The sequence below is a fragment of the Coenobita brevimanus genome, chromosome 28 (assembly GCF_032717465.1).
Source record: "Coenobita brevimanus isolate Jiangsu-jjx chromosome 28, ASM3271746v2, whole genome shotgun sequence".
Classification (NCBI taxonomy): domain Eukaryota; kingdom Metazoa; phylum Arthropoda; class Malacostraca; order Decapoda; family Coenobitidae; genus Coenobita; species Coenobita brevimanus.
In genome coordinates this window covers 8,729,430-8,873,608 of record NC_136981.1, presented here as the reverse complement: position 1 = coordinate 8,873,608, position 144,179 = coordinate 8,729,430, and the positions used below count along the sequence as shown (strand labels likewise).

The window sequence follows — 144,179 nt, the reverse complement described above, 5'->3', positions numbered from 1 at the left end:
CAGGATTCATTTTCCTTACATTTTTCATCTTCATTTTCTTTGTATCTTCAAGGGATGAGTTAGCAGGAGCTTCCCCTACTTTACATGAACGCGATTATACGTTAATTGAAGAACCCTCTGATTATTTCTCCGGTTTATCAGAAGACTACAGTTTGGGGGAATCCTCAAGGACAGCGGATGTACATACAGTCAATGAAGATGGTGGTAATGCTGAACAAGTGCACAAGCATAAAGAAACCAATGTGGAGGAGGCAGACAATGCAACAAAGACTGCGGAATTCACTAGCCTGACACAAAACATCTCCACCCAACTGCCAGTGAGCAAGCAACACACGGAACCAAGCAAAGATGAAGATATAACAGAACATAAGCATGCCAAGTCCGCTCCAAGTACATCATTAAAATTCTCCTTTCATTCCATTCCTCCCACTCCTCCATCTGGATCATTATCACCTACAGCCACCCCTCAGGAATTACCAGTATCCACATTACCCCCTATTAGTTCTTCCTACACATTCAAACCAGCTTCACCTTCCCGGCCTCGTACACCAACTGTCTCTCTCCCTGCAACTTCTCCTTTCTCATCCATCCCTCTACATCACATAGGACAAACCCCTTTCTCCTCCTCCTCTTCTCCTCCAATCATCCCTACTTCTCTTCCGCACAGTTCAAATCCCACACAACCCTCTCAGAATCATGATCCACTCATAGCCACCTCCACACCTTCCTCTCATACTTTAAACCTCTTGACAAACCCCACACAACCTCCTCAAAGTCAAGATCCACCCACAGCCACCTCCACGTCTTCCCTTGTGCCTTCTCCGCGGAGCTTCCCCAGGCTTCCTCCTCGTCGTCAGAGATTCGGCAGCCACCCCATCCCGTCTCAGGCGTGGTTCAGAAGGCGTGATGACAACCAGTGGGCGGCCTACTTCCACGACCAGGCAGTGGCCATGGTCCACCACGGGCAGGACGGCACCGTAACTAACTGCACGGTGCTTGAAGTTATGTGAGTACTGTGCTCTCTCCCTCTGTGTGTGTGTGTGTGTGTGTGTGTGTGTGTGTGTGTGTGTGTGTGTGTGTGTGTGTGTGTGTGTGTGTGTGATTCATACTGCGATCACATAACTAACTTTCACATACCGGCAACACTTTCCAACGCCACAACCGGCAGAGAAGCGTCGGTTTTACAATAACCTTTGCACTTCAGATATTATTTTTAAAGCAACGGGCCGAAAGCCTTTATAAACCTAATGACTTGACCTGTATATTATGAGACACACTGACGAACGGCATATTGTAATGTTGCCCTCAGACGCGGAGAGTTTTAAAATGGATTGGAATTTGTGCTGCGGTGGTGCATTTTTGTCGTGGAGGATAAAGACAGATACATGCAGGGCCGGTCCATCATTTTGCAAAAAGGAGGGGGAGGGTGATGTCTTGCAGAATTGCTACTTGATGCACTTAAATAATCACCAAATCAAAGTTCACTTTTTTTCACGTGTTTTAATCATAGATTTACAATTATATAGGCAAAGAACACCGGCCTTTATCATTAGTAGTCAGTGGTCTGCCGAACGTAGAGGGATATGTTCGCCCCTTTCCCCCCCAAAAAAAAAAAATGTGTGACATGGATAAGCACAGAAATCCTTGTCAAATTTAGTTCCTGAGTAGACCACAATAATTACGTCTGGATACAGGTAGAAGAATGAACAAGAGTTATGTCCAGTGGGAGAGATAGGAATGTACACCACTTGCCCATGTGTAAAGTCTATCTATTCTTCCACGGTTGCAGTGAGCAGAGGGAGCAGCAAGAAGCCCTGCAGTACCTTGGGGCCGTCATGCCACTGCGCCCCGTCTCACTGGCGCATATGGTGCACATCATATCCCTCTGCGGCGCCCTCAACACACCACCACCAATCCAGCCATCACCCACACCTCAAACATCACAACAAGGTCAGACAGTGTCGGTTTTGTGTTTTGCTACATTCACACCCCCACTCACACCTCACACTTTTCTTATACCCACACCTACACTTCATTTCTCACTATTAGGTTCTGCACTCATACCCACGCCCTCAACTACATCCACACCCACACCCACACCCACATCCCTTACCTCACTATCAGGTTAGACGACCGAAGTCAGTTTTGTCTTCTCAAAATGTCCTAATTACTGCATAAAACAAGGAAGAATTACACCCACATATAAAAGAAGGTCTAAGCCGGGCAACTTTTACCTGATGGAAATGAAATACTCACAAATTGAACAGAAAGTCGCTGTGGCATGAACTTCACTGAGTCTTATATAATGTAACTCATGAGTCTCCTTGGTTTCTGTCTTTAATTCACCTTTATCATCTCTCTGTTTAGGATGCTGAGCTGTGACACGATAATAACTAAAGAATACCATGCTACTAACGAAAAAATACTCAGGAAAGAATGTGCAGTCGTGGTATTAACTCCCTCTGAAACTCTGGTGTCATCTTTTCAGAACGAAATATTTTTTGGGGGGTAGGGGATGGGGGTAACTGCCAAAGGACTATATTCCTGTTATGAGTGTGCTGGCGTAACGTAAACGTTAACATGCTGTGTGTACAGGCAACAACGACGACTGGTGGGTGGGCAGCTCTGCCCTGGTGGGCATCCTGCCAGGAACACTGTGGTGTGGGCGTCGTGACCAGGCCAGGTCGTACCACCAGCTGGGTCCTCGTGCCCACCTCGACTCCTGCTGCCGCACACACGACCACTGTCCCGTCAAGCTGGTGCCTCTCGCTACACGATACTCCATCGCCAACCTCGGCTTTACCACTAAGTGAGTACCAACACTGACACACGCATACTGTGGCTTCCACGAACAATGCTGTAAAGTAGATTGAGGATAAAATTAAGGGCATTTTTATGCTGCTGTCTGAATCTAGATATGGATCTGGGTTCTGAATCATTCCAGATAAGGGCCAGTACAAGTCCTGATTAGTAATTAATGGCGTCGGAAGCATCCATGGGTAGGATGAGAAAAGTACAAAGGCAAAGCTAACAACTGGATGCCGTGTAATTCACCCATACCTTCCTTCCTTCATCACTCACTCCTTTGAAATTCTCTGTTCCACACCCCAGGCGTCCATATATCTTACACACTGTGGGTTATTGGCGTCCAAACACGTCTCCCTTATCCATTTTCTCCCCTGTTGCATAGTGTCTTGTATGCCTTGTACATCTTTTTAAATACGGACATTAGCTACAAAAATAATCAGAGTACCAAATCATATAAACAAAAAGCAACTAGTAAGACAGAGTTGCTATATATCCTCCTAAGACAACAACAGTATACGGCGCCATGTCACACTTCATATTCTCTCCCCTGCAGCACGGGGGAGGGGGGGGGGCAAAAGGTAGGAAATTTGGGTAAGTTAATGTAAAAATAATCATTCTTTTTCTCATGTAGCACTAGAGTATGGTACTAGTCACGACGAAGTGCTATGGAAAGGATGTAGAGCCACGGAATTATTTGGCCACAGAGCAAAGTGAAATAAGCTGCAAAGGGTCGAAAATCTGAACCAAGTTAGTGTGAAAGAACGGTAACCTTTTTCTTTAGTTGTTTTTTATTTACTTATTTACTTGTCTATTTATTTATTTATTTTCTCAGGTCGCATTGCCTGTGTGAGACGGAGCTGTATCGTTGCTTGAAGGGTGTTGAGGACCCCTTGGCAAAAACCATTGGCGATTTGTACTTCAATATACTAAAGATGGATTGTCTGAGTAACCCCCCTCCACCCGCCCACGCCCCAGCACGCCCACGCCCGACACACGCAGAAAGAATTGAAGACAGGTGCTCCAAAAGGGACTCAAAGGGGGAGTGTCGCATGTGGCTTGTGGATTCAGAGTCGAGCGTGCGTTATGTGCTCAGGCCCAACAACCTTACGTTTTGAAAGAGAGAGAGAGAGAGAGAGAGAGAGATTATTTTTTCCGACATGCGATTTCTCGTGTGTTGCGGGGACGGCTTAGTCGGCCTTCACAATGTCTACCCTGCATCATTTATCCATTCCCTACTCCCACTGCCACACCCACGCCCACAACAGCAGACTGAGCCGTCCCCATAACACGAAGGACAGCATCAGGCGAATTTTTAGTGGGGCACTATTTACGAACAACCCCAGATATCGCACTGAAGTAGTTAAATCGTAAGTTTGCAATACTACACCAATATTACTCTAACCTGGCCAAAAACTGCCATCTTTCCATTTTGAACATCGAGTTGTGAGATTAACGCTAGAAAATGATGCAAGTCACGAAGAAGTGCTGTGGAAAAGATGGAGAACTACGGTAGGCCGCTGTCTTATTTTGCCACTGAGTTAAGTAAAATAAGGTAGGCTACAAAAGGACGGTCAAGTCTAGGTCGTTACGGTGAAGGTATTATATGTACAAGAAGAGCACAGTAAATCGACACACATTTTAGACGAACAGTTATGAATCTCTTGCCCAGTATTTTGAGAAGATTTTTTCCCTTTTTATTTTTTTATTTATTTATTATTTTTTTTTTGGGGGGGGGGCTTCGAACAAGGGCGCAGCCAGGAATTTATTATGGAAGAGGGGGACTAAATTTTGGTTATGGTTATTCTTATGATATAGTTGCTAGGACCGTATTATTGTAGTATTTTGATTAATATGAAACACATCTTAGCCAGTATTCTCGTCGAGTAAGGAAGCTCCCTAGCACCTCTTCCATAGCGATTTATTTTTTAATACGGCAGAGTAATATCAGTTTGAATGTTATTTACTCTGTGTATGGTGGTGTTTAAAGGATTTACATAAAGAACAACACAGAATAATTCGGTTAGGAAAAGGTGTTAGGGTGCTTCATTAACCGACAAGAATACGCGCCCTCATGGTAAAGGAAGGAACCCAGAATACATAAACACCTGAATAAATAAAGACAAACATAAATAAATGGCTAAATCACTGACCCCCTCCTGGCTGGGCCCTTGGTACCGTACACATCATTACTTGCAAACTCATTACTGAATCGATATCTGTCTGCAATACTACTTAATTTTCCTCTAATTACATCTCTCATTATGACAATCTGAAAAGCAGGACTTATAATGGTGGTTATGTTGATGTTAATTACTTATACTTAATCTGGCTGTGAGCTAACAAATTCCTATAAGCCGCTTAAGGAAATAAATATGTGTATTTTTCATAACCTGGTGTATTATTTTACCAATTTCAAATAAACACACACACACACACACACACACACACACACAAAATCACTTTGAATTAGATCGAGCCAAACATTGAGTGAGACGTCCGTAGACTTTCACAGACTATCAACTCTAAGCGAAAGATCGGCTGAGATGAAGCTAGGTTAGGTTAGGTCACTTGATGTTGGGCTGGGTTCAGTTCGATTAGGTATAGCCGGATTAGGTTAGACTGAGTTAGAATACATCGGTTTAGATATGCTTACGATGGGTTATAACAGACTGGGTTAGGCTGGGTGAGGTTTGGTTGGATTAGGTCATTTCAGGCTTGGCTGGGTTTGGTTAGGTTAGGTATGGTTAGGTTACGTGAGACTGGGTAAGATTAGGTCGGTTTAGATATGGTTAGGCTGCGTTAGGTTAGGTTAGGTAGTTAGGTTAGGTTGGAGTAATTTAGATTAGGTATGGGGAGGTTAGGTGAGATTGTGAGATTAAATATTATTAGACCGGGTTAGGTGAGGCTGTCAGATTAGGCTGGGTTAATTTAGATTAGGTCATTCGAGATTAGGCGGGGATCAATACGACCAAGTATGGATAGGTTAGGTACGACTGGGTTAAATTAGGTCAACAGGAACAGAAGGAAAATCAAGGCAGGAAGAAACACGGAAATATCAAGAGGAGATGTCGGACAAGAGAAGAAGAGGGCAGTAAGGAGAGAAAGACTGGAGTTGGGTTGGGTTAGGTGAAGCTGAATGAAGTTAGGTATGGGTAGGTTCGGTGAGATTAGTACAGATTAGACATGGTTTGGTGGGATTCCATCAGGACCGTGCGCCATAGCGTTGAGGACACACACACACACACACACACACACACACACACACACACACACACACACACACACACACACACACACACACACACACACACACGGGAACATCGGGTTTGGATCCCTAACAAATGTGAAGACAGTTGGGTGAAAAGAAAGGGGGGTAGTAGTAGTAGTAGTAGTAGTAGTAGTAGCAGTAGTAGTAGTAGTAGTAGTAATAGTAGTAGTAGTCAGTAGCTGAAATGGCCTTGGCGTTGAGGTGGCTTGATTGGTCGGGTGGTTTAGTCTTGACTCAAGAAGGAAGAAGGGGTCGACATCAATTGGAAGGTCCTTAAACTGTTCATGCCATGAAGCCAATATCTAACCAAACAGGAACAGAAAGAAAATCAAGGCCGGAAGAAACACGAAAATATCAAGAGGAGATGAGAGACAAGAGAAGTGGGCAATAAGGAGAGAAAGACTGGAGACAAAAAGGCCCATTTTAGTTGCATCTTACAAGCAGAGATACTGGTGAAGTAGTGTTCCCTCCTCTCTCCCCAGGAGATCGAGGGATGGGGAGAGATGAGGGACGTTGATCCGCCTGGTTATATCGATGCCACCACGTGCAGGCGCCTATCTCTAACACAGCAGGGGGTAATCAACAACTAACAGCAATGGAAGGCGGAATATTAGGGTTTGGGAGACTTTCTTAAATCTCTCTGTGGTTTATTTTGCGTACCACACCTCACTGTTCTCTTGTATGTCATTATATCATTTCAGTAGCGACCAAATTTGTAATAGTAATCGACAAGATACTACTGACGCGACATAGGCGGAAATAAACTAAAGGGAAGAGGTACCCTTTATTTTTTAAATGACGAGAGTGGCGAGTGTCTGCCTGTGGGCCTACGGCACCGCTTGGAGGCAGCCTTGAGCCGAGATTTAATGCACTCCATTTACGCTTCAGAGCCACGCCTTCATGTGGTGGCACCGAGATGACTAGGTGGATCCACTACCTGACAAACGTCCTTCATTTCGACCCCTATCCCCCAAACGAACAGTGTACCGCGGGAAAGCGGCCACTTCAGATGGCAGTCCACTGGATTCATATTCACATGAGCTTGGGGCTGCAACTACGAGGCTATTATTATACTATTACAACTACTACTCTAACTTGGCCTAAAACTGCCATCTCTTCATCTTCAATACTCGGTTAAAACAAGAGCTTTGCACTATAATGCTAATCATGATGCAATGCAATGCAAAGGATGCAGAGCCGTAGCACTCTCTTCTTCTGCCACTGAGTTGCATAAAATAAGCTGCAAAATGACAAAACTCCAAAACTCTGTGCCAATTTAAGGTGAAAAGAGCATAACAAACATACGAATATAATTCTTCTGGTAGCTTTTATTTGTTTATGTAGGAAGAGAATGGGATCGAAGTAATGGAGGGTTGTGGGGTTCACGTGGGTGATGATTTGGCCATGCGGAGAGGATGGGGAATGAGAGACTGACTAGAAGTGTGTACGTGAATGAGGTGCAGAGAGCAGGAGCGGGAGGTCAAGGATGAGATGGAGGGATGGAAATATATGAGCTGGAGGTAGGGCAGCCAAATGACAGAGGACTGAGTGACGTGGAGGCGACTTGTTTGTGGCCACCTTTTACGGAATTAAAGGCAGCTGGCACTAGACAGATAGGAAAAAAACAAGAGACCTGGCAAGTTACGACGGAGAATAGTTCGTGGAGTAGAGGGTCACCTCAAAATGAAGGGTTTCGACTTTTGAGACGCTTTTTGAACAAGAAAGGTTAGATATCCTCTGTTAATGCCTTCTCTACTACAGCTCAATTGAAGGGTTGAACACAGTCGTTCGGTGGTAGCTTAAAGTAAAATGTGATACAGATGGCAATATTGTTGAGAGCCCATTATGTACGGTACAGTAATTCAAAAAAAATTACCTTAGCTCTCATATTTTTTATTCCTAAGATTTAACTTATTTAGAGTAAGTGGAAAAACAAACATTTAGGTATTCAAGCAAACATGGAGTTGGGCAATGGGCAATGTTCCTCTCCCTCTCTTCCGTATATGCCAATTTGCCAAACCAAGGAATGGTACTAGTGCCTACCTCCTAGGTATGGGTTGTAAGACGTTTGGAGGTAACTCCAGGCCGCTTCGGAAATCCGGAGGTGGAGGTGAGAGATTCCAGGGCACAAAGTTTTCCACGTATCGTACTAGAGATGCCAATACTCTCCAACGCAGTCACTTTTTGGTGATATCAGCGATGACAAACGGCAATCTCGATCAGTAACTTCTACGAATGATCTTGCACTGCGGCCACGAACCCAACGCCATCGACCATTTCTTACTCGGCGAAAACCTGTGTGAAAGAGCGCAACAAAGAAGTAATTTTAAAAGAGATGGAAAATTGGAAATCAATAAGAAAAGAACTATAAATACATGGTACATGAAAAAAGTAAAACAAACTTATTCAAGGAGCTGACGCTGCAAACCATAACTTTGAAACGTCTACGTCTGTCGTGCTAACCAACTGTGTTTTTCAAGTATAATATGTTTTGAAACAAAAAAGGCGAGTAATGCCTTCTGTGAACTTGTATTTTCAACAAGGGAACCGTGAATTCAAGGCACCGAAAAGGTTGCTTTTTGGTGATTCCCAGGGAGGTTTGTTTACATTCTCCGTTCCAAGAAATTGTTGTCCAAAGTAGCTCCTTATTTTTAATATGACAAGACTAGATTTTGAATTATTTAAGTGAAAGTGTAACGTGAGTGGAGCAAATGTGATCATCTGGATGACACACATATGGTAGATGTAAGGCATTAACTGACAGTGGTATTTGATGTAGCCTATATATATCGCTAATCCGGTGATAAAGACGTATTGTCATTTGCTTACCTATGAATACGTAGTGGGAAATTAAGAAGCTGGCTTCTTGTGGTGTTCCCCACCTCTCAAGACCCGTCAACTAGTGTGCCTAAACAATTTAATGTGGCTGTCATACCGGGCTTTAAATGTGGCTATTGTTGGGGCGGTCACTACATTGTCGGGGAAGGCATTCCAATAGTTAATGACTGTTGGAGAACCAGTTACCCTTTAATACTGCCCTCCAATGGCCTGGCTTCCGTAGCTTGAGGGAGTGCCCTCTCAAATAATTCATGTTCCTCTGGAAGAAACGAGTGTAGGGGATGGCCTCTAAATCCGTATGTATGTTTCGATCATGTCCCCTAATTCTCCTATCCTGCAGCGTTTGTAGCTCCTGGCGGCGACATCTTTCCTCATAAGGCAGCTGGGCCAATTCTGGGACCAGTTTTGTGGCTCTCCTCTGTACTCGTTCAAGTGATTGAATATCTTGTTTCAGGTATTTACTTTCCACTGATACAGGATTAGTGCAGTTTGCTTTCCATCGATATAGGCATACTGCAGTTTACTTTCAACGGTACTTTTGTAGAATTTGATAGTTCCTTCACAGCTATCCAGAAAGCACTCAAAGTTCTGGATTGTTGGTGCACTAACAGCTTTCCTGAGTGAGGAATTTGCAGTTAAGTTCTCTCAGAGTTAAGGCTAACTCTGGCTGATGCAGCTTCCATAATAATTAAGGCTATTAGGCACATTTTAATTATTATAGTCAGTTTGTTTTCATTGGAGGGGACTGGACAGCTTATTCCTAAATAATTTCCTTTTTCCCCATGTTGCATCTTATTTGTTTCTAGGTAGCTTAGATGACAAGAAGGGAAAACATGGAAAATCCAAGCTGAGAAAAACAGAGTAAATGTGCAGTTTGGGACAACCAGTTAAGGTGGTGTAAGCTGGAGGAAGGACAGCTTGATGTCAGAGAATAGGGTAACATATTTTATAGCTACATCCTGTTATTTACTAGATAATTCAGCAGAGCTTATGGGAACATCACTGCAGTGAAATGGCCAACAAAGACTGTATCTAACTCCTACAGCTTGAAAATTATATCATAAATTGCATAAAATTATCCAAAGATAGTAAAAATAATATGGTATATCACTGGATTAAAGCAGCTAAGCAGAGTTCCTCTTTGCACAACATAAATACATAGATAACATACTGGTAAATTGATATAGATGGATAAAGACAACATGACTAGCTACAGTTATTTAAATTGCAGATGCATGTGTGCTGATCAGTGAAGGACACAGCCAGGACGCGTATATTGTGGCATAGTGATGGCGGTCATGACAGCCAGCGTACTCAACAACTTTGCTGACCTGGCATTATCTCTACCGGCCCCATCCCTAGAGGCCACTGTCAAGCAGAACCCAGCCATTGTTGATGCCACAGGTAGGCTACCCTACTCATCTTCTTTGCTTACATAATTGATACAGTAACACAGAGGCAGGGAAGCTAAAGCTCATAAAGGTATCAGTCTGATACAAGTCATACGAGTATATATATCTTCTTGAATACACTAACACTGGACCTATCTCTACACTTTCCAGCAGTCTGTACCATTTGTTAATTGCGCTTACATTAAAAAAGTTGTTTCTCTTAATGCTTGTTTTATTTTTCACATTTGAATTATTATGGAAAGCTGCCATGTCTAACTCCTTTGGTACTATATTATTTTTGTAATACTTTTGCCATACCCAAATGAATATACTCATCATAGGAGAGTGCCCTGAAGGGATTAATGATGGCTATGTTCAACCTCGCTAGTTAAAAAAAAAATCTGTCCTTAGCAGCCTGGGGATGCCAAGAATTAATAAAATGAATGTCATCCGTCTGTCAAAATGATATTGTTATACATTATATTTATATCAACTGGAAGCTTATCATCATCATCGTCTGGACCTCCTTTCCCACCCATGGGCAGGGTGAGGAGTAGTAACATCCAGACAGCCCAAGTTTGCTCACTCCAGTGGGCCACGCTTCCATTCACTCATCATTCAAGTCCCCCGGAATCCTGGCTCTTTCTCATATACCAAAAGCATTCACCACATTCTGTAGCTTCACATAAACGTATCCGATGGAGTCAATCCAGATGCTGTCACGTTAAAAATGGGTGCCAAATCCCTGATCATGCATTTCTTCTCACAACATTCATCCAGCCAGCTCGATCTCTTGTCAGTCCCCTAGCATCACCGACTTCCATACCTCTCTTCCTCACATACTCATCCACCATATCCCTCCACCTTCTTCTTGGCCTACCTCGCCTCCTCCCTCCTTAAAATTTTCTCAGATATACCTTTTTCACCACTCTGTTGTTGTCCGTTCCCTCTACATGACCATACCATCTTAGAACGGTACACCCTCTTTGATTCTGGTGCCCACAGACTTCCTCACTTCGCATCTTTCACTTATCACATTATTACTCCACATACATTCCTCAGCAGCCCCATCTCCACTGCTCTCATTCTTGACTTTTCATTTTCATGCCACACCGTAATCTCACACCCACATGTTAAAGTTGGCACTAACACTCCTTCATTTAAGCCTCGCGCAGCTTTAACACTAAAACCTCTGTCTCTTATCAAGGCCTTCATAGCTCCAGCTACTTTCTTTCCTTGTGTCACTCTACTTTCCATTTCTTTTGCACATTTTCCTCTCTTTTTCTATCGCTGTACCCAGGTATTTTAACGCTCACGGCTAAATAAAAAGCTCTGCAGTGGCCGTATCCAGAACATTCTTTCCAAGCCTGACAACATTACTTACAGGGTCAAGTGAGGCAATTTTTATCTCTTTGTCAGTTGGGGTTTCCATTAACACATAACTGTTTGGGGATTTAAAAACTAATAGAAAAATGGCCTGCCTATGTGTAATGTTATCTTGTATAGACTGTACAAATGAAGGAACAGATAAGGTTGATTTTTTTCATTCACAAACTATAGTGTATAAGCTGTAGATGATGTACATATGATCTACTGGGAATACTAGTTTGGTTATATTATGTTTCAGAATCGCCAAGAAATATTCTGCCTTATGTTTATATGCACTGTGCTGTGTGGTGACTAAACATTGGTGCTACGGTACAGGTTATGATGGAAGGACAGCACTACAGAAAGCAGTTATGGTGGGGAATTTGCCTGTGGTGAGGCTATTACTGCAGTATGGTGCCGACCCCAACCTTAGAAGTCAGGCAGGTTAGTTGCTCTATGCCCATATGCCATACTACCTGTTGCCAGACACCTTACTACAACATTCCTTTGCTACTTTCTCTGTCTGTCTGTCTCTCTCTCTCTCTCTCTCTCCATTTGTTGTTATTACTTTACTTACTTGTTTACTGAGTTTCCATTACTCCAGTATTTGCATTACATATGTCAGTGACCTGAGAATAACAGAGATGAGGTAAAGATGACCTGATTGTATGAACTACTGGTATTTTACTTTTCTTCTCTAATTTGGCCAACCTTTTTGCCCTTTTTGCAGCATTTTTCATGTAGCTGAGTGGCAGTAAAAGATAATTCTTTGACTCTGCATCCTCTCCATAGCACTTCTTATGACTAGAATCATATTCTAGTGTTAGTCTTATGCTACAGCTCAGTATTCAAGATCGAGAGAGAGCAATTCTAAGCCAAGCTTGTGTAAAATGGGTGTAGTACAGATGATGCTTTTGGTGTTTATGTCTTGCTGTAAATTTACACATAATCTCCCCATATGGTAGGTGAGACAGCTGTGCACGTAGCCAGCTGCCGAGGACTACTTAATGTGTTTGTGACATTACTGAAGCATGGAGGTGACCCTGCTGTACCAGATGCCTCAGGAAGGCTTGCTATACACTGTGCAGCCATCTCTGGTTCCCTGTAAGTGAACTTGTGTTATCTTATACATACTGTACTTGACATAATATGATGCAGGTTGTGGATACAGTAGAACTGCCTGATACTTGTTTGGTACCCTGCCATATTAGTCTAAGGTTACTAATGCAGTGCTATACTTGGCTGAAGTGAATGAGGTGAACATATAACTAGAATTGTCCCAACTCTGAAAGGGTTATTGATGACAGTGCTTAGACTTCTGTGATTAGTATTCAGCTGAATAAAATTATCTGACACTAAATGAAATAGGGCTGTAGAGTTGTGTGGACTGTGAGAGGGTTAGCTAACTGTGGGATTCTAGAGTTGTGTGGATGTTGAGAGAGTTAGGTACTAATTTTGTATTGTGGCTTCAAGGTTACTAGTGCAGTATTTGGCTGAGGTGTGTGATGTGAACCTTGAGGCAGAGGACGGCCGTGGCAGCACACCTCTACACACAGCAGCTGCCTGTGGTCACCTTGGCCTAATGGACTATCTCATCAACATCAAGAAGTTAGTAACCTAATACTTGAAATATCTCCTTCAGTCCAATAATGTTTTTTTTTTTTTTTTTTTTTTTTTTTTTTTAACAGCAGTACTAGCAGATAATTTTGAAGGCATGGGTGACCACTCTCACTTGCCCTTGAGTGACATTATATGAGCAATAAACCCTAACCATCCTCAAATGTAAACCTAAATGGGCTCAATCCAGTTTGAATGTCTTATACTAAACCACCCGTCATCATTTGGTTATATGGTTGCTACATACTGTAGAATAGTAGATAGTTTCCTGGTTTAGTAGAAACCAGTTGGCTTGAAAGTCACCTGGGAGCACCACTGTATTGACTGGGTGGATGATGGGCACCCCTGCCCACCATAATTATATTTGCAATCTCATATTCATTTTGGATGAATCAGTCAGTCCTCATTTGAAGTCTAGGGTGTATGGAGAAAATGCTAATTTAATCAAGCATGCTTAATTTATGACTGAAGGATTAAAAGCACACACTAATATAAAATAATTTCTCACTTCAGTTTTGCCATATAATGCATCACAATGAGCTTTTAGAGAAGAATAAGTGTTGATTCATCAGCAGCTTAATAACAAAACTACTTCAGGAGAAACAGATTTAACTGAGGACTGATATTAATTTATCTATTCCCCAAGAGTGAGCCGAACCTCTGTGGACAGAGAAGGGAACACTGTACTACACTCAGCAGCTAAAAGTGGAGTGTCTGGGGTAGGTTGGGCTGTACTGTACCGAGGGGGAGAACAGCTGCTGGCTGCCCGCAATAATGATGGACTCACACCCTCACAGCTAGCACACGCTACCACTTCAGTGTAAGTAGGGACTGTTGATGTGGTTGTTGTTGTTGTGAATGTGAACCCAGCTGCCTGGTTATATCAGTGTCATCACTTGAAGGTATCTCTCATCAGCAGTGTAAATGTGAAATGTTGTGATTTGTGAAAGATCTGGAGTAAGGAATTCTGTTAACACAAGAGCTGAAGAAAGTATGCTTAGGTGGTATGAGGTTAACAGTGGTGAAAAAGATAGATCTGAGCAAGACTGACTGTGGGAGGAGGCAAGGCAGACCAAGATGAATATGGATAGATATGGCAAAGAACTGGAGGTTGATGAGGCATGGGAACTGACAGTGAATGAAGCTGGTTGGAAGAATTTTGTATGGAGGAGTGTATGACAAGGATTTGGCATCCACCTTTATTTTTCCTTGATGTGATAGCAGTCAGATGGATTCCAGCCGATAGGCAGTATGAAGCATATAAGTGTGGATATTCATGCTGGTAAGGTGGAGTCTGGATTTTGAGAGCTTGAATGATGATTGATTAAGTGTGTGATCCATTTAAGTGGTCAGACTTGTAGTTGGTTACTCCTTCCATCAGGTTTTAACTTGCTCTTTAGATTCTGTCTTCCTTCATTCATAGGTATGAAAAGATAAGTCTGAATAATACATATATGTATACACATACACAGTAGTTAAGCATTTTTGTACACTTTGTGTATTATGGCCACAGGTCTCCTGACTGCCGCCGGTGGTATGACCGCTGGAGTCGGCAATATGAGCGCAGTGGTGGTGTTGAATCGCCAAACTGGCCATGGCTTCTTCAGTTGGCTACTCCAGCAGCTTTGTTTTATGCTAGCCTGGTCTGTATATACTGTACTGTACTTGACCTTATGAAAATACAGATCAGTAGTATTTTAGGTATGTGAGCATTCCATATTCAGAATTCAGTAAATCCAGTACAGGCAACCCCACAAATTCACAGTCCCCACTGTTATGCGGATTTTCCCCAAGTAAAAATGTTTTCAGTGATCTGAGTCTGTAGAAAGCACTGGGAGGCATTCATGGCATTTCGCGACATCAGTTGTTTCCCGCACTTAGCCAGCCACACGCTGTTTCATGAGGAGGCCACATCCATACATACCCCGCACCTGGTCTCGCGCTGCTTTCCCTCTCTCTCACTCTCTCACCTGCGCTATCGCTGCAAACACTTCCGCTATGCTCTCACAAGGTACCTGTACTGATTAACTTTTCATTCATTCATCATCCAGTCCTACGTTGCCCCATTAAGAGCGTAGGAGCCCGGGGCTAGGCAAGTTGGTCCTGACATTTAAGATGAGAGTGACCAGCCTCATTCATCCCTGAGTGACATTGCGTGAGCAATAAACCCCAACCACCCCTTGGATATAAACCTTCACCGGCTCAGTCTAACTCTCTTTATTGTCCTACCCTATTGCTTTCATTTGTGCAAATGCTTTAATTGCAGTGCTGTGCTATACTGCAGAGCAAAGTATGGCCCTATTAATGAATTTTTGTGCATGTTAGTGTGATAACTTGTGCTACCACATGTGTGTCCCAAATTAGCCTTAATTTTTTTTTTTAATATAATAACAGAACAGAGGAAGGAAAAACAAATGAATAAAAAAAAATAATCCATACACCAGATTACTGGTGTCCTCTGTTCATAAAATATCTGTAACAGTTAGACTTGAACAGTTGTAGGTTGAAGTTTGGAGGGAAACAACTCTGGAGAAGCGAGTTCCAAAGAGATGCAGTACGGGGAACGAAAGAATTCTGATAGGCAGAAGTTCTGCAATATGGCTGAGTGACATTCGAGCCATGAGCATTACCAGATGCCCGTGTAGCACGAGGGAAGGCACGGAGGGGTGGCACCATGGACGCAACTTCATCTGAGCATTTGCCATAAAAATATCTGTAAAATAATGCAAGGGAGGCAACATTCCTTCTTAATTTTAGGGAAGGTAATTTAATTGTAATGGCAGGGTTGTTAATAATTCTAACAGCCTTGTTCTGAATTTTGTCTAGTTGTTTTAATGCAACCTCTCCACATCCATTCCACAAGGGTGAGCAATATTCAAGCTGAGAGCGCACATGACTCTTATAAATTACAGCTAAGTGCTCATCAGTGAAGAAGTTACGGACTCTGTACATTAATCCAAGTTCTTTGAGGCGGTTTTAGCAAGTGATCAATCATGAGAGGTCCCATTTACAGGTTATTTCTTATTGAAGTAAATTGTATACTGTACTGTACAGTAGTACAGTATATATTTGTGGTATTTTAAGCCAGTTTTAGGGTCCTGTGATAGTTTCTAGTGGCTTACAGGGATTATAGGCTACCATAGGGGCAGTTTGGGAGGGTGCGTCCAAATTATGTGAAAATTCCAAATTCATGGGGGTCTGTGTCCCCTAACCTCTGTGAAATTGGGGAGTTGCCTGTATAGGTATTTAACCCATTAGATGATACAAATAACCATAAATTTGGTTTGCAAGCAATGTGATTCAGTAATGAGACAGTGAGCCGGTTTCAAGGCCTGTTCCACCAACCAGCTAGCTGAGTGATTAAGAGAGTGAATAATAAGTGGTTCAGTACAGTGTGTGTGCATATTGTTACTGTTACAGTAATGTAAGTCACCTATGTACTGGCACTTATGAAGAGCCTACACATGGAGGTGTTGTGCATCCTGGATGGAACATCTGCTGCATCCACCTTTGAACCAAACCTCCCCATACTTGCCTGCATCTCTACAAGGGGAAGGATCCTGGTGAGGTGTTGTCTCCTACAAGGGGGGTGCAGGATCCTTATATGGTGTATTGGACTTGTTGGATAGTCCCAGAGAAGCAGTTCTTTCCTGTGGTCTGTGGGTCTGCCTGACCAGACAGACAGGGGTTAAGCAACAACAACTGTCACCCATGTACAGGGCACTACTTATACTCACACTGTGGAAGCTCTTCACCAGCCAGAAATGTTTGACAGGTTGTGGGACAGTGTTGGATCTGACATACCTGTAAGTATTACTGTACTGTTCTTGATGTTTGTCACACATTCATTATTTGATATTTGCCTGATGATTTAACCCATACTGTGCTAGCGACATAGATCTATGTCCCGTTCAAAAACGCCAGTGACATAGATCTACATCCTGCAGCATTGAGAAGTCGTTGCAAGCAACCTAAGTAATATGGAAGGTAGTAATGTATCTTGCTAACTTCAGACATTTTTCCGCTATGTTTACAACACTGACTTAGGAGCGTGGAAGGCGAGTGAGTCTTCACAGGTTTACAACCGCTCTGCTTTGTCAGTAACCTAGAAGATTTCAGAGGTCAAGTGGCACCAACCTGACTCGATTTCAACCTACTTTATGGCTGTGGTGATTACTTTTATTAGTGCAGGGGATCTTATATTAATGTATTAAGCCCATTTACCCACAAAAATAATAAAAAATCGGTTCACAAGCTCACAGATGCTTTGCTGTCTCAGTAACCCTTAAGATTTCAGAGGTAGAGTGGCACCAATCTGACTCAATTCAGCCAACTTTCTGGCTTTGGTGATTGCTTTTATTAGTGCCAGGGATCCTATATTGATGTATTAAGCCCATTTAGCCAGAAAAAGAAATCCAAAATCAGTTCACAAGCTCACAGCCGCTTTGCTCTCTTAGTAACCTCGAAGATTTCAGAGGTAGAGTGGCACCATCCTGACTCGATTCAACTATGAATAACTATCTGGCTTTAGGGATTACCTTTATTAGTGCCAGGGATCTTATATTGATGTATTAAGCCCATTTAGCCAGGAAAAAAAAAAAATCTAAAATCGGATGGCATGGAGGGGTATTGGTTTATTTTTTTGCCCAGCATGGTACAAGTTAAGGAGAAGGATGACAAAACATTCATATACTGTGATATAAAGGGCATTTGACAGAAATTTCCATAGGCAGATTAAGATTCCTGTAACGGTTATTTCCATGTTTGTGATTACATGCTGATACACTGTACCTTAACACTTTTGCAGACAGTGTCCGTGTTGGCCGTTCCTCACCACCAATGGACTGTCTGCCTACCAGTCTTCATAGTGACCCTCACAGTCATGGCTAGGCAGAACCACCGTTTAAAACATCCTATACGGTCTGTCACTCTTCACTTATTCCATACTGTTGCCAGATGCTTTAATCCTGTAAGGGGTGGCCACAAACAAATCGCCTCCATGTCGCCCTGTCCCCTGCCATTTCACTGCCTTGCTCCCAGCTCACACACCCCCCTCCCATATACACACACTGAATATTGTGCAGAATCAGACATCATCTTTGTCATCATTACCATATTTTCAACATATAAATGGGATGGGTGGGCTCCGCAAACAGGAAACGGAAAATAAAAGTATACAGAGTGCCCATTGAGGACATATGTTCTTCCTTACCTATTTTTTAATTGTAGAAATTGTTGGTTTTGCCCCACAGACAAAAGCCATCCATATTCTATGCGTAAATTGTTTCTACAGCACTTGTGGAGTAGAACCTTTCCATCCATTGTTGATTTTAAAAAGGTTGTTGGCTGTGTGGTGAGGAGGGAGAATGAGAGATTGGCTAGAAGAGCATATGTGAGTGAGGTGGAGGGGGAAACTAAGGATAAGAAGGAGGGATGGGGTGGAGAGATATGAGAAAGGAGAGTGTGAGCTGGAGGAAGGGCAACCTAATGGCAGAGGAGTGACATGGAGGCAATTTGTCTGTGACTACCCCTTATGGGATTGAGGTGTCCGGTTATAAATAGATAAACAGAAAAAATAAATAATGTACTGTAATAATAGCTTAATAATAATAGACAAGTACGAGTGGGGAGGGACGGCAGAGCAGGCACTACAACGTGACATGAGTAGGACAGAGCCAGGTAATGGCCACATTGGCAACCACTGTGAAAGAAACAGATGACTAACCTTGCATGCTAGAATCTAGAAAGTAACGTAGAAAACTGGTCTTTGTAGCTTACACTCGTCCAGAAATATATTGCCGTTTTATGGAATATAACTTCTGTTGAACAGATCCAAGGGAAGGGTTGATGTAAGGAACTCATTTAGCAACCCTCTCTTACTCCACACACCAGTGAAGAGTTCATGAACTAGAAAGATTAACTTCTGTATCTCTTCTCACCTATTATCCCAATGTTGTATTTCATTTCCTTGTGTCTGAATATGTGTCTGTACATCAGGTGGCCAAACCCCATCTACTTAGGAGCATACACTGCGGGTCTTTTCACCACACTGGCTTGCTATGTGGTGGCCCTGGAGGCTCCTCGGCATCAGCCACACGTTGCAGTGATGGTCTCGGTCCTTGCATGTCTTCACCTCGTGCTCTTCTACAAGCTAGTCAAAGGTTTGTAGGAACTGGGACCATTTTTTATTTATATGAAATATTATTTCTATTAAATAATATCATTCTCTGTATCTGCCATCCAATCCTTTATTATTATTGTTATACTGGGTAATTACTGTTTTTTTTTCTTTTTCCTTGTGATGTGATAATTTGGTTAATTGTACTAAATGGAAATCAGGTAACATAAAGTCTGTTACAAGATGCCATGTATATATATGAGAACAGCATGTGGTTGCTCAGAAAGACAAGTGAATCTTGCCAGACTGCTTTGTAATCATCAGCCTTCCTTGCATCAGTCCACCACAAAATACAGCTCACAAACATTCCATTTTCCCCCGCAGTACACTGCAGCCTCACAGATAATACACTAACCTCATATGCCTCACTGTCACAGCAGACAGTCATTCAACATGGGTCACACATTCATTCAACACGTAGTCCCCCAGTCCTAACTTCACCTCACAGGCACACTTTCCACACAGATGTGTTTCATATTTACCTATTAAAGTCAGTCGTATAAAGGATGCCAAAACCTGTACAAAATTCATCTGACTGGTTCAGTTCCTTTTCATTTCCCTAGTATTATCAACCTCCATGCCTCTCTTTCTCACAACCTCATTTATCATATCAATCCACACTCTTGGCTGACTACATATCACACCTTTTAAACTCACTTACGTATACTTTTTTCACCGCCCTGTTCATACCCATTCTCTCCACATGACCATACCTTCTAAGCATACTTACTTCAGCTCTGTTGCCTACAAATTTTTAAACTCACTTACGTATACTTTTTTCACCGCCCTGTTCATACCCATTCTCTCCACATGACCATACCTTCTAAGCACACTTACTTCAGCTCTGTTGCCTACAAACTTTCTTACTCCACATCTTTCATGAATCACAATATGAGTATTTCTTATCCTTTCCACTCTCTGCACATTTCTCAACTCCAGCTTTACTGCTTTTCATTTTCATGTCACATGAAAGTCACACATCCACTTCATGCAGTCCTCTTACAGCTGCCACACTCAGACCTCTGTTCCATGTCAAGGCATTCATAGTACCAGCCATTTTTCTGCTCTGTACCACCTTACTTTTCTCTTCCTTTGCATATTTACCTCTCATTTCTATTATGACATCCAGGTACTATCAGTTTCAAGTCTCTCTTCATTCAATATAACATCACATTGGGAATCACCTCTCTCAACAACCATCACTCTACCCATATCTGCATCTGCTTTCTAAGCACAACACACACAAACATCCATAAAACTCTGCACCAATTTTCAGAGTTCTTGTATTAGTAAGTAGCACAGCATCATCTGCATACAACAGATCTGAAATACTCCACCCTTCACCATTTATTACATACATTGCTGCTATCATCAGCAGTAATTTAAATTTACTTTAAAATCATGTGGAGTATTGTAGTCTTTGCACTATAAATATGTTCTAGTGCTCATTAGGTTTGATGAGTGGACATCCTATAGTTTTGCACAAAATATGTCAGTGTGAGTAGAGATCAATCCCTTAGCTCCACTGCATTTGTGTGTGGCATAAGATAAGAAGGCTTAATGTTTATTCTCTCTGGTGCCTGGATAACTTCCTGATATTTATTTATTGCAATTTGGGGGGGAAGGGAAGGAGGTGGGGGTCTGTGGTGCAGTATATCATTTTTTTGTGTTTATCTGTGATATTGCATTATAGGTGATCCTGGGAGAGTGTGTGGTGAAGGGCCACTGCAGGAGGTGTTGCGAGGGGTTGGTGAGGGTGTTGTGCGGGGATACTGTTCCGAGTGCCAACTGGCTGCACCACCACTATCACACCATTGCCGACTCTGCTGTGCATGTTATTACCAAACTGACCATCACTGCCTCTTCCTCAACACCTGTGTGGCAGCAAACAACCACCGTCGTTTTGTTATCTTCATATTCACCAACATAGCCCTTATGATTGGATTCCTCCACGCTGCCTGTTCACTTTCCACCTCACAAGTGCTGAAAGATGGCATGGTAGCTGACAGTGCTAACCCAGTAATCACAAAGACTGATGATAATGAAGGCTGGGCAGAGAGGATTATAAACACAGTGACACATTTGATGAATGAAAACATGTGGACTTTCCTGATGATTCTCTGTAATGCTGCCTCACTCATATGGGCATTTCACCTCCTTTAGTAAGTGAAACAAAAGTTTGTACTGTAGCTGTCTATCTATCTGTCTATTACCAGATGTCTTAATCCCGTACGGGGTAGCTGCAAATAGATCGCCTCCATGTCACCCTCTCCCCCACCATTTCATACGTTCAAGTTGGTATCACAGTACTGTCATGCAGCGACTTTTTTACGTCCAAGCCCAATTCCCTGCTTCTTAAAACTGCTTTCAAAAAACCAGCAACCATTCTTCCTTGTTTTATCTTTTCAAGCACTTCATCCAAAAACTTCCATCCTTACTCATCACACTACCCAAGTACTTAAACACACGAACATTTTCCCTTTCCTCCTCATCCAACCTCCCTGTACATTCAGTGACTTCACTTCTCTCGATGACCATAACTTTACTCTTTCCTACATTCATCTTTAGATTCCATTATCTACACACACTCCCAGACTCATTCACCAAGCCTTGCAGCTCCCCTTCGTCTTCACTTAACAGCACAGTATCATCTGGAAACAATAGTACAGGGAGTTTCCAAACACTGCCCTTTCTCGTGGCTAATAATGGTAGTTATCAGATTTTTTTTTAAATCATCACATGAAGCCTAAGTGCTTATGTACCTGCTCCTAATCTGCTTTATTATCTTAGAAATTTAGTTATCCATGTTTGTTGAGTGGATCATGTGTGTATTTGTGCATGCACATGTGTGTGTTACAACCTTACTATGTGCTGCATGAAGAAGAAATGGAGCTGTCTTAGGCAGGGTCAAAATACATTAAATGAATGCCTCTTAATTTCACTTGCTTTCAGTGTAAAATTGGTTTTTGATTAATACATTTTAAATTCTGATAGGAAATAAAGAGCACTGCACCCTCTCCTCAGTTTGCTAGATTCCTCCTGTCACCATTTATAATGCCTGAGTGGCTTTGTAGGATGGCCAAAAGTCTTCCTTGGGGTGCCATTTAGAGTAAAAGATACTGATCATTTAGGGGAAAACCTATCCAGACCCATTATTCCAAACCCAAACCACATGCATGCTGTGAGAAATTGGTACTGGTTTTTCAAGGAATTTATTCAAGTACCACAGTGTTCTGTACAGGAGACCTCGAGTGTTATTGTTACTAGGTTTTGGGAAGTTCCTGTGTTAACCAGAACTATGTAAACCAAATATAGGAAGACCGTTATAAAGGTCTTTCCGCAATTGACCACTCAGCCAAGTCACCCTTTCCCTTTAGTGATTGGATGAAGGATAGAAGGACCAAAATTATGCTAAACACCCTACCAGCATACAAATGGTAACAATATACATAAACAGTAACTCTGGCTGGTAATACGAGTACAAAGCTAATTTATAATAATTGCAGGGGTGAGTGGAAAACACATGCATCACTCAGCTAGCCTGGTGTGAGGCTGAATATTCAGTTCCCCAGTATACAGTAACAGTTGCAAGAAAGAAGTTGCACTATTTTGGAAGACATCTTTATACACATATACAAAGCTTGCCTGTACATAATTTTATAATCAGTTTGTTTGCATGTATCCACTACTAATGTTTTTGTAATCTTTGCAGCTACCAGTACAATGTGATTGGGTCCCAGCAGACCACCCTATGCAGACTAAAACTGGGTAACCCTTTGGCCAAAGTCACACGTCGAGAAAAGATGAAGAACTTCTGGAGCTTCTTAGTACGAGGACGTGTCCCACTCACCAGTCAAATGCACTACTTCAACCAAGTGTAAATGTGTACACTTCAAATTTAGGGTTAACTTTTTTACACCAGAGATGACTGATGTGAAGAACTGTGCTGTAGGCAGTAAAACAGGCCAGAGGATAACTAGTTACAGTGCTTTATGTGTTATTCAACTCTGATACTTCTATCATGATAAACGATTTTACAGCAACCTGTTTCTTAGATGCTCTGTTTCACACACACACACACACACACACACACACACACACACACACAGATATAAACAAGATTGAGAGAATACAAAGAACAGCAACCAAAATGGTCCCCAGTCTGGCAGATCTGTCATACAGAGAGAGGCTGGAAAAGCTGGATTTGCCTTCCTTAGAGGAAAGAAGAAAGTGGGGAGACATGATTGCAGTGTTCAGGACCATGACAGGAGTAGATAAAATTGACCGAGATCTGTTTGTATGGGATAAGAGAGCAACAAGAGGACATGGAATGAAATTGATGAAGTCAAGCTGCTTGAAGGATATCAAGAAATATAGCTTTCCTTATAGAAGTATAGACCTGTGGAATAGCCTGGACAAAGAGATCGTCCAGTCTAAAAACTTAAACGAGTTTAAAGCTAAATTTGACTTCCTGAGAAACAGCGACGGGAACCCACGAGGATAGCACATTTCGTTTATATTACAATTTGGTATATTAAATAAATACATAAATATTTGGATCGACTTAGACGAAGAGGTGGTGCAGGCGAAAAACATTCATGTGTGTAAAAGTAGACTAGATAAATGTGGATATGGAGACAGGACAACACGAGCATTGCTCAATTTCTGTATACTACAAATAGGTAGATACACACACACACACACACACACACACACAAAATCCAACTGGAGTAAGTCACACTCACATGAAGCCATGTTACAGCTGTTTCTGACCATGTCTCCAGTAGATGAGTCATATTCTTACCTGCCATGTTGTAAAAACAAAAAAAAAGTGTTACTGAAGCTCCAACATAATTTTATATGCAAAGCAACCTTATAATTTTGTTGCCTGTGAAAGAAAGTACTGGAGTATCAGGGAGTGAAAAAGTATGTTTGGATGATGGTGATGATGATGATAATGATGATGATGCAATTACTTTGCCTGGCACCTGTAATAGCCATTTGTACATATTGTAATGACATTTTATATTATTTTGTGTACTGTCTTACCAGATCAATTTTTCTTGTTTTGTTACCATGATAAAACTTAAGTCTGATGTGCCTGTAGGTAAGTAAAGTATTAAATATATACACTGTCATTCTTTTATAGGTAACATGAACTGTAGTTTTTAGATGACCATTTGAACTTTCAGTAGTTAAACAGTAGATTCTGAGATATTGGTAGATTTCATATTGTGGGTTCACTAAAGTAACCTGGTGATAATACCTTTTAATAGAAAATTTTCTTACTTTTATTATAACTGGTATGGACGATGATGTCTGTTTCTTGGCTGTCCAGTGATGTAGTTATATTTATTTCAACTTATTCATGTGTTACTTGCCAGTGTTTATTACTGTGCTGTAAAGCATATGTTAAACTGGTACAGTGCATAATAAGAATCAGCACTGGAAAATTAAGCAAATTTACCAATAAACGTACTGTACACTCCATTATTTGTTTGAGCACTGTTTTGCCCATTATTAATTATTCCTGTCCCCCATCCCCCATGCCTCATCCCCATTTACAGTTGTTCCAACATGCATACACACACTGGCCTTGGTCATCTAAAGGTGGCTCTCCACACTGCTCAGTTTCTGACAAACTCTCTATTCAGTCCCTAAACCCTGAAGCCACAGTCCATCATCTTCTCCCAGGTGTTTTTCGGTCTGCCTCTTGCAACTCTACCATAAATATTCACATCTCTCACCCTCCACACCCAGCTGCCATCCTCCATGCTCTCCACATGTCCAAACTATCTCAATCTACCCCTTTCATCAGATCATTAATATATTCAAGTCCAATCCTTCTCCTAAACTCTTCATTTGCAAAACTTCTCCATAACTCTTCATTTGCAATCCTAACCTCCTTACCTGTCATTTAAGAACACACTACACATCTGCCTAATCATTATCATCTCTGTATGTTTCTGCTTGTGAATATCCCCCTCCTGTACTGCCTACATCTCACTACCATACAGTATTACATTCCTAACACATATTACATGCAAGGACCCCTTGGCACAGAGACAAGCGTAGTAATAATATGGTTTGTGTTATAAGAATACATCAGTATCAACATCATATTTACATTCTAATTTCCTGGGGCAACAGTATAAATCAGACCCATTTAAAATGAACGGAACAGGAATCTATGGGACGAGGCTGTGAAATATTGCATTAAATGTACCACTATGGCCATTTTATTTTAATCTGGCCTAAAACTGACGTATCTCTGTCTTGAATGCTCAATTGTAACGGTGGATTAAAACTTAAATATGGTGCTAGTCATGAAGAAGTGCTATGGAAAGGATGCAGAAGCCTAACACTGCCTTCACTGACTTCTTATGCCACTAAGCTATATGAAATGAACTGCTAAAGGACTAAAATCTAGGCTAAGTCAGAGTATAGTATTGCTATGCATGGAATAGGTAGCATGGCCCTAGAAAAAAGTTAAATCTGACGGAACAAGTGACAAGTAAGCAGAATGGTCTTAGAAAAAAAGCTAAATTTGATACAGGTTTTCAAGCCTGCAGAGAATGCAATTAAAATTTACATATGTGTCAGCTTCCTGTAAAACCAAATTTTTTTTACAATTCTTGATTCATAGTTCAAGAATTCTAGTGTCTATATTATATGTAATTTGTGTACATACTCACATATAACTAAAGCTCTCAAGAACTTTAATCTTGATAATATGTCACCATAAATCATCTGAAAGGACTTTGCCTGCAGTATTCATATGGTGTGTGACAGCTGCCAGATGATGGGCAAATGTTCTCCATAGCTTTTTCTGGTCATCCTCTGGCGCTTCACTAATTGCAGCAAGTGTGTCCACTAAGCCAGCAAATGCAGTTCCTCCGTAAGCATCAAACTTGCTTGGGGCTGCGATCACATGACTGTAAATGGAAAAAGTAAACATGGTCATAATCTAAATTCATTACTATATCTCATCATCATCATCATCTAATCCTGTGTTGATCCACAAGGAGCGTAGGAGCCTGGGGCGAGGCAAGTTGGTCCTGACATTTAAGATGAGAGTGACCAGCCTCACTCATCCATGAGTGGCATTACATGAGCAGTAAACCCCAGCCACCCCTTGGATATAAACCTGCACAGGCTCAATCTGACTGGAGCGCCTTAATTACACACTAAACCACCAGGCACCCTAATCTGGTTAGATGGTTACCACCCAGTGTAATAAATGGTCTCCTGATGTACAAGAAACCATTTGGCTTGCTAGTTTTATATATTTATATCAACTATTGTACTCTGCCAAGAGACAGTTCCATTACAGACATGAGATGACACTTTATGTTCTACAGCCTTCTACATAATACAACTGCTGCTGGAATGGAATACATAGTCCTGATCACCTACACTATGGAAAGATACATATGAAATTCCAAGACTGCAAGGTTGATTCAAAGAACTGTATATTAAAATAATGAATGAGTTTAACAGTGGTCCTGATCAGCTACACTATGGAAAGATACAAATCTATCTATCTATATCTATCTATCTATTGCCAGACGCCTCAATCCCGTACTAGGTGGCCACAAACAAATCGCCTCCACGTCGCCCTGTCCCCCGCCATTTCACTGCCCTGCTCCCAACTCACCCCCCCCACCTTGCATATACCTCTCCACTCCATCCTTCCATCTCATCCTCAGCCTCCCCCTCCCTCTCCCACCCTCCACCTCACTCACATACACTCTCCTCATCAGTCTCTCACCCTCCATCCTCTCCACATGGCCAAACCACCTCAGTGTGTTCCTCCCTCCGCTTCCTATCACATCCACATCCACACCACAACGCTCCTTTATAACCTCATTTGTCAGGCTGTCTCTCCATATGACTCCACAGGCTCCTCTTAAATAACTCATTTCCACTGCTCTCATTCTTGACTTGTGTCCTTCCAACAACGTCCAAGCTTCATTTCCATACGTTAGACCTGGTATCACAATACTGTCATATAGTAACTTTTTCACTTCCATGCTCACTTCCCTGTTTCTTATCACTGCTTTCAAGGAACCAGCAACATTTCTTCCTTGTTGTACCCTTTCAAGCACTTCATCCTCCAAACTTCCATCCTTACTCATCACACTCCCCAAGTACTTAAACGTACTCACATTTTCCATTTCCTCACCATCCAACCTCACTGTACATTCACTAACTTCACTTCTCTCAAAGACCATCACTTTACTCTTCCCTACATTGACCTTTAGATTCCATTTCCTACACACTTTCCCAAACTCATTCACCAAGCCTTGCAACTCCCCTTTGTCTTCACTCAACAACACAGTATCATCTCCAAACAACAGTACAGGGAGTTTCCAAACATTACCCTCTCTCACCAGGGCCACTCCAACATCCACTGCCCTCCCTTGTACCTCTTTTATTACCCCATCAATGTACAGATTGAACAACCATGGAGACATGACACATCCCTGTTTCAACCCAACCTTCAAAGAGAAAAATTCACTCAGTTCACCATCTACACGCACTGCAGCCTTAGCACCATCATACATACTCTTCACAGCATTCAACAACTTCCCATCTACTCCATATATTCTTAATACTTTCCATAATCCTTGTCTATCCACCCTGTCATATGCTTTCTCCAAATCCATGAAAGCGGCATACAACTTCTTTCCCTTCTCTAGAAACTTCTCCTCTAAAGAGCTAAGAATGAATATCTGATCTACATATCCTCTTCCCTTCCTAAACCCTCCCTGTTCTTCTCCAACTAATTCCTCTGTTATTTCCCTAACTCTGTCAATAAGTATCCTACCATACACTTTTCCTATTACACTAAGAAGACAAATGCCCCTATGATTACCACACACTTCTTATTTCCCCTTTTCCTTTGTACAAGGGCATATTATACCCAACTTCCAATCCTCCGGGACTCTACCTTCCTCCCAGGCCAATCTGCATATCTTCCACATCCATTCTACTACTATCTCTCCCCCATGCTTCAGCATTTCACCACACACTCCATCAATTCCTGGAGCTCTCCCCAATTTGAATTTCTTCATTGCTTCCACAACTTCTATCCTACTGATTTCTTCCTCTCTTCTCACCTCCCTCCTTCTCTCAGCCATTCCCCAGCCACTTATACACGCATTACTTCCATCTTCTATGTTCAACAATTCCTTAAAGTGTTCTCTCCATCTGCTCACTTTTTCTCCCTTCTGCACTAGTAATCTACCATTTTTATCTTTCACTCCCCTGCTAACTTCACTGCCACCCTGTCTGACTCTCTTCACCTCCTTCCAGAACATTTTGTTAGTCCCACCACTTTACACTCAAATTCCTTCCAAATTCCTCATCCACTCTCTTCTTACTCTCTCTTACTAATCTTTTCACCTCTCTCTTCCTTTCTACATCTAATTCTCTCTGCTGCCTCTCAACTTCTTCCACGCCCCTATTTCTCATCCATTCATTGTATGCTTTCTTCTTTTGTGCCACAGCCTGTCTCACCTCTACATTCCACCACGCTGTTCGTTGCACCCCCCTCCGTCTTCTCTTCCTTCCACACACCACATCACATGCTGCACATATTTCTTCTGTGATTATCCTGCACACACCTTCCACGTCCCCCATCTGCTCCAATTCATATTTACCCAAACGTTCCTCCACTGCTGTCTTATATTCTGCCTTTTTCTCATCCTCTTGTAACCTTTCCACTCTCCTTGCAACTACTCCTTCCTCCAGTCCTTCCCTTCTTCTATTTCTCCATCTTACTTGGATCTTGATTTTGGCCACCACCAAGTAGTGGTCAGAAAGTCCACTCCCCCAACCGCTGTAAGCTCTTGCATCCATTACACATCTTCGCATCCTTTCATCCACACACACATACTCAATCATTGCCTTCCTTTCATTCAGTTCACCACCCACCCTTCTCATCACTCGCCATGTATACCTGTCGATCATTTTATGCCTGAAGAGGGTATTGGCTGTCACCAACTCCCTCCCAGCACAAATGTCCACTAACGCACTGCCATTCTCCTCTATCTCAGCAGGCACAACCCACTCACCAACTATTTCATCCACGTTCACATTCCCTACTTTACCATTCATATCACCAATCAAAAACACTCTGTCATACCTTTCAAACTTTTCCATGCACACTTCCACATTTGTCCGGAACTCGTCTTTAACTCTGCTTGGACGATCTTGCGTTGGCGCATACGCTCACACAATCACCCACATTTGTATTCCAACTTTCAATCTTACCCACAAAATCCTCGAGCCAACTGATCCATACTCTCTTATGTTCTTCTTCCATCTTTTACTCACAACAATACACACTCCTTCTTTTGCCCTCTCATTCTCACCTACTCCTGCGTATATACCCCATCCATACTCCCATTCTCTCACACTCTCTCCTCTCCATTTAGTTTCAGTTACTCCACATACATCCACTTTCGCACCCTCAAGCACATGGACGATCTCTCTCTTTTTCATCTCATCATTCGCACCCCTTACAGTCCATGTCGCGATTCTGTACCATGTCCATTGTCCGGTCCTTGGTCGTCATCTTTTGGTCAGTCCTTGTCCGAGGCTTCTTGTTCGTCTTTTTAGATACAAATCAATTTGGAATAATCCAAGCTAAAGCTACAAAACTTACTCTATCTTGTATGTCACAGACTAACCAAACTTTTTATCTGTTCTCATTGGAAATTCCAAGACTGCAAGGTAGACTCAAAGTATATTTAAATAATGAATGAGTTTAACAGTGGTGACTATAGAACTATGTTTAGCCTACATAAGAATCAAACAAGCAACCATGGTTAGAATTGGAACTTTATGTTTACAATTCTCAATGCCTTGGCCTTACATGCATTTAGTCTTTTTTCACCCATTGGTAGCATGAAATAGTGATGGGTGTCGTGTAGCTTTATCACTGCCAGTGTGCTACATGCAAGCAGTGGAGGTGAGTTTTTTAATGGCTATTTACCATTACTATTGTCAGCATTTATACAGAGCCTCAGGTTTCAAATTCAAGAGTTTTCCTTCCTCTGTGGCAGCTGCCATCCACGCTAATTAGTCCAATCTATCCTAGGGAATGGACTGTGACTATGGAGATGAGACATGTCTTGCAGTCTCAGCCTGCAATCTGACTGCATAAATGAACTTGGAAATGATGCATAACGCCAATGAAGTTTACATTTTTACCTCACCCAGACGGAGTCCGGCGAGGTGTTGTTTTTGTTCGAGTTTCTTTGTTTCATTGTTAGCAACATTACGGAAAAACGGCAGAATGAAATTACATCAAACTTTCAGAATATGTGGGCACTGGTCCCAAAAGAATGTGATTAAATTTTGGAGGTAATCAAGTGACCCTGAAAGGTCCAAAGCAAGGTCATGGATTTTCAGAAGTCTATAACCTCAGACTGGTTGAAGATACAGATATTTACTATTACCAGCATATGGGAACTCCCATATGGGCTTTCATTTGACAATAAGACCTATGACCTTGAGTAATCCTGAAAGGTCAAACTCAAGGTAATGGATATTCAGGGGGCTATAACTCAAAACTGGCACCAGATAGATATTTACTATTATCAACATGTAACAAGCATATGACAGGGTGGATAGACAAGGATTGTGGAAAGTGTTAAGAATATATGGAGTAGATGGGAAGTTGTTGAATGCTGTGAAGAGTATGTACGATGGTACGAAGGCTGCAGTGCGTGTGGATGGTGAACTAAGTGAATTTTTCTCTTTGAAAGTTGGTTTGAAACAGGGATGTGTCATGTCTCCATGGTTGTTCAATCTGTACATGGATGGGGTAATAAAAGAGGTACAAGGTAGGGTAGTGGATGTTGGAGTGGCCCTGGTGAGAGAGGATAGTGTTTGGAAACTCCCTGTACTGTTGTTTGCAGATGATACTGTGTTGTTGAGTGAAGACGAAGGGGAGCTGCAAGGCTTGGTGGATGAGTTTGAGAGAGTGTGTAAGAAACGGAACCTAAAGGTGAATGTAGGGAAGAGTAAAGTGATGGTCTTTGAGAGAGGTGAAGTTAGTGAATGTACAGCGAGGTTAGATGGTGAGGAATTGGAAAATGTGAGTACGTTTAAGTATTTGGGTAGTGTGATGAGTAAGGATGCAGGTTTGGTGGGTGAAGTGCTTGAAAGGGTACAGCAGGGAAGAAAGGTTGCTGGTTCCTTGAAAGCAGTGATAAGAAACAGGGAAGTGAGCATGGAAGTGAAAAAGTTACTACATGACAGTATTGTGATACCAACTCTAACGTACAGAAGTGAAGCTTGGACATTGTTGGAAGGACACAAGTCAAGAGTGAGAGCAGTGGAAATGAGTTATTTAAGAGGAGCCTGTGGAGTCACATGGAGAGACAGGCTGACGAATGAGGATATAAAGGAGCGTTGTGGTGTGGATGTGGATGTGATAGGAAGCGTTATGAGGAACACACTGAGGTGGTTTGGCCATGTGGAGAGGATGGAGGGCGAAAGACTGATGAAGAGAGTGTATGTGAGTGAGGTGGAGGGGGGAAGAGGGAGGGGGAGGCCGAGGATGAGATGGAGGGATGGGGTGGAGAGGTATATGAGAGAGGGGGGTGTGAGTTGGGAGCAGGGCAGTGAAATGGCGGGGGACAGGGCAACTTGGAGGCGATTTGTTTGTGGCCACCCCAAACGGGATTGAGGCGTCTGGCAATAGATAGATAGATAGATAGAACAAGTCCCACATGGGCTTTCAATCAGTACCATGATCTTTCATCTTAAGTGAACCTGAAGTCAAACTCAAGGTCACAGTTATTCAGGGGGCTACAACTCAAAAGTGGTTAAGACAGAGATATTTACTATTACGAACGTACAGGAAGACCCATATGGGTTTACAATTGGTACAGTACCATGAACTTTCACCTTACGTGACACCGAGAGGCCAAACTCATGGTCACGGATATTCAAGGGGCTATAACTCGAAACTGGTTGAAGATGGAGATAGTTACTACTGTCAAGATATAGGAAGTCTCATATGGGCTTTCATCTGGCACCACAACCTTTGACCTTACATGACCTTGAAAGGTCACACACTAGGTCACGGATTTTCAGAGGGCTATAACTTGAAAAGGGTTGAAAATATAATAACCACTGTCAGGCGAGGTTTGTTGTGCCTGGCACCTCTTGTTTCACATTTAAGACTGATTTGCCTGTAACACTTCCCATGAACACTGTTAATGGTACCACTGGAACAGTTCAAAGATAATACAGACAGGATCATGGTCTATCTATCTAACTACTTCTTTATAACCAGATGCCTTAATCTTGGAAGGGGTGCCCACAAATAAATTACCTCCACGTCACCCTGTCCAAAAGTAAAATTCACTCATATGTGATGGCAAATACAGTAAACTCTCACTCTAATGGACTCAGTTCTACCAGTTTTCAGATCGAACAGACACGTTCCGGGGTCCTCCTTCCTTCAGAGACAATGTACCATACAGTGCTTAACCAGCTGTCTGAACGGTGATGTGTTTACAATTTTCATATTTTTTGTTGACAAGTGCTATACTGCATTCTATAAACAGTGTTAATATGGTGCTGTAAGTGTGGACTTGACATATGACAGTGATATTAGAAAGGTTAAAAGAAATAAATTAGTGGGAAAACACGTTAAGCCACAACTTCTTGAATGCTTCTCTTCTTTTTTTTCTCTACCCTCTTTCCATTTTCCTGCTCCTGTACATTTATCTTCCTCTTTTTTTCTCTTTCCTCCTCCTATGACTTCTATCCCCCTGTCTTATTCTTTTTCTTGTCACATCCAAAGGTGATAAACGAAAGCTATAAATGCGGGAATTAGAGGAAATTCAATCAAAGGGGGAAATTATAAGAAGCTGAGTCCCTCCACAATCTCATCACTTGGGGCCAACAAATATTTACTTAGGTATATACACACAAAACTGGGTCTCACGTAAAGCACAGAAGGGTTACTTTTGCCTACCTTCCCCTCCTATCTCTATGTAAAGACTGATAAATGATTTCAAACAAATTACTTCTTAAAAAAAAAATATATATAATTCAGAAGTTCATAACTGCTGTATTATGGTACACACTTGTATTCTGGCCTGCCTGGAAGTCCATGTCGGTCAATGAAGGCTCTCTCCACCATCATCAATTGATCATTTACATGCCGAACAGCCAGTGGACTGAAAAACATACAATTAACTGGTAAGTGCATTTCTGTTTTTCACCTATGCTATATTAAGTAGTCTCTTTTGATAAGACTTTTGTGAAACTGAAGCTTCTTACAGTGCAAGTTAACTGAACAAGCATTTTCCTTGCTGGTTTTTACATTTTACTGAGAGCACACTATGGTAATTCTGTGGCCAGAAAATATATTTCATATCACAACAATGATACCTACTGTACACATATACAGTATACAGTACTTACTTATTCAGGTCAAGATCACTTAATGATGAAGTGAAGTTTGCAATGCTGTCCTTAAAGTTTTCAAGAGCATCGGTGAAGTACTCTGAAAAATTATATACAAATAATAATGAAATGTCTGGCTTGGCATACCGTAAAAAGAATATGTAGTATTGTAGTAGCAGTAGTAGTAACAGCAATAGTTGTAGTAGTAGTAGTAGTAGTAGTAGCAGAAACAGTAATAGTAGCAGCAGTAGTAGTAGTAGTAGGAGTAGAAGTAGACGTAGGAGCAGGAGTAGGAGTAGTAATAGCAGTGGTAGTAGTAAGTAGTAGATATAGCCCCAGGCCCACCTGAAATATGAACCCAGTGGACTGCAGGCTAAAGTTGTCCTCCTCCTGCAGTCCACCATCCACACCCTCTGGCAGACAAGGAGAGGGCTGAAGTGCATTTGTATAACTGAGCAGCTCCACAACCCAGTTATATCAGTGCCACTATATAAAGGCATCCTTCTCCAGCATCATGAGGACTAAGAAACACAGTACAGTATATGTAAACTATGTGGTGTAAAGAAGTCTGCTGATAACGGGTTGAAAACAGTGTGTTCAGATGATATGGTTATATTGTATTCTGAAGAGAAAGGGTGCTGACAGGGCTTAATGAGAGTATGAGTGGGTTAACCAAGTCTCCAGCCAGACTCAACTTACCTAATAAAATCCTGTAAGACCCCATCTAGGCTACAGACATGCTTCCTAAGAGTCTACTGTACAGAGGTAAAGCACACGTAAGACACTGGCATCAAAAAAGCTTGAAGGAAACAAGAAGATGGGAAAAATCTCACAGACTAGTTTGCCGATCGAAATTCCACCGTGACCCCAACTCCTCTATAGGGGTGCTAAGTGCAAGCCTCTAACCCTTCAAATTCTTAAAGTGAAGCTGGCAACCAAGATGGGTAGCCTAGACATCACCATGTGAGTTTTATGAAGCACATTGCCGATTTTTGTCACAGTACATATGAAATCCACGCAAGCAAGGTCGACGCAGGAAGAGGGGTCACTGTATAATGTATATCCCTATTCTAACCTGATGATATATATTCAGCAACAAAACTATAGCAATCAATATGTCAGTACTCTACTCTGAAGATAAATATTCCACAAACAAAACCTGAGTGTGTTTTTTACCCATTGAAATATTCTGTGAAGCAATAAGTGAACCAAAGTCATCTTCAATATTCTCTTGAGCTCTGCCAATAAAGTCAGCGTAGGCATCCAGCGAAAATGGCAGTATCTGTTATTGGTGGAAAAATAGTATTAGTACAAGTCATTAACACAAGTTTATATTTTTTTCAGATATCCAAAGCTATGCATAAAAAAAAAAAAAAAAAAAAAAAAAAAAGATCAGAGTTAAAGAACTTGTCTGCTGTTCAATAGGACGACAGTTCAATCCCAAGCTAGGCCAGGGAACAGTCTGATTTTATTTTGTGACTTTCTGAAATGTCATAAAAACATCCACAACATCAGTCCTAAATAAGACAGCTCTAGCATAATTCAATACAGACAGTGGGTGTTAGCACCAAAGTAGTAACATGTAAAGGTGTATGGCATGTAGGACTGCTGGGCCTCCAAGAAAAAAAAAAAAAAAATTGTGTAATACAGTAACTACTGTACTCCCCAACATAATATAACCACAAAAAATCCCTGGCAGCATCTAAATGAAGCAGCTTGATTTCTACAGCATACCAGGTGCATTTCTGCATCAGCCAGAAAAAACAAGAACAAGAACAACTGCTACTGCTGTTGTGTAATGCAAGTGTCCAAGTACTGTACTGCTCCTGGAAGTGAAGTACAGCACAGGTATGGTGTACACAACTATGGCAAAATTTTAATGCTGGTTTAAATTCTGCTTGGCTGGAAAAGTAAAGCACATGTTTGGAAATTAAAAGGAGGAAAGAGATCACGCTAGCAACCTTAGCCTCAGCGAGTGTAAGAGCGAGGTGGCCCCATATTGCTGTGACGGCAGTGTGGAAGTGAAAGCCTCGGTCGTACACTTCATCCACCAGCTCAAAGGTCTCATACAGGGTGTGGTACATCGGGTCGCCAATCGTCACCTGTACACACACACACACACACACACTAGTTTTAGTCTCAAGCACAATTCTACAAATATTAGAATTAGGTGAAAATTTTTTACAGGCCAGCCTCACTATGCAAATGACATGTGATTGTTCACTTACACATTCTTAACATTTTAGCACCCTTTTTTCTGATACATGATTGCCAATTTTGCCTATACAATCACTACAACCACCCACAAACGAACATTTTTCAATATATGGCTGCCAATTGGCTTATATGATTGCTATGATCTCTACATTTGATAAATAATTGACTGCCATCCAACTGGTGTTCCAGAGACATAACCCAACTGCATAGCAAGGCTGGCCTGTATTGTACCCTAGAAAATCTATATCTTCATAAAAACTACACAATTCATTATCTACCTATTATAAGCTGTAAAATAGAGTATTCTAACACAATGAAAACTGCAAGTCCATAAGCGAAGGTTTGTACATAACTTGAACTAAATCACAATCACATTAGTATATTCTTCACTAATACACAGGCAATAATGCATTTTATGAAGCAATTTATGATATGATACAAACGATATGATACAAATGATAAGAGGGGTCTGACTGCAATGTCCTTAAGAGGCATTTACATCTCCACAAGATTAGGTCTTGTCCAGTTGCTGCAATCTTAGGCTCATCTGAATGTGATCCATCTCCAGTCCACCATTCTTCAAGCATAGGCCAGGGAAGGAGCTGAGTGACATTTGTATACCCAGGCAGTACAGTCATCTGGCTCTATTGGTGCCACTACGGGAAGGCATCCCTTGCAGCACCACATAATTAGGCAGCCATCATATTCACATTTACTTTCAGGCTTTGTCATTCAATCATAACTCAGCATTAGTCTGTGAACATCTCAGTCACTATTCACTTTAAAATCCAAAGTATTTTTAGACTGATATTAATCCATTACAAGCTCAATTCAAATATCATATACTGTAATGTTTATTTTCATTACACTGATATTGAATTCTTGGTAAACTGGCAATTCACATAAAATGTATAATTTCATTGTACATGCATTCTAGGCAAGGAGTATGTTGAAACAGGTCACTATAACCCATAGTTAATAAATCATCTATCTATCTATCCATCTATTGCCAGATGTGTTAATCCCGTAAGGAGTGGCAACAAACAAATCACCTCCATGATGTCCTGTCCTGTCATTTGGCTGCCCTCCCTCAAATTCACATTCTTTTCTCTCAAATATCTATCCACTCCATTCCCTCCATCTCATCCTTAGTCTTCCCCTCCTCCTTTCTCCCTCCATCCTTGGTCTCCCCCTCCTCCTCTCTCCCTCCATCCATAGTCTCCCCTTCCTCCTCTCTCTCTCTATCCTTGGTCTCCCCCTCTTCCTCTCTCCCTCCATCCATGGTCTCCTCTTCCTCCTCGTCTCTCCCTCCACCTCACTCACATACACTCTTTCAGTCAGTCTAGAAGTCAAAACAGTAGCACACATTACAAATTCAGTACTTTCCCTCCACCTCACTCACATACACTCTTTCAGTCAGTCTAGAAGTCAAAACAGTAGCACACATTACAAATTCAGTACTTTCCCTCCACCTCACTCACATACACTCTTTCAGTCAGTCTAGAAGTCAAAACAGTAGCACACATTACAAATTCAGTACTAAGTTCCCTGTGACAGTGCTTCAGATGTTTTGTTAAGAACTCTGGCATGACAATTTTCTAATGTAAAAGGTAGATGATACTCCTAGTCCTTTATGTAAGCAAGAGGTCAACTCTGGAACTGTGTTCAATTGTCTGTGTTTCCTTCTGTCAATGACCTCCAGTTTTTCAAGCAGACTGCGCAATGCATCCAGCCATCTTGAACAGATGTTGAATTCGGCTTTCTTACTTTATTTATCAAGTTATTTTTTTCTTGGAGGGAACAGTTTTCCAGGGTTCTAGGTTTTCGTTCCTTTTTCCTTGTGCGCGCACGCACGCGCAAACACACACGCGCGCACACACACGCGCGCACACACACACACACACACCGAAATGTAAACAATGAGGGAATGGAATTTCAAGGATTTGATGCTAATACTAATGTCATGGACCTGGTGAAAACATTAATTATGAGGATTTGTGAACTCGAAAAAAAAGTAGAGAATCTAGTGATAAAGGATGTGTGGGGAAATACGGAAACCACCATACAGAGTCTAATCCAGTCCAACGAAACAGCCAATGAAGAGATTAAGAATTTGAAGAGGGAAAATGTTGAACTGAGGAGGAAACTTGAAGAGAGTACTGTACTAATAAAACGGAGAAGGTGAGTAATGTACTAGAAGAACACAAGGCAAAGTGGGCACACGTAGAAGAAGAACAGAAAGAAGTGGTCAGCTTAAGAGAGATCATCCAGGAAGAAAGGGAAATGAACAAGAAAGAAATGGAAGAAAATGTAGTGAAAATACTGAAGAAAAAAGAGAAAATAGTGAGAGAAACTGTAGAATGGAACAGATGTGTGGTAGTATTTGGAAACAGGGAAGAGGAAGAAAAGGTTAGGTTCGCAAGACTCGAGAGAGACACGAACATGGTGAGAGGAATATTAGGCAAGATTGACCCCGAAGGAGACAAGTGGGTAAAAGAAATTGAGGAAGTAAGGAGGATAGGGCCTTATAAGAAAGGGGAAACAAGACCAATGAGAGTCAAGTTTACATCAGAAAGTGTAATAAATGAGATACTTAAAGTGACCTGGAAATTAAGCAAAGAGGCGGGGATGGAAAATATTATAATAAGAAAAGATCTGAATGAAGAAGAAAGAGAAGTTTTAAAATCATTAAAGGAAGAAGTAAAGGAAAAAAATGATAGGAGGACAGAGGAAGAACGTAATACTTTTTTTTGGAGAGTATTGGATATGAAAGTAAGGAAATAGTATTTAAGGAAATAGAAGTGAAGGAAACTAAGGGGGATGGTTGTGAAAGATCAGAAGTTGAGGAAGTGGTACGGACAGAGATAGGAGAGAAGAGGGTATTAATAATGTCAAAAATAATTTGAAGGTGATATATACTAATGTTGATGGTTTCATATCGACAAGGATCGAAATTAATGATTTCTTGAGAGAACATGAACCTGATGTCATGTGCTTTGTAGAGACCAAATTAAGAGAAGATATTGATGTTCATTTGGGAGATGGTAAATACAAACTGTGGAGAAAAGACAGAAAAGAAAAAAAGGGAGGAGGAGTGATGATAGCATTGAAGAACAACATAAATGTAGATACTGTGGAAATGGGAGAAGGCAGGGCTGAAGTGATATATATGAAATTAGAAACTGGAGAGAATGTTAAGAGAGATATGGCGGTAGTGTATGTTCCCCCAAAGACGAGAGCATGGAAGGATGACGAATACCATGAGATGTTGTCAGATATGGCTAGCTACTTGCAAAAAATAATTGAGAAAAGCAATAATATAATTTTGGTGGGTGACTTTAATTGTAAAGAGGTGAACTGGGAGGAATGGTACTCGGGAGGCGGCGAGGATTCGTGGGGTACTATGTTATTAAATATAATAATGAATAATGTGATGACGCAGTGGGTCAAAGAAGAGACACGGTTTCGAGGTGAGGACACACCAGCAAGGTTAGATTTACTGTTCACCAAAGAACCCGATGTAATAGAATCATTGGAATATCTCTGTCCTTTGGGAAAAAGTGATCACGTGGTCATTGAGTTCCAGATGTTAATAGGAAACGTCGAGCCAAGAGACGAGCTTCATAGACAGGGAAGATACAACTTTGGCAAAGCAAATTTTACAGGATTGAGAAACCTTTTTGAAAATGCGGATTGGAGAAAATTCAGAGAAACAAGAGAGATACAGAGGAAGTGGGATATCTTTCTAGACCTCTATAATTTGGGAGTGGAAAAATTTGTACCAAGAGTAAGAGGGAAAGAAAACAGGAAAAAGGAGTGGTTTAATAGAAGGTGTATGACAGCCAAAAAAAAGAGAGATAAGGCGTGGAACAATTGGAGAAAGAGAGGTAACGACAGAACAAAGGAAGAATATAAAAGAACAAGAAACGAATACACAAGAATACGTAGGGAAGAAGAAAGGAATTTTGAAAAAGGTATAATTGACAAATGCAAGGATGAACCCAAACTGTTTTATAGATTTGTTAATGGCAAACTGAAACAAAAGGAAGGAATCACCAAGCTGAAAGTAGATGGAGAGGTCTTTAAGGATGCGGCAATGCAAGCAGAAATAATGAACAAACGTTTCCAGTCAGTTTTCACTAAAGAAAAGGAGCTTGTGGAAGGGAAGGGAGTGATTAGAAATGTTCCGGTGATGAAAGATATAAAAGTGGAGGTGCAGGAAGTGTATAAATTACTGGAAACTCAAGATGTAAGGAAAGCCCCAGGACCTGATGGAATTTCTAATTGGGTACTGAAGGAATGCAGAGAACAACTGGCGGATAAAATTCACAGCTTAATTGTATGCTCACTGGAAGAGGGGAAAGTGTCAAAAGAATGGAAGAGGGCAAATGTGGTACCAATTTACAAGGGAGGAAACAGGGAAGAACCCCTGAATTATAGACCAGTGTCTCTAACCAGCATGGTCGCAAAATTGTGTGAGAGAATCCTGAAAGACAGATGGATAAAATATCTGGAAGAGATGAATATTTTGGCTGAATGTCAGTTTGGATTCAGAAGTGGAAGGTCATGTGTTTCAAACTTGTTGAGCTTTTACTCAAGAGCGATTGATGTGGTACAGGAGAGAGATGGTTGGGTGGATTGTGTGTACTTAGACTTAGAGAAGGCCTTTGACAAGGTACCTCATAAGAGACTAATGTGGAAACTAGAATATATAGGAGGACTAAAGGGGAAACTTCTGGAATGGATGAGAGACTTTTTGAGAGACAGACAAATGAGGACAGTAATAAAGGAAAAGATGTCTGGATGGAGGGAAGTAACAAGTGGAGTCCCTCAAGGCTCAGTGTTGGCGCCAGTAATGTTCCTGATTTACGTAAATGATATGGTAGATGGAGTGAACAGTTATGCGAGTCTGTTTGCTGATGATGTAAAGATCTTGAGGAAGATAGAGGTTGAGGAGGATTGTAAAATACTGCAGGAGGATTTGGATAGGATACACAATTGGAGCCGGACGTGGGAAATGAAATTTAATGTAAAGAAATGTAAAATATTGGAAATGGGTAAAAGTACCAGGAGACCATCACTGAATTATTTTCTGGGTAATGAATTAATCACAAAAAGGAGAGAAGAGAAAGATTTGGGAGTGCTGGTCCAAGATAGTTTGTCACCAGAAAAGCACATTAACAAGATAGTTGGAGAGACTTATAAGCTCTTGACTAACATAAGAGTAGCATTTCATTATATGGATGAGGAAATGATGAAAAAATTGATAGTGGCCATGATCCGCCCCAGGTTAGAATATGCAGTGGTAGTGTGGTCCCCACACAAAAAGAAAGATATAAACAAGATTGAGAGAATACAAAGAACAGCAACCAAGATGGTCCCCAGTCTGACAGACCTGTCATACAGAGAGAGGCTGGAAAAACTGGATTTGCCTTCGTTAGAGGAAAGGAGAAAGAGGGGAGAAATGATTGCGGTGTTCAGGACCATGGTGGGAGTAGATAAAATTGACAAAGAAGATCTGTTTGTATGGGATAAGAGAGCAACAAGAGGACATGGAATGAAATTGAAAAAGTCAAGCTGCTTGAAGGATATCAAGAAATATAGCTTTCCTTACAGAAGTATAGACTTATGGAATAGCCTGGACAAAGAGATCGTCCAGTCTAAAAACTTAAACGAGTTTAAAGTTAAATTCGACTTATTGAGAAACAGCGACGGAAACCCACGAGCATAGTACATTCCGTGTATATCACAATTAGGTATGTTCTTAAATATTTGGAACGACTTAGACAAAGAGGTGGTGCATGAGAAAAACATTCATGTGTGTAAAGGTAGACTTGATAAATGTGGATATGGAGACAGGACAACACGAGCATTGCTCAATTCCTGTATACTACAAATAGGTAAATACAAATAGGTAAATACACACACACACACACACACACACACACACACACACACACACACACAAAATTCAATAATACTTACATTGTCATGGGTGTAGCGTGTGTCCATGCATGGTATACCCAGGTTGTGTTGGAATCCTTTGTAGTCGCTACCAGAGCCTATGAACTGCAGGTGAGGCAGATGAGGCCGTTGCGGGTCTGGACGCCGAACTGCCCACGTGTCGTACACAGTGGGTCGGCCCGCTGCTACCTCATCAGCATCAGGGTTACGTACCTGTCAGTGTAAATGGAACTTACAACAATACATCATCGTTGTCATCATCAGGGCTTCTTATTTGTTAAAGCAAACAGAACTTACAAAACTATGTCATCATCATCATCATATAAGTAAATGTGAACTGAACACACAAAAACATCATCATCATCCTGACCCTTTCCTCCCACTTACAGACATGGTGAGGAAGGATCTGAGAACAAGGCAAGAGACAGTACAAATGGTGGAGAACTATCTACATTTAGGGAAATGGACCAAACACTCATTCACTTACCATCTCTCTCTCTTAGGGACCCTTTACATAGAGTCAAAACACTTCGTCTAAGCTAAATTACTGTTTTAAACAAGAAGTCTAAACGAAATCTACAAGATGCTGCATCTAACTATTTTTAAAAATATTTGCCTGAAAGCTCTGTACACATTATTATTAAACAGGATGCTGATTAATTGACCTAATATGATGGAAATGTCTTTTACCCACTGAGGGGTATAAATTTCCCCAAACCAATGAAATAAATAAATAAAATAACAAAATAATAACTATGATTATAATAATACTAGTACTAAGATCTGTAACAATGTAAGAAACTCAGCTTGGACTTCGACTCTGAAGAAAGATAACTAAGAATGATGATAGTGTATGTTAAGAACGAGGACAGAATTGCCATTTACTAAGACTGCAGCCACATCTCACTACAGTACCTCTCAGGGTTGACTGTAACCACTCATCTACTACCTGATAGTTAATGTTCTAGCTTTACTGAACAGGTTAATGGAGCTTAGATACACTATTTCAAGATATACAGCACACCAGGTTAATGTATTTGCCATGTAAATTGGGGGATGACTATATACCTGTTTAACAATGGCCCAGGATAAGAACTATGGTTTCCAGTGAATGTCTAAGAATCATGGCAGCTTACCTTCTTTGCACTTGCATACACGGCATCTGTCAGAATGTGTGCAGATTTGGTGCGCAGAGTGTAATTCCCTGTAGAGATTATCAACAGTGCTTGTTAGTGATCACGGATTTCACTACTTGTTATAAACAATTAGAGATAACACTTAATAGGGCATAATGCAGAAATAAAGAAAGATAATACAGTACAGATACCAGTGTGATGGCATGCATGATTCCTTTATTACCAGAGCATATGTAAAACATTGCATACTGTACAGCCAGAGATAATATAAATACCACTGTGATGATCCACATGCTTCCCTTATTACTACAGCATGTGTGACACCCTGTGCATAATATAAAAATAAATAAAAATAATATAAAGAGCAAAATTATAACATGCATATCTCTATTACTACTACTACATTCCTCTGTTACTACATCATATGTTTTAAATAAAATAAACGTTTTACAAGGAGAGTAGAAAAGTTACAAGAGGATGGAAAAATGGCAGAATAGAGGGAAGTGGAGGAGCGATTGGGTAAGTATAGATTGGAGCAGATGGGGGACATGGAAGGTGTGTGTAAGATATTCATGGAAGTAATCTGTGCAGCATGTGAGGTGGTGTGTGGACTGAAGAGAAGACGAAAGGGCATGCAGGGAACAGCATGGTGGACTGAAGAGGTGAGAGAGGCTGTGGCACAAAAGAAGAAAGCATATAGTAAGTGGATGAGAAACAGAGGCGTGGAAGAAGTTGAGAGACGGAAGAGCTATATATAGAGAGGAAGAGAGAGATGAAAAGATTAGTGAGAGAGAGTATGAAGAGAGTGGATGAGGAATTTGGAAGGAATCTGAGTATAAAGTGGAGGGAATGTAAGAAAATGTTCTGGAAAGAGGTAAAGTGAGTTAGACAGGGTACCAAAGAAGTTAGTTGGGGAGTGAAAGATAAAAATGGTGGGTTACTAGTGGAGATCATAGAGAATGAAAGTAATGCAAATATAAGTGGCTGGGGAATGGCCGGGAGAAGGAGGGTGGTGAGAAAAGAGGAAGAAATCAGTAGGATGGAAGTTGTGGAAGCAATGAAAAAAGTTAAAATGGGGAAAGCCCCAGGAATTGATGGAGTGTGTGGTGAAATGCTGAAGCATGGGGGAGAGATAGTAGTAGAATGGATGTGGAAGATGTGCAGATTGGCCTGGGAGGAAGGTAGAGTCCCGGAGGATTGGAAGTCAGGTATAATTGTTCCTCTGTACAAAGGGAAAGGGAAAAAGAAGTGTGTAGTAATCATAGGAGCATTTGCTTCGTAGAGTAATAGGAAAAGTTATTGACAGAGTTAGGGAAATAACAGAGGAATTAGTTGGAGAAGAACAGGGAGGTTTTAGGAAGGGAAGAGGTTGTGTAGATCAGATATTCATTCTTAGATCCTTAGTGGAAAAGTTTCTAGAGAAGGGAAAGAAGTTGTATGCCACTTTCATGGATTTGGAGAAAGCATATGACAGGGTGGATAGACAAGGATTGCAGAAAGTATTATGAATATATGGAGTAGATGGGAAGTTGTTGAATGCCGTGAAGAGTATGTATGATAGTGCCAAGGCTGCAGAGCGTGTGGATGGTGAACTGAGTGAATTTTTCTATTTGAAGATTGGATTGAAACAAGGATGTGTCATGTCTCTATGGTTGTTCAATCTGTATATGGATGAGGTTATAAAAGAGATACTAGGTAGGGCAGTGGATGTTGGAGTGGCCCTAGTGAGAGAGGGCAGTTTGCAAACTCCCTGTACTGTTGTTTGCAGATGATACTGTACTGTTAAGTGAAGATGAAGGGGAGTTGCAAGGCTTGGTGGATGAGTATGGGAGAGTGTGTAAGAAACAGAATCTAAAGGTGAATGTAGGGAAGAGTAAAGTTATGGTTTTCGAGGGAAGTGAAGTTAGTGAATGTACAGTGAGGTTGGATGGGGAGGATATGGAGAATGTGAGTGCATTTAAGTACTTGGGTAGTGTGATGAGTAAGGATGGAAGTTTAGAGGGTGAAGTGCTTGAAAGGGTGCAGCAGGGAAGAAAGGTTGCTGGCTCCTTGAAAGCAGTGTTAAGAAACAGGGAAGTGAGCATGGAAGTGAAAAAGTTACAACACGACAGTATTGTTATATCCACTCTAACGTATGGAAGTGAAGCTTGGACGTTGTTGGAGGGACAGAAGTCAAGAGTAAGGGTGGTGGAAATGAGTTATTTGAAAGAAGCATGTGGGGTCACATGGAGAGACAGGCTGACAAATGAGGAAGTGACAGAGCAGTGTGGTGTGGATGTAGATGTGATAGGAAGCATTAGGAGAAACACAAGGTGGTTTGGCCATGTGGAGAGGATGGAGAGTGAGAGACTGATGAGGAGAGTATATGAGAGTGAGGTGGGGGGAGGGAGAGGGAGGGGGAGGCCGAGGATGAGATGGAGGGAGAGAGTGGAGAGGTATATGAGAGAGGGGGGTGAGCTGGGAGCAAGGCAGTGAAATGGCAGGTGACAAAGCGACATGGAAGCAATTTGTTTGTGGCCACCCCCTATGGGATTAAGGCATCTGGCAATAGATAGACAGACAGATACATAGTTTTGCAGGTACAGTACAGAAATAATGAACAAAAAAACATGCCAAGGTGCTGATAGATATGGAAGTTTCCCTTATAACTGCAACAGACCAATAAAAGAATGTGAGGGATTGGCCAAATGGGGAGGAGCGGGAGACCAAGGGTGAGATGAAGGGATGGAGTACAGAGATATATGAGAGAGGGGGGTATGATTTGGAAGAAAGGTGGCCATATGGCAGAGGACATAATCACCACATTAAGTGAGCACTGACTGTATACAGTATCTCCTTACCTGTAGCTTCTTACCAATCTCTAGATCTCACATGATAAGAAGTATATGGAAATGGGACAGAAGAAAAGTCAATACCAGCACCGTACTATCAGGCTCACAGGACTCAATCTTAGTTGAGTAAAACCTGACATCAGCTGGGATGAAACCTTTAACGATATTAATACTGCAATCTCAGGCTACTACAATTCACCATAAGTTGAATAAAATAACTGGACTACAGCTGAAATGGAATACTGAAGATGTCTAAACAACGTGGGCGATAATGTTAGAAAAATATACAAAGTCTGCAATGTTTCTACTATGTTAACTTCATCTTTGATCATCTCACCCTTTTCTAGCTGTGTCATATTCACCTTACTTTGTCCACCATCTCTCTCATTCACCAGTACTTAAATAAATTCCTTCCTAACCCTTTCTTAGCATGCTTTTCTATGCTTATCACATCATGTTTTTGTCTCACCTCATGAACCTGAGACTGATTAGTATGCACCACAGTACAGGATATCATATACACGGTAAATAATCTTAAGTCACTCTTACCTAACCCTCTCTCATGTGTAGGGACCGATGATAGTACTGTATAATAAATTAAAAAGGGACCAGCCTACTCTCTTCAGTGGCATTATATGACCAAAGGCCTCTTCTTTGGTCAATCTGAACTGGATGCTCTAGACACCAAATTTAAATGAACAGAAAAATATTTTTCATTCATTCATTCATCATCCAATCCTATGTTGCCCCATGAGAAGCATAAGAGCCCGGGGCTAGGCAAGTTGGTCCTGACATTTAAGATGACAGTGACCAGCCTCACTCTTCCCTGAGTGGCATTACATGAGCAATAAACCCCAACCATCCCTTGGATATAAACCTGCACCGACTCAATCCAGCTGGAGCACCCTAATAACCCACTAAACCACCAGGCACCATAATTTGGTTATATGGTTACCACCCAGCATACTAAATGGATTCCTGGTGCACAGGAAACCATTCGGCTTGTCACTCAGTGTAGAGACACCCACAGACAGAAGGAAGGGGAAAGAATGAAGAAAAGAAAGACAGAAAAGGAAGGAAGGAAGGAAGGAAAGAAGGAAGGAAGAGAGGTAAATACAGGCACCCAAGGGCAGAACTACCTCAAGTGAGTGGATGGTGAGCACCCCCACCTACCACTAATAATAATAATAATAATAATAATAATAAAAAGGCTCGCCTGTGCAGATTTATATCCAAGGAGTGGTTGGGGTTTATTGCTCACATAATGCCACTCAGGGATGAATAAGGCTGGTCACTCTCATCTTAAATGTCAGGACCAACTTATCTAGACCTGGGCTCCTGCACTCCTCATGGGGCACCACAGGATTGGATGATGATGATGATAAAAAGGCTTTAATAAATCTCATACTCACCTTCTATAGCCATATCAACATTGAGGTAGGCCACAGCTCTATCAGCCAGCTGCTTACCGAACTGCTCCGTCCACTCCACCGACCCCAACATCCCATACTCCTCTGCACCCCATGCACAGAACACCAGTGATCGACGGGGACGCCACCCTGACGCCAGAAATGCAAGATTTATTCAGAATTTGGGAATCCAACAAATGATTTTTTCCAACTGATTTTCAAAAGGGATGAACCAATAATGAAACCTAACAGCTAAGAAGTGGAGGATTTTCCGAATATAAATAAATTCATCTACACACACACACACACACACACACACAAAAGTCATTGTCCTTACTAATTTAACCATAAAACTGCAAGCTACACTTATTTCACCTTAACTTGGCCATGATTTTTGTACTTTTGCAGTTTATTTCATACAGCTCAGGGCCAGAAATGACAATACTTTGGCTCTTCACCCTCTACATAATGTAGTACTTTTTTGTGACTGCCATCTTATTCTAGTGCTAACCAATTCTTACAATTCAGCATGCATGATGGAGAGAGGGGAATTTTAGGCCAAGTTGGTGTAAAGAGTATAATTAATTACAGCACTGGAGATTACCAGTCTCATTCTGTAGGCTCAGGAAGACCCGGGAAAGCTCTAACATGGCTGCCGTCCCAGAGTTAGGATCCACGGCTCCAAGCAGCCAGGCATCATAGTGATTTCCCAAGAGTACATATCTGTCTGAAGAAGACAAAACAGCAACAATTATAACTTGCCTGGTCCAGTATATCATTACAAATACAAGTCATCATCATCATCATCTAAACCAGCGTTGCCCCATGAGGAGCGCAGAAGCCCAAGCTAGGCAAGTTGCTCCTGACATTTAAGGTAAGAGTAACCGACCTCACTCTTCCGAGTGGCATTACGAGAGCCATAAACCCTAACCACCCCTTGGATATAAACTTGCACTGGTTCAATCCAATTGGAGTAACTTAATTACCCATTAAACTACCAGGTGCCACAATTTGGTTATATGGTTACCACCCAGCGTAGTAAATGGTTTCCTGGTGTACAGGAAACCATTTGGCTTGTCACTCAGAGTACAGGACGAGGAAAGAATGAAAGACAGAAGAGGAAAGAAGAAAAGGAAGGAGGGGAGAAAGGAAAGGGCAGGAACCCAAGAGCAGAATTACAATGAGTGAGTGGATGGTGAGCATCCCCACCTACCACCTTGAATAGTTAGCTGCAACACTAAGACTATCTGAACACTAACTTGGTGGACTGCAGGCTGAAACTGCCCATCTCCTACAATTCACCAACCTCCTTCAAGAGGATAGGGGGAATGAGAGATGTGTATATAACCAAGTAGTTGAGTAATCCAGTTAAACTGGTGCCACCACATGAGGGCATCCCTCTCCAGTACAATATAAATGGTGCACAACACATACTGGTATGCTGTGGAGTCGGTCAGAGTACAGTATTTCCATCCATCCTTCCATCATCCAATCCTACCTTGCCCCATGAGGGATGTAGGGGCTCGAGGCTAGGCAAGTTGGTCCTGACATTTAAGATGAGAGTGACCAGCCTCACTCATCCCTGAGTGGCATTACGTGAACAATAAACCCCAACCACCCCGTGGATATAAACCTTCACTGGCTCAATCCAATTGGAGTGCCGTAATTACCCACTAGATCACCAGGCACCAAAACTTGCTTATATGGTCACCATCCAGCATAGTAAATAGTTTCCTGGTGTACAGGAAACCATTTGGCCTGTCACTCAGTACAGTCACTCAAAGGCAGAAGGAAGAGGAAAGAATGAAGGAAAGAAGGAGAGAAGAGGGAGAGTAAAGCTGTTATGAGTCCATATTATATTTACAAATCATAACAGATAGATAGATAAATAGACAGATAGACAGCTCTATGCGAGCCTGGGAATGGGAAATGATCTTGCAAGTTAAACTGAGGAAAAGCTGACGACAGATTAGGAAGTAGCAATGTCAGGAGATGATGCAGTTAGTTTGTCAGCGAAACAGCAGGAGAACAAAGCCTAGTGACATACACATATACTCACACACAGGTTTCTGGAACTTTCCAACCACAGTGTAACACACGTGACACGACCCCTGTTTCACCAGAATTTAGGAAAGAGAGCTCGGAAGGAGAGAGGCCATAGAATCGGCAGGTAGGAGGGAGGAAGGCTTAGCAACTTGGAAGAGAGAGAGAAAGCGAGACAGGGAGGCAGCTACCGGGACTCTACTTATACTCACTCGTGTGTGAGAGACTTTGTTAATATTTCCAAGACAAATAAAAATAGTCCCATACTCTTCTTTACCTCTCCTGTCATTGCATGACAAACGGGAACCAAGATTATCTACTTACAAACAACTCAAGTATAACAACCGCTTGTCCACAAGTCTAATATATATAACTTCTCTACAAGTAACTACAAAGTCTTTTTATGACAAAGTCACCCGTAGGCAGAAGGACGAGGAAAGAATGAAGGAAAGAAAGACAGAAGTGGATGGAAGGAAAGAAGGCTGGAGAAGAGGAAAAGGCAGACACCCGAGAGCAGCACTACATCGAGTGAGTGGATGGTGAGTATTTCATGGCCTTCAATGATGAGTGACCGTATCTACTGACCATAATAAATGACACTCTGTTGGTTGTGATACTTTTGTGCTTTCCTGCTCATATTTCTGGGTCCATTCACTCCATGTATTAATGAACAGTGTACAACATGTTTTCACTATATGTCATGGGTTACATTCTTAGAATATTTAAAAAAAAAAAAATCCAAAGAGTTAGTTTTAGTAATCTGAGAGAAACTAGCAAACCTGGTGTATAGGCAGCAGTAGAACTTTAGCAGGTAACTTAACTTCGGCTTCACAGAAAATATATATAGTGTGTATGTGTGTATGTATATACATATATATATATATATATATATATATATATATATATATATATATATATATACAGTAATCCCTCTAATATCCGAATGCCCAATATCCGAACATCCCCACTAACCAGACATAATTGTCCCGGGATCCAAAATTTCCAAAATGGTCCGAAAACCGCAAAAAAATCGAAAAAAACAAAACAAATTTTTACCGCCCGTAATTTGAACTTGCCGCACACGGCACAGGACAGCTTTGTTGTGGTGAATCATTCCTCCAACGTCCGATAGAGCGCCGCTGCATCCTCCCCACTATCCGCCTGTCTCTCGCTGCGAGTGCACGCTCGTCGTCATGGCTGCCCACATGCTAGTTTTTGTGGTGGTTCCTTACCTGCTGCAGGCACTCCTGCTGCTCTCGGGCCTCTTATTAGTGTGTGTGATGATGGCCCCGCCGCCTGAGAAGAGGAAGAGAGTGGTGTTGACTCTGGAGAAGAAACGGGAGATATTGGAGAAAGTAGATGCGGGGTGGTCTTCTTCCCGCATCCTCAGCGAGTTCAACCTGGCCCGATCTACTTTGTTCGATATCAAGAGATCCCAAGACAAACTCATGCAGTACACGGCTGACTTCTCGTCGAGAAGCAAACGCAACGTGGAGAGGAAGGTGATGTTTACTCCCAAGTTTGCTGAAACTGACCGCTCCATGTTGATTTGGTATCGACAGCAACGTGCTGCTGGTGTGATGGTACGTGGAACGGAGCTGAAGGCTGCTGCTGAGAAGTTCGCCAGGCTTCACGACGTCCTAGGCTTCAAGGCATCCGAGGGTTGGCTCTTCGCGTTCAAGTTACGGCATGGCCTTACCAACCGTAAAGCTCATAGCGAAGCTTTGGACGCTAACGAGGATGGAGTTGATGAGTTTTGGCACAAGGTGAAGGGCTTGATCGACAGGGAGGGCCTCACTCTCGGTCAAGTCTACAATGCTGACGAAACTGGTTTATTCTACCGCTCTTTGCCAACGAACACTCTAGCCGAGGAGACAGAGAAGAGTATACCTGGCCCCAAGCTCTCCAAGCAACGGATATCTGCTTTGTGTTGTGCTAATGCTAACGGCATGCACCGGCTTAAGCCCGTTATTGTTGGCCGTGCAAAGCAGCCTCGGTGTCTTTGTGGGGTGATGGATGTCCTTCCTGTCGTCTGGTACCATTCTTTGAAGGGATGGTTTACAGCCCAGATCTTCAGAGACCGGTTCCACCGCCACTTTGTCAAGGTCATCAATTACCAGACGAAGACACTGGGAATCCCGCGCGACCAGGTAAAGGCCCTCCTTCTCCTCGACAATGCACCTGCCCACCCGTGCGACAAGGACTTGGTGGCTGAGAATGGCCGGATTAGGTGCATGTTTCTTCCACCTAATACGACTGCTCTCATCCAACCAATGGACCAAGGAGTGATCGTGGCAACAAAGCGCCTATACCGCCGGAAGTTCCTGGACGAGGTGATGGTTGTTCTCGAGGACGAGGACGAGTGCAGGGAGGGACGGGACACACGAGGCCAGCGGACTTTGGAAAACCTTCGCCGCTACAACATCAAGTCTGCAATCTACAACTGGGCCAGTGCATGGAAGGATGTCCCTGTCAAGACTCTAGAAAATGGTTGGTCTCGTCTGCTTCTCGGAATGGATGCGGAGTACGATTTTCTAGGGTTTGACGTGGATGACTTCCATGCATGGCTACATACGCATGGTAATGATGTTGACGTGGACAATGTGCGTGAGTGGTTGGATGACAACGAGGGTGATCCTGGGTATCAGACATTGTCTGATATCGAGATCGTGTCTTCAGTTGCAGGTGTCAGTACCCAGCTTGAAGATTCCAACGAGGACGGCGACGACGATGCGGACTCCTCTCAACATGACACTACGCCAGCCATCCCCAAGCTGAGCACACTCCAGGAACACCTAGAGTTTGTTCTTGACTACCTGGAACACCCGGACTGCGACAGGGAGATGGGGCCCTTGGAACTCGTGGAGGAAGTGCGTGCTTTCAGGCAGCGTATCATCAATCGTCAAAATCGTCGGTCATTGCGTCAATCAACCACTGACAGTTTTTTCAGGCCCGTGACCCCCGCTGTGCCCAGCCCTGGCTCCACTCCGTTGCCTCCCCAAGACAGGCCCTCATGCTCCGAGCCACAGCCCAGTACATCAGCCACGGTGGAGTCACCGCTCGACGTGAGTTTGCGGCTGTCTTCAGAGTCATCTGCAGTGGGTACGCCATCACCACGACCCAGCGACGCACCCCTAGGTCACCTGCCAGTGATACTCTCGGACTCTGACAGTGATTAAACAGCAAGAACTTCTCCACTAGACCACACGGGAATTTACAGTGTTGTGCAGTGAAAAAAACAGTGTGTTGTGTTAAGGATTTACAGTTGTGAGTGAAAAGACTAATTTGGAACAAAATTTAACGTAAATAGACTTGTTTGTTTTTGCTTTAGAAAATGGTTAGAAGAGTGGGAAAAGTTAAAGTGCAGAGTGCAACACTTAGTAAGTTACAATGGAACATAAGTTAGACAAGAGTGCGCACTGTGAAGAGAACGCACTTCTGAGTGCGAATGACTAAGTTCAGTGCAAGACTTCATGAACAGTGTACTGGAAGTGCTTCAGGAAATCCTTCTTACTGTCATAGTCCGAGAAGAGGCTGTTATTCATCGAGATGGCCATGGACTTGCTGTAAGTAGGCAGAATGTTTCATACTGTACTTTTTTCCATACTATACTTACCTCAAACACCTCATTTCACCCTTTAATGTCCTTTATTGGTATGAATAGGGTGTTAGGAGCTATACATGTGCAGTAGGAAGGTGTTTTTCTGGGTTAGGCTAGGTTAGGGTCCATAAGTACCAGTCCAGGAGCCAGTAACCGGAATGTTTAATATTGTATGAACCTACCTCTAAACCCTCATTTTATGGTTCTTTTGCATTTATTTCAGTCATTTATGTGCCTTATTGGTGTGATTTGGGTCTTAAATAGGTGCTATGCATGTCCAGAGGGAGTTGTATTGGTGTTTCTCTGAGTTAGGGTCATAAGTACAAGTCCATAACCTGGGGCCCAATATCCGGACAGGACCACTATCTGGACCTGCCTATGGCCCTATTACGTCGGATATTGGAGGGATTACTTATATATATATATATATATATATATATATATATATAAATATATACAGTAATCACTCTATCTATCTTCACCAAACTACATGCACAGTACACACTACACTTCCTATTCAAAATTCACCAAAATGGCGTCAATTCACCCAGCCTCGGAGTCCCCAGGGGGGGGGACCATAAATGCCCCCGCCATCTGCCCCTCTCCCGGTGACGACTCAAGGTGCCTGGAACCACTGTCTGACTCTCTTCTTCTTCATTTCTGCAACATTCGCGGCCTTTCATCTAACTTTCGCTCTGTTGAGCACCACCTCTCCTCATCTAAACCTCACCTTCTTTTTCTAACGGAGACTCAGCTGTCTGAGGCAACTGACAGCAAACCCTTTTCTGTATCCTCCTACTTTCTCTATACTCATTTCAAAGCCAAAGGTGGCTGTTGTGTATATATACGCAACGACTTATCTTGCTCTCGTGTTCCTGAACTTGATTCTTCTGAATTCTCCACTCTCTGGCTTTGGCTTTCCTGTCATTCTCTGACTAAATATATCTGTGCTGTTTACTTATCCCCTAATTCTACTGACTATCAAAAATTCTTCGACAATCTTACTTCTACGATGGAACACATTCTGTCCATTTCTCCTTTCTCTGAAATCTCCATTCTTGGAGATTTCAATGTTCACCACCACCTTTGGCTCTCCTCTCCTTTCACGGATCCACCTGGTGAACAAGCCTACATCTTTTCTATCCTTAATGACCTAGAGCAGCTTGTACAGCACCCTACCCGTATCCCTGACCGCCTTGGAGAGAGCTCCAACATACTTGACTTCTTCCTCACAACTAATCCTTCTGCTTACTCTGTTAATCTTTTCTCTCCGTTGGGCTCCTCCGATCACAACCTGATTACCTTAACCTGTCCTATCGCTCCAGTACGGCCTGCGGACCCTTCAGGGAAACGTTGTCTCTGGCATTTTGGAGCTGCGGACTGGGAGGCCCTCAGGCAGTACTTCTTTGATTTTCCCTGGAATGATTATTGCTTCCATGGCCGTGAGCCATCTGAGTGTGCCTTGCGCATTACGGAGGTTATTCTCTCCGGCATGGAAGCATACATTCCTTTCTCATATCCTTTGACTAACGCAAGAAAGCCTTGGTTTAATCACGCTTGTTCTAATGCTGTCCGCAACAAGGAGAAGGCCTACAAAAGGTACCGGAGCCAACCCACCCCTGAATCACATAATCTTTACGTTTCTGCCTGGAATCGTGCTAAGTCTGTTCTTCGCTCTACTAAAAATAATTTCATCCATGCTAAATGCTCTCAACTCTCCAACTCGAATTCTTCCCGCTCCTTCTGGCACCTTGCCAAAAATCTTTCTAACAACTTTACCTCATCATCCTTCCCTCCTCTTTTCTACTCTGATGGTTCTGTAGCTATTTCTTCTACTGATAAAGCAGATCTCTTCGCACAGACTTTCTCCTCCAATTCCACCTTAGACGATTCCGGTGCTGTTACTCCATCACTTCCCTCCTCTGACTTCCTCATGGCTGACATTAAAATTTCTTCAGTTGATGTATTTTCTGCCATTACTGGCCTCAGTACTAACAAGGCATATGGGCCTGATGGGGTCCCTCCTGTTGTTCTCAAAAACTGTGCTTCTGTGCTTACACCCTGCCTAGGCAAACTATTTCGCCTTTGTCTGTCAACTTGTACCTTTCCTTCTTGCTGGAAGTTTGCTCTCATTCAGCCAGTCCCAAAGAAGGGTGACCACTCCCAACCCTCCAACTATCGTCCAATTGCTTTAACGTCCTGTATTTCAAAAGTTTTGGATTCAATTCTTAATAAAAAAATTTTAAGGCATCTTTCCTATCACAACCTTCTTTCCGATCGTCAGTATGGGTTCCGTCAGGGACGCTCCACTGGCGATCTTCTCACCTACCTTTCAGACTCCTGGTCATCCTCCTTTCGGGACTTTGGCGAAAGCTTTGCCATTGCACTTGACATCTCAAAGGCTTTCGATCGAGTCTGGCATAAATCTTTAATTTCCAAACTGCCCTCCTACGGTTTCTATCCTTCTATCTGTGCCTTCATCGCTAGCTTCCTTTCTGGTCGTTCTATAGCCGCTGTTGTAGACGGCCATCGTTCTTCTCCTAGATCTATCGACAGTGGTGTTCCTCAGGGCTCTGTCCTATCACCAACTCTCTTCCTCTTATTCATCAATGATCTTCTAAGCTGTACATCTAACCCTATCCACTCATACGCTGATGACTCCACCCTTCACCTTTCCATTCGGTTCCCGCAACGCCCATCTCAACAGTTACTTCAAGAAACAAGGGATGAGGCTATGGCACACCTAATGTCTGACTTGGCTCATATCTCTGACTGGGGTAAAAATAATATGGTTGTCTTTAATGCATCTAAGACTCAGTTCTTACACCTGTCAACCCGACAAAATCTTCCACAGGTATACCCACTAATGTTTAATAATATTCAGCTTAATCCTGCATCATCCTTGAACATGCTTGGGGTTTCATTTACTCGGGACTTATCTTGGAAAGATCATATTACATCTCTTGTAAAATCTGCTTCCAAGAGATTGGGTGTGCTAAGCCGACTCCGCTCTTTCTTTACCCCTGCACAATTGTTGACTCTATACAGGGGTTTTATCCGCCCCTGTGTGGAGTACAACTCTCATGTGTGGGGAGGCTCCCCACATACAGCTCTTCTCAATAGGGTGGAGTCAAAGGCTTTTCGTCTCATTAACTCTCCTCCTCTTACTGACTCCCTTCAACCTCTGTCTCTTCGCCGCACTGTTGCATCTTTATCTCTTTTCTATCGCTACTTTAATGGTCACTGCTCCTCTGAACTGTCTGCTTGCATTCCTCCACCTCTACGACGGGCGCGTAGCACCCGTCTGGCAGCAAACTCTCATCCCTTTTCTGTCCAGCTCTCTAATGCAAGAGTTAACCGTTACTTCCAGTCTTTCATTTATGCAACAGGTCAGCTCTGGAACTGTCTCCCTCTGTCTGTATTTCCTCCTGCCTATGATCTCCAGTCTTTCAAACGTAGTGTGTCCAGGCATCTCAAAATGATCGGATCTTGAATTTGGCTCTCTATTGTATTTTGTTTTTCTCTTGGAGGGAACTGTTACTGCGGGCTCTTGGCCTTTGGTTCCTTCTTCCTCGCATAAAAAAAAAAAAAAAAAAAAAAAAAAAAAATATCCGGCGTAACAGAGCCATAGGTAGGTCCGGATATTGGTTCTGTCCGGATATTGGGCCCCAGCTTATGGACTTGTACTTATGGACCCTAACTCAGAGAAACACCTATACAACTCTCTCTGGACATGCATAGCACCTATTTAAGACCCAAATCACACCAATAAGGCACATAAATGACTGAAATAAATGCAAAAGAAACATAAAATGAGGGTTTAGAAGTAGGTTCATACAATAATAAACATTCTGGTGACTGGCTCCTGGACTGGTACTTATGGACCCTAACCTTGCCTAACTCAGAAAAACACCTTCCTACTGCACATGCATAGCTCCTAACACCCTATTCACACCAATAAAGGACATTAAAGAGTGAAATGAGGTAAGTATAGTATGGAAAAAAGTACAGTATGAAACATTCTTATGTCCAGATATTGGGGATGTTCGGATATTGGGCGTCCGGATATTTGAGTGATTACTGTATATGTATGTATATATATATATATATATATATATATATATATATATATATATATATATATATATATATATATATATATATATATATATATATATATATATATATATATATATACATATATATATATATATATATATATATATATATATATATATATATATATATATATATATATAGATATCTATCTATATTTATATATATATATATATATATATATATATATATATATATATATATATATAAAAGGTTTCAAAGCAAGCCTGAGGACAGTAAATCACCCATGGGGATGAGGGTGGGTTCATGGAATGTGGGAAGTTTGAGGGGAAGAGCAGGGGAAGTCGTTGAGGCATTCAGTAGGAGGTGGGTGGACGTGGCGTGTTTGCAGGAAGTCCGGTACAGGGGTGGATCAGCCAGAAAGATTGTTGGGAAGGACTGTTGCTATAAGTTGTTTTGGCAGGGGAGGACAGATGGATATGGAGGTGTTGGTGTGATGGTTGCGGAGAAATGGGTGGAATATGTTATGAATGTTTTGAGAGTAAGCGATAGGATATTGGTTGTGAAAATTCGGTTGGGAAGAAAGATAGCTGTGATTATATCGGCATATGCTCCACAGGCAGGATTGGATGAATCAGAGAAAGATAGATTTTGGGATGATTTAATACGTGTAGTGGGTGGTATGCGGGATGATGAGATAGTGATTTTGGGAGGGGACTTAAATGGTCATGTAGGTGAAGCAGCCCAAGGTTATGAAGGAGTGCATGGGGGCTGTGCATATGGTCTAAGGAATGCAGAAGGGGAAAGGATACTCGAGTTTGGGGAGGCAACGGACATGATTGTGTGCAACACATATTTTAGGAAAAGAGACAGTAGGTTAATTACGTATGAGTCTGGGGAAATAGCAGTCAGATAGATTATTTTCTGGTTAGGAGGGCCGATAGGAGGTTAGTGAGGGATGTTAAAGTTATAGGAAGTGAGGAGTGTGTGCAGCAGCACAAACTGTTGATTTGTGATATGGTGCTTAAAGAACAAATGATGAAAAAGAGGACTTATGTACCTAGGAGGAAAATATGGAAGCTGAAAAACCAAGTAGTAAGGGATGCCTTCTATAGCGAGTTGAGGAGAGTGGTGGCTGAACAGGGAGCTGTAGACAGAGGCGTTAATGAACAGTACAGAGCCCTCAAGAACAATTTCTTGAGAGTTACTGATGTAACATGCGGCTGGACAAGAGGACCACCAAGACATAAAGTAACTTCATGGTGGGATGAGGGTGTAGAAGCTGCAATTAAGGAGAAAAGAAGGCTTTTCCGGGAATGGAAGAAGGGTGGTAGCAAAGAGGAATATTTGGCTGCCAAGCGTAGGGCTAGGAGAGAGGTATACAGGGCAAAGTCTGAGTCACAGAGACAATTACTTGATAACCTAAATCATGGGGAAAGGAAAAATATATTTAGGGTGGCAGGTCAGGTGAAGAGGGATAATCGGGATATCATAGGTGAGCAGTGTGTGAAGAATGATGAAGGAAGGGTAGTGGTGAACAGTGAGGATATTAAAGATGCATGGAGAGAGCATTATAACCGGTTGTTGAATGAGGAGTTTGACTGGGACAGGGAAGGTTTGGAGCCAGCAGATCCAGTGTCTGGCCCTTGGCCTTTGATTGATACTGCTACTGTGAGTGAGGCAATAGGCAGGATGAGGGTGGGGAAGGCAGCAGGTGTGTCTGGGTTGACTGCCGAAATGTTGAAGGCCTCAGGCGATATAGGGGTGAGTTTAGTCACTGACCTGATAAATAGGATTATTTATGAGTGTGTTGTCCCAGATGATTGGATGAAGAGTGTAATTGAAAATGTGTATAAAGGGAAGGGTGATGCCCTGGAAAGAGGGAATTATAGAGGTATAAAGCTTTTAGATCAGATAATGAAGGTAATGGAGAGAGTTTTAGAAGGTATGATTAGAGAAAGAGTGAATATTGATGAGATGCAGTTTGGGTTTATGCCAGGTAGGGGGACCACTGATGCCATATTCATTGTTCGACAGCTTCAGGAAAAATATATTGGTAGGAGAAGGGATCTTTATTTTGTTTTTGTTGATTTGGAAAAGGCCTTTGACAGAGTCCCTAGAGAGGTGGTGAAGTGGGCAATGAGAAAGCTTGGCTTGGAGGAGTGGCTGGTTAGGGTGGTTATGGCCATGTATGTGGGTGCTCACACCCAGGTGAGAGTGAATGGAGATTTGAGTGATGAGTTTTCCGTGAATGTTGGTGTGCATCAGGGGTCAGTCTTGAGTCCCATGTTGTTTATCATGGTACTTGAAGCCCTTTCACGTGACTTTAGAAACGGACTCCCGTGGGAGTTGTTGTATGCTGATGATTTGGTGTTGATTGCAGAGAATGAAAGGGAGGCGGAGGAAAGGTTTAGGAAGTGGAGAGATGGTATGGGGCAAAAGGGTTTAAGGGTAAATGCAGATAAAACAAAAGTGATGATATCTAGGGTTGGTGGCGGTACTGTCAAAGACGAGGGAGAGTGGCCATGTGCAGTTTGCCACAAGGGCGTGGGAAGTAATTCCATCTTGTGCGGTGTGTGTGATAAATGGGTGCATAAGAGATGTAGTGGTATCAGAGGTAGACTGCGAGATAATGCTGATTTTATGTGTACGGCGTGCCGGGGTGAGCAGGTGGAGATCGTCAGACGTGAAAGAATTGAACTTGCTGGTGAATCTCTTGAGTGTGTGGAAGAGTTTTGTTATTTAGGAGACATGTTGTGTGCTGGAGGTGGGGCTGGAGCTAGCTCTGTGGCTAGGGTGAGAAGTGGTTGGAAGAAGTTCAGGGAGCTCTTGCCTCTCCTGACATTGAGGGGCTCTCCCTACGTGCTAAGGGGTCTTTGTATGCAGCGTGTGTTAGGAGTGTAATGCTGTATGGCAGTGAGACCTGGGCAGTGAAGGAGGAAGACATTCGCCGGCTCAGACGTACAGAAATGACAATGATTAGGTGGATGTGCAGTGCGTCCCTGCGTCCAAGGCCTGGAGGGGCTGGGTTTACAATGGAAGAGTTGAGAGGTAGGATGGGACTGGAGTGTATTGGTGTTGTGATGAGGAGAGGTAGATTGAGGTGGTTTGGACATGTGGAGAGGATGGGGGATGATAGTTGGGTGAGGAAGGTGAGAAGTGTTAATATTGGGGGTGGGGTTATGAGGGGTAGACCGAGAAAGACATGGGACGAGGTCATTAAGTGTGACCTTAGGGTTAAGGGACTGAACAGGGAGGCTGCAATGGATCGTGCAGCATGGAGAGCCGCCATTAGGTGACCAAGGCCGACACATGCAAGCATGTTGGAGCCTTTAAAAACGAAAACACAGTGCTGGGCAGGTGCGCAAACACCTGCGCAAAGTGCAACTGCGCACCCTTGTGCTCTGGTGACATCGTTTGCGCATTGCGCACCGCACGAGACCATGCACAATTTTGCGCTTGCGCACTTGCCCTGTGGATTGAACACTGCGCAATCCAAGAGACACTTGGTCTTCCAGGGGACACATGATCTTGGGAGCTTCCCGCATGGCTGGACACTGGATGGGGGAGGCTGGGGCGGATCACGAGGGTGGGTTGGTGGGGGGAGGCGTGAGGGAAGGGGGTAGTAGCATTTCTTAATAGGCTTCAACAGAGTTAACATATTTTTAATATTTTGTAAATTATTATTAGTAGTAAATACAGGTAATAATAAATATACATTATTTATTAAGATTAGCAGATGGAATTCCTTACAAAAACCATTAAAACATATTATTTAAATGAAATAATTTATTACGCTGTGGATATTTGATTTAAATACTCTGTTTTCATGACTTTTTATTTTTTGTAACGAATTACATATGCTATTGTATATCTATATTGAATTATTAAAAAAACTGTCTTGACAAGACAAGAGAGAGAGAGAGAGATAAAGAGCACTATTCTGAGAGAAAGAGAGAGAGAGAGAATAAATACGGCAATGGCAAAGGGGCGTCCCTTTCAGTGAGGAGATAAGGCATAAACTTCGTCCCTCTTCTCTCTCTTATTCTCCATTTCTTCCCTCCTCTCTCTCTTATTCTCCATTCCCTCCCTCCTCTGTTGGAGAGAGAGAGAGAGAGAGAGAGAGAGATGATGATACAGTAATCACGTGATATTTGCCAATGCCTTGGTAAATATAGGCTGTTTTTCCCGGACAATGACCTACTGTACCTCAGTCAGCGCGGGTGGTGGGCAGGTTGCTAATTTAGTAATTTATTTAATTATACCAATGTATATTTTACAGTAATTCCCACAAATATATGCAAATGATTTGCGCTAGCACTTTGCGACATTGCACAAGCTAAATATTAGATTGAACACTTCCGCAAATTACAAATAATAGAAAATAATAATAATAAATAAAAGTAAGTAAGTAGTTATGCTGTTTTATTTAAATATCTCAATATTTTTCAGTAATTCCCAAAAATATATGCAAATGGTTTGCGCTTGCGCTTTGCGACATTGCGCAAGGTAAATATTTGTCAGATTGCGCATTTGCGCTTGCGGAAGGTAGTGAACTGTGGATTGCACTTTGCACTTGCGCAAGGTCCTTCTTCGTTTGCGCTGCCCACCACTGTATATACATACAGTATATATATATATATATATATATATATATATATATATATATCCATCCATCTATCATCCAATCCTACATTGCCCCATGAGGAGCGTAGGAGCCCGGGGCTAGGCAGTTGGTCCCGACATTTAAGATGAGAGTGACCAGCCTCACTCATCCCTGAGTGGCATTACATGAGCAATCAACCCCAACCACCCCTTGGATATAAACCTTCACCTGCTCAATCTAATTGGAGAGCAATAATTACCCCCTAAACCACCAGGCGCCAAAATTTGGTTATATGGTTACCAGCATAGATCGTGGGTCCAGGGCGAGATGGGGCTCAGGCCTGTGCTAGAGGGTACAGGGCATTGCGGTTCCCAGGCTGCCGCTTCCACCCAATAGAGAGGGGCCCGAACCTGGAAGTAGCGCCCCAGGAGGCTGCCCTATCAGTGAGTGTATAATGGCGGGATAGTTGCAGTGCCAAGACGCGCTTGGAGGGTGTCCCTGCAGCTGTCCTGGCGGGGTGCCCCGAGGCCACTACCACAGCCACTGGTAAGCTGGTGGGCTAGGGGTCCCAGATCCATTGCCTGGACCTGGGACTGTGCAGGGAGTGGGACCTGTGCTGTGTCTGTCCCTCTTTATTAATACTGAAGATGACAAAACAAAATAAGTTTCAAAGCAAGCCTGAGGACAGTAAATCACCCATGGGGATGAGGGTGGGTTCATGGAATGTGGGAAGTTTGAGGGGAAGAGCAGGGGAAGTCGTTGAGGCATTCAGTAGGAGGTGGGTGGATGTGGCGTGTTTGCAGGAAGTCCAGTACAGGGGTGGATCATCCAGAAAGATTGTTGGGAAGGACTGTTGCTATAAGTTGTTTTGGCAGGGGGGGACAGACGGATATGGAGGTGTTGGTGTGATGGTTGCGGAGAAATGGGTGGAATATGTTATGAATGTTTTGAGAGTAAGCGATAGGATATTGGTAGTGAAAATTCTGTTGGGAAGAAAGATAGCTGCAATTATATCGGCATATGCTCCACAGGCGAGGATTGGATGAAGAAGAGAAAGATAGATTTTGGGATGATTTAATACGTGTAGTGGGTGGTATGCGGGATGATGAGATAGTGATTTTGGGAGGGGACTTAAATGGTCATGTAGGTGAAGCAGCACAAGGTTATGAAGGAGTGCATGGGGGATGTGCGTATGGTCTAAGGAATGCAGAAGGGGAAAGGATACTCGAGTTTGGGGAGGCAACGGATATGATTGTGTGCAACACATATTTTAGGAAAAGAGACAGTAGGTTAATTACGTATGAGTCTGGGGGAAATAGCAGTCAGATAGATTATTTTCTGGTTAGGAGGGCCGATAGGAGGTTAGTGAGGGATGTTAAAGTTATAGGAAGTGAGGAGTGTGTGCAGCAGCACAAACTGTTGATTTGTGATATGGTGCTTAAAGAACAAGTGATGAAAAAGAGGACTTATGTACCTAGGAGGAAAATATGGAAGCTGAAAAACCAAGTAGTATGGGATGCCTTCTATAGCGAGTTGAGGAGAGTGGTGGCTGAACAGGGAGCTGCAGACAGAGGCGCTAATGAACAGTACAGAGCCCTCAAGAACAATTTCTTGAGAGTTACTGATGTAACATGCGGCTGGACAAGAGGACCACCAAGACATAAAGTAACTTGGTGGTGGGATGAGGGTGTAGAAGATGCAATTAAGGAGAAAAGAAGGCTTTTCCAGGAATGGAAGAAGGGTGGTAGCAAAGAGGAATATTTGGCTGCCAAGCGTAGGGCTAGGAGAGAGGTATACAGGGCAAAGTCTGAGTCACAGAGACAATTACTTGATAACCTAAATCATGGGGAAAGGAAAAATATATTTAGGGTGGCAGGTCAGGTGAAGAGGGATAATCGGGATATCATAGGTAAGCAGTGTGTGAAGAATGATGAAGGAAGGGTAGTGGTGAACAGTGAGGATATTAAAGATGAATGGAGAGAGCATTATAACCGGTTGTTGAATGAGGAGTTTGACTGGGACAGGGAAGGTTTGGAGCCAGCAGATCAAGTGTCTGGCCCTTGGCCTTTGATTGATACTGCTACTGTGAGTGAGGCAATAGGCAGGATGAGGGTGGGGAAGGCAGCAGGTGTGTCTGGGTTGACTGCCAAAATGTTGAAGGCCTCAGGCGATATAGGGGTGAGTTTAGTCACTGACCTGATAAATAGGATTATTTATGAGTGTGTTGTCCCAGATGATTGGATGAAGAGTGTAATTGTAAATGTGTATAAAGGGAAGGGTGATGCCCTGGAAAGAGGAAATTATAGAGGTATAAAGCTTTTAGATCAGATAATGAAGGTAATGGAGAGAGTTTTAGAAGGTATGATTAGAGAAAGAGTGAATATTGATGAGATGCAGTTCGGGTTCATGCCAGGCAGGGGGACCACTGATGCTATATTCATTGTTCGACAACTTCAGGAAAAATATATTGGTAGGAGAAGGGATCTTTATTTTGTTTTTGTTGATTTGGAAAAGGCCTTTGACAGAGTCCCCAGAGAGGTGGTGAAGTGGGCAATGAGAAAGCTTGGCTTCGAGGAGTGGCTAGTTAGGGTGGTTATGGCCATGTACAGTATGTGGGTGCTCACACCCGGGTGAGAGTGAATGGAGATTTGAGTGATGAGTTTTCCGTGAATGTTGGTGTGCATCAGGGGTCAGTCTTGAGTCCCATGTTGTTTATCATGGTACTTGAAGCCCTTTCACGTGACTTTAGAAACGGACTCCCGTGGGAGTTGTTGTATGCTGATGATTTGGTGTTGACTGCAGAGAATGAAAGGGAGGCGGAGGAAAGGTTTAGGAAGTGGAGAGATGGTATGGGGCAAAGGGGTTTAAGGGTATATGCAGATAAAACAAAAGTGATGATATCTAGGGTTGGTGGCGGTACTGTCAAAGAAGAGGGAGAGTGGCCATGTGCAGTTTGCCACAAGGGTGTGGGAAGTAACTCCATCTTGTGCGGTGTGTGTGATAAATGGGTGCATAAGAGATGTAGTGGTATCAGAGGTAGACTGCGAGATAATGCTGATTTTATGTGTACGGCGTGCCGGGGTGAGCAGGTGGAGATTGTCAGACGTGAAAGGATTGAACTTGCTGGTGAATCTCTTGAGTGTGTGGAAGAGTTTTGTTATTTAGGAGACATGTTGTGTGCTGGAGGTGGGGCTGGAGCTAGCTCTGTGGCTAGGGTGAGAAGTGGTTGGAAGAAGTTCAGGGAGCTCTTGCCTCTCGTGACATTGAGAGGGCTCTCCTTTCGTGCTAAGGGGTCTTTGTATGCAGCATGTGTTAGGAGTGCAATGCTGTATGGCAGTGAGACCTGGGCAGTGAAGAAGGAAGATATTCGCCGGCTCAGACGTACAGAAATGACAATGATTAGGTGGATGTGCAGTGCGTCCCTGCGTCCAAGGCCTGGAGGGGCTGGGTTTACAATGGAAGAGTTGAGAGGTAGGATGGGACTGGAGTGTATTGGTGTTGTGATGAGGAGAGGTAGATTGAGGTGGTTTGGACATGTGGAGAGGATGGGGGATGATAATTGGGTGAGGAAGGTGAGAAGTGTTAATATTGGGGGTGGGGTTATGAGGGATAGACCGAGAAAGACATGGGACGAGGTCATTAAGTGTGACCTTAGGGTTAAGGGACTGAACAGGGAGGCTGCAATGGATCGTGCAGCGTGGAGAGCTGCCATTAGGTGACCAAGGCCGACACATGCAAGCATGTTGGAGCCTTTAAAAACGAAAACGAAAACAAACCCAGCATAGTAAATGGTTTCCTGGTGCACAGGAAACCATTTGGCTTGTCACTCAGTGTAGAGTCACCCACAGGCTGAAGGAAGTGGAAAGAATGAAGGAAGGAAGAACAGAAGAGGGAGTGTAAAGTCACCCGTAGGCAGAAGGACAAGGAAAGAATGAAGGAAAAAAAGACAGAAGAGAATTGAAGGAAAGAAGGATGGAGAGGAAAGGGCAGACACCCGAGAGCAGCACTACATCGAGTGAGTGGATGGTGAGCGCCCCCATCTACCACTAATAAATATATATATATATATATATATATATATATATATATATATATAGTGTGTGTGTGTGTGTGTGTGTGTGTGTATACTGTATATACATATATTTTGAGTTTTTTACGTGGGGTCCCTTTTTGTCGATAAGGACTAAGATGCTGCCCTTGGGTGAAGGACTTAGGTTTTTTGGAGCATGTAGCACTTTATGACCAGATGCCCTTCCTGATGTCTACCAATGACCAATAGGTGGACTCAAACCTCGCCCCTTCGGTCAGAGCACTGAGCCACGGCTGCTACAACCAGGTAGGTGACAGGAGAGCGCTACCTCTCCCGGCATGGCAGCTTACCCAGGCACAGCACAAACTCACGACTCAAGATCTGGATGATGATATAATGACGATGATGATGACAATGAAGATGACAATGACAATGAGAATGATGACAATGATGATATTCTGGTCTGGCATGCCTTCATCACAATTCCACTGGACTAACCTGGCTCCACTTGGCCCTTGATGACCCCAATAACATTGAAGGTGGTAGCTCTGGCATTGGCATTGTTCACCTCCAAGCTGACCTTCCAGCCATCTTTCCGCAGTCCAGGACCCAGGCGGTACGTCACATTCAGGCCCCCCTGCCACTCCCCTGGAGCCTCAGCTCCTTTCATTTCACTGTCAACATAGTATACAAGATTTTATTGTTAAACACGTCAACCTTGCTATGCAATCAAGTTACTTCCTTGGAAAACCAACTGGATTACAATCAATCATATATTGAACACATGGATTGAATGAGCAAAACCAGCGATCGCATCCTGAAAAATGTGGCATCAAACGGAACTGTAGTGACTGTATTGGCAGAACTGGTAACTGTACTGTACAGTAGGATCTCGCCAATAACGTCTAATTGGTGCCAGAAAAACGCCGTCATTAACGAAAACGTTATTTACGTGACATTAAAATATATGTATTATGTGTTTATTGATGCCGCCACTCCACGACTTTTACCAATTTTTCCCATTTGGACCCTCCTATCACTACTTTTTTTTTAGCTGAAATAATAAGATAAGTTGTTAAACTGTCATGAGTTATATAAAACTCACCTTAAACGAGTTAATAAGGTGTTTGGTGTGATGATTGTTTCGAGGCTTGTGCATGATGGCAACAGCGGCGTACCCCCTGACCCCTCACTGGCCTCGTCCCCACTCCTGCCTTTCGTGCCAAGGTCGCCTACTTCCGTCAACATCAAACCCCACAAAGTCAAAATCTTCAGGAAAGTCTCCAATGTCATAAATGTCATCATCTTATCAACCCCTCTCAGTTGTTCTTCCTCGGCTGGCCGGCATTGTGAAAGAAAGCGAGTGACGAGTGACTGATGGTAGGCATTCACTCGTTCATGATACTGTTTCTGGTATTTTCTTGAAATTTGATTTACAAGTCCAATCATCAGTCATTTATTCTGATGGCTGCTTTCTCTCCTCAGCAGACTTGAGTTGCGGCAAGAGTACCAATTACACTTGCTTAATGGTTGCCAATGTCATATTATTCCAGGCTTTGAAGAAGAAATTTACGGCCTGTCAAATGTTATATTTCTTCCAGAATACAGCAACAGTAATTATGGTCGAGGTTGCAGGTATGCCAGGTGGAGCAGGTGAGTCAGGTGGGGCTGTGGAGGTGGAGGGGGAGGTGGCTGGTGAGTCAGGTGGGGCAGTGGAGGTGGAGAGGACAGCAGAGGGCGAGTCACGGGAGGTGGCGAGGGGAGGATCCTCCATTTCCTCCTCACTACTGCTCACATATTCGGCAATTTCTTTCACCTCTTCTTATTTGTCTGTTTCATTCCTCATCTGGTTATGGACATATTTGTAGTATAACAACTTGGCATTTGTGAAATAACCGTCATTCAAGCGAATCCAAATGTTATTATAGAAACTGGGTATCTATTCTAACTTACCGTTATTGCCAAAAACATTATTGTCAAAATCATTATTGGTAAGATCCTACTGTACACTGAAAAAAAAGGTGGTTAAATGCTAGGATCATATAAGTGAATGCTTGCTTAACGGATGGTTGTAAAATGCGGGTGACCCACTTACAGATATGTCAGACCAAACTTAGTTCTACAGTCCCAGAATTTACTGTATTCATCTTTTCAATGTTGAGTAAACTTGTCAATCAATAGTCAGCGTAAGATAAAGCATCATGGGATTGAAGGAGTTAGCTGCATTAGTAGTTAAAGTGCTGAGTTCATCTGAAATGTGAACCCAGTGGACTGTAGACTGAAGTTGCCCTTCTCTGGCAGTCCACAATCCTCCTTTCTGGGGATAGGGAAAGATCTGAGGGATGTTTGTATAACTTGGCAGTGGAGCCACCAAGGTATATTAGTGCCCCCCACATGGAGGCGTCCCTCTCGTGCACCAGCAAAACAGCTAAAGCTATACGCTTTTTACTTTAACTTGACTCAAATTTTCATCCATCTGCAACCCATTTCCTGTAGCTCAGGGGCACAAAAAGGCAATACTACAGATTTACATCTTTCCCATAGCACTTCTCTGTGACTGGCATCATATTCTAGTGTTTATCTGTTGCTATAACTCAGTATTCATGATGGAGAGATGACAATTTTAGGCAAAGTTAGAGTAAATGGAGCAAACCAACAAAGCCCCACAAAACACAGTAGAGTCTGACAATGACAGATAAGGATACACAGAGCAAAGTTACACAATGCATCAGTATAGTCAATTGATGTTAGAGAATATGGAAGAATTCAAAGGACGAATGAAAGGTACTACTGCCTCCAAAAATTGCATTCCTCCTCCTGCCCCTCTGTAAATCCTAACATTATACTGTATTAGTAAGGACAATTAGCACTTGGTTGAAACTATCTTGTGAACCAAACAGATTAAAGTGACTATCTACTCTTACTCAGAATACTATAATGTTATGTGTCATTGAATAGCAGGAGGAGGAATGGAACTTTTGGAGGCAACTGTATATTAAAGCACTATTATACAGTTGAAGTCCTATTTTTCGGTATCTGTGGGACCAGGCAAGTGCCGAAATATCAAAATTGCCGAATTATCAAAAACCCTACCCACTCAGTACCTTATATGTTTCGGTGAACATTATCATCACTACTCATATCATTACAAATGTGTTTGGAGAGAGTAATGTATACTGTTTGATACTGTACAATACTGTAATGAATACAGTACTATACATGAATATGAAAAATAAAGAAATTAGTGAACATACTGTATATAAATGTAATGGTACAGTAGGCCTACAAGTTCACATGCACTTACTTAAACTTATAGTAGGTTCCTTATTTACATATGTACAATAGAAGGGGTTGATTGGAGTCTGCTACTGCTGGAAGAAGTCCCCAGCAGTAGAGGGGACGAAAAAAATCGGAAAATCTGCCGAATGATCAGAGATTTTCGTAAATGGAACTATTTCTCAAAACTGCCAAAATGTCAGATTTGCCGGGGAATTAGATGCCGAAGAATTGGACTTTTACTGTATAATGAAAAATACATCACTTTCCATTCATCGTATCACCAACACACAAGCAGTACCTCAGTATGTGCCAGGCATCCTCATAGCTAATGGCCTGGACTGGTATTCTGGGAATTGGACTTTCTTCTTCAGGAATTTGGAATGCACTTTCTGCCAAAAACATAAGGTGGTAAGATTAGAAAATAACCACTCAGTGGAATCCAAACTTCCTATTTTTTAGCGTAATTTCTGAAGTATATGTTTAAGATGGTGTTCAGACTTCCTGCATCATTGCTGACTGCATTCTGTAATATGGGATGCATGCTGACCACAGCTATTATTCAGTCTATCTATCTATCTATAGCCCGAAGCCCTAATCTCGCAAAGGGTGGCCGCAGACAAAACACCTCCAAGTCGCTCTGTCACCCACCATTTGACTACCCTCCCCCCAACTCACCCCCCCTCCCTCATATACCTCTCAACTCCATCCCTCCACCTCATCCTCGGTCTACCCCTCCCTCTCCCTCCCTCCACCTCACCTACGTACACCCTCTTAGTCAGTCTTTCATTCTCCATTCTCTCCACATGTCCGAACCACCTCAGTGTATTTCTCCTAATCTTCTCAAGCACATCCACATCCACCCCACAACGTTCCTTCACTTCTTCATTTGTCAACCTGTCCCTCCATGTCACTCCACATGCTCCTCTCAAGTAACTCATTTCTATTGCTTTCACTCTTGACTTGTTCCCCTCTTGCAGGGTCCATGCCTCGCTTCCATAAGTCAGGGTAGTGATCACAATACTATCATGCAATGACTTCTTAACTTCCATACTCACCTCCCTATTTCTCATCACTGCTTTCAGTGAACCAACAACCTTCCTTCCCTGCCGTACCCTTTCACGCACTTCATCCCCCAAAGTTCCATCCTTACTCATCACACTACCCAAGTACTTAAATGCACTCACATTCTCCATATCCTCACCATCCAACCTCACTGTACATTCTGTGACTTCATTCCTCTCAAACACCATAACTTTACTTATGTTTACATTAACTTTCAGCTTCCCCCTCCTACACACTGTCCCAAATTCATTCACCAAACCTTGCAACTCCCATTCATCTTCACTCAACAATACTGTATCATCAGCAAAAAGCAACAGTGGAATCTTCTTAATCTCACCCTCATTCATCACAGCCACCCTCACATCCACTGCCCTACCTTGCACCTCCTTTACAACCCCATCCATGTATACATTAAACAGCCATGGAGACATCACACAACCCTGTTTTAGTCCCACATTGAGATCAAAGAACTCACTCAGCTCACCATCCACTCGCACCGTAGCCCTAGCTCCTTCGTACATACTCTTCACAGCACTCAACAATTTCCCTTCCACTCCATATATTCTTAATACCTTCCACATACCTTGCCTATCTATTCTGTCATAAGCTTTCTCCAAGGCCATGAAGGCAGCATACACTTTCTTTCCCTTCTCTAGATACTTCTCCACTAAACATCTTAGAACAAATATCTGATCTACACACCCTTTTCCCTTCCTAAATCCCCCTTGTTCTTCTCCAACTAGCTCCTCTGTCATATGCCTAACCCTATCAATGAGTATTCTACCATATATTTTACCAGTCACACTAAGAAGGCAAATACTCATATTGTTACCACATACTTCTCTCTCTCCCTTTCCTTTGTATAAAGGAACAATAATACCTGATTTCCAGCCCTCTGGAACCCTTCTCTCTTCCCAGGCCAATCTACACAACTTCCATATCCACTCCACAACAATCTCACCCCCATATCTCAGCATTTCACCACACACTCCGTCAATTCCTGGGGCCTTTCCCAACTTGATCTTCTTCATTGCTTCCACTACCTCTACCCTACTGATCTCTTCCTCCCTCCTCTCATCTCTTCTTCTCCCAGTCATTCCCCAACCCCTTATACTCGCACTGCTCTCACTCTCTACATTCAACAAATCCTCAAAGTGCTCCTTCCATCTCCTCAATTTCTCTCTCTTCTCCACCAACAATCTATTATTCCTATCTTTCACTCCCCTACTATTTCCCCTTTCACACTGCCTTACTTTCTTTACCTCCTTCCAAAACAATTTCTTACTCTCCCTCCATTTCACACTCAGATTCCTCCCAAACTCTTCAACCACTTTCTTCTTACTCTCCTTCACCAGTCTCTTCACCTCCCTTCTCCTGCTCACATATACCTCTCTCTTCTCTCTCTCATCTTCTCCCCTACCTCTACTCGCTAACCATTCACTATATGCCTTCTTCTTTTGTTCTACAGCTCGTTTCACCTCATCATTCCACCATGCACACCCTTGCATCTCCTCCTCACTCCACAAACCACCTCACATGCTGCGCCTAACTCTTCCGTGAATATCTTACATATGTCTTCCACCCCTTCCATCTGCTCTAGCTCATACCTTCCCAATCTTTCTTCCACTATGCTCTTATACTCTGCCATTCTCTCACTATCTTGCAAATTCTCCACTCTTCTCACAGGAGCTGTTTCCTCCTGTCTTCCCCTTCGTCTCCTCAACCATTTTCTTTGCAGCTTTACCTTGGCAGTCACTAAGTGATGGTCCAAGACTCCATTCCCCCACCCTCTCCACACTCTTGCAGCCAACACTTGTCTTCTCATTCGCTCACCCACACACTCATAGTCTATCTTTGCCTTTTGTTCAACAAGTTCACCATCCATCCTTCTCATTACACTCCATGTATATCGGTGGATCATCTTATGCCGAAAGTAGGTGCTGGCTATTGCCAACCCCTTACCAGCACAGATGTCCACCAATGCACTACAATTCCCATCTACTTCAGCTGGCACACCCCACTGACCAACCACTCCATCCACTCGCACATTCCCAACTTTGCCATTCATTTCTCCAATCAAAAGCACTCTCTCGCTCCTCTTAAATTTGTCCATACATGCTTCTACTCTCGCCCAAAACTCATCTTTCACTCTTGCCACTCGGTCCTCTGTCGGAGCATACACACATACAATCGCCCATGCTTGTATACCTACTTTCATCCTCACCCATACAATCCTTGCACCCACTGTTCCATACTCTCTTATATTCTCCTTCCACTTCTTGCTTATCATCAGACATACTCCCTCTCTTGCCCTCTCATTCTCATTGACTCCCGCACATATACCTAAACCATATTCCCATTCTCTCACCCTTTCACCTTTCCATTAAGTTTCAGTCAATCCACATACAGTATATCCACTTTTGCATCCTCAAGCACCTGAACAATCTCTCTCTCTTTCACTTCATCATTCACTCCTCTCACATTCCAAGTTCAGGCATTGCTAAAATTAAAAATAAATAAGTATTTTTTTTTTTTTTACAGATAATGAATGGAGGAAGGAAAAACAAAGGAAAAAAAAAAAAAAAGCCCATGTGCCTAAAGGCATCCTCCATTCATAAAATATTTATAACAACTGGATTTAAATTGAAGTGGATTAAATGTATGTGGGAAGCAACTCCCAGGAAGTGAATCCCAGAGAGTAGTGGTTCTGGGGATAAATGAATTTTGATAAGCAGAGGTTCTGCATTGCAGGGGAGAGAGTGTGAGTTCATGGGCACTCTCAGCTGCACGAGTATTTCGGGAGAAAATGTGAAGGGAAGGCACAATTGAAGAAAGTTCATCAGAGCACTTACGGTAAAAGTATCGATAAAATAATGCTAAAGATGCAACATCTCTACGTACTGATAATGGAAGAAGGTCCTGCGTAATGCAAGGATTTTTGATTAATCTAATGGCGTTATTTTGAATTTTGTCCAACTACCTCAATGCAACCGTTCCACATTCACTCCACAGTTGCGAAAAGTATTTGATCTGAGAACACACATGACTATTGTATATTATGGCCATCTGCTCATCTGTGAAGAACTCACGAACTCTGTACATAGGTCCCAATTTTTTGGAAGCATTTTTAGCATGGGATTTAACATAAGCTGTCCAGCTTAGGTTGGGGTTTAGAGTAACACCTAGGATATCAATTGTAGTGGATATGAGAATACGGTATTGACATCATTTAAAATTATGTCAGAGTCTGAGAGATTCTTTCTGCTGCAGAAATTAATGTATTTAGTTTTCTGAGCATTATATGAAACCAGATTTGTTTGTCCCCATTGATTAATTTTAGAAAGGTCCTGGTTCAGAGAAATTGCTGTGTTTATTTGGGAATTTACAATATCAAATTGTCTAAAGGAGGTACTGAATGTGAAAAAACTCTGAAGGGTCGAGTCATCAGCATAAGAGTGTATTGGGTTGTGAGTGACAGATATGAGGTCATTTATATGAATGAGAAAGAGGGTTGGTGCCAAAACCAATCTCTGAGGTATGCCAGGACCAGACAAAGGACTTGGTAATGGCTACGTGGAATGTAAGAGGAGCGAATGATGAGGTGAAAGAGAGAGAGATTGTCCAGGTGCTTGAGGGTGCAAAAGTAGATGTAAGTGGAATGACTGAAACAAAATGGAGAGGAGAAAGTGTGAGAGAATGGGAGTAAGGATGGGTATATGTGCAGGAGTAGGTGAGAATGAGAGGGCAAAGGAAGGAGTATGTATAGTTGTGAGTAAAAGATGGAAGAAGAGTATAAGACAGTATGGATCAGTTGGGTCAGGGATTGTGTGGGTAAAGTTGAAAGTTGGAATACAATTGTGGGCGATTGTGTGTGTGTACGCACCAACACAAGATCGTGCTAGCAGAGTGAGAGAAGAGTTCTGGAAAAATGTGGAAGTGTGCATGGAAAAGTTTGGAAGGAATGAGAGAGTGTTTTTGATCGGTGATATGAATGGTAAAGTAGGGAATGTGAAGGTGGATGGAATAGTTGGTGAGTGGGGTGTGCCTGCTGCGACAGATGAGAATGGCAGTGCGTTAGTGGACACTTGTGCTGGGAAGGGGTTGGTGATAGCCAATACCCTCTTCAGGCATAAAATGATCCACAGGTATACATGGCGAGTGATGTGAAGGATGGGTGGTGAACTGAATGAAAGGAAGGCAATGATTGATTATGTGTGTGTGGATGAAAGGATGCGAAGATGTGTAATGGATGCAAGAGCTTGTAGAGGTTGGGGGAGTGGACTTTCTGACTACTACTTGGTGGTGGCCAGAATTAGGATACAAGTAAGATGGAGGAATAGAAGAAGGGAACGACGAGAGGAAGGGGTAGTTGCAAGGAGAGTGGAAAGGTTACAAGAGGATGAGAAAAAGGCAGAGTATAAGAGAGAAGTGGAGGAACGATTGGGCAAATATGAATTGAAGCAGATGGGGGACGTGGAAGGTGTGTGCAGGATATTTACAGAAGAAATATGTGCAACATGTGATGTGGTGTGTGGGAGCAAGAGAAGACGGAGGGGGGTGCAAGGAACAGCGTGGTGGACTGAAAAGGTGAGACAGGCTGTGGCACAAAAGAAGAAAGCATACAATGAATGGATGAGAAGTAGGGGCATGGAAGAAGTTGAGAGGCGGAAGAGAGAGTTATATGTAGAAAGAAAGTGAGAGGTGAAAAGATTAGTAAGAGAGAGTAAGAAGAGAGTGGATGAGGAATTTGGAAGGAATTTGAGTGTAAAGTGGAGGGACTGTAAGAAGATGTTCTGGAAAGAGGTGAAAAGAGTAAGACAGGGAGGAAGTGAGGTTAGCAGGGGAGTGAAAGATAAAAATGGTAGATTACTAGTGGAGAAGGGAGAAAAAGTGAGCATATGGAGAGAACACTTTAAGGAATTGCTGAACATACAGGATGGAAGTAATGCGAGTATAAGTGGCTGGGGAATGGCTGGGAGAAGGAGGGAGGTGAGAAGACAGGAAGAAATCAGTAGGATAGAAGTTGTGGAAGCAATGAAGAAAGTCAAAATGGGGAAAGCCCCAGGAATTGATGGAGTGTGTGGTGAAATGCTGAAGCATGGGGGAGAGATAGTAGTAGAATGGATGTGGAAGATGTGCAGATTGGCCTGGGAGGAAGGTAGAGTCCCGGAGGATTGGAAGTCAGGTATAATTATTCCCTTGTACAAAGGAAAAGGGGAAAACGAAGTGTGTGGTAATCATAGGGGCATCTGTCTTCTTAGCATAATAGGAAAAGTGCATGGTAGGATACTTATTGACAGAGTTAGAGAAAGAACAGAGGAATTAGTTGGAGAAGAACAGGGAGGTTTTAGGAAGGGAAGAGGTTGTGTAGATCAGATATTCATTCTTAGATCTTTAGTGGAAAAGTTTCTAGGGAAGGGAAAGAAGTTGTATGCGGCTTTCATGGATTTGGAGAAAGCATATGAAAGGGTGGATCAACAAGAATTGTGGAAAGTATTAAGAATATATGGAGTAGATGGAAAGTTGTTGAATGCTGTGAAGAGTATGTACGATGGTGCTAAAGCTGCAGTGCGTGTGGATGGTGAACTAAGTGAATTTTTCTCTTTGGAGGTTGGGTTGAAACAGGGATGTGTCATGTCCCCATGGTTGTTCAATCTGTTCATGGATGGGGTAATAAAAGAGGTACAAGGTAGGGTAGTGGATGTTGGAGTGGCCCTGGTGAGATAGGATAGTGTTTGGAAACTCCCTGTACTGTTGTTTGCAGATGATACAGTGTAGTTGAGTGAAGACGAAGGGGAGCTGCAAGGCTTGGTGGATGAGTTTGGGAGTGTCCAAGAAATGGAATCTAAAGGTGAATGTAGGGAAGAGTAAAGTGATGGTCTTTGAGAGAGGTGAAGTCAGTGAATGTACAGCGAGGTTCGATGGTGAGGAATTGGAAAATGTGAGTACATTTAAGTACTTGGGTAGTGTGATGAGTAAGGATGGAGGTTTGGAGGGTGAAGTGCTTGAAAGGGTACAGCAGGGAAGAAAGGTTGCTGGTTCTTTGAAAGCAATGATAAGAAACACGGAAGTGGGCATGGAAGTGAAAAAGTTACTACATGACAGTATTGTGATACCAACTCTAATGTATGGAAGTGAAGCTTGGACATTGTTGGAAGGACACAAGTCAAGAGTGAGAGCAGTGGAAATGAGTTATTTAAGAGGAACCTGTGGAGTCACATGGAGAGACAGGCTGACAAATGAGGTTATAAAGGAGCATTGTGGTGTGGATGTAGATGTGATAGGAAGTGTTATAAGGAACACACTGAGGTGGTTTGGCCATGTGGAGAGGATGGAGGGTGAAAGACTGACGGAGAGTGTATGTGAGTGAGGTGGAAGGGGGAAGAGGGAGGGGGAGGCCGAGGATGAGATGGAGGGATGGGGTGGAGAGGTATATGAGAGAGGGGGGTGTGAGTTGGGAGCAGGGTAGTGAAATGGCAGGGGACAGGACGACGTGGAGGCGATTTGTTTGTGGCCACTCCAAACGGAATTGAGGCGTCTGGCAATAGATAGATAGATAGATAGAAACTGACAATGAATTCCATCTACCATGACCCGTATTTTTCTATTATGAAGGTAAGAAGAAATTAGAGGAACCAGTGATGCAAGGCCATAGTGTGACATCTTAAACAATAAGGCCCGGTGCCATACTCTGTCAAATGCTTTTGATATATCAAGTGCTATTGTGTGTGTTTCACCGTGTTGGTCTATTGTTTTGTTAATCTGATGGGTAAGAAGGCAAAGAATGTCTACAGTTGAACGTTCTTGTCTAAATCCATACTGCCGATCATTGATTAATTTACTGATTTCTAGATGCTTGATTATGTTTTTGTTAATTAGTGTCTCAAAAACTTTACTAAGAATGGAAGTTATTGCAATTGGTCTATAGTTTGATGGATCACAAGTTGTCCCCTTTTTAGGAACAGGATGGATATTTGCTTCTTTCCAAGAGGCTCAAAAACTTGAGGTACGGATGCATAAGCGGAAAAATTTTGCCATTGCAGGAGCCAACACTGAGGAGCAATTTTTAAGTACTATTGAAGGAATTTCATCTGGACCAGTAGCTTTGTCTGCTGAGAGATTCTGTAATACAGCTCGTATGTATCTGGTGTCAATCATGAAAGGAGGCATTTGGGGGGAATCAAAATTAAGTACTGTACAGGAATATTGTGATTTTCTGTATTTAGGGTTGAGTTTGTTGGAAAAATGTCAACAAGAAGTTTGGCTTTTCCACGTGGGTCACTTACTAGATTTCCATTGGGGGACTGTAAAGGTGGAATGGAAGAGGTGGTAGTGAAGTTAGTTTTGAATGAATTAAGGGTTGACCAGAATATTTTGTTATCATTTGGGTTGTTTAGTACCGTAGTTTGTTAACCTGCCTATGTAGAAAGTTTGATTTAGAATGAATGATAATAGTTTTGGCATGGTTTCTGATATTTCTATGATAGTTAAAGGCTTCTTTGGTTTTGGTCCTTGTATAAGTGTTGTAGGCTACTGTTTTATGTTCTGTTACTCTAGCACAACTGTGGTCAAATCATTTAGGAAAATTTCATCTTTTTCTGTAACTATGATCATGGTTTCAGCATACGAGACACAAACACACATCATTGATCAAAACAGTGTTATATATGGACATGTTAAGAGCTGGAAAATCACTACCGTATATAAGAAAACCTAGGACCACATGTGGTGAATTCCCTCAAACTACGTCAGATTTACTATAACCTGGTCTAAAATTGTTCTCTCTCTCTCTGTCTCTATCTCTGTCTCTCTCTCTCCCTCTCTCTGTTTCTGTCTCTGTCTGTCTGTCTCTCTCTCTCTCTTACTGCTGAGCTATAACAAGACATTAACACCAGAATATGATGCTGGTCATGAAGATGTCTAGTACCTATCTTTTATTTTTCTGCCACTGTGCTATGTAAAATCAGGTGCAAAAAGCTGAATATTTAGGCCGGGTTAAGGTAAACAGACTACTGTACAGTACAGATAAACCCCGATTTATGACACTCATATATGCGATACCCCGTAATACTGATGGGAGTAGAAATAACACCCTACCCTGCCTATCGTAAGCCTACCCCCCGTTTTGTGATGGGCACTGCACCCCATCGCCACCTCATGAGTCATCGCATCGCACTCAATCACCACCCCAAAAGCCAGCACATCAGTCTCCTGCTACCATCACCCCACCTCCCCCCCACCCCCTCTGACCCTCAGAGATGAGGTTTGAGGGCTCTGAGAAGGATGAGTGAGTGCTAATGAGCACCACATGTCCCCTAGCCTCAGGGGGGATTGCAAGGATGACGACCAGGACCGGACATGGACTTACAAGAAGTGAAGTGATGAGAGGTGTTTGATATTTTCTGCCCTATTTATTATGATTTTCAGATTTTATTTGTTGGCTTTAGTGAATTATTTACAGGTGTTAGGCTCAGGTAAGCTTCTTTTATGGCTGTTGGGCCATTTAAATTGGCTTTGAACTTTTTTTTTTTATTCATTTGGGTGAGTTTAGGACTTGCTTGGGGGGGAAACCCACAGCTCAAAAACAAATCCCTATACTTTACATGTTAAATCGTCCCCAATTTACAACATCGTGCCTAGCAATGTGTTTTTACTTAACCAACTGCATCGTTAAACTGGGATTTGCCTGTATTTTTAACACATACAATGAATGGATGAGAAATAGGGACGTGGAAGAAGCTGAGAGGCGGAAGAGAGAGTTATATGTAGAAAGGAAGAGAGAGGTGAAAAGATTAGTAAGAGAGAGTAAGAAGAGAGTGGATGAGGAATTTGGAAGGAAGTTGAGTGTAAAAATAACACCCTAAAAAAAAAAAAAAAAAAAAAAAAAAAAAAAAAAAAAAGCCTCGGACAAGGACTGACCAAACGTTGACGACCAAGGACCGGACAAAGGACATTGCAATTGGAACGTGGAATGTAAGAGGAGCAAATGATGAGGTGAAAGAGAGAGAGATTGTCCAGGTGCTTGAGGATGCGAAAGTGGATGTATGTGGAATAACTGAAACAAAATGGAGAGGAGAAAGTGTGAGAGAATGGGAGTACGGATGGGGTATATGTGCAGGAGTAGGTGGGAATGAGAGGGCAAAGGAAGGAGTGTGTATAGTTGTGAGTAAAAGATGGAAGAGGAGCATAAGACAGTATGGATCAGTTAGATCAAGGATTGTGTGGGTAAAGTTGAAAGTTGGAATACAAATGTGGGCGATTGTGTGTGTGTATGCGCCAATGCAAGATCGTGCTAGAAGAGTGAGAGAAGAGTTCTGGACAAATGTAGAAGTATGTATGGAAAAGTTTGGAAGGAATGATAGAGTGTTTTTGATTGGTGATATGAATGGTAAAGTTGGGAATGTGAAGGTGGATGGAATAGTTGGTGAGTGGGGTGTGCCTGCTGAGATAGATGAGAATGGGAGTACGTTAGTGGACATTTGTGCTGGGAGGGGGTTGGTGATAGCCAATACCCTCTTCAGGCATAAAATGATCCACAGGTATACATGGCGAGTGATGAGAAGGGTGGGTGGTGAATTGAGTGAAAGGAAGGCAATGATTGATTATGTGTGTGTGGATGAAAGGATGCGAAGATGTATATTGGATGCAAGAGTTTATAGAGGTTGGGGGAGTGGACTTTCTGACCACTACTTGGTGGTGGCCAGAGTTAAAGTTCAAGTAAGATGGAGGAATAGAAGAAGGGAAAGACGAGAGGAAGGAGTAGTTGCAAGGTGAGTGGAAAGGTTACAAGAGGATGAGAAAAAGGCAGAGTATAAGAGAGAAGTGGAGGAACGATTGGGCAAATATGAGTTGGAGCAGATGGGGGACGTGGAAGGTGTGTGTAGAATATTTACAGAAGAAATATGTGCAGCATGTGATGTGGTGTGTGGAAGGAAGAGAAGACGGAGGGGGGTGCAAGGAACAGCGTGGTGGACTGAAGAGGTGAAACGGGCTGTGGCACAAAAGAAGAAAGCATACAATGAATGGATGAGAAATAGGGACGTGGAAGAAGCTGAGAGGCGGAAGAGAGAGTTATATGTAGAAAGGAAGAGAGAGGTGAAAAGATTAGTAAGAGAGAGTAAGAAGAGAGTGGATGAGGAATTTGGAAGGAAGTTGAGTGTAAAGTGGAGGGACTGTAAGAAAATGTTCTGGAAAGAGGTGAAAAGAGTAAGACAGGGTGGAAGTGAAGTTAGCAGGGGAGTGAAAGATAAAAATGGTAGATTACTAGTGGAGAAGGGAGAAAAAGTGAGCAGATGGAGAGAACACTTTAAGGAATCGTTGAACGTGGAGGATGGAAGTAATGCAAGTATAAGTGGCTGGGGAATGGCTGGGAGAAGGAGGGAGGTGAGAAGACAGAAAGAAATCTGTAGGATAGAAGTTGTGGAAGCAATGAAGAAAGTTAAATCAGGGAAAGCCCCAGGAATTGATGGAGTGTGTGGTGAAATGTTGAAGCATGGGGGAGAGATAGTAGTAGAATGGATGTGGAAGATGTGCAGATTGGCCTGGGAGGAAGGTAGAGTCCCGGAGGATTGGAAGTCAGGTATAATTATTCCCTTGTACAAAGGAAAAGGGGAAAAAGAAGTGTGTGGTAATCATAGGGGCATTTGTCTTCTTAGTATAATAGGAAAAGTGTATGGTAGGATACTTATTGACAGAGTTAGAGAAAGAACAGAGAAATTAGTTGGAGAAGAACAGGGAGGCTTTAGGAAGGGAAGAGGTTGTGTAGATCAGATATTCATTCTCAGATCTTTAGTGGAAAAGTTTCTAGAGAAGGGAAAGAAGTTGTATGTGGCTTTCATGGATTTGGAGAAAGCATATGACAGGGTGGATAGAGAAGGATTGTGGAAAGTGTTAAGAATATATGGAATAGATGGGAAGTTGTTGAATGCTGTGAAGAGTATGTACGATGGTGCGAAGGCTGCAGTGCATGTGGATGGTGAACTAAGTGAATTTTTCTCTTTGAAAGTTGGGTTGAAACAGGGATGTGTCATGTCTCCATGGTTGTTCAATCTGTACATGGATGGGGTAATAAAAGAGGTACAAGGTAGGGTAGTGGATGTTGGATTGGCCCTGGTGAGAGAGGATAGTGTTTGGAAACTCCCTGTACTGTTGTTTGCAGATGATACTGTGTTGTTGAGTGAAGACGAAGGAGAGCTGCAAGGTTTGGTGGATGAGTTTGAGAGAGTATGTAGGAAACGGAATCTAAAGGTGAATGTAGGGAAGAGTAAAGTGATGGTCTTTGAGAGAGGTGAAGTCAGTGAATGTACAGCGAGGTTCGATGGTGAGGAATTGGAAAATGGGAGTACGTTTAAGTACTTGGGTAGTGTGATGAGTAAGGATGGAGGTTTGGAGGGTGAAGTGCTTGAAAGGGTACAGCAGGGAAGAAAGGTTGCTGGTTCTTTGAAAGCAGTGATAAGAAACAGGGAAGTGAGCATGGAAGTGAAAAAGTTACTACATGAGAGTATTGTGATACCAACTCTAACGTACGGAAGTGAAGCGTGGACGTTGTTGGAAGGACACAAGTCAAGAGTGAGAGCCATGGAAATGAGTTATTTAAGAGGAGCCTGTGGAGTCACATGGAGAGACAGGCTGACGAATGAGGATATAAAGGAGCGTTGTGGTGTTGATGGGGATGTGATAGGAAGCGTTATGAGGAACACACTGAGGTGGTTTGGCCATGTGGAGAGGATGGAGGGTGAAAGACTGACGAAGAGAGTGTATGTGAGTGAGGTGGAGGGGGAAAGAGGGAGGGGGAGGCCGAGGATGAGATGGAGAGATGGGGTGGAGAGGTATATGAGAGAGGGGGGTGTGAGTTGGGAGCAGGGGAGTGAAATGGCGGGGGACAGGGCGACTTGGAGGCGATTTGTTTGTGGCCACCCCAAACGGGATTGAGGCGTCTGGCAATAGATAGATAGATAGACTATCAAGTGCAAGCCAAAAAACTTAAAAAGCCTACCAAGCTCTGTGATAGGCATTCAGTGTACTGTACTAAGGTAACTGTGTTGTCAGTAATTGTCTGAACACACAAATATATCAATAAACTTCTCATTAAAGAAGAATATTCTCCAACCTACCAACTGCTGGATAAAATGGGGTTAAGGGGTCACCACCCGAAAGCATAATGGTGCCAAACGGAGCTGCTGATGGAGGCATGAAGTAGGAATGAGGATACACGAAGTCTGAACCTCTTGGCGCATAGTCTTTAGGGTCACTGAAAAGCACAAGACCCACGGCACCTCGATCCTCCGCCATCTGAGCCTGCGGGAGGAAGATCTTTTCTAAATACACATCCTAGGTGTAATGTATCAAAGTGAGAGATAATCCTGGGAATCCAATATGGGTAGGAAGAGGAAAGTACTCATTACTTAAGAATGGCCATGTCTGAATCTAAAAATGTCAACAGTCCACAGACCCTTATACTAAAACATCATAAATAAAAAATGCTTTAGTACACTTCACTTCAAATTAGCTTTGTAAATGTAAAATATTCACAGACATTACACTAGCAAAGCAATGTAATAAATAACAGACAAAGAGAGATATATAATGCCATCTACACCTGGAAAATGGAAGAGAAACTTTTACATAACTCAGATCAGGAAATACTCCTGAGACAGACAACTGGAATTGGGAGAAAATGTGAGAGACACAGCACCACCTACACATGCATCAATGTGAATTTAATCATTGACCTTAACCAATCCTGCTTACAGTGGACCCAAAATCTCCAACTTTCTGCCAAGGCATTCCTACAAATAAATTCAAGTGAGACCTGGACAGGAGCAATGTCCCAGATGAACATTTGTCCCTAAGAACATGTTGTTGGACCTGATGAAGAGGGATTTGGAACTCGAGATGCAGTGGTAGCACACCACAGCTGTGTGGCACAGACCTCTAACTTCAATCAAGAAAATAAACAAAACAAGACTGAAGTCATCAGACAGGTTCATCAAGACCCATCTTTTCAGGATGGTTATGGTGGACTCTGTTCACTTCCATCAGGAAAAGGTGTGGTGATTGACTTCACTCACTCTGTAGGACACTTAGGCTAAGGGCATTTTTCAGAGGCATCTCACTGCTGCTAATATTTGGCTTTCTGGCTGAGTCATCTCTCTTACCAGTCTTCAGTTGCTCTATCTGGCCTCTTTGGCAATTTGAATCTTCACCACCTAATACTGTACTGAATATACTGCTTGATGCCAATCACCATGGACAGACTCATTAGTTTATCTGAACAAGTAGCTCTCCACAACACCATCTTAAGCTGATTACTACCAAACAGTCCCTCAGGTTATGCTCTCCGTCCAACTCATGAGCTTTGCCTTCAACAGTGGATATTAAATCAGCTCATATGGCACTCATTTGTCTGTGAAAGGCATGGAATACAACAAAAATATTTCTGACTAAATCCCCACTCCTTACTTTGCCTCTCTCTCTCTCTCTCTCTCTCAAAAACCATAAAACATTATTTCAGATGCCCAAAAGATGGGAGAAAAACTCTCTCAGGTAATGCAGCTTTCTCGAAAAAATTCATGATATTCTATAGTAATGTCAGCCACCACAATTAAACAGAATACAACATGAACACTCACTAGGTGCTCATTCCAAAGAAACAGAGTTCACTTAGCCAAACGGTAATGTGCCTACCATTCTTCTCTACATCAGTATCAACACAGATGCCACTCACAAGCAACCCACTCTGCCCTCACTATAGTTCCTCGCAATACAAAATATTTACCTCAAACACCTCACTCTCATAACACAACAATCGTTCACTAAAATCACAGAAATAAGAGAACTGGTACTGCCTGAATGGAACACTCAATCCTTACAGTATGTATGGTTTGTGTACAGAGGAGCTTGGATCATAACAACAACAACAACACCTCTGCAGAACTTACCAAAACAACATTGCAAATGTTTACTGCAACTGTGTACATCTATGAATGAACTCCTTTAAATTTCTAATGGTACCATGTTAGTCTGACAGACAATTCTAACATTTCTCTACTAATGATCTTTTATCAGTAGATACAATTTTCTTTATCTACAGTAATTCTGGCTGAATTCTACTTTGATTAAGCTTGTAGTAATAAACAGAGCTGCAGCCTCAGGTCATCTGAAACATCAACCTGGTGGACTGCAGACTACAGTAGGGTTGCTTTCCTCCAACAGTTCATCATCTTCCTTTTGGGGATAAGGCTATAATCAAGGAACATCTGTATAACCAGGCAGCTCCATCACCCATCACATGCCACCACGTGAAGGAACCCCTCTCCAGCACCCTCACTAAGGTAACCAGTCACAAATAAGGTAAATCTGATATGCCTACAGACACTTACAATGTTGGCTCTGAATATTTTTCCATATCGTGCAATGACAATCTTGTCTTTGATGCTGACGCCTTCTTGAGCTAAGTACTCAAAGTCCTGCTCCTGTCCATAGTTGGCAAACACCACATCCCCCTGGTAAGAAAGTACAAAGACTCAACATTTATACACATTAAAACAAGGTTAAGACTGTATATGAAAAGTTGAGGAGAAGGATGGGACTTGAATGCACTTGTGATATAATGAAAGAAGGTGTGGGCATGTGGAGAGGATGGAGAATGACAAGTGGCTGCAGTGGATGAAGTATGAATGTTGAGGGTGCAGCTGTGACAGGCAGAGCAATAAATTATTGGGGACAAGATCATACAATATGATTCCAGGGATAAGGAACTGAACTGAGAAGTTGCTAGTGACTGAGCAGCACTGATGGCCATTTCTAAGTGACAAATGATGCATGTAAGCATGTTGAAGCCATGCCTAATCACCCATTCTCTACTTCATATCCTCCCATTCACCACCTATTTCATACCCTCTCTCCTACCCACCCACCCCTTGCCCCATACCCTCCCACTTATGTGCCCACCACCTGCCCTATACCCTCCCAGCTACCCACCCACTCCCCACTCCATAGCCTCCCACCTACCCACCCATCCCCAGCCCCATACCCTCCCACCTACCCACCCAATCCCAGCCCCATACCTTCCCACCTACCCACCCATCCCCAGCCCCATACCCTCCCACCTACCCACCCATCCCCAGCCCCATACCCTCCCACCTACCCACCCACCCCCTACTCCATACCCTCCTACCTACCCACCTACACCCAGCCCCATACCCTCCCACCTACCCATCCACATACCCTCCCACCTACCCATCCACCCCCTCCCCCATACCCTCCCACCTACCCACCCACACTCTGCTCCATAGCCTCCCACGTCCACAAGCACAGCTACCATATAAATAATTCCACATCAGGTGCCTTGACATTATAAACCTCACTCTCCGTGCTTTGAATCTGTTGCTAAGTGATTTTTGTGCATGTCAGGAATTAGTGACTACACATCTTCCCAGCAGGATGTACATAATCCTCTAGCTAAGTGCAAGAAAGGCCATGTTAAAAAATACTCACATGTCAAAAGAAGAAAATGAAAATGCTAAATTCCTTGATATACTCAGGTCGTAACTATAAGCTTATAAAAGAAATACAGTCGAAATCCTCCCCAGCGAGTGCAGAGACTGGCACTTTCACCACTGAAGGGTACAATATTTAAGATGATGTTTCATGGGGCGAGCTCAAATTGGCAAGTTTGGATACTGACCCTCCTTGCACTCATCCAGTAATTTTGGGGGGTAGAATTCCAGATTATTGTGGCTGGTTATTAATGTATATGTATGCACTGTAATACCCTCTCCACATGATATGATTCCTATCAACACAAAAAAGAAAAGAGAGAGAGAGACAGACAGACAGACAGACAGACAGAACAAATAAAAATCTTCCTAACTTTTTATTCTTTTCTTCCCTTTCTTTATTGATCACCATAAATACCTCTTACCATCAATACACTATATTACCTCTCTTTCATCTCAACCCCTTTCTTTAATGCACCCTAACTTCTATCTTTTTTTCTTCCACTGTTGTTTCCATTGCTGCGTATCACACCAACACACTGTCCCTTATTTATTACTGTACAGCTAACACCTTTGCAATGCTATAATCCATTTCCTTAACTTGGTTCAGATTTTTGTCTTTGTACAGCTTATTTCACACAGCTTAATTACATAGTAAGACAATACTGTGGCTCTATATCCTTTCCATAACACTTCTTCATGACTAGCATCAGTCTGATGTTAACTTCATGTTACAACTCAGTATTCAAAATGGAGAGAGGGCAGTTTTAGGCCAAATTTGACTAAAATAAAGTTATTTTAATAAACAGGGCATAAATACAAGAAGTACTAAGCTACAGCTGCAATAAAAACAATACATACGGTTACATTGCCAGGAGACGCATAACCATTAAAGGTGTAGGGCAGCTCAGGAAGTGCCTCCTCAGGGGCATACAAAGGCTTCTGCTTGGCTGCACTCTGCCACACCATTCCATCCTTATTGATAAGTTGCACCTGAAGAGTTTCCATGCAAACTTACGCTCATCGTATAAAGGCCAGAAAAAGTTATTATCATCATCATAATTATCATACAAAACCAAATACAGGTACCCACCTAAGTTACAGGATGAAGAAGGTTCCACGACAAAGGACAACAGCAGCCTATTATCATCAACAATACTGTCATCATCATCATCATATACCCCCAAACACCCACCTAAAAGACAGAATGAAGAAGGGCCCAAAACAAATAAAAAAGAAAGCGCTACAGCAGGAAAATTATGAAACAACACGCCCGGAGAAATGGGCCACACATTTATTCAAGCCTTGAAAATCTTGGCTCACTACACAGGCAAACCCATCTGCTTTTACTTTAATTCTTTATGGAGGCACTTCAAAGAAATCTGCGGAATAGTAACTCTGATAATTACCAGTTACGAAGCACTTTGGCAATACAGGAATCTAAAAGACAATAATCAGCATATTCTTTATCTTACATATAATGCACCAGTCACTTAAATCACAATGCAAAATCAATAAACTAAGAAAAAAAACATGATTTCATAAGTTTTAGTACCAAAATCAACCCTCTGAATCCCTATGATGGCCTCTATAGTTTATGCTCGCTGCTACCAAACGATGTTATTGAACTCGTATTTGAAAAAAAAAAACTTGATTAAGGCAGCATTTAACCTGCTCAGCTTGAAAAGTATATGCAAGGTGAATAAAATCATCAGGTGAAGGGAAAAAATATTATGAAAAAGACATTATAAAATTATGAAATTATTATGAAAAAGAGGAAGGGGAAAGGATACTCGAGTTTAGGGAGACAATGAACATGATTGTGTGCAACACACGTTTTAGGAAAAGAGAAAGTAGGCTGATTACGTACGAGTCTGGGGGAAATAGCAGCCTGATAGGCTGTTTTCTGGACAGAAGAGCTGATAGGAAGTTAGTGAGGGCTGTTAAAGTTATGGGGAGCAGAAGTGAGTGCTGCAACACAAGTTATTGATAAGTGACACACTGCTTAAGGAGCAAGTCATGAAAAAGATGACCTATGCACCTAGGTGAAAAGTATGGAAGTTGAAAAACTAAGCTGTAAGGAATGCCTTCTATAGCATGATGAGGAGAGTGGTGGCTGAACAGGGTGACATGGATGAAAGTATTAATGAACAGTACTAAGCCTTCAAGACCCACTTCTAGAGAGTTACTGATTCACTATGTGGATGGACAAGAGGCCCACCAAGGCATAAAGCAGCTTGGGGTGAGATGAGAGTGTAGAAGCTGCAGTTAAGGAGAAAAGAAGGCTTTTCCAGGAATGGAAGAAGGGTGATAACAAAGAGGAATACTTGGCTGCCAAGTGTAGGGCTAGAAGAGAGGTTTACAGGGAAAAGTCTGAGTTGTAGAGACTTTTACTTGATAACCTAAATCAAGTGGAAGGGAAGAATATGATTTTTAAGGTGGCAAATCAGATGAAGAGGGAAAACAGGGATATCATTAGTGAGCAGTGTGTAAAGAATGATGAAGGAAGGGTAATGGTGAACGGTAAGGATATAAAAGACACATGAATGAGGAGTTTGACTGGGACAGGGAAGGTTTGGAGTCAGCAGATCCAGTGTTTGGCCCTAGGCCTTTGATTGACATATCTGCAGTGAAGGAGGCAATAGGCAGGATGCAGATGGGGAGGGCAGTAAGTGTGTCTGGGTTGACTGTTGAAATGTTGAAAGCCTCAGGAGATATAGGAGTGAGGTTAGACAATGACTTGATAAATACAATTATATATGAGTGTGTCCCAGATGATCAGCTGAAGAGTGTAATTGTATATGTGTACAAGGAGAAGGGTGATGCCCTGGAATGAGGAAATTACAGAAGCATAAAACTTTTAGACCAGATAATGAAGGTAATGGAGAGAGTTCTAGAAGGGTTACTGGGTTAAATATAGAGCACTGTTGACAGTGAAGCAAGGCCACTCACTAGATTGGGCTTAGATGTACTTGGGTACGAAAGCAAGACATCATACGGCACCAGGTGAACCTCATCCATGCCCTGTTCTCGCCATGTGTCCGCTATCCACTCTCCCAGGGCATGCTCCTCCAATGTTCCGCCCAGGTGTGGCCCCTGTGTTATCAGCCTGCCATAACAAAGATCCACAGCACAGTGTAAGTATGGTACTGTATATACATAACACAGCATAGAACTAGTGTACTGTGTTGTCATTCATCATCACCATCATCATTACTATCATAATCATTCATTTATAAAGGCCCAAACATACATGCATACATCACCTTGGTCACCTGATGGCAGCAGTAGTTGTTCCCTAGGCAGTCTGGCTGAACAGCCCCACCTGATGGCAGGTCTCCATGCTGCTTGATCTCTAGCAGCCTCTCTATTCAGTTCCTTATCCCTGGAGTTACACTCTATGAGCCTGTCCCAGGTCTTTTTTTTTTTTTGGCCTGCCACTTGCTACCCTACCCTCAATGTTCACAACTCTCACCCTCCACACCCACCTGTCATACTCCATCCTCTCCCCATGCCCAAACTATCTCAGTCTACCCCTTTTCATCACAATTCTTGTATTAATTAGTTTATACATACATACAGGTACTTTAAACAAATGAAATTTTCTCAGAATAATTTACCTCCAAACAATCACACAAGCTATTTTTTTTTTTTTTTTTTAAGTTTCATTTACAACCTCTCTCCATGCAATCACACTCTTATATTTATTAGCTTTATTTGTACATTTTAAACAAATATCAGAATCCTTCAAAATAGTTTACCTTCATACACTCACACTTTTGTATTTATCAGATACTTTTTCCAATACTTTAAACTAATTTTAGAATTTGCCCCCTACATTAATCTTATGCTCTCATTTCCTGCCCTCAGCATAATAAAACTGAAAACCATACACACTCGTGGTTATGCTGGTGCCCAATATTTAGTTAGGTCTCTCATAAACTGAAAACCATTATCTGGTGTTGCATACAATAGTTTTGAGGATTCATTGTAGTGAAGAGGTTAATGGAGACTTTGTGAGACCCTTCAATATGATGGAGTGTTCATACCCCTTCCATCAGGTCTCTCCTAACAAATAAACCTGCCAAACATTAGTCATCATCACCATCAAAATCCAGACCTAATAAAATTGCTAAACTTTAGTCCTCTTCATTATCAATCATCCTGGCCTCTTTTCCCAACTTAGGGTGGGGTGAGCTGCATTAACAAAGAAAAAAACAACTTCAAAACAAAATCAAACTGAAATTAGCTATAAATAAAAAGAACCTTGTCTTACTACTGAAGAACTTAGATGTCTTACTACTGAAGAACTCAGACCCTGCTGCTAGTGGGGACCAGTGAAGCTAAATAATACCATCTGATAATTGCAAGACTATTATAAAAATGAGTTTTCCTCAACATGTTAACCTCTTCAGCCAAAAAGACCGTCTCCTACACACAGGCATACACAGTGGTTGGAACACACTCAGATAAAAGCTGTTCCCCATACTGACATTTCAAGTGTTCTCATTGTCCACATTTAGGGAGAGTATCTACAGCAGGTATCTAAATTAGTAGTGTCATATGGTATTGCATGGATGGGAAAAACAGGGTGTAAAAGAGGATGAAGTGAGACTGGAGCAAAATTATAGTTTATGGTGATGATCTGATGGATATATGGAGTAAAGCTGAATGAAAGGGCCTTCTCAGAAGGGTTGAAGAAGACAGATTATAGTGGCATGCATCAGGAACAAATCAAGAGAGAAGACTGAGATGGTTTGGATATGCTGAGAGGATGGATCCTGAGAGCTGGGAGAGGAGGTGTAGAAGCACAGAGGTTCCTGGCTGTTGATGGAGAGGTACCCTGTTTCTCAGGAGAAAAACCTCATTCCTTACTTAAGCTTTGGGGTCTCTCTCTCTCTCTCTCTCTCTCTCACAAACACATGGAGTAGTACTTAGTAATACATTACAAAGCTCTTCTTACTTCACCAAACTGTATAACTATGCTGTAGATAATGTAGCATCATCATATCCCACGATGATAATTCACTTACAGCTCACCTGAGAAACTGTCTAATGTTTTGTGGTTCAATGGAATTTATAACATAATCTTCAACATTTTCATAAGATAGCCGGCTCTTCAGAGAATGCTCCTTTGGTTCACCATGGTACAGCAACACACCAACTGAAAGATAAAATTACATAATTAACAGTGGCACTGCTAGGTTTACACAAATGTGGTGGGGGAGGGGGGCACTGTCGCAAAATATGCACAGTCTCTTGAGTGTTGCGGGAAAAGCATATGAATCATCATGACGAAAGTAAGGGATACAGTATATCAAAGGGCCTGGTGAGCGATAACACCGGTACATATAGAAGTCTGAGTGTGGCAGGTTCAAGAGGCTTGAATGAAGCTTTGCCATAGGTAATTTAACAATTGGGTGTGGGATTATGATGTGGCACGAAAATGAAAACCCAAGAGGTGTGGTACGAAAATGAAAATTCAAAAAGTAAGAGTAATGGAGGTGGGACTGTGCATGAATGTGTGTGGAGTGAGGACAATTGACAAGATAAGAATAATGCGATTCGTAGGTGCGGAGTAAAGATGTTTGTGGACACCAGAAATGAAGAGAGTGGGCACAGAACAGCAGAGCTACCCGGTAGTAAAAGTGCAACGATACATGATTAACATTATGGTGACTTTATATGCCGTTTCTCACCAATTACGATGATTACAGCTAACCCTCCGGCACAAAGGAGAGGACTGCTCCTGCGACAAAATCCTTGCCACATTGTGCCCACCACTAACACATACAGTACTTGATAACTCGCACCGTCGCACTTATCCGTCTTCCACCCTTCGACTGCCCGACTTTTGACCTTAGAGGCTGCTCCCCTCCCCGCCCCCACCCCGCCTTTTCAAAGTTGGTTTTGTACAGTTTAGACTCAAACACATAGCACGTTTCACACATACAGAAAACAGAATTTTATAAAGATATGATATAACCAAGTCTATTATTTAGAAGTAATTACATCTTGATATTAAGATTACTGATCAGTAGTAGACGTTATTTTACGTCTGGTAATGACAAGTCGATTATTTTCGCTACGTTCATGCAGAGTTGGATATGAACTTAAAGATTCGTAAATGTTGGTAAAATTATATAATGGCACGCTGGGCTGCATAGCTGTTTATATATTTAGTTCTTAAAATAAAGTGCAAGACTTTCGGTGAAGGCCACGAATGCTGATAGCGGAGAGGAGGCGTGGTAGTCCATTCTCAAGTTCATTGATAGCTTTGGCAACGTAGACATACGTGGTCATTTAGATGTTTCTCTGTTATATCTCTATTTGCTGATGGGTGTGTGGAAAGATTCACCACTTACTTTTACCTTTACAACAATAAACATGTCAATTCAATCGATTCACCACCTATTTCTAGGCTGTAGGCTATGCATTTTGTGACCAATGACAATGTAACTATTTGCTAAGGAGGTGTGTTGGCAAGACTCATGTACACATCGTTTTGTTGGCTGAATCATGATGACTTCCGAGTCCCTTTCCGCCTATCCCTCATCGTTCAGCAGTGTAATGTTATCAGAAGGCCAACATTCCAGGCAGTCTAGGAGACACGGGAGGAAAAACTTGAAAATTCGTGTAACTGACAGTTTATGCAATATTTGATACACTTCACTAATTTATCAAACGGCGTATATATCTTAAGATCACTCAACCTTGTGTTTACAAATGCATTACTCGGCAATCGCCCACATTTGCTCATTTACAGTTTTGACCCTTGGGCAGCTGTCAAGCGTCCACACTCGCTCTCCTTGCTGATGTTGGGGGGAGGGGATGGGGGAGATGCATTCACGATAAAGCTTGGCACATGGGCAAAAGTCCATTTGGACTTTTGAGGTTTGGCATGGAACATATCGACCCCCATTCCGTACTATGAAACATTTGCGATGGAAAAAACATGAGTCGATCTCCTCGTCCAATCAGAATGCGAAAATACACACGAGCGAGAAACAATATCATTATTTTGCGGCAAACTGATAGCATACGAGTAACCTTGTGGTAATCACGGTGAAGCTGTTTTGGGTAAATTTTGGTAACTTGAATACATCAACAAACTGGACGTTCACCCGTACACAGGCGGTCAAGTGGAGTCAAAACACGGGGTTCTTTTACAGCCAGACCAACGAGGTAAGGACTGATAATTGCACATTTAATTGAGGTACAAGGAACATGCACCGTTACCCATATCCACAACACGTGTGGGCTTGATATGGCTGTAGACTAAGACCATTATTGTAGGGCTGATGTGATTTTGCAGTAAAGCATGTTTTTTTTAGCCCATTTTAACTGCTGCGGAAAGACTCTAGACTTCACTTATTCCCACTCGCTGCTTAACTCAGCCATATGTGTTACTTTAATCTGGTCAATTTTCGGTAAATCACATCACTCGATTTCGAAAAAAAGTATTCTTTGTGGTCAATTTCAATTATTTGATTGAATTTGAGCCTCATTTTTGTCAGAAATCACTTGTTTTGGAGATAGGCCTTTCCAGGGCTATCTCCAAAACAAGTGAATTCTGAAAAGGAAATGAAGGTAAATTTTTAGAAGTAACCAACATTTTCTGTTATTATTTTTATGGTTTCCAATGCAAATTACTGTGTTTTAATTAGTTTTGACCTTCATTTTGGGGGGAAAATCCCCCTTTTGGAATATTGAGTAAGATTTCTAAAAGTGGGTTTATCTCCCCAAATCAAGATCAAAATTAATTGAAAACACACTAATCTGCATTAAACTAACCTGACCTAACCTAACCTAACCTAGGGCCTGACATAGACAAAGTGCAAATTCCTGCACCAGCCAATATGGCGCGACATTCATCCGCTACTGATAGCCTAACCTAAGCCACTACATGACGACCCCTACAAAATTAGCTCCCCCCCAACTCAAACTAGGCTTAAAAGGTAAGTCTTGGTTAGAATAGTTCAGGGACATAATGTAATGAAAATTGGAAACATTGGTTACTTCTTTAGTTATACCGAAATGAAGGAGGAAAACACTTACACTAAAACCAGAAAATCACATTTCTAACTTAAACTAACCTAACCAAATCCAACTTAACCATACCTTGCCTTACCTTAAATGTTGTCATCAGAGTAGCTCATCCAGGACCCTCACAACACCAGGAAGAGGCCATTGGGAATATTGAATCCTCTGATGACGGCATTTAAGGTAAGGTAAGGTTAGGTTGGGTTGGGTTGGGTTGGGTTAGGTTATATTATATTATGTTAGAAATGTGGTTTTCTGCTTATTTTAGTGTGATTTGAGTGTTTTTTCCTTCATTTTTTTGTTTGAATTCACTTGTTTTGGGAGACAGCCTTGGGTAGGCGTGTCTTCAAGTGATTTCCGACAAAAATGAAGCTCAAATTCATTCAGATCACACTTAAATCTACCAGAAGAAATATTTTTTGTTTCATTTTGAGTGATGTGAACTACCGAAATATTATTACTAAACAAAACGAGCGATAGCCTCATATTCTGTCTGAGTATGCCCACCACAAGAGGAAGCCATCATGCAACTGACTGAAGTATTGTAATGGATATTTGAAATCTGAAGATGTGCAAACGATGTCAGCAATTTGATTGGCCCGCATTTTGACCGACTTTAATCCCACTGACTGTGAGGTCCAAGCATGTGCAGCAGTCATGTGACGTCATGCCCAAGAGCAGCTCATGGCAGGGGGAAAAGAGTTCCATGTAAGTTTAATATTGAGGGGAGATCCAAGGTTTTTAATTACAGGATTTTCATGTTAAATATACATTTCTGAAAACACATCTATAGTGGAATAGATCCAAAATAAAGTTGTCTACAATGTGGTTGTGTCAGATTTCCTGGATCAGATGTGCTTTACCAAAAACTGACCTTTAATCATGTTATAGTTTCAAAAAAAAGTCACTGTACAGAAAGTTCAAATTAACATAATTATTTGGGTGAATGAGAATGAGAGTGTAAGAAAAGGAATCTAAAAGTGAATGTAGGGAAGAGTAAAGTTATGGTCATCACAAGAAATGAAGCCACTGAATGTATAGTGAAACTGGATGAGGAGGAAATGGAAAACATGAATGCATGTAAGTACTTGGGTAGTGTGATGAATAAGGATGGAAGTTTATAGGGTGACATAATTGAAAGGTTACAACAGGGACAGAAGGTTGCTAGTTCTTTGAAAGCAGTGATAAGGAACAGGGAAGTAAGCATGGAAGTAAAAAAGTCGCTGCATGACAGTACAATATTGTGATACTAACCCTAATGTATGGATGTGAAGTTTGGACCTTGTTGAAGGACACAAGTCAAGAGTGAGAGCAGTGGAAATGAGTTGTTGGTATTTGACAGAAGCATGTGGAGAGGGAGACTGACAAATGAGGAAGTGAAGGAGCGTTGTAGTGTGGATGTGAATGTGATAGAATGCATTGGGAGAAGTACACTGAGGTGGTTTGGCCATGTAGAGAGGATGGAGATTGAGAGACTAATGAGGAGAGTGTATGCAAGTGAAGGGGAGAGGGAGGGGGAGGTCAAGGATGAGATGGGGGGATGGAGTGAAGAGTTATATGAGAGAGGGGGATGTGAGCTGGGAGCAAGGCAATGAAATGGCATTAGACAGGGCAACATGAGTTGGTTTGTCTGTGCCCACCCCTTATGGGATTGAGGCATATGGCAATTGATAGATAATGTAGTTCACACATGTACATTGGTATGAATTAAACTAATTAGCCTATTTGGGCAGTTTAATTTAGTTAATTTCTACTTTCTAGCAGCTGGAATTTGGGGATTTCCTTTTACCATTTATCTCACCTTCAAATTATTTTTTCTCAGAAAATACAGTTTGCTAGCATATGAGTATTGGCTAATAGTACTGCAGTTAGTATGATGTTGAGACACTAGCCAGCAAATAAAGGTGTGTACAGCAGCCACAGCAAGAGGGAGGGGGGGGAAGGAGGAGAGGACGGGGAGATGGAGCAAACCAAGCAATTCTGTTATACTGTATATGGGTCTTTGTTTTTTGTGGGTCCATTTCATCAAGAGAAACAAACTTTCCTATTTCTTATGGAAGTTAATAATAATGGGAGAGTCAAATTCTCCAGCTTTGTTGTTGATCAGTCCCAGTCTGCCTGGATGGGCAGACCCATTGACCACAGGCATCCCTTGCAAGGTTGTCACGTTTAGTGAGCTGATATTTGACGTCTCCCCACAGTGAGGCGCAGGGAATTAGGAGCTTCATTTCTTTAATGGACACCAAATTTGTGTTTCTACCCAGTTAACAGGGGTGCCAAAGCAGGCACCATTAAAGTTCAGTCTGGTTTGTTAGATGAGGTTGAGTAATGCTTTAATAATGCAGTGAGAAACGGAGTGCTGAGATTGGCTGTATCACAATATTTCAAAGGTGCAGTTCTCAAAAAGGTTTCAAGGGACCCACACCTATGACTAAGGACAGCATGGTTAAAAAAAAAAAAAAGGGGGGGGGGGAATCACTTGCAACAGAAGTGTTAAGAAAGAAAAATTTAGACAACCACTGACATACAGTATAAACAAAGAATACACATTACTTCTGCTAAATGTTGACCCAACTTTTGTTTTCTGTGGAGGTGAACTTCAGTGCAGATGCTTGTGATCTTAGTACAGTACAGTATATTGCACTGTTAAATCTTCTGATCATTCTGCTACATTAGGAAGTATTAACATACCGTACTTAATGGTAGCAACAATACTTGTGATGTGGAGGCGATTTGTTTGTGGCCACCCTTTATGGGGGTGTCTGGCAGTAGATACAGAATATAGATATAGAAAGATAAATACTTATGTCAAAGGTATGTGCAAATATCTCTTCGTAATTTTGCTGTTTACCAAAGCCCTTCATTCCATTCCCTTTGTTTACTTTAGAGTACATGTTTCCATTTACCATCCCATTCCTTTTCCAGTTACAATAAGGAAGATGTCAGTAACCACCAAGAAGAAGCATGTTGAGCGCGAGCTGTACGAGGATTTTACACTCCCAGGAGAGCACCAGACTATCGTTAGAGTTATCCGACCTCGCGGCAACAACCTACATCAGGTACGGTAGGTCTAACGCCAGATGTGATTACCACAACAAAGCCAGAATTAGCCTAACAGATTGGAAATGGACTAAGACTAATTTTGGATTTATCAGTATGGCATATCTGATGTCAGCATTTCACTCTTTTGGTCCCCCCCCCCTTTTTTTTTTTTTTCCTTTCTTGCTGATGGCAGAGGCATTTCTTAAATCTATGAGGGATGTTTTTTCTTTTAACTGGAGGAGTGAGATTAGTCTTCATTTATCCCTTCAGTACAAGAATTCATGACTGCCGCATTTCCAGAGCTACCAAGTACAGGTTTAATAATGCCTCATTGTGGTAATCTAGAGGCACACACTTATTTTCACTGTAATGCCCCTCTCCCTTTCCCACCCTCACTCTTCTGCCTATTTGTACATTTTCTCTCATCCTGTCTCCCTTTCACTTCTCTCTCTTCTTCTCTCCTTTTCCTTTCCTGTTCTCCCATACTCTTCATGTCTTTTCCCATCTCAGTCCCTCCCCACTTCTTTTCGCTTCTCTATTCTACCTTCTTTTCCTCTGGTTCCCTCCCTGTTTCTCTCTCCTTTTCTCCATTCCTCTTCTGTCTCCCTTTTACTCTGTGTCTCTTCTCATTCATTGCCTTGCTTTTAGTACTGTTACATACTGGGATAGGTATCAGGAATACAATATATACAGTATTGTGTTTATCGTCAGCTTCAAAATACTGCAAAACATTGAGGAATTATCACCCTGTAGGTTCCATCAGCATTATCACTAGGAAACATGTATTGATGTAAATTTACCTGTATCTGGTTGTTGTTAATGGAAACTTACCTGTATCTGGTTGTCTTTCCAGGTTGCCACAGCAGATGGTGAGGAATTCTTAGTTTCAATGCCACATAAGTTTCGAAAGCATGTGTGGATAAAGAGAGGGGATTTTGTGGTGACGGAGCCCATACCAGAAGGCAACAAAGTCCGTGCTGAGATTGTCCGCATTCTGTTAAAAGATCACATACGACACCTAATGCAGAATAACATGTGGCCAGAAGCTTTTGCCCAGCAGCTGGAAGAAGAGAAGGGTGCCGTGAATGATAGACTTGAGACAGTGAAGGGAGATGAGAATAGTGACAGTGACTCTGACGGTGATGGATTGTTGATGGAAAACCCAAACAGACAGAGAGTGTGCTATGAGGAGTCAAGTGAAACAGACAGTGCTGAAGAGGATGATGATGATGAGGATGGTTTGTTGACAGAGAACCCTAACAGACAGAGGGTAAGGGTTCAAGACTCAAGTGATAGTGAGGATAGTCCTAAAGAAAATGACTGAGCCCATATTTAACTGTGGCATTACTGTATTACAATACACCTCAAAATAATTTATATTTGTTAAATTTAATACTGTTATTAAACAGTTTCAAGATACCTGTACTGGAATTTGTTTTCCACACAGTACATCCATATAACAGCTACAATATAAATGTCTAGTTGTTAGCTATATCAGACTGAATGTAGTATTAGTAGTACTTTTAGCCTTAGGTTCATCTGAAATGTGAATCTGGTGGGATGGAGGCTTAAGCTGCCCTTCTGCAGTCCACCAAACATCATGTGTAGGAGAGGTAAAGAACCGAGAGAAGCATGTTTTTCTGGGTAGCAGAGCTGCCTAGCTGTGTCAGTGCCACTGCATAAAGGTGTCCCTCTTTGGACTTCAATGAACTGTAAACAAATTCAGTGTTGGTACAGTAGTTGTCATAAGCTTTGAGAAAACACAGTACAGTGATGTACTTAATATTATGTTCTGTACTGCAACTGTGGGTTTTGATCTAGTGATACTAGCATACCACATTTACTATAGCTACGGTACTTAGAATACCATACTTGATGCATAGTACCGTACTGTACAGCAATTTACTTCCTGGGTGATTGAAGTATGAAAATAATGTGGGACTTCCATTCATCTGTCACCCAATACCTTACCGCCTCATCAGATGCACAGAGGCCTGGTGCTAGGCAACTCAGCTCAGACATTTAAGGCAAGAATGACCAGTCAGATACTCCTGAGTGATGTTAAGTGAGCAATAAATCCCAAATACATTTGAGATTTATCCCTATGCCCCAGGCATGCGACACAGTGTTCCTACCCACCCAAGCATTTATAAAAAAAAATGCCCACCTTCAACCGATAATTCATTAGTGAAGGAAGGGTTATTTAGAAAACTAAGATATCCAAGACGAAGCTTCAATTTCCTCTGCAAGCAGTAAGAAATAAATCATCACATTATGCTTCATGTCAATATGGCAATGAGTAAAAGATAATGATTTTTTGTAATAAAATGAAGTCAGCAAGGTGCGATGGCACCTACAGACAAACTGCTGCTATTGTTGCAGCCCAGGCTCATCTGAAAATATATCCAGTGGACTGCAGACTGAAGTTACCCTTTTCCTGCAACCCCCCATCCTCACTTACAGGATAGGAAGGAAGTTTATATGTGTGTATAAATGGGCAACAGAATCACCAAGTTTCATACATCAGTGCCAACATGTGAAGGAATCCCTTGCCAGCACCATAAATCCACAAGTACAGTAAAGCAAGGGATCGTCACCAAGTGCTCAGTCATGTGTCACTATGTACCCATGCCTAACTGTGAGGGCTATACTACGTATGTATTGTGAGAGAAACATGTAATGCCCTTGAGATGGCTGAAACATACTTGGTAATCTCTGGGTGGTATGGGGGGAGGGTTGTAAATGATAACCGAACCACCAGGTGTGTCTCCCTTACAGGAAATTAATCCTGTGGATCATAACATCCCCTAGGATGCTCCTTTCTGTGTCATAACAACCCCTTGGGAGTAGGGGTTAAACTTTTTAGCTCAATGCCAAATTCAATTGGTGTACCTTACTCTTTAGACTAACAGGGGTCTATTTTTGCAGGAAGAACAAGAGAAATGGAGATTTCTGCTCACTTCTTTTCTTTTCTTTCCTGAAATCAGAAAAATTGCTCACAGTAGTTTTCCTCACATATCTAAACTTTGCTTTGTCATTTAAAACAGTAAGGGAAGACTAAAAATTTCCTTATCTTCCCTGCAAAAACAAACTGCAGTTAGGACAAGAAGTTGATCATAACGCTGTTTGTATATCTCAACCTCGGCTGACATCTCCACCTATTTATGAGGGCCTTAACTTAACTTCTGTCATCGCTGATCTGTTTCCCAAGTGAGATCAAGGAACCATGCTTACAGTTCTCTTATCCTCTAGTAATTTGGAGCAACTGGGTAATGATGTTGAATAATGTATAAATTGTTTAAAGCATAATCAAACATAAGGGCAAGAACTATTAATATATATTGTAGCACAGGTAAAAAGTTACAACATTAAAAAGACAGTACAACATGGCAGGTACTCCAAACAGCACTATAGTACAAACTGAAGAAATAACTACCTAAACAAGTGTCACAACCGATGCTGTAAGGTAAGACTTGAGAGAGAAGGAGGCTAGAGCCTAGAGGAACCCCCTTATCTCCCTGTTGAGTATCCTCTCCTCCTGCATCAGCTTGGACATCAGACGTGTGTGTATTGTCATCCCCAGCTCTCTCGATAACTGTTAAATTTGCAGTAGATTAATACTACAGTTAAGAAATAGATACCTGTCATCTCCATCATCATCATGACCTTTTTTCTCATTTAGGGAATAGGTGAAGTGTGGTCAAGAAAGTTGTGAAAGCAATGGGAGAACTACCAAGATATACAGGTATTCCCCAGTTTAACGACGCAACTGGTTGGGTAATAACCCATCATTAGGCGGGGTATCATACATCAGGGTAGTTTCAACATTTAAAGTACTGTAATGGGATGCATTTTTCAGCCTTGGGTGAAGACTAAAAATTTCCTTATCTTCCCTGCAAAAACAAACTGCAGTTGGACAAGAAGTTGATCATAACGCTGTTTGTGTATCTCAACCTCGGCTGACATCTCCACCTATTTATGAGGGCACTAACTACTGTGAGCAATTTTTCTGATTGCAGGAAAGAAAAGAAAAGAAGTGAGCAGAAATCTCCATTGCTCTTGTTCTTCCTGCAAAAATAGACCCCTGGTAGTATGTGCCAACGCAAGATCGTGCTAGCAGAGTGAGAGAAGAGTTCTGGACAAATGTGGAAGTGTGCATGGAAAAGTTTGGAAGGAATGAGAGAGTGTTTCTGATCGGTGATATGAATGGTAAAGTAGGGAATGTGAAGGTGAAGGTGGAGGGAATAGTTAGTGAGTGGGGTGTGCCTGCTGCGATAGATGAGAATGGCAGTGCGTTAGTGGACATTTGTGCTAGGAGAGGGTTGGTGATAGCCAATACCCTCTTCAGGCATATAATGATCCACAGGTATACATGGCGAGTGATGAGAAGGGTGGGTGGTGAACTGAATGAAAGGAAGGCAATGATTGATTATGTGTGTGTGGATGAAAGGATGCGAAGATGTGTATGGATGCAAGAGCTTATAGAGGTTGGGGGAGTGGACTTTCTGACCACTACTTGGTGGTGGCCAGAATTAGGATACAAGTAAGATGGAGGAATAGAAGGGAAAGACGAGAGGAAGGAGTAGTTGCAAGGAGAGTGGAAAGGTTACAAGAGGATGAGAAAAAGGCAGAGTATAAGAGAGAAGTGGAGGAACGATTGGGCAAATATGAATTGGAGCAGATGGGGGACGTGGAAGGTGTGTGCAGGATATTTACAGAAGAAATATGTGCAGCATGTGATGTGGTGTGTGGGAGGAAGAAAAGACGGAGGGGGGTGCAAGAAACAGCGTGGTGGACTGAAGAGGTGAGACAGGCTGTGGCACAAAAGAAGAAAGCATACAATGAATGGATGAGAAATAGGGGCGTGGAAGAAGTTGAGAGGCGGAAGAGAGAGTTATATGTAGAAAGAAAGAGAGAGGTGAAAAGATTATTAAGAGAGTAAGAAGAGAGTGGATGAGGAATTTGGAAGGAATTTGAGTGTAAAGTGGAGGGACTGTAAGAAGATGTTCTGGAAAGAGGTGAAAAGAGTAAGACAGGGTGGAAGTGAGGTTAGCAGGGGAGTGAAAGATAAAAATGGTAGATTACTAGTGGAGAAGGGAGAAAAAGTGAGCAGATGGAGAGAACACTTTAAGGAATCGTTGAACATACAGGATGGAAGTAATGCGAGTATAAGTGGCTGGGGAATGGCTGGGAGAAGGAGGGAGGTGAGAAGACAGGAAGAAATCAGTAGGAAAGAAGTTGTGGAAGCAATGAAGAAAGTTAATTTAGGGAAAGCCCCAGGAATTGATGGAGTGTATGGTGAAATGTTGAAGCATGAGGGAGAGATAGTAGTAGAATGGATGTGGAAGATGTGCAGATTGGCCTGGGAGGAAGGTAGAGTCCCGGAGGATTGGAAGGCTGGTATAATTATTCCCTTGTACAAAGGAAAAGGGGAAAAAGAAGTGTGTGGTAATCATAGGGGCATTTGTCTTCTTAGTATAATAGGAAATGTGTATGGTAGGATACTTACTGACAGAGTTAGAGAAAGAACAGAGGAATTAGTTGGAGAAGAACAGGGAGGCTTTAGGAAGGGAAGAGGTTGTGTAGATCAGATATTCATTCTTGGATCTTTAGTGGAAAAGTTTCTAGGGAAGGGAAAGAAGTTGTATGTGGCTTTCATGGATTTGGAGAAAGCATATGACAGGGTGGATAGACAAGGATTGTGGAAAGTATTAAGAATATATGGAGTAGATGGAAAGTTGTTGAATGCTGTGAGGAGTATGTATGATGGTGCTAAGGCTGCAGTGCGTGTGGATGGTGAACTAAGTGAATTTTTCTCTTTGGAGGTTGGGTTGAAACAGGGATGTGTCAGGTCTCCATGGTTGTTCAATCTGTTCATGGATGGGGTAATAAAAGAGATACAAGGTAGGGTAGTGGATGTTGAAGTGGCCCTGGTGAGAGAGGATAGTGTTTGGAAACTCCCTGTACTGTTGTTTGCAGATGATACTGTGTTGTTGCGTGAAGACGAAGGGGAGCTGCAAGGCTTGGTGGATGAGTTTGGGAGAGTGTGCAAGAAACAGAATCTAAAGGTGAATGTAGGGAAGAGTAAAGTGATGGTCTTTGAGAGGGGTGAAGTCAGTGAATGTACAGCGAGATTGGATGGTGAGGAATTGGAAAATGTGAGTACGTTTAAGTACTTGGGTAGTGTGATGAGTAAGGATGGAGATTTGGAGGGTGAAGTGCTTGACAGGGTACAGCAGGGAAGAAGGGTTGCTGGTTCTTTGAAAGCAGTGATAAGAAACAGGGAAGTGAGCATGGAAGTGAAAAAGTTACTACATGACAGTACTGTATTGTGATACCAACTCTAACGTACGGAAGTGAAGCATGGACGTTGTTGGAAGGACACAAGTCAAGAGTGAGAGCAGTGGAAATGAGTTATTTAAGAGGAGCCTGTGGAGTCACATGGAGAGACAGGCTGACGAATGAGGATATAAAGGAGCGTTGAGGTGTTGATGTGGATGTGATAGGAAGCGTTATGAGGAACACACTGAGGTGGTTTGGCCATGTGGAGAGGATGGAGGGTGAAAGACTGACGAAGAGAGTGTATGTGAGTGAGGTGGAGGGGGGAAGAGGGAGGGGGAGGCCGAGGATGAGATGGAGGGATCGGGTGGAGAGGTATATGAGAGAGGGGGGTGCTAGTTGGGAGCAGGGCAGTGAAATGGCGGGGGACAGGACGACGTGGAGGCGATTTGTTTGTGGCCACCCCAAACGGGATTGAGGCGTCTGGCAATAGATAGATAGATAGATAGGGTTCCCCCCCCAACCATGTCCAAAACCCACCCAAATGAGCCTAATAACAAGTTTAAAGCCAATCGAAATGGCCTAACAGCTGTAAAAGAAGCTAACCAAAGCCTAACACCTGTAAATAACTCACTAAAACCATCAAATAAAATCTGAAACTAGTCAAATATAAGTCTGGGAAAAATCAAACTTAATAAACTGTACCCCAAAATGACAATGTTCACTCCACCCATGACTAAAACACATCAAAGTCTAAAAACTGTTTATACATCAACCTAAACACACAATTTAAGTCTAAAATATCATCAAAATTGATTTAAAAAATCAAAACCCATCGTTAAACTGGGTATGGTGGTATTTCTACCCCCATCATTAAGCCGGGGTATCGTATATCGGGGTATTACCAGACACATCCCTTAACTATTCTAAACACATTCTTTTCTACTACCCCTAGACCCATTCTCTTCACCCTAATCATCAACAGATCTCCTTACTCCACATCATCATCATCATTATTATCATCCCCTAGAGATGGTGTGTGGTTATCATCATCATCATCATCGTCATCTAATCGTGTGTTGCCCCATGAGCAGCGTAGGAGCCCGGGGCTAGGCAGGTTGGTCCTGACATTAAGATGAGAGTGACCAACTTCACTCATCCCTGAGTGGCATTACATGAGCAATAAATCCCAAAAAAACCCTTGGATAGAAACCTGCACAGGCTCAATCCAATTGGAGCGCCTTAATTACCCACTAAACCACCAGGTGCCATAATTTGGTTATGTGGTTGCCACCTAGCATAGTAAATGGCTTCCTGGTGTACAGGAAACCATTTAGCTTGTCACTCAGTGTCGAGTCACCCATAGGCATAAGAAGAGGAAAGAAAGACAGAAGAGAGAGTATAAAGTCTCCCGCAGGCAGAAGGAAAAGGAAAGAATGAAGAAAGGAAAGGTAGAAGAAGGAAGGACAGAAGAGTGTGGCAACCTTCTTGAAATCCTTTGGCATCCTCTACACTCAGACATCTGCTGTAATATTAAGGCCAGCTTCTGTTTAAGTATCAAGCTCTTCAAAGCACCAGCCACCTTCTTTCTCTGTGCCACTCTGCTTCCTACTTGCTTTATACACTTACCTCGCTTTTCTATTACTGCACTGAGCTATGTAAGTTTTTATTACTCCATCTCTGTTCATTCACTGACACACAACACTGAGAGTTATCCACTCTTACAACCTTATCTAAATTTGCTTTCAAAACACAATGTTCACAGATATCCCCTATATTCTGCACCAATCTCAAAACTACTTCTCATTATTAGCATGCAATATGGCATAATCTGCATACAACACAAGTAAGATACTTCATTCATCACCATTCTCATCTTTTCACATACACAGCAAAACAGTTCTGGATATCTGAAACATGATAAAGAACTAAAGTGTTTCACTATAAATGAGTAAAATAGTAATGATAGTTGCAATCTCATTCACTCTTGGTTGTTTTCCCCTTCTGACTCTTTGGGCCACAACTCCCATGACTGACCTTGATGGCATCAGAAAGCGTGGGTGGCGTGAAGGTGCCATTACCAAATTGCTGCAATGCCGTGATGAGCCCCCGTGGTGTCACCCCGACCACTACCTGCACTGGCCCACAACATTCCTCCTCGGGTGTAGGGTCTACCACTGTCAAGTTGTCTGTTATCTGGGATGCAGGATATCCAAAAAGCATAGTACAGGGCTGGGCCTTACAAAACAAACTTACAATCAAGTCTCGCTCATCACCATCATCATCCAGACTTCCTTTCCCACCTTACACTGTGGTGAGGTAGACTCCAGAGCCAGAAAAAAAAAAAAAAAAAAAAAAAAAAACATACTGTAGGATGAGATACTGACCAAAGTTTGCCCACCTGAATGGGCCACACTCCCATTGCATTCAAGCCCCTGGAATCCTGGTTCCTGATAGTTTCAAAAATATTCCACACACAGCTTCATACTCAAACTATCTGACAGAGTCAATCCAATGACTGTCAAGTTAAAATGGAGAGCCAAACCCTAGACATACACTTCTCTCCCATCATTCAAATTTTTATTTGCAAGAACATGAAAAACTGAAGGTATCTGCACCCTCCCTTCCTCATCTTTTGTGCAAAAATAGAAGACAGCTCCTAAAAATTTCCCATACATGACTATAATTAGTCAACGCAAAACAAAAAGGATATGGAAATTCTATACAATATACATGACCTTCCAATAAATCAAAATCTGAGTTATGACCCACAACTGACTGATAGTTTGTTAGAGAATCCAGTACTAAGTAAGTTCTATGTTATCTGGGAGGCAGGACATTCATAAAGGACAGTATAAACAGTTTTCATTATAATTCAGGGATATGTTATAAAATATCACAACTTTTTCCTTACCTCTGTACTGTAAAGTGGGAGAAATAGTAAATTTATACACAGCACTGGATAATTAAAGGAAATTTTCCTTATTTTTACTGACAATGTACTAGCAAAAATTTTGTTAAAAATACCATAAAGTGAGTCGTCATCATCATCATCATCCGGACCTCCTTTCCCACCCAAGGGCATGGTGAGGAGTAGCAATGTCTAGACAGCACAAACTTGCCCAATCCAAATAGGCCACACTTCCATTCACTCATCATTCAAGCCCCCGGAATCCTGGCTCTACCGGATACGCCTAAAACATTCACCACATTCTGCAGCTTCACACAAACGTATCCGATTGAGTCAATCCAGACGCTGCCATGGTCACGAGGGGTGCCAAAATCCCTGATCATGCACTTCTCCTCACAACATTCATCCAGCCAGCTCGATCTCTTATCAGTTCCTTAGCCTCGCCGACTTCCAAACCTCTCTTCCCCAAACACTCATCCACCGTATCTCTCCACCTTCTCTTTGGCCTACCTCGCCTCCTACTTCCTTCAAATTCGCTCATGTATACCTTTTTCACCACTCTATTGTTATCCATTCTTTCCACATGACCATACCATCTCAGGACACTCTCTTTGCTTCTGGTGGTGTCCACCGACTTCCTCACTCCACACCTTTCATGAATCACATTATTTCATATCTTATCCACCCTCTGTACTCTACATACATTCCTCAGCAGTCCCATCTTCACTGCTCTTACTCTTGACTTTTCATTTTCATGCCACACCATAGTCTCACACCCATATGTTAGAGTTGGCACTAACACTCCCTCATGTAAGCCTCATGCAGTTGCAACACTCAAGCCTCTGTTTCTTATCAAGGCCTTCATTGCACCAGCTACTTTTCTTCCTTGTGTCACTCTATTTTCAACTTCTTTTGCACATTTTCCTCTCTTTTTCTATCACTGTACCCAAGTATTTGAATTCTCTCACCAATTCCAGTCTCTCTCCATTCACTGCGACATCACACTGGGAGTCACCTTCTCTCTCAATAACCATCACTTTACTCTTCTCTACATTTACTCTCAAGGCAAGATGCTCACAGACATCAGCAAAACTCTGCACTAGCCTACCAAGTTCTTGTCCGGTACTTGCAAGCAGTACTGCATCATCAGCATACAACAAATTTGAGATAATCCATCAATCACCATTCATTACCAATGCCATCCCTCTCTCCATTACTCATGGTTTTACTTCTCTCATCACCCCACCCATATATATATTGAACAGCCATGGGGACATCACACAACCTTGTCGCACGTCCACACCGATCGTGAACCATTCACTTAGATGCCCATTAGCCTTTACACATACTTCGCTACCATCATAAAAACTCTTGACAGCACTTACCATCTACACCATACATGAGCAAAACTTTCCACAATCCCTCTCTGTCTACTTTGTCGTATGCTTTTTCCAGATCCATTAATGCCATAAACACCTTATGGTCCTTCTCACAAGCCTTCTCTGCTATCTGTCTCACTGCAAATACTTGATGCACACATCCTCTGCCACTCCTAAAGCCACCCTGTTCATCACTCACTAGGACTTCTGATATCTCTCTTACTTTCTCTATAATAATTCTTCCATATACCTTCCCTACCACACTCAATAAACTTATGCCACGATAATTCTTGTACTCACTTTGCTCACCGTTATTTTTGTACAGGAGTACAATCACAGCCTTTTTCCACTCTGCAGGCACAGTTTCACTCATCCATGCCTTCTTACATATCTCCAACAAGCACTTCATTCCACTCTCTCCACTACACTTAAGCATCTCTGCATACACCTCATCAACCCCAGCTGCTTTCCCATTTTGCAGCCGTTTCACACCGCTCTTCACCTGTGCGACTGTCGCGTCTCCTGGCACTGCATTCCTTCTCTGCACACCCTCAAAACCAATCATTTTTACAGCTGCTCTGCTCTCTCTATTCCCATTCATCAGGCTTTCAAAATATTCTTTCCATCTGGTCCTTACTTCATCTCCATGGGTTAGTAACCTATCACCTGCAGCCTTCACACTATCACATTTCTTTCCGCTTTCACTTCTACATTTCTGCACTTCTTTCCAGAATAACTTCCTATTTTCAGAGTAGTTTGCATTCATTTTTCTTCCAAGATCATCATTTACCTCCTTCTTCTTCCTCTTCACTAGTCTCTTTACGTGCTTCTTGCTCTCGATAGACTCAGTTCTTATTTCAACTGAACCCCTATCCTGTAACCACTTTAGCCACTTCTTCCTCTTTTCCTCCACCACTCTCTTAACTTCCTTATCCCACCATGCCGTACCCTTCTTTTTTGTTGATACTCTTGCCACACCACACACCTCTTTAGCATTCCTAACTAAGCAATCTCTATATGCATTCCACAGGCTGTCCAGATCCCATTCATTCCAGTTCACTGCTTCTAACTTGGTCCTGTACTCATCTGCCACTTCTTTGATCCTCAGCTTCTCAACTTTCAATCTTTCACCCTGACCGCTCCTCTCTCTCTTGATCCACCTCACTCCTCTCAGCTTGATCTTGCATACCACAATCATATGATCTGACAGACTTCCACATCATCCTCTCACAGCCCTCGTATCAGCAACCATTCCCATCATCGTCCTCTCTACAAGCAAGTAATCAATCAGGCTTCTTTCAACACGGTCCCTGTTTCCTCTATACCATATTTATGTGCATCTTTGTGTTCCAAATACAAATTACAAATGCACACCTCTCACATTCCACATGGCCACACAAGTCTGCCCATTTGGTTGGGGCCCTGGGCAGGTATTGGGCCCTCCGAGGCTCTCCGAAACGACTGCCATGATTAAGTGATTTTGGATAGGGGAATCTGGGGGGCACTTAACCCTGCCAGAAACCCCGGTTATATGGTTACCACCCAGCGTAGTAAATGGTTTCCTGGGTACAGGAAACCATTTGGCTTGTCACTCAGTGTAGAGCTCATATGGCATCACTCTACATTGAGTGAGTGGATGATGGGCGTCCCCACCTACCACAACCATAAAGTGAGAATAACAAAATTATCATGAAATCACACTATAAAAGGTTTGAAAAATGTAAGACACATTGATGTACTTGTAAACATGGTAATTAAAAAAAGGTAGAACAATCTTTAAAAAAAAAAAAAAAAAAAAAAAAAAAAAAAAAGCACACCACATTATCTGTCTCATGTGACACTGCTAATTTTGTTTCCAGAAAAAGTGACTGGAGTGATGTTACTATAAACTTCATGCTTGAGTGCAGACAAGAAGCTGAAGAATAAATTACAATGCTGTTGCAACCTGGAATAAATTAAAGAAACATCAAGTGGTACAAGAAAGTATAGGAGGCAATTCACTTTATGATGAGATAGCTTTTATGACAACTATGAATCATGAAAAGTATCATCCCAACCCCATGTCCCATGTACAAACTGAAGCAACAGGATGGGAATGAATGAAGGTAGAAGGACCCAAGTAGCTATACAATTACCAAGGAGGTACAATATGTGTGTAACATCAATAACTGGTGTTAGATTCCAAGATGTGGAATGAAAATGGGAGCACAAGACAACATTTATTCTCTAATATCTTGTGGACTGTCAGTTACATGAATTAAAGAAGGAACGAAGACCCAAGTATATTGAGTAGGTATATTATTAAGTTTTAGCATAAAATGATAACGCATAAAGAAGTAGTATTAAACTTACTCTGAGATGTGTGATGAGAATGGGAGCATTGGACACATTTATTCTCTCAATGTCCTGTGGATTCTCAGACACACTAAACTCCAGCTCGCCCCCATCTTCCCCCATCACATATATCTGTGGCATATGTGTGGCCCACAGCGCTGCCTTCACACCAATGCTCACTGCATCAAACAGGTTCCCCGCACAGTCCAGGATCTACATATGAAAACACATTAGTCCCAGGATATAACTTTTCATAATAAAAAAAAAAAAGATTCATTCCATTCTTAAGTGATGCCTGTGTGAGTCAGCACATTAGCTCACCTCAATATCAACGTAGAGGACTCGAACATGTTTGCCAGGTACAACGCAGAGGCGGGAGCGGTCAAGGGTGAGTGGGGAAGAGTACAGACGGTCCAACATAGCACTCAGACTGGTGGCCAAGTGCTCACCACCACGACCCTCAAACTCCGGTGCTGCGTTAGCTGAACTGCACAAGGACACAACTTCATTCAGTTTTCCCATCTGGGCAAAGTTAAGTTCTGTGCAGTTAGGGACAAAAGTTTGCATACCATTTCATCACTTACTTTACACTTTGGGCATGTTTGTCAATTTCCTCCCTGATGCAACAATTCAGTAAAAGAGGTAAAGTATTCAAACTTTTGTACCTGACCATACACATCCAAAAATACTTGCAAACACTTCACCAGCTTAACAATGCTATCGCCATGTCATATCCCGAATTATAAAATGCAGTGCAGAGTAACATCTAAAGAATGTAAACAGAAATATGGCATTGTACATACAGTGTATTTACAGTTAATTGTAGGTTTACCATTATGGTGACAAATTCTGTGAAGACATGTGTTCACAATACAGTATATACATTACTTAAAGAATTTCCTTACCAGTTTACAAAGAAATGCAACTGTCCATGATTAGGCTGGTCAAGGGGTGGTCTTTCCATCTCCATCTTGACTGTGATGAGGACATCAGTGCGATCAAGACGAACACGAGCAGATCCATTAGCTGTTGATACCAAGCCAGTTTCTATTTCAAGATGGCGGTAGTCAAGCCGACTTCGTCCATCCACCCTCATACCCAGCTGAGTGGAATAAAAAATCAGGAAATGTAAACAGGCAACAGGAATACAAAAATATGGGAAGCTGGAGACAGTAAAATTAGCCTCTTCCATAACATCATCTGTGAGTACAAGCTTTGATGCCACACTGTGAAATTAAATGAAGAATTACATAAAAAAAAAAAAAGTCACTAACAAACACCATCATATGATCACAAGGGGGGTAAAGCAACATTATATCATTACATTTACTATACTGGATTTCAAAGCCATGCGAGCTGTTGTTGTTGTTTCTGCTCTATCCCAATCTGTCTGGCTGAGCATACACATCAACCAAAGGTAAGCAGCTGCCTTCATGTCACCTTGTGGCAGACAGCCCTTCACCAGGGTTGGAACAGGGTCCTTCCACATGGCAAGGTGCAGGAAAAAAGGGGCATAGCTCTCAAGATGATGAGCCGTGTACAGGAGATATGGATGAGTGGGAATCTCAGCCTGGACAATGGCTACTTGGTATAACTGATTGAGTTCCCTGCATGGGTGTGCTGCACAAATCCAGCTACCAGGCTTACTATCTTTTTGATGAGCTAACAGGTGCTACACCTAGCCCAAGGGTGACCCGAGACTATGCATGGCAGGGACGTCCATCTTCCCTGGGCCAGATGCAAGCTCCAGCTGCATACCCAAAATGCAAATTGTTTTTAATGATAAGCAGTAACCATGATAACCCAGTTACTCCATGCTCTTTCACATTCTATAAAGAAGAGAGGTGAATAAAAACCATGTCCTTCTGAAATTCCCGATTGGACATGTAATTTTCTAAAGCACAGAAAACCTTGATAAACTATGATAGCTTTGGTCATATTTTTGCAGTTTCACACAGTCACATCTCTTGGTTATGTTAGTTAGGTTATACTAGATTAGGTTACATTAAGTTTAGTTAGGGTATACGAGGTTAGCTTTCTCACAATACTTTAGACAGACTAGGTTAGTTGGAAAAAATCAGAACATGCAAATTGACCATTCTATGGTAGAATTTGTCCTGAATTCTTTTCTAACTTCGTCAGACAACGATGTCATATTTATTTTTCCTTTCAAACCTTCCATTTTATATTGGAAGCATGAGGAACAAACTATCAACCTCCTATTCTGTTAAGGGTTTCCCAAAAGTTAAATAAAGATCGTCGTGGCAGTACAAGAAAATTACGTCCTCGGGCTGAAATATTTAAATGCCCGAGCACGCGGTCTGAGCTAATGGAGAACTTTCAACCGAGATATTCCTTAACCTAAATCACATAGACTACAAAATATGAGTTGAGTATATTAATGTGTATACGCACCTTTACCCCATCTATAATATATCGTTTTTCTGCGTCACTGAGACTTATATCGGCCATTTTTACTGTCTTGAGTCCTCCAACGCTGCTCTCACCAAAACACCTTGCCTAGTCCAAAGCTGAAATCTAAGCTTACGGGCTTTCCGAAAACCCGTTTTTAGTTAGACACCCTATGATAAACTCAAGGGCCTCTACTTATTGACTTTCTGTTTACTGACAATTTGGTTGTGGAGTTGATTAAAAGGAATTCGTCGCACTTTGACTAGATTCTGTTTATTGTTTGGCGCTGGTTCTGGCTGATCTTCAACTCAGTGTTATCCCAGCATCTTCACATCATTCAACAATCCACAGCAAACATTAGCCGTGTTTTCGTGCGGGCAATTTGCTTGGTCTTTGAAGATGTTTTTCCACAATCACGTCCCAAAAGGTTGCAAATGGTTTTGACCACTCAAATTCGACGCGAATTTTACGAAAACCTTTTGACAGACGGCGATTGTGACGTCACATTTTCGTCCTTCGGCGACTCATTTTTATAACGTACAACTGATTTTCTGCTTATAAACATCAACTAGATCCTATAAGGTCACTATCATACAGTGGGAGAATATGGAATATGCTTGTAAGTGAAGCCGAATTAGGCGCTATTCCGAAAACATAATGCATACTTCATCAAATAACAGCTGATCGATGCAAGCAGAAGCGTTGACAATATACCTCGTAGCAGGCCCTAGACATGACAGGCAGAGTAAGTTAGTTTCCCAGTATTCCCTTTATATTCTTCCTAACACGGGCAACATCCCTGCTAAAGACATCAGGGTCAGATTGTTGTAGGGGGGCGGTTACCATTAATATGCAGGGAGTCGCAGGTGGCCAAGATCATGCAATGGTAAGTCTCATTAGTTTAGGCTGTCCATGTTAGGTTGCAGTGTCAGATTACCGCAATTCAGAGCCTTCTCTTTGCTAACGCTGTCTTAGTCTAGTAATTCAGTCACACTGTTACCGTACATGAGCTGCATAGCATCCAACCTACTGCAGTCCTATTATGTTCTTAATGATTAACTGTACTTGTAAGTTAATATGTTTATGAATGTACGGTACAGTATATATGTGCATGCTACAGATAATTTCAGGTATCCACTCACTTGATGTAGTGCTGCCTATTTCTTCCTTAGCCTTTATCATTCTTTTTCTGTGCTTGCCCTCCTCTCTTCCTATTTCTCCCATCTTTCCTGTCACTACTTAATGCTTTTCTTTCCGTTACAGGTGGCTTTACATTGAGTGACAAGCCAAATGGTTTCCTGTAAGTCAAGAAACCATTTACAACGCTGGGTGGTAACCATATAACCAAACCATACGTGCTCCCTACGTGTCAAGTGGGTTGGTGGAGGGTTAGTGCCCCTCCTTGTAAAACAAATAACTCAGAGTCAAATGGCCACCCCGTACGGGATTATGGCATCTGGCAATAGATAGATAGATAGATAGATGTCATAAAATTATAAACTCTTTATGAATGCAGTATGACTTCAAATTTAGGCAGTCTTCATTACATAACAAGGATCATATCATTTTTAAAGGCCCTAACATGCATGCATGCATCAGCCTTGGTCACCATATGGCAGCTGTCCATGCTGCTTGATCTCTGGGAGCCTCCCTGTTCAATCCCTTAACCTTAAAGTTGCACTCAATGACCTGATTCCAGGTCTTTCAGTCTGCCTCCTGCAACACTTCCTCCGACATCCACACTTCTCACCTCCTGCACCCAGTTGTCATTCTCCGTCTTCACAGGCCCAGACTATCCCAGTCTGCCTTTTCTAATCACAGCATCAATACACTTCGGTTCCATCCTTCCACTGAACTCTCCAGTCGTAATCCTAGCCACCCCCCCAAGGCCTTGCATTCAAAGACTGATTTACACATACATTGGTACTGTTAGTTGTGGGAAGCAAACTGATTAGCGTTACAGTATAAGTATTAATGGAACTGTGACAGACAGCTTCCTTTTTTACATTATACTGTGGACTTGCTGGTAAATAAAAAAATAAAAAAAAAAGTATGTCTCCATGTGTGTATGCACACGTGGTGGTGGGTTATTAGTGTGTGTCTGGTCAAAATACCTGGTAGTGTAAATAAGACTAACTTCTAATGAGGATTTACGGTAACTATCATCATCATCATCCAGACCTCTTTTTCCCACCTTGAGATGTGGTGAGATAGGGTTCAGAGAGCAAGGAAAAATAGAAATAAAAAAAAGATGCAAGAGGTTGCTGTTCTTACCTCAAAATGGTTACCTGTTGCTGATGTCTTTACTGTTGGTGCCTCCAGGGTAATGCTGCATTGGGGTAGCAGTGTGTATCAGATGGTGTCAGGAGTGTGTCAGGTGGAATCAGCACAGCAACCATGGGCACGCTGGCAGCCATGGCTGACCTGCTGTATGAGGCAGTTAACAACGGTGATGTGGATGCCGTCATGGACCTTCTCAAAAAAGGTATGATTTTGGCTGCACTATCTGTGTAACTAAATTCTTGGAAGTCAATGTTTGGAATTGTTCCATAGTAATTTGGTGATGCTTGAACACCTTTTTCATACAGAGAACTAAAGTTGCTTGTGATTCATCGTAAAGTTGCTATGAAGAATGAAGTTTGTGCTTTTCATCTTACAAAATTCTGGACTGAGGCTGTAGATTCCAAGAAGGCTGTGGACTTGGTATATTGCGATTTTATAAAAGCCTTAGATCGAGTACCTCATAGGAGACTTCTTGAAAAGGTGGCAAGCTATAGGATTGAAGGTAATATCTTAGATGGATTAAAAGCTTTTTGTCAGGCAGAAGACAAAGTTATTGTGAATGGTATCTCATCAGGCTGGAAAAATGTCACCAGTGGGGTACCGCAAGGATCGGTGCTCAGGCCTCTAGTGTTTGTCCTATTTGTAAATGACCTCCCAGAAATTGTGAAAAACAATAGCAAAATCTACCTGTACGCCGATGATACAAAAATTTTCAGGGAAATAGAGAATGAGGAGGACAGGCAAAAGCTGTAAGAAGACCTGTAGGAACTGCAAAAGTGGACTGAAAAATGGAGGCTGCATTATCATCCTGAGAAGACCAAGTACATGAGGATAGGAAGAACTGGAGTGGAAGATAAAGGATACCACTTGCAAACAAAAATAAGCAGGACCAAAGTAGAAAAAGATATAGGGGTGTTGGTAGATGACAGACTGAAGTTTTCCGATCACTTAGATGAAAAAATTAACAAGGCAAACAGGATTGTGGGGATCATTTGAAGGACCTTTTTCCATTTGGACCAAACAACCTTTAAAGGTCTCTACACTGCCCTAGTGTGGCCACATTTAGATTATGCTAACCAAATATGGAGTCCTTAGCTAGTGAAGGACATTGAAGCACTGGAAGGTGTTCAAAGAAGGGCGACCAAGATGGTACCAGGATTAAAGGATCTATCCTATGAGGAACGCTTGAAAAAGCTAGACCTGCCATCATTACCATTCCAGAGATCCCGTGGAGATATGATTGAGACCTTCAAGATCATCAGCGGCATATATGATAAGGACTGCACTTGTGGGATATTTCAGTTGAGGGAGGAAGGCAGTACAAGAGGCAACAGTAAGAGGATATACAAGAACAGAGCAAACCTGGACCTGAGGAGATATTCATTCCCACACCGGGTGGTAAATAATTGGAATGAATTACCAGAATGGGTGTTAGGGGCAGGCAGCGTGGAGAGGTTAGAAGCATGTCTGGATAAATTTTGGAAATATCAGAGACAGAAATTTAGTTACAGTATAAGGAAAAGATTCCACCACACGTGACCACCATCTGGGTTATAACAATAGTGAGGAATTGAGAAGCCCAGAGACACAGGCTTTGGAAAGAGCCTCTTCCGATACAACATGTACGGTAATCTACGGTAATTTACGGTAAAATTCCTTGAACAAGACGTCATGGAAGTTTAGAACAGTTAGAAATATAGCATAGAGCTAAATTACTGGTAGCTACTCCATTTACACTTTTCTTTTTCTTTTTTTTTTTTTTTCTTAACCCTCTAGCCCTGAATATGGCAGGCAGCTTCAGCCACTGCACAGTCTTGTTCGGTTAGCATAAGGCACCAGTCTATCACAGACCTGGGGTTTTTACTGCTACGATATTGGTACTACCACTACTATAATTATTGTTATCAATGCTGCTACTACTGTACTATATTTGACTTTTTACCAGGTACCTGTACTATATATTGCATTTAATGTTGTACTGCAGGAGCCAACGTGAATGTGGTGCCATCGTGTGGGAGGACAGCGCTGGGCAGAGCAGCTCAGCTTGGTCACTTGGCCATTGTGTGTCTCCTGTTGGATGCTGAGAAGTTCTACACCACCCCAGAGGAAGAGGACGTCCACCCAGAGACCCTCTTCTCCTGCACCTCCCCTGGGTCTGGGGTGGCTCATGGGTCAGGTCCTGGCCCTTTCTCCTCCTCCAGGCCTCAGGACCCAGCCACCCCCACCCCAACATCTCCTCCAGCAGTATCTCCCTCTGGCCTGCACCCTGCTATAGGCCCTACCCTCCGGCCGCAGCCACACAAGTGCTGCTCTCCAAGTGTGGACTCAGAGACCTGCACATGTAGTGACGAGGTGATCACCAGTTTTGTAATTAAATACTAAATATTTTGTTTCCCCACCTTTACATTGTGTGAGTCTTTTGAGCATCTGGTTCTGTCTTATACTCCCCTCCCCTTAGATTATTTCATCACTTGGTAGCATGTTAAAAATAAGTCATCATCATCATCATCCAGACCTCCTTTACCACACAAGGACAGGGTGAGGAGTAGCAGCATCCAGACAGCCAAAGTTTGCCGAATTCATTGGGCCAGTGCCTTTTCTAGCCTTTTGGAGGCCCTATGCGAAATGTTGTTTGGGGGCCCCTATTTTGTGAAACTATGGTGGGGGGATTACAATCCCTCTAAGGTGGTCCGGGGGCGCGCCTTTAACTTTTCAATGCATCAGTCTGGTGCTCTTTAAGAGGAAAAGAGTGACTCAACACATTTTAATTTCTATTTAAAAAAAAAAAAAAAAGCCGATAATGGCAGCTCGGGGGCCCTATGCAGCCATGTAATTGGTATATACTAGTAAGAAACGGCACTGCATTGGGCCACACTTCCATTCACACATCATTCAAGCCCATGGAAAAGAACACATAATAACATAGTCATTGTTTCTTGCCATGAATTCATAATGGATATATATGTATATATTTAAATATGGAAATTGGTGTTCTGATGGAAGTTGGGACTGTATTCCTTTTTCCCGATTGGCACTGTTGTTTGTGTAATGTAAAAATTTCCATACTACAACACCTAATGATGACCAGAATTCTGCATTATAGTGAATACTTTGTGTATGGATGAGTGTTACAAGTTGGAGAGAGGGCACCCTGATGGTGGAGGATAAAGTGACAGAGAGGTAGTTTGTCTCTGGCCACCTCCTCTGAGATAAAAGCATTTGGCTGTTGATAAAGGTAGACAGAGATACAGTTTGATATTTTAAAGGAGCTGAAAAAAAAATAAATAGATTTAGCTCTAAAAGAAGAAGCAGACTGTAATTGCAGCTGATCTTTAAACTCTAGGCTGTTGCGACCCTAAACATTTCCAATATCCGTGGTGCAGGAAAATCGGTTTAAAAAATTGTGTTTTCATCATGTGTTTTGACCCGCTTATACCTAACCAAACATGATAACATTTTAGGTAGACAAAGTTTACTCCACACTGACAATTTACAACCCACACACCAACCATAAGCATGCAGTAGGCACGAAAAATGACCAAAAAGTTCACGATATTTCACACAGCTCTTCCGAAATATATGATGCACTATATGCAGCCAAGGGGTTAAGTTTGTGTTTGTTATGATGATGATGATAGTAACAGTGATGATGATAATGATAATGACAATGATGATTATGGTAACAGCGATGATGGTGCTTGAGGTGGTGGTAATGGTGATGCTGGTGGTGGTGATGATGATGATGATGATGATGATGATAATGATGATGATGATGTCCCTTAGCTGTGGGGTCTGGACCTAAGTGACAGCAACCAGCACAGTGACTGGGAAGTGGGTCGTTGTGGTGGTCAGGACCCCCCCAGCGGCAGTGGTAAGGAGGACAACAGTGAGCGTGACCTGGATGACCCGTGCCTGCTCCCCGCCTGCACCCGAACCTCCCCACACACTGCACCACCACCGCCCCAGTTCCCACCCAACAACATTGGATACTATGTCTTCAAGTACAGGGAGGAGGAGGAGGACACAGGTTGGCATGCTCGTATCATAAGGTCAGGAACAAAGGTTCATTTTTTATTTCACCTGTCCTTCTCACATTCCCCTGCTGGCCAATATTTCTAAGCTGAGGCTTGATTCGTTTATGTGCGCATAAATGATTCTCTTAGACATGATACATCTGGGAGAAAATTGATAAACATGTGGAGCAGTTGCAGTGGAATGTAAGCCAACTCTTTTCCCTGGCTGTACAATTAATCTTGATTTATACTGTAGGTGTTTTTTCAGTTTGCTAATAAATTAACCTAATTTTTCATCGAAAGTTGCTTGGGATTCATAATCATGTTTTCAGTTCATGATGTAGAAGTATGTTTTTTTTTTTTTTTAATAAATAAAGTAGCATTATGCTGACACACATGTGTGACTTTATGTAAGAACTGATTTTATTTAAGTGAATAATGACCTGTTTACTATCATAAGTCTTCCCTTGGCTGATTAAAATTATCTGGCAGTAGCAAGAATAGACATCATGGTACTGGAGTGCCTTGTGGAGACCATTTCTGACACTTTCAGTAATATATGAGGAGTCTCTTCGAAGTTGGAGTAAAGTCATTGTGCTGTAGTAAGACTCAGACTGTGTGGGGATGATTCCAGTGCATCCATTGATCTTAACAAAATCCTTCATAACTCCCAAGCACAGAGATTTTAAATCTATATAGGCATCTGGCATTGATCCTTGAGCTTTTCTGTACCTAAAACAATCCCCAATGCAGCAATAACTCAACTGGCATAAACCCTAATTTCTCCATAATAGCTAAGCTGTAAATGGCAAAACCAATCTCCATGTTTTTTCACAGACGGGTTTCATCTTCAGTTAGGCATGTTACATGATGGATATTGGCCAAAAAAGGTCATAGGTGTTGTGTGTGTGCAGGTGACTCTTCTGGGCCAATAGTGTCATCAACGGAGGACTCAGACTCAGCAGTGCTGGGAGGAGAGCGTCCTCGCCACCACCTGCACCACCCTCACCGCCACTCCTCCTCCGTCCTGCTGCACCGCACGCTGGGTCGTGGCCGTGCCAACATTGTTTCTTCGGACTCTGAGTTTGAGACTGAGAACCGGCGACGCAGACGGCATGCACGACACAACCACAGACCCCACCGCCATGACAGAGACAATGGTAATATAGCATAGCAGTACTGTATTCATGTCTTGCTGTGTACAGATTTTTTCAGTTTATGTTCATTTTATATTGATGTTTTCATTTTATATTTGGTGCTGGAGAAGGACACTTGGTGGCACTGATATAACCAGGTGGCTTCATGCATACTGGTAGTCAAACAAATATCCCCCAACTACTTCCCAGTTTCCCAAAGAAGGATGGTGGACTGTAGGAGGAGGGCAAGGTACAACGAAAATAAAACTTGTTTAATATCAGTCTTCTGTATCTTATACTGTGCAAGGATGGTTGCATTAAGTTCTGCTGTTTTTTTTTCCAAGCTGTAAGTTAAATTACATATGGTAGGCTTCATGTTTCCCAGGTGCATTAATATCTGTTGTTTTCTTCTAGCTGTAAGTTAAATATTTATGGTATTTGTTTCCCCAGGCCGACACAAATTACCTGAGAGCAGTGGCCACCGATCCAGCCCATGGTTGGCTCAGCTGCACTCAGAGTATTTGTCCCTGGGTCTGTCATCACCATGGTCATTGAGCCGCAGCTGCGACATCAATCAGCAGGATGCATATGGCCGCTCAGCACTCCACTATGCCACGGAGCAAGGACACACATATATTGTTCACATGCTCATCAAGTCAGGTTAGGCTCAGTGGCTATGTAAGCTTCATCATCATCATCATTATCATCGTCATTGTCATTATCATCATCATCATCATCATAGTCATCATCATTGTACTCCCCCTCTTTTACCTGCATTGGGAAGATTCAGGGAGGCATAACAGACTCAGCAGGGATATGAGTCACAGGAGGAAGTGATTTGAAGGGTTGGAATTAAGTAGGGACAGCGAAGAAGCTGAAAGAATAAAAAAGGGAGACTTAGTGGCCGGGCTTGGAACCAACAGTACCATTTAGAAATAGTAATATATGCTGAGTGTTTTGATTTGCTAGTTTTATGAATGTTTCTTGAAACCATACCTCCTTGAAACTTTGTAAACCACTGTATATGTACAATGAAGTGTGTTTATTGTACCCTAGTATTAATTTATTCCATTTAATTTTGTCTTGTGGCCAAAGGTGTGAGTGTAGACACCCCTGATGCAGAGCACATGACAGCGCTGCACCTGGCTGTGCAGCGCGGGCTGGCTGAGGTGATCACGTTACTGTTGGAGGCAGGTGCTAGAGTCAACAATAAGATGAATGACAAGGTAAGGCACAGAATTCAGCACAAGGTGGCAGTAATACTGTAATGGGTTTATAACATAGCTGACATGTTTGCTTGAGGCAGTTAGTTGAGCCTAATAAAGAGATAAATTGTACTGTAGGAACTTAAATAAGAAATTGAAAACATTTTATTGTGTTAGTCAACATGACTACGTAGTTTTGGAAGACATATAAATTGTGTTCTTACAAAGTGGTGACATGTAGAGGTGTCTGATTTGTAGGAGAACTACTGGGCCTTGATAACAGGCTGTGAAGCCTATGCCCAGAGTTGGACTCATTACAAAAAAAAAAAATGGTACCGTGAACCGGGGTGAATTCGGACACGGGGTGGTTTCGGACGAAATTTGCATAAAAAGATTAAATGCTACGCAGCTGCTAAACGAAGAAAGATATCGTATATATTGAAACGGGATAATGTTGCATAGGTTTTGTAAAATGTTATGTATAATTATCTTTTTAAAATATTATGTTCCACTGGTGAATATATTGTAATAAAGACAATGCTATTTTTTGGTGAAAAAATGAATACGGGAAAACTTGGTCTGGTGTGAACGAATCATAACAAACCGCACGCTTATACACATTTAGAGGTTTACTTTAACGTCTAACTTGAAGATTGGAACAGAGAAAGGGTTAAAATCTGCATTTTAAATGTATGTAAACATGACATGAGTGAATGTGTACGCATTTTTGGGATTTAAAGGGGTAACTTCGGACAATGGATATTTAAAGGGTTGAGGTCAGACAGCATATCTAATTTGCTTTTTTTATATGTAATAAAACATATTTTGTACGATGTACACAGTCTGCATGCTTATCTTTGTTTTTGCTGCTAAGAAATTTGATGTGAGAACACATATTATTTAAGTTACCATATGGTACGGTACCGGTATGATATCCTTATAGTTCGTCTCCACTCCCTCCTCTTGTTCCTCATCTACTCACCCCTTCCATTCCTAACTCCTGTTTCTCCTTCCCAAGCTCCTTCACTCTTTAGCTCTTTCCTTCCCTATCTTCTGTTCCTCCATTCCAAGTTCCCTTTAATTAGGCATTTAAATAGCCGGCACGCTTTAAACCGTCCGGTCAGTCAGTCACAATCGTGCCTTTAACCTGCGCATAGTGTGAGAATGTACTCCCTATAATGTATATGTATAATCAACTAAACTGGGGTTGTAAGTCAATGGAAAATTTATTTTTTCATCTATTTTTGCTATATATCACTACTATTTACTTGTAATTTTTCTGTATTTTTTTGTATTTTTTTCAGCAATTTTTTTAAAAGTCGCACAGTGTCCGAAGACCCCCCAGAACTGTCCAAACATTCAGCTGAGCTACTAGGGGCCCATTTCAGTGCATTTCTAATGAGTGTCCGGGGTCACCCCAAGGCAGTCCGAAGTCTCCCCAGTCCGGGGTGACCTCGGACACCTATAAAATATTTTACTACGTCTAGATGGAGATACTGAGATTATCTGGCTGTTAGATACTTACAGGTTATTGGCTCACGTACGTATGTAATACTTAACATCAGTATTTTGGCCAAAATAAATTGTGTCAGGATGAAATAACCTTCAAAATCGTACGAAGTCACCCCGGTTCACGGTATTGTTTCCAAAATCCCTTATGGTGCAACAAAGAAGTGTAACATATTTAACAAGATCATGCATTAAATTACCCCTTCAAATGTTAGTGAGAGACCGTGGCAAATGGGAGTTGGGACAACTAAAAGAGAGCCTCGGGTTTTATGTGCCCAGACTCATCAAACTGGTTTTAATTTTTGGTGCCAAACCTGCCAACATACATATGCAACACTCAAAGCTGTTAGGATGTAATGTGGAAAATGAATCACTTAACAAGAGATGTTACAAAGCATCCAGGGCCATGTAGATTATATACCCATTCTTCAGAGTTCGCCACTACACATTGCTGCATCACGAGGGTATGCTGAGATTGTGCGAGTGCTGCTGGAGCGTGGGGCCAAGGTGGACTCCCTGGATGGGTCGGACCGCACTGCCCTCATCCTTGCCGTGTCCCGTGCTAACTACAAGGTGGTCCAGCTCCTCCTACAGCACGGGGCAAAGGTCAACATAGAGGAGATACATGGTTTGTACATTATGAATTGTAGGCATATTCTCTTTACCTAAGGAAGCTTTCTGACTATTCTGTAGCGATACATTTAGTCTGTATTACCTTCGTGTTTTTTTATGGGTGTGTTATTAAGACTTTTTGTCAGGGTAGGCATGCCCTTTTCCTTGGCAAACACTTCAATATTTCATAGCAAATTTGATTACAGTAATAATGTAATTTTGAAACTGCAGTCATTTGCTTTTTGTGGGAGTTCCCAGAAGATAGATAACAGACAGGCAGATTGCATAAGTTCCCAGAAACAAGGCAACAAGCAAGATAGATAGATAGATAGAAAGATACATAAGTTCATAGAAGAAGGCAAGGGATCAGCAGGACAGATAGATAGATGACAGGGTTGTGGAGTCGGTGATAATATTTCCCGACTCTGACTCCGACTCCAACTCCAGAAATTTTATGACTCCAACTCTGACTTAAGTATATACTGTACTAATACAATGGCACATGGATATGATGCAGGTAAATGAATAATATGCATGAATTTTGATAGGTGCAGTTCTTAAATCTTTATTTTAAATTCCCTACTTATAGTGCTTGCATAATAACTAATAAACCGTTATAAATGGTTGTAAAATAAACTGAATAAAGTACAGCATTGAAAGAAGATGACTGATACCATTTCAGAACCAAAAAGCTTGGGGTTGGAGTCATGGGCAATTTTACCGACTTCAGCCAAAAAATAGACGATTGTGACTCCACAACACTGATAGATACATAGATAGCATAACGTCTGCAACAAAATTTGTATCTAATACTGATTGATGTGATGGACCAGGGTATACACCACTATGTGAGGCAGTGTGGCGGAAGGACACAAGACTAGTGCAGATGTTGCTGGGGGCTGGAGCCAAGGTTACACAGAGCCATTACCTCCTGCACTACGCCGTCCTTCATCGACACTATCAGGTACCTCACACACCTCACACACCCCACTGCCTAACTCACTCACACATACATTCAGCACTGCCACACTCATGCACCTATAGACTCCACTGCCTCACTGACTCACTCATACATACACCACTGCTGCACTCATACACTTAAACACACAGTTGCCTCACACACACAGACATACACACATTCATACCACAGACTCACCCATACACACACACTGTCTGTCTGTCTATTGCCAGATGCCATAATCCCATAAGGGGTGGCCATTGGACTTTGAGTTAGTTGTTTTACGGGGAGGGCCACTAACCCTCCACCAACCCACTTGTTGACATGTAGGGAGCACTTATGGTTTAGTTACATGATTACCACCCAGTGTTGTAAATGGTTTCCTGGCATACAGGAAACCATTTGGCTTGTCTTTCATTGTAAAACCACCTGGAAAGGAAAGAAAAGCAATAAGAAGTGACAGGAAAGATGGGATAAATAGGAAGAGAGGAGGGCAGGCACAGAAAAAGAATGATAAAGGCTAAGGAAGGAGTAGGCAGCACTACATCAAGTGGGTGGATGATGGTTGCTACCACCTACCACAAACACACACACATGATTAAATTAAAAAATACTTCGTGGTAGATGTTCAGTACCTTTAAAAAACATATACAGCATACTGTTTATGTATACAGTATATGTGTATGTGTGTGTACTTGGTATGGTATCAAGTGGACTGATGTGGTACCTCTGATTGTCCCCTGATGTTGCTGGTGTCAGCTGGCAGAGTTGCTGGTGGGGGCGCGTTGCATGGTTAACCTCAGGGATGACAACGGTGACACTCCCCTCATCCTGGCTGCACGCACCTGCCAGCCACCCGTCATCAGGCTCCTCCTTAACAATGGTATACTGGACCATTTGACCTATTTTTGTTGTACCTCTCCATGAAGTGAATTGAACTTTCTACTTGAGTGCACAACTGGCTTTTCAAATCAGCTTGTGTGTGTAGAAGTATCATCCTCATCTGACAACTTTCTCCAGAGCCCTGTATTTGTTTACTAATTTGGTCTGCAATCAGCTTTATTTTTTTTATTTTTTTAAGTAAAAATTATGATTGCAATCAATTTTTATAATGAAATAGGAAGATATTAAGAATGAAATAAAAATTGTCTCTGGCCTGAAGAAGTTAGGATTAAAATACTGTCCATCATCATCTAATCCTGCGTTGCCCTATGAGGAGTGTAGGAGCAACATGGGATTAGATGGTGATGATGATGATGATGATGATGAACAGTATTTTAATCATAACTGCTTCAGGCCAGAGACATTATTTTTATTTTATTCTTAATATCTTCTTATGACTGTATCCATCTTAGAATAAATGTCCAGATTAGAAAGAATAAATATAGCCTTTGTTACCTCTATACTTCTTCAGGATTCTTGTAGTATAAATAAAATCAACTGGTGTTAACAAAAATAAAATATAAAAAGACATCATTAAAGTGAAAGGTCCAGCCATAAGTTCATTTTTACGTACATTTGTGTTAGGAGCCAACACCAACTACCCCAATGGGCTGACTGGGACGACACCATTGCACGAGGCAGTGGAAGGCACACGTGATGCACAGTTTGCTGACTTTGGTATTGTATTTGGTTTGCTGAGAAGCCAGGGCGCACGGCTAGATGTCGAGACGCTCACTCCAGGCGACACACCACTCTATCGCGCCCTTCTGTTGGAGAAAAACAAGGCTGCTGCTCTGCTGATCAGGCAGGGGTGAGAGCCAACTTGCATCATATTATCTGCTATGGAATACCAGTTGTACAGAGCAAGTTGTGATACATTGGAACACACAACTGACATACAGTACTGTATAGGGATTATAAAATTCTCAGTGCAATTGGGTGACAACCTAATGAATTCATATGAATTAGGAGTCCTCTAGAAGTTAAGGGAATACTATATTGATAGTTATATTTGGCCCTTCCATTTATGCAAGTCTCTACAAAGCTGAATGGAATCATAATTCAGGTAACAGGAATAAAATATTAAAAACATCACCATGTAGAATGGGTTTGAATAAAAAATTACAGCATTATAATACTGAAGGGGTTAATATACTGGTGGTCCTCCTGTAGATGCAATGTGAACCAGCAGACACCAGCGGGCACCCCTGACTACCTGCATATGATTGCCCTGCGTGGAAACACCCCACTGGCCACGCTGCTGGTCCTGGCCGGGTTCAGGCTGTGGAGGGCAAACTGGCTCAGCACACCCGCAACACCTGGCACACTCATGGCACGACTAGCTAGGCTCAGGTACAAGTACACTGGCTTCAGTTGAAGTCTAGGATGTGTATAGAGTTGCCATTAGGTGACAAAGGCCAACATGTGCAAGCATATTGGAGCCTTGATAAACAAAATGAAACCATGTGTGTTTGTGAAATGCTCCTCTAAGTTAAACAGCTGTGAGAGAGACATGCTTTTGGTTCGTGAATGAAGGTTCGGGAGCACTAAAAAACTCACTCACTTATGACTTCAAAACTGCATTGTACAGTATTGATGCATGGGTAGTGATAAATAATAAGTGTAATTCATTTACAACTTTACAATGGAACGGCTTTAAATTATAATAACTTTAAATAAAGATTTACTGTACCTGCTGTGTCAGAACAAAGTTACAGTAGAGGCTTAAAAAAAAAAAAAAGAGAGAGAGAGACAAAATGAAACTTATGATATTGTTCACCTGCTTATTCATTCTCTTTTCTTGTTTTAAGTCATACCTCGCCCCATTTGTAATTGAGAAAAAATTCATGGTGATGGCCGTGATGATGGTGGTGGTGGTGGAGGTGGTTATGATGGCGTGTAACTTAACTTTTACCCACCAGATGCCAGCCGCTGAGGTTGGGTGAGCTGTGCCGGGTGAGGGTCCGAGGGTGGCTGGGTGAACGTGTGGAGGCCAGACTGGAGACCTCTTCATTGCCACCCCGCGTGGTTCGCTTCCTGATGTTGGATGATGTGCCCGATGTTGACCTTTGATATACAGTGAGGTCATAGCATCTGCCAGGCCTGAAGTGTGGCATGTGGTTGTAAGTGGAGGTGAGAAGCGATGTAGGCTGCAGTTTTATGTTAGATTCATGGCAGGTGAGAAGATGTAAGTTAGACAAATGTTAGATGAGAAGGGGATGTAAGTCAGACAAATGTTAGATGAGAAGGAGGTGAAGGCTGCAGGTGTAAGTTAGAGAAGAGGTTAGAAGAGGATGTAAGGGGAATTCTAAATTAAAGGAATGTTAGAAGAGATGAGACGAGGATGTGAGTTACCGTACAGTTCTAAGCTACAGGTAAGTTAGATAAAAGATGCGACTGTGAGCTGTGAAGTTACAGGATTATTGGAAGAGATAAGGAGGGTTGTGAGCTGCAGTTCTAAGTCAGAGGTCAGTTAGAAGAGATAAGAAGGGGATGTGAGCTTTGAAGTTAGAGGAATGTTAAAACAGATAGAAGGGGTGTGGACTACAATTAGAAATGAGAAGGGATGTGTGCTGCAGTTTGAAGCTTGAGAAAAGTTAGAAGAAATAAGAAGGGAATATGGGCTCAGAAGGTAGAGGAATGTTAAGAGAGCTATAAGGGGGAGTGGGCTACATTTAGAGATGAGAAGGGATGTGGACTGCATTTGTAAACTATAGAGATGTTATGCCCTCAGGTGTGTGGTGCATAGTAGGTGTAAGCTACAGATCAAGGCTATGAGGCCACTCTAGGTCTGTCTTGGCTTGAGTTAGGTAATCGCCACCAGTCCAAAGTGTGGACATTAGTTTGATCTGAGAAAGATTTGATTTTTTTTTTTTTTTTTTTTTTAAGACAAAGCTTTACATGTAAAGAGCTCTGTAATTTGCATTATTTTCTTTATTTTTATAGCAGTCTGGCTGCTTGTTGTGTAATAGCTAAATATTAAGCAGTGCTTGTTATTAGTTGCTGATAATTTCCCAACCAGTGATTACTGAAATACCAATGCTGCTGTTTATGACTAACTACTATTATTGGTTTTACAAATACTGTACTGTCTTGTTTCCATTGGGATGGGGGAGAAAGGCTACTACATTAATTGATTGATTACATGACAAAGATTGTGGCAGTGCAACAGCTGAGGTCATTGCCATTGTACAGCAAGAGTAAAAGCAGAATAAGGTTAATGTGTATATACAGTAATCCCTCGATTATCCAACATCTATCTATCTATCTATTGCCAGACGCCTTAATCTCGTACGTGGCCACAAACAAATCGCCTCCACGTCGCCCTGTCCCTCGCCATTTCACTGCCCTGCTCCCAACTCACACCTCCCTCTCTATGTACCTCTTCACCCCATCCCTCCATCTCATCCTTGGCCTTCCCCTCCCTTTCCCCTCCACCTCACTCACATACACTCTCCTCATCAGTCTCTCACCCTCCATCCTCTCCACATGGCCAAACCACCTCAGTGTGTTCCTCCTAACGCTTCCTATCACATCCACATCCACACCACAACGCTCCTTTATATCCTTATTTGTCAGCCTCTCTCTCCATGTGACTTCACAGGCTTCTCTTAAATAACTCATTTCCACTGCTGTCACTCTTGACTTGTGTCCTTCCAACAATGTCCAAGCTTCATTTCCATACGTTAGAGTTGGTATCACAATACTGTCATGTAGTAACTTTTTCACTTCTATGCTCACTTCCCTGTTTCTTATCACTGCTTTCAAGGAACCAGCAACCTTTCTTCCTTGTTGTACCCTTTCAAGCACTTCACCCTCCAAACTTCCATCCTTACTCATCACACTCCCCAAGTACTTAAACGTACTCACATTTTCCATTCCCTCACCATCCAACTTCATTGTACATTCACTGACTTCACCTCTCTCAAAGACCATCACTTCATACTTCCCTACATTGACCTTTAGATTCCGTTTCCTACACACTGTCCCAAACTCATCCACCAAGCCTTGCAGCGCCGACGTAATAGAGCCAAAGGCATGTCCAGATACAGACAAAATCCAGATACAGAGCAATATCTTCTACTGCACCTATACCCAACTTATATGTACTGTACAGTACTGTGGAAGTGTTCTTCAGTCTTTCAGGTGTATTTAGACGTCAAAACACACATTAGAATATCCAGTTTAATGCTAGACACCCAGAAAACAATGCATAAAGAACATTAATCCACAAATACCCTATCTTTATGTACAGTACCTCTCCTGTTTGTAGCAGTGTTCTTCGGTCTTTTAGCTATGTACACATCAAAACACACATGGGAATATCCAGTATAATGCCAGAAAAAAAACAAAAAAAAACAGTGAAGTCGACCATTGCAAAAAGTAACCCTCTCAGGAACCATAAGTTTTCAGTACGTTTCTGTGGCACCAACAGAGCCAAGAACCCAGCTATGACTGCTTCCGTGCTGACAAAGAAAAACATTTCCATGGCCAAATTTTCCCTCGGAAATTGGTTATACGGTATTTGTATAAATTGTATACCATTATCTTCGCTGGTGTTTATACTGTAAGACAGGCTAATAAAAACACACAAAGTTGATGAGTGAAAGTACAGATGTGCATTGGGAATGAATTTGTTCAAGAGTAAAAATAAATTCCTAACATCGTAGTGCAAAATTTGGCCTGCACCTTGCAAGAGCTAAGCATATGTCTTGATGCAGAATTTCACGAGCATTTTCATGGTGTTTTCGAAATTTCAGTATGACCAGTTTTATTCAATTAAATCACCAAAAACTAAAAAAAAAATCGCTCATGGCAATGCAGAGAGGTAAGTGGTGGGAGGCCAGGCAGGCAGCGTATTAAGCAGGGGTAGGGAAGGATGAGAGGACGGGGAGGGAGACACCAGGCAGGGCAGAGCATGGAGGGGGCTGGAGGAGGGATGGTGGGGGGGAAGTGAGGGCAGCCGGGGGACTTGGACTGTTTGGTGAGGAGGCAGACAGATGTTTTTGCTCAGCTGGTGGGTTAGGGTCTGTATTTCTTGCTCACAACCAGTACGTTCCCAGTGATCCTGGCAGCTGGGGGACTTTGACCATTCAGTGAAGAGGCAGACAGCCATTTTTGCTCAGCTTGTGGTTTAGGGATTATATTACTCACCACGGCTGGCAGCATCTTGAGTGATGCAGGTGGCCAGGGGACTTTGACCATTTGGTTAGGAGCCGGATGGCCATATTGCTGAGCTTGTGGGTTAGGGACTGTATTCAGTGAAGAGATGGATAGCCATTTTTGCTCAGCTTGTGGGTTAGGGACTACTACTTTCGCACGGCCGGTAATGTCTGAATGATCCAGGTGGCCGGGGGACTTCGACCATTCAGTTAGGAGCCAGATGGCCATATTTGCTGAGCTTGTGGTTATAGACTGTATTACGCGTGGCCAGCAGCGTCTGAGTGATCTGGGCAGCCGGGGGACTTTGACCATTCGGTGAGGAGCTGGATGGCCATATTTGCTCGACATGTGGGATAGGGTCTGTTACCTGCACTTGGCCGAAGAGGCTGGCCAGCCGCCAAGCCAATTTTTTGAATTTGTAGGCCACCCAACTGGCAATGTTGGAAATTTTATGTTCATATACGGAAAAATAAATCCGGATACAGTACAGATATATTAGAGCCAAGTCCTAACGTTCAGATATGGAGCTTGTCGGATACAGAGCATCTGAATATCAAGTGATTATTGTATATATATGTAAAAACAGTATAATAAGTAAAGAGCTATTTAAGATTAAAACATAAAACTCAAGGATACATCATGAAACTACAGTATGCATAAAACAACTACAGTTAAAACTATGCATAAAAACTAAAGCAGTTTGAGGAAGCCTGCTTCCCCAGCAAATGAGAAGGTGTCTCCTCCCATCAAACACACCTCTCCAACAACTAAGATGTGGTAAGACTCATCCCCCAAAGGCAATAGTAAGTCCTTATTATAACATGCATTTTCTGACATTCTGTTTTTACCATTACATCAACAGTATATTTCAGAAGATTGTCTCATTGAAGTTCGTAATTTGCCAGTTCCCCATATTTAACACAGTTCAAGGGAGGGGAAAAATGTACTGTTTCAGAATACATGCACGACATACCCCAAGGACCTGCATGTACTCATGTAATGGCAACTATAGGAGACCACTAGGATGGAAACTCATCCATTTTCTTGGGATGTGGCAACTCCACCACCCAGTATTTGTGTTGTAAGCAACCTTCAATCTTGGCACAGGAGAGAGGCATGTTGCACTTAATGGTTATTTTTCCCTTTGATTGTTTGGTGAGGAGGCAGATATCAAGAAGTCATGGTCACATCTCCCCATTCCATGTAAACAAGGCAGATTGGGGTAGGATTTTTTTTTTTTTTTTTTAATTTATATTTTCTCATATGTAAATAATAGCATTTTTATGATTACCTTTACATATACAGTACAGTATTAACTCTCATTCTTTATATACAGTAGTTTTATGCTGATCTTTTTACCCTCTTTGAAACACCTGTCTACTCATACTCTGCAACTGCAGTAAATCTTCATTCTAAGTGATCATTTTGAACAATACCAAAATTTTTAAAAATAAACTCCATAAAATTAAAATATGCATTAATGTTCCACTGCTGACTATGAAACTAATTTGACAACTTTCTGTATGTAAGGGGCTAGAGAGGGATTCCTTCATGTGGTGATAGTATGACCGGCAATGGAGTTGCCTGGATATACAAACATGCCTCAGTCTCCCTATCTTCTTGTAAGGGAGGATGGTGAACTGTGGAAGAAGAGCAACTTCAGCCTGAAGTTTACCAGGTTCACATGCAGATGAGCCTAGGGTCGTGCTGACTGCTACCACTGCTGCTACTAGTACTAGTACTGCTACTACTACTACTACTACTACTACTACTACTACTACTTCTACTACTACTACTGTTGCTGCTAAATGTGGTGTATGAAATGCTTAAAAAAAAAGAAAAAAAGTTGTGATATTTTGAATTGCATCTCGGACATACATCAAAAACCACCTGTACATTAATTACAAAATTATACAACACATGGCCATGTGGAGAGGATGGAGAGCGAGCAACTAATGAGGAGAGTGTATGCAAGTGAGGAGGACGGGAGGGGTCGAGGATGAGATGGTGGAGTAGAGAGGTATATGAGAGAGGGGGGGGGGGGTGAGCTGGGAGCAAGGCAGTGAAGTGGCATTGGACAGGGCGACATGAAGACAATTTGTTTTTGGCCGCTTCCTACAGGATTAAGGTGTCTAGCAATACATAGATAGATAGAGATAGACATACTCAAAAATATTTTCTTTTCACATTTACTGCTGGATTGTTTTGTTTGCCATGTAGTTTATTACCAGCTTATATTTACACTTTTGTCACTTTAACTTGGCCTAAAATTAACATCTCTCCAACCTGCATGCTGAATTGCAACAAGGGATTAAAACAAGAATAGCTATAGTGCTAATCATGGAGAAGTGCTATGGAAAGGATGTGGAGGTGTACCATTGTCTTGTTCTGCCTTCAGGCTATGGGAAGTAAGCTACAAAATGATGAAAATTTGCAAAGTTAAGGTGAAGGAGGCATAGCACAGGTATACCTCAATACACGATACCCCTAGATGCAGTACTCCGGCTTAACAATGGAGGTAGAAATACCACCATACCCAGCCTAACGATGGCCGAACCCTGGTTTAACGATGGGTTTTTATTATTTTTATCGATTTTGGTGATATTTTAGACTAAAATTGTGTATTTAGTTTGATTTATGAACTGTTTTTAGCAATAGATTAATGTGTTTTAGCCATAGGTGGGGTGAACATTGTCATTTTGGGGTACAGTTTACTAAGCTTGATTTTTTTCCAGACATATTTGATGATTTTCAGATTTTATTTGTTGGTTTCAGTGAGTTATTTACAGGTGTTAGTTTTAGTTTAGCTTCTTTTACAGCTGTTAGACCATTTAGATTGGCTTTAAACTTGTTTTTGGATTCATTTGGGTGAGTTTAGGACTTGGTTGGGGGGGAACCCAAGGCTCAAAAACACATCCCTATACTTTACATGTTAAATCTATCCTGGGATACGATACCCCGCTTAATAATGGGTTTTTACTTAACCAATTGCATCATTAAACCAGGGTATACCTGTATTAATATAGTATCTGACAGTGACATATATAATTTTTGTGCCCTTCCTTCGCATATTTTAGACCCATGCAGCTATCACACAAATACCATACACAATAGAATTACAGTTTTGAGATACAAGGGGTCAAGGGATGATACTAATTACTGTACTTCATTTCTCTACACCTTAACTCTGCTGTAGAAAATATTTATGTTCTGAAGATATAAAGGTGCTTATCAGATACATAGAGGCTAACATGAAAAAATTTTGTGTATAGAATCTCTTGTTAATTGTATTCCAGTTTATAGTGATGGGTAGTGGATTTTTTTTTTCCGTGTCACTGGAGATATACTTTTAATAAGTAGTACTGTATATACTGTAGTTCTGATCTTTTGGTACTCTATCAGTTTTAGTAGTGGTTTTAGACAGTGTATCATTGTCTGTATTATGTTGTCACTGTATATAAGTCTGTCTAAGGCTCCTTTCACACAAGTGTGTTTTCTCGTTGCGTAATAACATACAGGTTAGAAATACAGTATGTGTAGTTTAATGAGACCATTCACACAAGGCGTGACATGATAACGCATGCAATGTGTGCCATTGCTACATGCATGGACCACTGTAGCTCGCAGTATGAAAAAACACACCATGCATGCTGGGAAGGGTCATGTGGCTATGGATCCCTTCACATGTGTGTCTTCATTCATCAGTGTTATTCATTAGATAAACAGACACAGCTTACTTCTGCCTATTCTCCATTATGAGGAAATGCTGGCACACTGAGCATTATACTTATGCAAAGGGAAAGCACATTCGTTTAAAGGGCTGACAAAAAATGCAAATCCAACCAGACAGATTAACATGCAGCGGGGAAAACACACTTGTGTGAAAGGGGCCTAAGTGTCGTATTTAGGTTGGTTGGTTGGTTTGGTTCTGTTTCATTTCAGATACAGAAAGTCCTCCTTATATGTTGCCTTTTCATGACACTTTTTTCCAGTGTTAGTAGATTAAAGAAAAATTCCTGTTACAGCTCCATAGATATATTTAAGGCAGTTTTACCATTTCCCAAAATTTACAGTACTGAATGTGCTAGGGAAGGACTCCTTTATGCTGTGGCATTTATAAACTTGGGCGGTTCCACTGCTGGTTGTACAAGCATCTCTCAACTGATTCCCTATTTTCCAATAGGAGGATGGTGGTCTCAAGAAGAAGGGCAATTTAAACCTTCAGGCCATTAGGTTCACATTTCAGATGGACCCAGGGCTACAACAATTATCATTTCAGTATGGATTGTATAAAAAAAAGTAATATGGAAAACATCCCCAACATGAGGACTTAATGTAACTAATATAATAACTACCAAATAGCCTCAGATCCCCATACAGTCTCCAGAGCTTACAATACTCTTGAAAAAAATCTAACTGACTGCTATTGTCAAACTGCTGTGTGGTTTGTGTTTGCTTCGCGTTAGCCAGTTGTGTGAAATATATAGCATGTAAGTCCTAATTACACCAAACTACCTTGGTACGTGGATCAAAAGGGTTGTTTTCATGTGAGTTTGGGAGGCTTTAGAGCAATTCTTCTTAATTTATTTATTTTGTACATACTGTATATTACACCTTATTATTTTTATAACACCCACATCTTTTGTCAATTGCGATAGATTGAAAAAATAATCAAGAATACATTAACTAAGTGCAGAAATAAACTAGTAAGGAAGAAGTGCTTGGAAGCCCCCTTCCCAGAGAATACAGACCAGTGACGTTGTACAACCTAGAATTTATATAGGACTGTGTTCATTTGTTGATGATAACTGTAGTCAGTTTATTTTCATCTGACAGAACCGGGCCACTCCTACAACTTGAATATTAAGTCAGGGGGCCTTAATTATGAGGGACAAATATCTCCTTGGTTACTAGTCAGATTTACCCTCCAGTTTGACTACACTTGGCCATGACAGGGATATAAGCCTCGTTGGTTACATGTCATATTTACCCTCCAGTCTGATTGCATTGGCCATCAACTAAGCAGAAGAGGGTTATAAATCTTTGTCAGGTGAAAACAAACAGACTATAACATATTGTCTTTCATGGGCCAACCAATGGTGCATCAAGACAGAGTACAACCTTCCATCGAGATACTTGCTCGTTTTGATTAATTCCCTGTGGATGCATCTTCTCTAGTACACTAGCACCACATGATTTTATTCAGCTGAGAGAGTTGTAGGAGCTTGAGTATTAATACCATCGTCATTAATTCTCATGGTCGTCAACTCCTTCATTCTAATCCATCAATATCTAGGCATTTTTATCCAGCTAAGAGTGAATCGTAGTCCTGTCTTCTCATCGGTTAAGGAAACTCCCTAATTGCTTTTCCTAAGCAATATATTTTGATTATCACACCTTACTGTCCTATTTTGTGTCATATAATCCTTTAAACATCACCATACATTGCATAAATAACTTCTTCATCATAATTATCTAATCCTGTGTTGCCCCATGAGGAGTGTAGGAGCCCGGGGCTAGGGAAGTTGGTCCTGACATTTAAGATGACAGTGACCAGCCTCACTCATCCCTGAGTGGCATTATGTGAGCAGTAAACCCCAACCACCCCTTGGATATAATGCTGCACCAGATCAATCTGATTGGAGCACCTAATTACCCTCTTAACCATCAGGTGCCGTAAGTTGGTTATATGGTTACCACCCGTTACAGTAAATGGTTTCCTGGTGTACAGGAAACCATTTGGCTTGTCACTCTACCTGTTGACAGAAGGAAGAGGAAAGAATGAAGGAAAGAAATACAAAAGAGGAAAGATGGAAAGAATGAAGGAAAGAAAGACAGAAGAGGAAGGAAGCAAGAGAGGAAAGGGCAGTCACCCAAGAGCAGCAATACATTGAGTGAGTGGATGGTGAGTGCCCCCACCTATCACTCATACAAAAGGGTATCAACCAGCCATATCCAGAAATAAATAGCTAAGGAAGAGGTCCTTTGGAGCTTCCTTACTCAACGAGAATACAGCCCCAAGTAAACTGATCACTGACAGGATTGCTTTTGCCTTGTTGACCACGGATATCATAAGTACATCTTTTGTCTCTCTCTCTCTCTCTCTGACTTCTGGATATACTGTACAGTGCCACAATCATCATCTAAGCCACCTTGCACAGTTGCAGTACTCTGTTATACATCCCTATATCATACTCTGTGGTACCTGAATGTATTGGTGAGAGGTGATGAGCTGGGTGACTGCAGATGTATGGTAACTTTAGACTGAAAATGCCATACACATGAGAAGTTAGTAATGCACAGACTATCATAGCAAGCAGTGTTTTTGGTGTCACTCTGTTTCCTTAACTTTGTTACTTTTATAATGTGAGTACAGTATCATTTGCTTATGACAAGTGTTAGTAGCAAACAGAAGTTTTGATTCAGAGTCCAAATGTTGTGAAACTTTCCCTGGCAGGAGTGTACAGATGTACAAATGGTGATACAGTTCTGCCTCATAAATTCAGAAAAATCTAAAGATTGAACACCATAATGTATGAAATCTGTCACATTCATTTTCTAAAATTAGCCCTCAGATTAAATAACCTTAGAGACAGAAATTTAACATTGATAACTACACTTATCTGGTGCTAATTGACGTTACTAGCATGCATCTAGCCACCCATAAAAAATGTTTCCTTTCCTACTTGTGGGTAAGAAGTTTTTTATTATGTGGTTTTTTAAACATTATTTAAAGTTCACCTTAATTATGGCATCAGAAGTGTCCTAATTATACTGATTAGTCAAGTGCTGTGAAAAAACTACGCGGCATACCAATCCAGCAGCAAGTGAGTTGCATATGCATGCTATGAGATGAATATGGCACTGCGAACACAACTGTATATGCCATAAAAACATACTAATAACCGTATGTTCTGTGCAGACTGAAACTAGCATAAGCAATTATGTTTGCATGAGTTCTGAAAGACAATCTATTGATTGAATTCCCAAAAGCATTTGTAACAGTGCATTTAGACCTCAACCTAAAACTGCAGCTTTGGGGGGGGGGGAGAAGGTCCAAAGTTGCCCTGTCTATAGGTAATGGATATTGAGCTAAGAAAAAATTTTGTTACCATACCTGTTTAACTCTAACCTGGCCCAAAACTGCTCTCAATTCATCTGTACTGCCACCTATAACAAAACAACACTAGAATATGATGTTTGCTGTGAAAAAGTGCCATGGAAAGAATGGAGTGCTGTAGTAATTTATGCAGTTGAGCTGTGTGAAATAAGGTGCAAAAGAATGAAAATTTAGGTCAGTTTGAAGTAAAAGGACAATAGTTAGGTAATACTCAATAGCATATGTACAAGTGTGGTCAGAATGTGGGAACAGCATCATTTAGTAGCCTTTTACCAGGGACCAGTCATGCTGCTAACAGGGGTAAGAGTTTTGTAACATTTATAGTGATACAGAGACACATTTGGCATCTTGTAAAGCACAGTGCACTCTCCCAAATCCAAACATCCGATTTCCAAAAACCTCCGCATTTCCTAAAATTTTTCTGTGTAGTAAGGGGTGGTGAATTCATTTGCCCTCACAGTCATTGCAGATTTAAAGAGAAAAGTATATACTGTATGTGGACGAGTATAAAATCAGATTATATATTAGTAATACAAGGTACTGTGCTTCATTGCATTTACTGTTCATGGTACTGCAGGCTATTTTTACACAATTTTCTCATAGTTGTCATTATAATTCTACTTTCCAAAATATTCCATTTTCCAAATAGCCCTTGGAACCAAGATTTTGAATTTGAGAGTTTGGAATGTGCCTTGAAGAGTAGCAGTTATCAGTGCTGTATGTTATAATTAGATGGTAGTATTAATAGCTTATAACATCCAGAACCTAGATTATTGCTTAGTCACACTATCCTAGCACTGTATATAATGAAAAGTGGTTTAAAATGAAACTGTACTGAACTTGCCCTACATATTTCAGAATTTTTAGTCAAAACTATCTCACTTGATACCACTCTACAAAGGATTCTACACACTGACTATAGAGCCACCTTTGAGCTTCAAGAGTGTCACAGAATAACTATGTGCGTTCCCTCTTAAGTGCTAAACTGTAACGAATGGACTCCCCCCCCCCTCAGCATTTTTAACTCCCTTCATTACAATGGCATCTGTGCGTGTGTATAGAGGATGTCTGGGAAGATTTTAAAGAAAGTTTAGTAAGTTATCATCCATCCATCCATCATCCAATCCTATGTTCCCCCATGAGGAGCATAGGAGCCTGGGGCTAGGCAAGTTGGTCCTGACATTTAAGATGAGAGTGACTGGCCTCACTTATCGCCGAATGGCATTACATGAGCAGTAACCCCAACCATCCCTTGGATATAAACCTTCACCAGTTCAATCCGATTGGAGCGCCGTAATTACCTATTAAACCACCAGGCGCCATAATTTGGTTATATGGTTACCACCCAGCATAGTAAATGGTTTCCTGGTGTACAGGAAACCATTTGGCATGTCACTTGGTGTAGAGTCACCCATTGGCAGAAGGAAGAGGAAAAAATGAAGGAAAGACAAAAGATGGAGTGTAAAGTCACCTGTAGGCAGAAAGACGAGGAAAGAATGACGTAAAGAAAGACGGAAGAGGAAGGAAGGAATGGAGGGAGGAGAGGAAAAGGCAGACACCTGAGAGCAGCACTGCATTGAGTGAGTGGATGGTGAGAATTTTGAATTTAAAATGCTACATCAACATTGGTTCAAATATCAACTGTTAGAACTACAAATACTTATGTGCTTATGGGCTAATTATGTAGGAGACCATTTTCACCAACATAAATATGTGATGGGTATTGCCAGTAAATATGATTAAGCTTGAGAGTTACAAACTGTGTCTTGTAAGACTAGATTATGATGATTCTCTCTCACTTGATAATTGCAACCACCAGTATTTTACTTATTGTGGGAAGAGACCTGTTGCAGTGAAGGGGTTAATTGTATAATCCACAAAGTTAACTCTGGCCTCTTGAGTAACTGACAGACTGACAGAGAGGTGGTGATTAACTTTGAACAATATTTAGTTTAAGATGATTGGCATACAAGTTAATCCTACTTGTCAATTCTTTTCAGTACAAAATTTTTATGAATTTGCTCTTCCCACAGAAGTATAAAGTCAGCTTGCCTATAAAGCAGCTAATTGGTTGACAAGGAAATTCACAGTATGGGAGACAGAGCCTATAGGAAAAATGCCTTATATTTAAAACCTTTGCCAGAGTTGCCCCTTACCTACCAAGCCAGCCCTAACCACCTCAGATTGGCCTTAAATGTACCAAACAATGATAAATACAAAAACCAATACCCAGCCTAAACCAGCACCCAACCCACATCATACTAACACCCCGGATCACATCATCATCCAAACCACACCATCATCAGATCATACCATCACCCATATCACACCACCTCCCATATCACACCATCACCCAAACCACACCATCATTCAGACCATACTATCACCCATATTACACCACCTCCTGTATCACACCAGTACACACACCTTGACCCTGACCACACCATACCCAAGGTGTGATCATCACCCAGACTATACCATCATCCCACATCATACCATCACCACACCATACTGTCATCCTACATCATACCATCACCCACACCATACCATCATCCCACATCATACCATCACCACACCATACTGTCATCCTACATCATACCATCACCCACACCATACCATCATCCCACATCATACCATCACTCACACCATATCATCATCCCACACCACACCATCACCCTGCATCTTACCATCACCTACATTATATCATCAACCCACTGCACTGAGCCTCTGAGCAGTTATGTGGCCTGTGCTGTGCAGCTGCTACAGTTATTTTTTTTATTTTTATTTTTTTTTAATGCGAGGAAGAAGGAACCAAAGGCCATGAGCCCGCAGTAACAGTTCCCTCCAAGAGAAAAACAAAATACAACAGAGAGCCAAATTCAAGATACAGTATTTGGCCATGTTTGGGCCCGCATCTGCATTGGTATGGATCTAACTGTTTTGTGGTGACTTTTACAAACTAACCAACTGCCCACCATGATTACAGGTGATAAGTATTAGGGGAAAGAATGTTATAGGTAGACTACTGTACTTTATGTATACTGTACAGGCATATTGGAGTGGACAGATATGTGTTTTTGTAACCAATCATCCTTGGCAATTCAAAAAAAGCTTTGCCAAATGCACTTATGCAGAAGCAAAAATGGTAAATGTAAATTCTTGCCATATCCTCTAATTGTTGCTATATATTTGAGATTTATAGTTTCATATTTAAAGAGAATAATGGCCCCCAAGTACCATCGGCCTGTTCAACACAATACCAATATAAAAGTTCACACTTTCCTGTACAAGCAACAATTTGGTATTTTAATTTACAATAGTGCCATTAACTGTTTATAGAAATTCAGTCTGGGAAATAGGGTTTTTGTCCAGCCCAAATCCTGCTCATTAATCGCAAGTCGTGTATGTCTCAAAAAATATGGCTATTCACCTAACTTTTCTCGACTGTTGATTGGAGGGGCAGGGAACCCTCACTACTACTGACGAATCCAAGTGAGAAGTGTTTTTATGGGAGAGAGAATAATGATGGTAACTATATGACCCTTAATAAGAGTAATAATGAGGGGAAAAAAAATGCATATATATATATATATATATAAAACATCCCTAATTGTGGTCTTTTTCAAAACTATATCACAGAGATTCTGACACAGTGCTGGTCACACAGTCCAGGGTGTCTAATTCATCCCCTCTTGGCCCTATATCAGCCATACATTACAAGAAACTTTTATTGGCATAGTGAAATATTAACATTTCTCCTTAAGACCATTAGTCATTCTCATGGTTTCCTTTTACTGTCTGTTCAACAAAATTAGGTCTGATTTTAGTCACACCATGGAGTGAAAGATCTACAATAGTAAATATTGTATACAGTAATTTTCAGTGTAGTAGAACTTTCTATCTTACAAATCACTTCTCACTTACGTTATCGCTACCTACAGATTTTATCTTGTGGATTGTAAATTTCTTTCAACATATTCCAGGGTCTGCAGAGGAAACTGAAAGATTTTTGTGACTTTTCCAATGAAACATATCCTTGATAGCATGAAGATTTCCCATACCATAGCTGATCTTGAATATGTCTTCTTTAGGGACTCTGTTGTGTGAGTGAGTGGGCATTGTTCTGTTGGTTTTATATTCCTTTTCACATCAAGGCTTGCTGTTTAGAACTGTTTAAACTAAGCCTACATAATTGTACATCTCTACAGAGCTTGTAGTATCAGGCATGACACTGCCAGTTTTACCAAAATATATCCCAGGCTAAGCTTTGTACTTTAAGCTGTAAGAAAAGAAGTGTGTGGTAATCATAGAGGCATTTGTCTTCTTAGTATAATAGGAAAAGTGTATGGTAGGATACTTATAGACAGAGTTAGAGAAAGAACAGAGAAATTAGTTGGAGAAGAACAGGGAGGCTTTAGGAAGGGAAGAGGTTGTGTAGATCAGATATTTGTTCTTAGATCTTTAGTGGAAAAGTTTCTAGAGAAGGGAAAGAAGTTGTATGCGGCTTTCATGGATTTGGAGAAAGCATATGACAGGGTGGATAGAGAAGGATTGTGGAAAGTGTTAAGAATATATGGAGTAGATGGGAAGTTGTTGAATGCTGTGAAGAGTATGTACGATGGTGCAAAGGCTGCAGTGCGTGTGGATGGTGAACTAAGTGAATTTTTCTCTTTGAAAGTTGGTTTGAAACAGGGATGTGTCATGTCTCCATGGTTGTTCAATCTGTACATGGATGGGGTAATAAAAGAGGTACAAGGTAGGGTAGTGGATGTTGGAGTGGCCCTGGTGAGAGAGGACAGTGTTTGGAAACTCCCTGTACTGTTGTTTGCAGATGATACTGTGTTGTTGAGTGAAGACGAAGGGGAGCTGCAGGGCTTGGTGGATGAGTTTGAGAGAGTGTGTAAGAAACGGAATCTAAAGGTGAATGTAGGGAAGAGTAAAGTGATGGTCTTTGAGAGAGGTGAAGTTAGTGAATGTACAGCGAGGTTGGATGGTGAGGAATTGGAAAATGTGAGTACGTTTGAGTACTTGGGTAGTGTGATGAGTAAGGATGGAGGTTTGGAGGGTGAAGTGCTTGAAAGGGTGCAGCAGGGAAGAAAGGTTGCTGGTTCTTTAAAAGCAGTGATAAGAAACAGGGAAGTGAGCATGGAAGTGAAAAAGTTACTACATGACATTATTGTGATACCAACTCTAACGTACGGAAGTGAAGCTTGGACATTGTTGGAAGGACACAAGTCAAGAGTGAGAGCAGTGGAGATGAGTTATTTAAGAGGAGCCTGTGGAGTCACGTGGAGAGACAGGCTGACGAATGAGGATATAAAGGAGCGTTGTGGTGTGGATGTGGATGTGATAGGAAGCGTTATGAGGAACACACTGAGGTGGTTTGGCCATGTGGAGAGGATGGAGGGTGAAAGACTGACGAAGAGAGTGTATGTGAGTGAGGTGGAGGGGGGAAGAGGGAGGGGGAGGCCGAGGATGAGATGGAGGGATGGGGTGGAGAGGTATATGAGAGAGGGGGGTGTGAGTTGGGAGCAGGGCAGTGAAATGGCGGGGGACAGGGCGACTTGGAGGCGATTTGTTTGTGGCCACCCCAAACGGGATTGATGCGTCTGGCAATAGTTAGATAGATAGACTGTACAGTAATGTATTTTATTCAGCAGCTTAACCCTATATCCCATGTTCACATTTGGCAGATTTAATTAAGTCTTCAGCAAGGTTCTAATATCTTTTGGGGGATGTTAACCAGGGAAGGTAGTGGAGTCATCACATCCATATATTATGCAGTGAGCATTCACATCCACCCACTGATATCCACTTTACCTTTTTGTTATCTTAGGTATATATATGGAATGTATGCTTTCTCCTGTCCCTAAAGATCAGACTCAAAGCTCACAACTGTACACGTCTGAATTATGAATCTCTTTGTTATTAGCTTATCCTAATGGCTGACCTGGATCTCTGAGCTTTATATTACAGATGACTGTTGCTGGGCTGTTGAATTCTGAACCTCAGTGACTAATGGTAAACTCAAAGAAAACTTCCACAAGATCTCATCACACTTCACCTTTGTGGGTTATATTAGGCAACAGGGAACCATTCTGCATGAACATAACTGTACTCTTTTTACTATACCATCTTGAGTGCTGGATTGTAACAGAAATGCTATATATAGGATGTAGAACCATACAGTTGTCTTTTTCTACCATTATTTTAAATAAGCTGCAAAAGCACGAACATCTGGGCCAAGTTAGTGTAGAGAGTATTGACAAGCAGCAGCCATGGTGAAATGGATGAACCAGGAGCCAGTAACATCTGTCCTTTCCCTCACACTACAGTGTCTAGTCTTTGTGGTAGACTATACCCTCTTTACTCTAACCTGGCCTAAAGTTGACATCTCTCCATTTAAAATAATGAGCTGTAACAACAGCTTAACACATGAATATGATGCCTGTCATGAAGAAGTGCTATGGAGAGGATGTACAACCACAGCACTGTCTATTCTGCCAATTAGCAACATGGAATAAGCTGCAAAAGGATGAAAATCTAGACCAAGTTATGGTGAAGAGAGTATAATCACATCATTCAAGAAATGACGTGCTTTCAAGAGTGCACTTCTTTTACCCACTTGATACATACCATTTTGGAAGTGTAGAAGCAATATAGTTTTGTAGCATTTAGGCAACTTGCTTAAGTCTGTATAACAAAAACTGCTAACAAGAGCTTTAAAGAATACATAAATAACACTTTATAATAAAGAAAGTGACTTTCTAAACTGTATTTTAATATCCCACTTCTTACTGTGCACAGTTTACTACAGGCACTATCTATCTATTCATAGCCAGATGCCATAATCCCGTAAGGGGTGGCCATTTGACTTCTGAGTTAGTTGTTTTACAGGGAGGGGCACTAACCCTCCACCAACCCACTTGTTGACACATAGGAAACACGTATGGGTTGGTTATGTGGTTACCACTCAGAACTGTAAATGGTTTCTTGGTTTACAGGAAACCATTTGGCCTGTCACTCAATGTAAAGCCACCTGAAAAGGAAAGAGGAGTAATAAAAAATGACAGGAATGATGGAAGATATAAGATGGTACAGCAGACAAAGAAAAAGAATGATAAAAGTGAAGGAAGAAGTAGGCAGCAATACATCAAGTGACTGGATGATGGTGCCACC

At 41.9% G+C, this 144,179-nt stretch overlaps 6 protein-coding genes across 7 annotated transcripts in view; 4 read left to right on the top strand and 2 right to left on the bottom strand.

Moving 5' to 3' along the window:
* Positions 1–3,945, top strand: part of LOC145394673 (uncharacterized) — a 3,979-nt gene extending 34 nt beyond the window's left edge. The window contains exons 1-4 of the mRNA XM_080268448.1: positions 1–1,006; positions 1,790–1,950; positions 2,596–2,809; positions 3,641–3,945. The exon at positions 1–1,006 is cut by the window's left edge and continues 34 nt beyond it. Coding sequence (XP_080124574.1) covers positions 1–1,006; positions 1,790–1,950; positions 2,596–2,809; positions 3,641–3,923 — 1,664 coding nt within the window. The 3' untranslated portion in view covers positions 3,924–3,945. The remainder of the gene's footprint in view (positions 1,007–1,789; positions 1,951–2,595; positions 2,810–3,640) is intronic.
* A 6,218-nt stretch (positions 3,946–10,163) lies between these two features.
* Positions 10,164–23,397, top strand: LOC145394815 (uncharacterized). The gene is made up of 10 exons (XM_080268604.1): positions 10,164–10,318; positions 12,010–12,117; positions 12,639–12,777; positions 13,147–13,281; positions 13,937–14,110; positions 14,804–14,933; positions 18,098–18,210; positions 19,288–19,451; positions 21,162–21,630; positions 23,181–23,397. Exons 1-10 carry the CDS (start codon positions 10,204–10,206, stop codon positions 23,347–23,349), a joined length of 1,716 nt encoding a protein of 571 aa, XP_080124730.1. The 5' UTR covers positions 10,164–10,203; the 3' UTR covers positions 23,350–23,397.
* A 2,787-nt stretch (positions 23,398–26,184) lies between these two features.
* On the bottom strand, positions 26,185–91,434 carry LOC145394813 (putative N-acetylated-alpha-linked acidic dipeptidase). The gene is made up of 17 exons (XM_080268601.1): positions 91,359–91,434; positions 90,700–90,823; positions 88,612–88,768; positions 86,521–86,652; positions 84,541–84,663; positions 82,273–82,456; positions 69,396–69,486; positions 66,317–66,492; positions 48,066–48,188; positions 47,465–47,611; positions 43,222–43,289; positions 42,107–42,298; positions 35,866–36,006; positions 35,081–35,186; positions 33,923–34,004; positions 33,583–33,675; positions 26,185–26,403 (listed from the first exon to the last, which is right to left on the bottom strand). The coding sequence occupies exons 1-17, from the start codon at positions 91,429–91,431 to the stop codon at positions 26,205–26,207; spliced, it is 2,211 nt and encodes a 736-aa protein (XP_080124727.1). The 5' UTR covers positions 91,432–91,434; the 3' UTR covers positions 26,185–26,204.
* Positions 91,057–98,572, top strand: LOC145394817 (putative RNA-binding protein EIF1AD). 2 transcript variants are annotated; one of them, XM_080268607.1, is made up of 3 exons: positions 91,057–91,148; positions 96,628–96,761; positions 97,598–98,572. In XM_080268607.1, exons 1-3 carry the CDS (start codon positions 91,106–91,108, stop codon positions 98,066–98,068), a joined length of 648 nt encoding a protein of 215 aa, XP_080124733.1. In that variant the 5' UTR covers positions 91,057–91,105; the 3' UTR covers positions 98,069–98,572. The 2 variants fall into 2 exon arrangements, with proteins under 2 accessions (XP_080124733.1, XP_080124734.1); XM_080268608.1 differs by lacking the exon at positions 91,057–91,148 and adding an exon at positions 92,780–92,844.
* Positions 98,573–100,096: 1,524 nt separating this feature from the next.
* LOC145394721 (exosome complex exonuclease RRP42-like) lies at positions 100,097–112,196 on the bottom strand. Its single transcript, XM_080268502.1, has 6 exons — positions 112,063–112,196; positions 110,553–110,749; positions 109,969–110,134; positions 109,666–109,860; positions 105,061–105,219; positions 100,097–100,339 (listed from the first exon to the last, which is right to left on the bottom strand). Exons 1-6 carry the CDS (start codon positions 112,117–112,119, stop codon positions 100,241–100,243), a joined length of 873 nt encoding a protein of 290 aa, XP_080124628.1. The 5' UTR covers positions 112,120–112,196; the 3' UTR covers positions 100,097–100,240.
* A 566-nt stretch (positions 112,197–112,762) lies between these two features.
* On the top strand, positions 112,763–127,195 carry LOC145394720 (uncharacterized). The gene is made up of 13 exons (XM_080268501.1): positions 112,763–112,804; positions 114,382–114,544; positions 116,327–116,694; positions 118,126–118,369; positions 119,270–119,515; positions 119,942–120,151; positions 120,587–120,717; positions 122,638–122,833; positions 123,651–123,781; positions 124,535–124,658; positions 125,303–125,528; positions 125,891–126,070; positions 126,640–127,195. Exons 2-13 carry the CDS (start codon positions 114,457–114,459, stop codon positions 126,788–126,790), a joined length of 2,295 nt encoding a protein of 764 aa, XP_080124627.1. The 5' UTR covers positions 112,763–112,804; positions 114,382–114,456; the 3' UTR covers positions 126,791–127,195.
* Positions 127,196–144,179: the final 16,984 nt, after the last annotated feature.

Bases quoted from the DNA above. Each gene is read 5' to 3' on its own strand.
- LOC145394813 (XM_080268601.1), bottom strand. From the start codon at position 91,431: ATGTGGCAAGGATTTTGTCGCAGGAGCAGTCCTCTCCTTTGTGCCGGA. The intron at 84,664-86,520 runs GTATGTATTGTT...CTTTCTTACCAG, and splicing joins CGTCTCCTGGCAATGTAACC to GGGGATGTGGTGTTTGCCAA. The intron at 33,676-33,922 runs GTAAGTACTGTA...TATGTTTTTCAG, and splicing joins AGTGATCTTGACCTGAATAA to TCCACTGGCTGTTCGGCATG.
- LOC145394720 (XM_080268501.1), top strand. From the start codon at position 114,457: ATGGGCACGCTGGCAGCCATGGCTGACCTGCTGTATGAGGCAGTTAAC. The intron at 118,370-119,269 runs GTTGGCATGCTC...GTGTGTGTGCAG, and splicing joins GGAGGAGGAGGAGGACACAG to GTGACTCTTCTGGGCCAATA. The intron at 122,834-123,650 runs GTTTGTACATTA...GTGATGGACCAG, and splicing joins CAACATAGAGGAGATACATG to GGTATACACCACTATGTGAG.
- LOC145394815 (XM_080268604.1), top strand. From the start codon at position 10,204: ATGGCGGTCATGACAGCCAGCGTACTCAACAACTTTGCTGACCTGGCA. The intron at 12,778-13,146 runs GTAAGTGAACTT...TGTGGCTTCAAG, and splicing joins GCAGCCATCTCTGGTTCCCT to GTTACTAGTGCAGTATTTGG. The intron at 21,631-23,180 runs GTAAGTGAAACA...TAATCTTTGCAG, and splicing joins TGGGCATTTCACCTCCTTTA to CTACCAGTACAATGTGATTG.
- LOC145394721 (XM_080268502.1), bottom strand. From the start codon at position 112,119: ATGGCCGATATAAGTCTCAGTGACGCAGAAAAACGATATATTATAGAT. The intron at 110,750-112,062 runs GTGCGTATACAC...TATTCCACTCAG, and splicing joins ATATTATAGATGGGGTAAAG to CTGGGTATGAGGGTGGATGG. The intron at 109,861-109,968 runs GTGAGCTAATGT...TTTCATATGTAG, and splicing joins TCCTCTACGTTGATATTGAG to ATCCTGGACTGTGCGGGGAA.
- LOC145394817 (XM_080268607.1), top strand. From the start codon at position 91,106: ATGAAAACCCAAGAGGTGTGGTACGAAAATGAAAATTCAAAAA. The intron at 91,149-96,627 runs GTAAGAGTAATG...TTCCTTTTCCAG, and splicing joins CGAAAATGAAAATTCAAAAA to TTACAATAAGGAAGATGTCA. The intron at 96,762-97,597 runs GTACGGTAGGTC...TTGTCTTTCCAG, and splicing joins GCGGCAACAACCTACATCAG to GTTGCCACAGCAGATGGTGA.